The 144,179-nt window shown below is 39.8% G+C and overlaps 1 protein-coding gene across 3 annotated transcripts; it reads right to left on the bottom strand.

Annotated features, from left to right (window-relative positions):
* Positions 1–41,313: 41,313 nt before the first annotated feature.
* On the bottom strand, positions 41,314–136,095 carry FLRT2 (fibronectin leucine rich transmembrane protein 2). 3 transcript variants are annotated; one of them, XM_060757144.2, is made up of 2 exons: positions 135,597–136,095; positions 41,314–44,050 (listed from the first exon to the last, which is right to left on the bottom strand). In XM_060757144.2, the coding sequence occupies exon 2, from the start codon at positions 43,640–43,642 to the stop codon at positions 41,657–41,659; it is 1,986 nt and encodes a 661-aa protein (XP_060613127.2). In that variant the 5' UTR covers positions 43,643–44,050; positions 135,597–136,095; the 3' UTR covers positions 41,314–41,656. The 3 variants fall into 3 exon arrangements, with proteins under 3 accessions (XP_060613127.2, XP_060613136.2, XP_060613145.2); XM_060757153.2 differs by lacking the exon at positions 135,597–136,095 and adding an exon at positions 127,047–127,989; XM_060757162.2 differs by lacking the exon at positions 135,597–136,095 and adding an exon at positions 127,225–127,989.
* Between the last annotated feature and the right edge of the window lie 8,084 nt (positions 136,096–144,179).

Below are 144,179 nucleotides of genomic sequence, written 5' to 3'. Positions count from 1 at the left end.
AGGAATGTCCTCATTATAATTAATTTTGTTAATGTACCGACTTAAGAGGTGAACATTGAAAAGCTATATTAACACTGTGCAATTATGGACTTTTGAGTGGCATGTTTCTACTCTATGGAACCTTGGGGTTTGTAATTTGATGTGAGACTCTACTCAGTTCGCTTCAACTATATCACTATAGCTTTCTAATAGAGGATTCTAAATATGTGGTAAACCTGTAAATCCAAGTATCTCATTGGGAAAGCAAAGGCAATTAAATGGGGTCAAAATGCTATAAATGTGCTGTACGGGTATGTACAAAATTGTTCTCCAAGCTAGATCTAAATAACGATTTCGAGTTCTGCCATTGCAAAATAATTCTAGAACAATTTAAATTTTGTGTGTATCTATATATCACAAACTCTCCAACAGCCCCATATTCATTATTGTGTTATGTCAAGCCCTAGCTTCACTTGCACCATGAAACCACCATTTTATATTTTTCAGAATACAGCCCCTTGGAAGCATGAATTAATTCCATTTCCACATCTTCAAAAAGCACTGTAGACTTTTGAATAACAAATTGTCCCTTCTTTCCCACCCCAAAAGGTATAAAGCAGATCTATAACTAATGTTTGTTGCATAGAAACATTGAAAAGTTCAGGGGACATAATGAAGAATGGCAGTCCTAAAATTCATCCTTTATCACTGTAATATTCTCTTGAAACATAAAACAGTAACTGCATTTTTTAAAATAGGAGAATTCAAGATCTGTTTTAAAAAGCCTTGTCAGAGGATGCAGCTAGCTAAAAACCAGATTTTGCAGAAGACATTGTGAGGTGTTGTGGAAGCAGGTTGCCTGGGATAATTAAAGCTTCCTAAATGAAGAGAGAAGATAGCAGGTTCTCCCCAGGAAGGAAATATAGCCAGCTTTGAGCTACTTGGCAGTGGCTGAGATGAGTTACAGCAGTTCTTGGTACCATCCCAGTTTCAGCCAGAACATAGAACCAAGATGATAGTGGTTTTTTATGGTCTCTAAACACCAATTGAACAGGGGAAGACCTAATCAAAATCACATGGAAAAGTAAGTAACTTGAAGGCATTGAATTCCTCAGATATCTTTTTTCTTGAGAAAAAATCCTATCAAGAAACACAGATACACACTGAACTACTGAACTTTCATGGATCTTTCAAGTTATCTGTGTCTAGCTGTTGAACTGGTATTGTTTACAGTGTTCGGCACTCAGTGAAACCTGTCTGAAGTAGCCCTCAAGGGAAGAGCAAGATGTGTTGCTGAGCAGTGATGGTCTTTAGATAAAGGTCAGAGAAATGCTCAGGGAACTTTGCAGGCAGTTACTTAAGACAGCAAGCAATTGACTGGCCTTGCAATTGTCAGTGAAACTTACGTAGTGTTTCACATGAGTGAAAGTAGGTGCTAGCTTTTTACTTTATTCTTATTTTCCTTTCCTTTTTTTACCCCTGGGAAGAGGAAGACAGGACTCATCCAATTTGTTCCAATAAGCACATTCAGAGAAATATAGATTATATTTATTAAAAAGCCATGCGTTTTTTTTTTAAAAAAATGTCTCCATTCAAGGTGAAGGGAAATGCTTTTAAATATACATATATATAGTGCTCTTCTACATGCCTCATAAAAGCCTCGTATTAAGTCACTGGTAAAGTAACTTTCAAAGGTTGGCACCAAACCTCTGATCAAAATCTTAGATGGGCAGGTCTCGCTGGTCTCGCTTGCATGAATCACTGCGACACAATGTTGGACCATAGCACAGTACACCACACTGTATACCTCCTTGCATGGATCATTTTGGTTACTTCTATTTAGAGTAGGCCTGTTGAATAAATTGTTGAAAGCTAAACCATTACATTGGTAAATGCCATCAATTTAAGGAGTCTAACAATAGGATTTTGCCAAAAGTCTTAATAACATATATGTTAAGGGTATAGTGCTTAACAGCTACATGAAGAGCCCTTAACAAAACATGATGATGATGCTTTTTAATATCTACATGAAAGCCCTGGGAGAGGTCATCCAGACTTTTGGAGTTGGGTGCCATCTCTTCACGGATGACACCCAACTCTACTACTGCTTTCCACTTAATTCCAAGGAAGCCCCTCGGGTACTGGATAAGTGCCTGGCCGCTGTGGCTGTCTGGATGAGGATGAATAAGCTGAGGGTCAATCCTGACAAGACATAGATCCTCCTGGTTGATCGTAAGGCGGATCAGGGTATAGGGTGGCAACCTGTGCTTGATGGGGTTGCACTCCCCCTGAAATCATAGATCCGCAGTTTGGGTGTCCTCCTAGATTCATCACTGACGCTTGAAGCCCAGGCATCAGCGGTGGCTGGGAGGGCCTTCGCACAATTAAAATTTGTGCATCAGCTGCGACTGTACCTCGTGAAGTCGGATCTGGCCATGGTGGTCCATGCCTTAGTTACCTCCAGATTGGATTTCTGTAATGCACTCTACATAGGGCTGCCCTTGAAGATGGCTCGGAAATTTCAATTGGTCCAACAGGTGGCAGCCAGGTTACTTACAGGAGCTACCCCCCTGTTTAAGGAGCTCCATTGGCTGCTGTTCATTTTCCGGTCCCAATTCTTTATTTGTATTAAGCATTATCTCCTGAGGGGACTCGGGGCAGATTCCAGCATACACAAACACAAAGGCAAAGATTCAATTCCTATAAACAATGAAACACAGATAAAGATAAAGGCTTCCCCTTCCTGGTCTGAGGGGTGGTGCTCATCTCCATTTCTAAGGTGAAGAGCCTGCATTGTCTGTAGACACCTCCTAGGTCATGTGACCAATATGACTGCATGGAGCGCAGTTTACCTTCCAACTGAGGCAGCATCTATTGATTTGCTCACATTTGCTAGGTTGGCAGAAGCAGAGGCTAACAGCAGGAGCTCACCCAATCCCATGAATTCGAACCACCAACCTTATGGTCAACAAGTTCAGCAGCTCAGCATTTTAACCCATTGTGCCACCACAAAAATGAAGTTATTTGCTAATTGAAGTAATAAATGAAATAATGAGAATGGAAGAAACACTGATAAGCACTCCATAAGCACCCCCTTCCTCTGCTCTCATATAAGAGGAAAGATAGCATCTCTTCCCCACACTGTGCCTATAATTATTAATCCTTTCACATTTGCTAAGATGTCAATAGAATATAATTGGTCTGACTGATTTGTACAAGGCAAGAAGCACGCTTTAAAAAACAGTTTTCCTCTCCCCAAGAAATGGGGAGAGAAAAAACATTTGTCTGCCTCACACGAGGCAGGGAGGAGTTCTGGAGGAACCCTCCAGAACATCCGGGGGCGTGGCCTGCTAACACAGGCCAGGCCCTCCCAGGCTCATTCGCGCCTGGAAGTTGGCCCACCACTCCCGCCCATTAACAGTATAATTTGCGGTTGCCTGCGGAGCCGGGTAGGAATTTTTTCCTCTTCTTGTTTTATGGGAGAGGTTTTTTGCCTACCCTATACTGTTTAGGGGCTAGATAGAGGAAGTGGGCTACGCGTTAAATAGGCCAGGCGTAAATAGATAGGGAAATTCCTTTAGTCGGTGTGCACCTAGGGCACCCCTTTAAGGGGTGAAAGGCCTTTAAGTTAAACACTCACCTACAGTGTAAAGGGTGAGGTGTGTTAATGGCCTTTATTTGGAAGGAGTCTCGATACAAGAGCTCTGGAAGAGACTCCTCATTCCTTTCCCTTGATGGTGATACGGTTTGATTACCGAAAACCAGGTGCTTCGCCCGGAAATTGTTATTGTCGGGTAGTGATGCTACCTGGGTTAGGTTACACCAGTTCCTTACACCCTTGAGTTAAGTTAAGAAATTAAATAGGTAACGTTAAATAAAAGTTGCCCAATTTGAATCCAAAACATTGGTGTTGTGTCTTCTATTCTCGTGCGTTTCTTCGTGGGTTGGCAGACAATAGAGTATTAATGAAACAATTATGTTCACTCTGTACATTCTATACACATTTCAAGGTGATTCCACCCACATCAGGCTTAGAGATGCTTGCCATGTCGACAATTTAAAGATACATGTTGATACTCCCCTGAGTCACAGCCATGCCTGCACTGATGTCACAACATGTTAACTGAATAATGTAAAAGATCTTAGATTAGTGATCTGTAAGCAACAAGCCAGAGCAGCTGAGTTCACAACACTGTTGAGAGGTTAGGTAACAGTATCTCCATCACTTGGGATCAGGCAAAACAATATAGTGAGACATATTCACAGATGTTGGTATCATCCCTGCTGAAACTGGGTCTCTCTCTCTCTCTCTTTTTTGGAGTAGAGGAATGGAGAGTTGGATCTGGTGCCTTCCTGGATCACTTATTCTATGAACCTTCAAGGGAAAAGAGCACTGCTTTACAGCCTAAGTCAAAATCTATATTTCTCATCTGCAGTTAAAAGAAGTCATTGCTTCAATCAATTCCTGTTTTCTACATTAATGCCTGGAGAGAGATGCACTATGTTAAGTATATAACACAGTGTAGCACTGATATATGAATATATTTTTGATGCATGTGCAGCCTTAAGTGAAGATACCAGAGTTAGGCTGTAATTCAATAAAACAAGAGTAGACAACTTTCAGGGTGCAAGCAGGATTGTGTTAGATCCCTACTCCAGAAGACATTGGGGGCCACGTCCCTTTCCCACAGCTGAATTCACTGCCACTATTATAACTGTCAATAAGATGCATGGCAGCAAGTGCCTGGTTTTTTTTGAAAAATTATGCCTACTGTGAAAGTACTTCATAAAACAATAGTTGGCATGTTGTGTTGTGGTTATGTATTTGTTACTGCTCACTAACACTACATAATCACACTCATGCCATTTTCACTGCAAATATAAATGCCCTCTCAAACCTCCTATAGCAGGCAGCGGGCATACTGAGAGATGGGGATTTATTCAGTTGGTGACTGGGGTGTAGGAAAATGATGCTTCCACTCTACCTCCTGCTAGCAAGTGAGACTGAATTATGACCCCATCATAATACTATGTCTACAGGAGGCTGTAGAAGCACCTTTCTTCCACTCCAACTGTCAGTCAAAAATACATCCAATCCCTGTGATTCCATAGCATTGGGTCATGGTAGTTAAAATGGTGTCAAACTGCAGTAATTCTTCAGGGTATATTCATCCCTCAGTTATCAGAAAAATGTGCTCTGTGGACACCTGTGAAGCCTGGTAGCTGGTAGATTTCTCTCCTGATAGAGAAAATTTTGTTGTTGTCACCTTCACCACCATCACAACACTTACATCCATTTTACTTTTACCACTAAAGAGCACCTTATGTTACAACTGTCAGCTATATTTAGCACAGCTATACTGGCTAAGAGAATCACAATCTTTTTTTATTTGCAAATTAAAACATTAAAATAGCTTCTAGCTACAAAATCCTTTAATGACAGGATTCAGGGAATATCTCTGAGCCTCTATGAGCAAGAGAACATTCTGAGTCACTGCTGTCTTCCATTTTGAGACGGGTGCCCATACACTGAAAGATTAATGAGATAATCAAAAGCCACCCTCATGCATTTAATATATTTCCTTCCTTGCTCTGTCTCTGCAGCCATGATATTTATCCTGTCTCACAGAAAGCCACCTGATATTGCAAACTGTGTGGGGTCATTTCCCAAGACCTATGGCAGGGAAGGGGCCAGGAGGTAGAAATAGCAAACTAGAAATAATCTTACAAATGGAGGAGGGATTTGGATGATTTTCTTCTTTTCAGGAGAATGCTCAGTACAAATGTATGTGCACATGCATTCTAATGCCAGAGGTGTCCCTTCTTCTCAGTTGCAGTCTTCTTTCTTTGGTGTGAGTACCTTCGCCCTCCACAAGACCTTCTGAAATGTAATTTTTAACCAGCCACCTTGGCACAGTAGAGCAATTAGTTTAAGCAGCCTTGTTTTACAGAATGATTTCCTGCCTCTTCAGTCCAACACTCCTTCCCCCTTCCCCCTCCAAACATATGTACACACTCACACTGAAAACTGATACTTGACAGAAATTTCCAAAGCTGGAATAAAAGAAGGTTTTGTAGTGGGAAATACAGAGTGAAGAAAAAAAATAGGATAGCCCAGGAATTGGGTAACTTAGATCAGGGCACACATACTATATTCTTAAATGTACAGGAAACAGCAGGCTCCTACGGCCTCATCAAACTCCCATGTAAAGTGATTTATATCAAAGGTGGTGTTGCATTCAGTAATGTTCACACAGGGAGTGCTTATTTGGTTAAAAAGGAAAAATTAAAATCTGCAACTCACACCCTTTCTCCCCTTCAATTTTCCCCCCGAAATGAATGAAAAGCTGGTTTTTCTTGAGTTGATATATGAGGCTGAACACAACTCTCTTATTTGCACTCCAGTAAAAAGAAGTCATTCATCTATGCATGCTCCAGAGGGTTTTCTGTGCCAGAATTGCCACAGGGTGAAGACTACAGATTTTCCTGACTTTTCATTCCAGACATTTCATTCCCTTCCCACCTCGATTGCCAAAAGTATTTGTGCAAATGGGGCTACTTTTCAAACTGCTTCGTTGTGTAATTGAACCCTTCTTCTCTAAACCACTGGTAGAAGCAAAAACCACTGGTAGAAGCAAAAATTCTGGACTATCCCTTTGATAGGTACAATTCATTTGTTTCATTTACCAGGGCCACAAAGTTTTTGTGTACCAACCTGTAGCCTTATGGGAAGAGAAATATAAATGATGTTTTGTTCTCAGGTATGCTTTAAAAGTATGGGTAGACTCTCTATCCCCAAAGAATGCAGCCATCATTATAGAGTGAAATTTCTCCAGCTGATCACATTTCATAGTATTGTAGAATCTTAGCATTCAAAGGGACCACAAGAGTCATCACAAGAATCATCTAGTCCAGTGGTTCTCAACCTATGGGTCCTGAGATATTTTGGTCTTCAACTCCCAGAAATCCTAACAGCTGGTAGACTGGCTGGGGTTTCTGGGAGTTGTAGGCCAAAACACAAAGTGACCCACAAGTTGAGAATTACTGATCTAGTCCCTACTGTGCATAAAGTATAAAACTAAGATAATTCTGAATGACGTCCATTTCAACCTCTTGCTAAATGGAGCACCCACCCTCTATATTTGAGGCTGTCTATTGAACTATCGTACAGCTCTTATAGTAAACACATTCTACCTAATGTTTAGACAGAATGAATTGTCAATGGCTTTCATGGCCAGAATCACTGGGTTCTTGTGATGAACCAACCTGGACATAGCATATTATTTGAGAACACAGAAATGCTGGATCACTCTAACAACTACCATGTCAGGCTACACAGAGAAGCCATTGAAATCCATAAGCATGTGGACAATTTCAACAGAAAGGAAGAAACAATGAAAATGAACAAAATCAGGCTACCAGTACGAAAAAAAAACAAACCTCTAAACTTATAACAGTAAATAAAAGACAAAACTCAAACCCAGGGGAACTTCAGACAAGAAACAATCAGGAACACCTAATCACCTCTCAACGTAGGAATTTCCCAGGTAGTAACAAGCCACACCTAAAAACTGCCAGGCCATCAAATGCTAATCAAGGTGGACATTCACAGACAAGAGTTCTTTCTCCCATCCTGGACCTTCCGCAGATATATAAACCCAATGTTTCTAGTTTCCAACAAACCTCACAACCCCTGAGGATCCTTGCCACAGATGCAGGTGAAACATCAGGCGAAACATCAGGAGATAATGCTTCTAGAACATAGCCATATAACCTGAAAAACCTACAACAACTTTAGAATGAATCTCTTTTCTTATAATTTGAATCCATTGGTTTGTGTTCTAATCACTACAGCAGCCTAAAGACAAGTTTACTTCAACTTCTACAAGATTTTCTTTCAGATATTTGAAGACAGCTGATCAGTAGGGATGCAAACTGTATTTTCTCCATGCAGAATTGCCTTTTCTGCATTGGGAATAATGTTGCAATGAAATAAATATTTAATTGCAACATTATTCTCCATGCAGAAAAGGCAATTTTCTGAACAGATAATGCTGCTTTCAGTCTAAAACAAATATGTGTGGATTTAGCACAGAATAAGTCCCAAATTGCAAATAGCCTTAAAAATGGTATGGATTTCAAAGTCTTTCTTGCAGTAGGAAGAAATGTTCTGCAATTACTTGTCACTACCTTCACAAAGAACTTAGTGAAGAGTTACATCCTTGCTCTTCTGTCACCTCTCTGTCTTCTCTTCTTCAAGCTAAATATATCCAGCTCCATCAATCATTCCTCATAAGACTTGGTTTTCAGACCTTTGATCATCTTGGTTGCCCTTTTCTGCACAAGTTCAAACCACTAGAAGTTTCTTTTCTTTTCTATTTCTTGCTGCTCTAGGAAAACATTGTTGCTCCCGTTCTTCAACTTTTCTGTGTGTGTGTGTGTGTGTGTGTGTGTGTGTTGCAGTTGATGAAGCTTCCCTTGTTCAAATTTTGAGTGTCTCCTATCCTTGTGTTTAGACTTCTAAATATCATGGAACGTGATGCTGAGATATGAAAAATACACAGCAGTGTTAAGGAACAACCGGATAACAAAATTCCTATTTCTCAATGAGCCAGGGTGTCTGGATGCACCAGGAAACCCTGTTGAGAAAACAACATCCTCCCATAAGGTTTCTTACCTCCTGCTTGAGAGTGAGACAACCAGCCCTTTATTATTCAGCTAGTCTTTCATAAATTGTGCAAGATGTCCCTGCAAAGAACTAGTTTCCTCTTCCTTTGCAAAGCAAAGTACAGACAAAGCAAACAAAAAAGGACACAACTAACCTTGTACCTTTTAAGGATCAGTGGGGATGGCGATTCTAATGATTGTATCTCATTCGTACACACATATAGTTTTAACTGCCTTAACATATTTTCATCTGTTGACAGGAACAATACATTTGGAACTGCAAATTATATTTTACTATTTCAACTTCTGAATCAGTTAAATGGCTTCTGATCAATGAGATCTTGTTGAGTACACCTTCAGAACTCATGGCAACCCTAAGGCAAACCTATAACAATGTTTCCTTGGCAATATTTGTTCAATTTGACTTTCTTCTGAGGTTGAAATAATGTGACTTGCTCATGGTCATCCAGTGGGTTTCAATGGCTGAGTGGGAATTTGAACTCTGGTCTCTAGATACATAGTACAATGTTCAGACCACCACACTATGTTGTATTTTGAACCACCGAGATCTTACAGGGAAATGTAAATATTTTAGGAAGTTTTGAGGCAGCTACATATCACCTGCACAAAAATTATTCATATGATTCGTTCAAAAATATTTTTGGAAGTGCAAATGCTCTCACAGATGATGTGAAAAGTAATCTTGTGCCTTCTTGCAGGTGAAAAGAAGAAAATTTGAGATTTCTCATTTTCACATGTCAGAATCAGATGAGCATAAATTTACATCTATAGATGACATTTCTGTTCAGGAGCAGCATTTGGTCCAGGGAGTTGTAAAGGATGCAGAAAAGTAGCCAGGCTGAAAAACAGCTGCAGTGGTAATAAAAAGAAAGAGAAGGGAGTACTTAGGTTTTTTGTTTTTTTAAAAAAAGCTCTAGTAGTGTCACTACTAATGATGAAATCTGCTGGGGAGGGGGATGATAAATAATTTCTCTTCCTTTTGGAGAAATTTTGTGAAATCCATTTCTCTGTTCACCAGAAGAATATAGTACTTATATGTCACTTTTACTGCTGTAAAATGCCCTATGCGGGCTAGCATGGCATAGTGGTTTGAGTGTTGGACTACAACTCTGAGAGACTGGCTTCAGAGCCACATCCCATGACCATGTGAACCCATTGGTTGAACTTAGGTGGGTCACACTCTTTCAAGCCTCAGAGGAGAACAACATTTATCAATGGATAAATCTGATCTAGAATACCTCAGGATTGATGGCCATAACTTGGAGAAATACTGAAGGCATACAAGAACAGGATGAATTCACAGGGAAGCCTTTGAGCAGTGTTTTGGAATCTTCCCTGGTCAAGACTGCTGTGGCTGCTTGAACTACTTTCCCCCAATATAATTTATATTTAGTTACAACAGTGTTTAAAGGTATGTCGAAAAGTGGGACCCATAAAGTATCTTGCGATTTGAAATCTGGCTACCTGAAATATCACATCATGTGATGTGCTTAAAGATTCACAAGAAAGTAGCCCTTCTCTCAGTATTTTCACCATTGAAATATGAATGTAGGAAAAATTATTTTCTTGGGTCTGCTTCCAGGCTTTGGAATTTCCTACCATAGTTGGCTAGGATGGACTCCACTCTATTGATCTTCCTACATATTTTTGTTCTTGTTCTGGCAGCTTTTGACATTTAAGCTTGATTGCTGTTAAAGTGAATTTTACCTTATTATTTTTAATAATGTTCTGTTTATGTGAGTTTTTTTTTTATTGTCAGGCAGGTTGTCTTAAAGTTTTGGTGGGGAGGCAGGGTACATGTGTAATAAATAAATCTGCACACAATGGAAATTCTATTTCTTGGATTTGGAACAAAGGTTTTTAGCGCAATAAGAAAATCCATCTGCTCACACTTCTTAGATGATTGTAAATAAAATCACATAACTAAAGCTTCTTACTAATGTCTTCAATTCAGTTTTTCCATCTTCTTGAGACCTATATCTATTTGGTTGAGAAATATTGTTTATCCTTTTTGGGAAGCAGATCATACAACTTAATCATAAAAATATTATTGCTTCTCATAGTTATGGCTGGTCCCTCAAACATATGGATTGAAAATATAAAAAGTTCTGGTAAACTTTTTTTTTAAATCTAGTATGGTTTTTAAATTCTGTTTTAAACATCCTGTAACAAGCATTCCAGAAGATCCAGTAATATTTGCTTACTTCTTTGGCTGGCTTTTATTCATTCTAATGTTTCTTAAATAACTGCCTTCCTCTATCAGAACTTAGATGACATCCAGAATGCCAGTTTTCCTATGCTAAATGACCACTTCAGGTAAAATACCCTGCAACCCTTATCATCAAAGTCATTTCATAGCAGTTCAGTATACCAACAGATATAATATGCAAAGTGCTACAAGATCCCATTGTATACTGATCCAGACTAACATAGTTATGTTTTCGAATTCTAGTATATAAAAGTTCAGCTATAAGTCATCACATAGACAAGAAGTAGAATTGTGTTTTGTCTCCCACACATACCCACCCACATTAATCCATTCTTGCACCTTTGACACATTCAACAAATGTTCTAATGTGGTTTTACAAATATACAATTGTACACATCTAAACTTTTCCATAATACGTGGAATTGTGGCTTACCAGGTAGCTGATTGCATGAGCAGTTCTAAAACATACAATCTCACTCTAATAGGAGAAGTAGCTTAGAAAGTTTTGGACATGTTTAGCTTGGTGAAGAGAAGACTGAAAGGAGATATGTTAGCCATCTTCAAATATTTGAAAGGAAGTCATTGAAACTGGTGCACGCCTCTATTTCACTCCTCCAGTGAACAGGACACAAACAAATGCATTCAAATTATATGGAAAACGTTGACCTAAAATTCAACGTTTGGAGGAATTTCCTGATAATATGATATGCTTAACCATGGAATAGACTGCTGAAGAGGATGGTGGATTGTTCCTCTTTGGATAACTTTAAATAGATATGGGAGTCTCTTAGCTATGGCTTTCATCATTAAGAGGGGATTGGCCTAGATCAGAGCTTCTCTCAATTCAAGAATTTTTTATATGACCCCAAATATATAGGTATATAAACAGATATAAAAATCAAACATTTACTGAAAATAAATCAGCATTTGTAAGACTTGCTAAACAGGCTATTTTTTCCTTCCTTTTTATGGAATACAATTGAAGCATTTTCTCTAGAATCCACTGTAATCACTGCATAATGATGCTAAAAGATTTGTGTAAATAGGTGGTGTTCGGAAACCTTTTATCATAAATGTAATTTTTGTGACCCACAATTTAAGAACTAGTGAGTCAAATGAGTCTTGCTGTCCTTTCTAGTCTTTTGATTCTGTTATTCCAGCAGGAGAAAGAATCATAGAATTGGAAGAGATTTCATGGGCCAACCAGTCCAACCCCCTGCCTAGAAGAAGGAATATTGCATTCAAAACAGCTAAAATGGTCAACATTTTCTAATGTTACACCATTAAGCTGTATTTCTGGCATTGGAGAGGGATTGGCTGGTGACTGCTGGAAGAGCACTTTGGTTTTCTCGATGTTCAATGAGACTTTGGATCCAAACCCTCCTCAAAAGGAAGCATTTCATAGAATCATAGAATCAAAGAGTTCGAAGAGACCTCATGGGGGACCTTGTCGAAGGCCTTACTGAAATCCAGGTACGCTACATCCACGGCATTCCCTGCATCTACCCAGCTTGTAACTCTATCAAAAAAAGATATTAGTCTGGCATGACTTGTTTTTGATAAATCCATGTTAAGAGTCAGGATGAATGACTCTACTTTTTTTTGTTCCACATTTACTTGGTTAAAACCACTATTTTTTCCACCGCAAGTACAATGAAAAATTCTCATTCATTGAGAGTGTTTAAGCGTTAAGAATTTTGGAATCTTTTTGCATTCAACCATATTATATGGTAGGCTGGTAATGTAGTTCTCTCCAAGCTACAAATAAGTATATTTATAAAATTTGACTAGAGCGAATGAGTTATATTTTAGCATTGAAAAAGTGATGAACACCTCCCATTCTGCCACACACAATACTGTACTCCCAGCTGTGTATAGGAACATGGCACATTATAACCATATTCTTAAGGAAAAGTCTACACAGAATTGCTTTGTAGTATGAGATCCACTATAACTTTAAGCCAAATAGTCATCAATCTTCCACATGCATCAATCTTCCACATGTTGTTAATTGTATACTTTTCTATAATATGTTATGATGTTAACTGTTTTTTATACCGTGTGTTGATAGCATTGAATTTTTGCTGTTCTTGTTGTTAACTGCTGTGAGTTGCCTAAGGGCTGAGAACAGCGGTATACAAATAAAGTAAAATAATAGTAATAATAATAATAATAATAATAATAATAATGCAATGTGTTTGCTTCACTTTCATTCACTTGTTAGATGTTGTACATGGCTCAAACTAGCAGTCACAAAATATATAATTTTTCTACATTGGAAAAAGTATACTCAACCTGCCAAGTTTATGACTCAACTTGTTTTATTTTTCTTCTTTGCAGGACTCTGTTTGAAGGTAACATTTCTTCATATTCAGCAATCCCACCAACTCTAGGTCTAACTGAAAAGGTTGTGGTGGGGCAGGGGGAGCAAACACAGTCAATAATTGAAGAAAGAAACAGATAAACTGATTCGGTTTATAAAGTCACAGCCACTAGCAGTGGCTCCCTTCCTCTCCACTCTCTGCTTTGAAAGATATTTTACAGTAAAGAGAATATCATGAAATCTTACAGACATGGGATAGAAACGCTCTCAGAGTTGAAATCAGGACTTTTATGCCCAAAGACTATAATGAAGACTTTCATTTCTTTCTTTTTATTTCATCTCCAGTTATAAAATCTAGTGAAATAGATTTTAAGTAATTGCAAAGTTGATTGCTGAATTGCTTTAGTTTAGTGTGTGTGTGTGTGTGTGTGTGTGTGTGTGTGTGGAGCAGAGGACAGGAATGCTAGAACTGTTCACTTTCTCTCTCTTTTTTGTCTCATACCCTCCCTTTTCCTCTTTCCTATCTTGCTTGCCTTTGCTCTTTCACTGCATTTGCAGAACGGTTTTAAAGAAAGTTCTTTCCTGATGACCCAGATGGCAAACAGAGATACATTTCTGTAAACTCTTTGACTCTTTTTGACATTTCCATGGCCTGTGGGCAAAGTGCAATTATCTCCTTTAAAAGATACCATCTCCAGATGACAAAACCGGAGCTGAACATTTGGCCCAAACCAAAAACCCCTTGCCACAATGCTCATATCAGGGAAGGTAATCTTTGGCTGCGGCACAGCAGTGAAGTTGTGTTGCTGGAGGGACTGGTAATGGGATACAGAATGTTTTACCTTCAGGTCACAAGTTCAAGAACAGCCACCACTGATAGTAATTCAAAGCAATCCCTTTTGATGGCCTATAAGATACAAGTTGGTGGTTGTAGTTGGCTTATGATTGCCAAGCATCCTTTAAATATGTAGGTACATTGCTTCTTTTTAATGGTAGACTTGTTTCATATTTTAGAATCTGTATGCTCCATTGATTGTAATCTTAGTTCTCAACAGGGGCCATAAAAAACCTAGAGTTCCATAAATTATTCCTTAAAATGTTCTTCGATATTCAGGAAGTGAAAATCTTTCAGATTGCTTCTCATGGTATTTCTTAGAACACCCGCAGCATTTTTAACCCATGTTAGCTTGATATGGAGTCAAGGAGAGGTTTTTCTTTTTTTGCTTCTCACACAGATTTTTTTATTTTGACAAGCAGCTTTTCAGAGGTACATGTTCCTTTAGACTTCCCCTACCTTTTTAATTTTATATTTTATACATTTCCTCATTTTTCAAAAGCAGCCCTGTATTGAGCTAATGGTTTATTCTGGATGTAAGCAGGAGAGAGAGGGGGGGGGGGGGAGAGAGAGAGATGTCAAAAATGGGGCCTCTTTACATGAGGTTTTTTTTTTTTGCCCCATTTTTCCAGTTTCCAGTATGAAACAAGAGAAGTTCATCCCACTGTACTCTGCACTCATCATGTATCATGAGAAGTACTGTGTTTATTTTTGGACATCTCATTTCAGACAGTGTATAGATACTTTGTGGCAGATTCAGGAAAGGGCAATAGCGATAACAAATATGTAGAATAAAATATATGAGGTAGGATTGAGGAAATTGCGTGTTTTCAGCCTGGTGAAGAGAAGACTTAGGGATGGCATAATTGCATTCTATAACTATCAAAGGGGAGAAGAAGGAATAGGTTTTATTCTGCTGGACCAGTTCTAAAGGTTTGGATGAAAGATTTTGACTGAACTTTAGAAAGAACTAAAGAACTCTTGACAGAAAAAAACTATTTGATAATGGAACCAATGAACTAGGTTCTTTTTATCATAAGGGTTTCACAAAGAGGCTGAATAACTGCCTGCTGGGAATGCTCAAACTGGATTCACTCCATTAAATAGGGGGTAAGGCTTGAAGGCCTAGGGGGCCTTCCAGCATTATGATTCTGTGATTCTATGCAAAGATGAATGATGTATGGCCCCAATGTTATGACAGTGGCCTTTGTCCAATCAGAGCACCCTTTATGCCCCCTATCAAGGTCTAACATTCAAATATGCCTCCCCCACACTACAGAACAGATGCCCAGCCCTGATTTCATGAGACCCTAAAAAGATACCATCAACTGTGTGTGATCTAGGAGAATCCTCAAACTGAGAATGTGTTCCTTTAGGAGAAGTCCAGTTCCACTCAAACCTGGTAGCATATCTCTATCAAAATCAGTCATAATACTCCTGCCTTATTTGAATTAAGTTTCACTTTATTTTCCAGCTGTTTCTTTAGCTATTAAAATCATCTTTTGATGCCAGTGTAGGATTTCCATAGCTTCCTTGAGATTGGTGGAAAACATGGGTTCCAGATATTTGTAGTCAAGTTTTAGAAAAAGTCTACAAAACAATGTTCAGATTTATTGGTATCATCACATCTTTGGGATGCAATATTGTTGTTTTTACTACTGATGTTACTACAACTTCTACATCATTTATATGCCAATTCAGTAATTCTCAAAATGGATTACAGTTAATAGTCAATAAAATTCCCTCCCCAAACTTCCCACAATATACATCAGCATTTCAGTTAATAAATTCACGTAGCATGATTAACATCTGTAATAAAGCAGCAACCAGAGACTATAAAAATAAAACAGGGAATCATTAAACAATAGAGCTTCCTACATGACTAGTCTGGTAGCCAGTCAAACTTTGTAATACAATATAACATAATATTTTATAATATAATACAAATAATACAAAGACAAAAACTGGAACCTGATTTTGGCACTGGATATCCAAGAGAACATCTAGTCGGATTGTAGATTATGGTCAATGCAAAAAAGGGTTTAACAGAAAATACAAAGAAAAATGCCACTTTCTGAACTGCGTTATATGGCAATATAGATGTAGTTTCTTAACAGTGTTGTGGAGTAATCTCCATAGTGAATTTCTTAACAGGAATTTCACATTTTCAATCATGGTATATTGTGCTTGATTCATGAGATTGTTTGCTTTATTTGCTTGCATAGATTTGTTTGCTATAGATCAACTACTTAATTTCCTAGATTTCAGATAAATAAATGCTTCTCTTAAATACATTATTTCCCATCATCATTCTTTATGCTTATGTGTGTATGTGTGTCATATTGTATGAAATTCCCCTGAGAAACAGTACTAGGGTCAACATAACTTCTTGAGATATATCTGTTAGGGCTGGGCGGTTTCGTTTCGTAATTTCGTAATTCGTTAAAAATTGGTTATTTTTTTTTGTTACGAAGCGATAACGAACCATTCAGGAGCATCTAAAAAACGAAACGAATTTTTCAATTCGTTTCGTAATTGCTTCGTATTCGTTTCGTATTCGTTTCGAAATTGTTTCGAAATCGTTTCGTTATTATTTCCGCATGTCTGGGGCAAGTTTTATAGCTGTTGTTTGTTTAATCAGTGAAAAAAAATTATAAATATCACGCCAACAGTCAACAACAGAGGGAGAGGGAAGCTTCAGAAGTTCCCCCTGTCCCATATGGAGGTTTTTTAGCGTATTGCGCGGTCGCGTCCGCCATTAACGAATCGATTCGTATTCGTTTCGTATTGTTTCGTAATTTTACGAAATTTCGTAAATATCGAACTTTTTTAAAGAAAAATTTTGGAATTCTTTTAAATATCGAAACGCAAAAAACCCCAAAAAACGAATCGAGTTTAGAAACAAATTTTTCCGTGGTTGCCCAGCCCTAATATCTGTTAAGATATGATGCTGCCAGGGATATATCTTTTTCTGCAGTAGTATCTCAGATTCTCAAAAGTCACTTCCAATTATGTATCTGTCTGGAATTAACTAATTCAGGGGAAGCTATGTACCCCATTGGTTTTGTTGATCAGTTTTTATCTGATTCTACAGGAAAAATTGTGTAATATAAATGTCTGCAATAACTGTGGTACACACTTGTGATGAATGGCCCTGTTGTGAGACTGAAAAAAATCAACAAATGTGCAACTAAATGTTCTATATGCATTTGTGCACAATTCACATGTGTAATAGCACCCTGAAAGCACTTTTGCAAACTGAATGCAGATGTGCTACATTGGACAAAACTTTCCAACCATTTCTATAGAGGAACTTATTCACCTGGATGGCTAGGGTGGTGTAGTGATTGAATCTTTGAACAGGGGCAATTACAGACAGATCCTATAGCCCAGGATATGATCCCAGGTTTTCTAGTTATCCCAGATTATCTGGCAGTGTGGACTCATATGATCCAGTTTAAAGCAGAAAACCTGGGATCAGATTTTAAGATACAGGGCCTGTCTGGAATGGCCCTAAAACTCCAGAAACTAAGGTTTAATTACCACTTAGTCACTTTTTCGGCCTCAGACAATTCAATGCAAGGACAAATCCAACTATGAAGGAATCTTGTCCATAGGCTTCAGCATAAATCAAAAATGCATTAAGACACGTAACAGCAACAACAAAGACATTACAGTCATTCCTCTACATTTCCAGTTTTGACATTCATGGGTTTGATTAAGAATGTCTTGGTTGTCCAGTATGACTCTATGGTCAACTTCCTCCAGTCATGCTGGGGCACCTGGAGATTTCTAGAGAGAACACATCCAATGTGATTCTATGGTTAGCTTCCAATGAAGGTTGATCTAGAGTCATGCTAGAAAAGCTAGAAATTCTTATAGAAGTATTATCTCAGATAAAAATTAATGTATTTTTTATTTGTAGTTTTTAACTTTCACTGGGATTCTGTGCCTCCAACCCCAGCAAATGTGAAAGGTTGGCTGTACCTACAGTTGTATATCTATCTATGTCAGCATAGGCAGTGGAAGCAAGACCAGAGTCACAGTAGCTGTAAGGAAAGTGAGGTGTTTAGGAAATGAGTTGCTCTGAACTGGAAGATTCTGCTTGACCTCCCTTGCCATTGCTGCATGACCCTGGGAAAAGTGCAATCGCTAGCATAATGCACTAACAGGATTCTAGCCATAATATGCCATCATCTTGTGTGCTCTGTTGTATTGAAATGAATGTATATATAAATCCATGGTATTTTTCATGGATTCTTTTTCAGTATCAATTTCAGCAGTGTGCTTGTTTTAAGAAAAAGCTGGTGGAAAACAATTTTATTGCAGATCTGATGAAAATTCTGCTCCATTGTAAGTGTGAATTCCTATATAAATTTTAGTGCTGTGAGAAAGAAATGCCATGGCCTTACCACAAATGTATCTGAGCTATTTGCATGATTTATTCATGATGATTTAGCTTTCCTACTTGTTTCTTTCTAGTATGTGACTTGCTATAAGCCAGTCATTTGACTGTAAGTGCTTTCTGTGCTACAAAACTATAACAGAATTTTCTCAGGGGTATTCAGCTTGTAAAAGGTTTAAAGTCAGCTTCCTAAGGGACTCGGAGCGGCTTACATGGGGACCAAACCCAACATCAACAAAATTTACATGCTAAGACACAATTAAAAACATAATTATATATAACCAATCTAATTAAAACAAAACCAGCGAGATATAAAAAAACATCAAGGAAATGTATCAAAGCCAACATCAACCACAGGAACCAGAGTATGGTGGGCATAATCAAATTAGAGAGGGCAAAATGCAGACTATAGGGCCAGTGCTGGGGGTAATTCAATTCAGCATGTTTCCCCCCCTAAAAACCTATCAAGACATCTCTTTTTTGATAGTTACAAACCATGAAACAAATACTGTGGATATAGGACATTCTAAGATATTCTTCTAAAAAAGTTGGTGTAGTATGGCCTAGACCAGTGGTTCTCAACCTAGAGTCCAAGTACCTCTGGTGGGCCACAATGTTGTCACAGGGGGTCTAGGAAGGATTGAAGAAATGTTATGATTTTTGCAGTTAAATCTGAATGAATGAACAAGTGAACAAATGAAAGCAAACTGAAAAGGGAAATTGAACAACATCTTAATTTTCTATACTTCTTTTAGAAAACTTAAAATTTGAAGGATCTTCGTGAGAAAATTTAAATAATTATTTGATGCAGGCTAGTGCCTTAAATCTTGAGTTAAGTCTTGGGGACCCACAGCCACCAAAGGTATTTCAAAGGGGGTCCTTGGTGAAGTAAAGGTTGAGAACTACTGGCCTAGACAATGCTAATGTTACATGGATTGGTTGACCAACTGAATACAAAAGGTGCCACCAATGACTCTTCCTCGGTTTAAATGAATGTTTAATGTTTTCTTTTCTTACCTTGAAAAACATGGAACTGGAAAGTTCTGGCTTGTGTCATTTGCATTTTATGAATATAGTTTGTGCACACTTGTAACAACAGGGATAGGAGATGCTGAAAACTAAATAAAAAAGAAATATTAAGAAAAACTTTGCAAATTTAATGTTTATTCTCAAAATAATGGGGCAAAGTTGGGAATAATTTGTTATAGCTGAGAAAAGCACTTGCCACAACTGTTCACACATACAGTGACTCTTCCCTGCTTTCCCCATATTTTCTCCATCATTAAGATATATTCCACTGAAACCGCTGTGAACTCTCTCTTTTGTATGTGTCCATGTGAAACCCTGAGGATATTCATTTTTTAATTAACCTTTTATGTTTGCTTTGATATCTCAGTTTTGTGATACAGTTAAATTCTAATATTCAGTTATTTAGGAAAGGAAAACGGGTAGGAGGTGGGTTAGACTAAACAGATGGCAAATGTTGAGTGAGGAGTCCTTAGTAATTCTGTATGTTGTGAGATGCAATTAAATTAATGCTATAAAATTTATCATTTCTTCTTTTGAAGAGCAGAATAAAAGAGTGGCCTATTTCTCACCTACTTAAGGCATTATCTGTAATAAAACCATAATGTGTTATGGTGTGTAATTTTTTTAACATATGTTCAGCAATAAAGATGCCATTGCAAGTAATATTTGAGCCATAAGGTATGAAGAGATAATAACCCTAATTTGTAGACAATGTGTGGGCTTCTGGATTCAATCCATTCCTTACATTCTTTTCATGTTTTCTTAAAGCTTCTGTTCTGTTTGTTTGGGGTTGGTTCCAGGAAAGAATCTTTAAAAATATATCTTTAGAAATCATTATTTTCTCTTTCTCTCACACGCGTTATTAACAATATTTAGCCCAGACAGCTGTTTAAAAAGGCTTTCATAATAAAGTCTTAACAAGAACAAATCTAATACAGACCTGGCCAATTACTGTGTTAATTTAACAATGTGGGATGTTCACATTTTCCTTAAATGGAATTGGTGCTATTAATGAAATATCATGTAGCTGAAAATTCCTTTTAAAATTCAGGCAAGACTTCTAGGAGAAGAAGGTAACTGTTTCAAATAAATACATAAAAACCATAATTATTCTCTTTCTAACAGCATTTATTTGAAGAGGAGTAAAGGTGATCTATTTTTGGCCCCCTTGGAAATGTGAAGAACATTAAGTTTCTTTTTATCACATATGATTCACATGTGCTTAGAGATATTGGAAGATGATCCAGAAGGCAATGCAAGATATTATTTAAATAAGGATACAATTAAAACTATTTTTTGATTGAGAATTATTATTGAACCATTTAAAGGTGTGACGTTAAGGGTGATGCATTGTATGATATCGGTTGCAACAAAACTATATGCTCAGAAATGAAAATCTACAGTTCTCCCCACAAAAGTGAACTGGAATTTAAAGATGTTTGAAATGGCTGAAATATCCAAATTACTTAATTTGATCAAAGAGTCAGTGGACCCATCTCTGAAGGACTGGGAGCTGATTTACGTATGTAAGAAAAAAGGAAAGTCTATGCTCATGGGATCTGAAGATTGATGCAGTTATTTTTAGTTTAAGTACCTTTTTTTCTTCATCCATTGGTAGTAGTAGATAGAGTAGGTTCTTTTACTATATTTCCGTATGTATTTGTAATGTGTTTTCTTCCTTTAAAAATGAAATAAAAATTGTGTGTGTTTTCATTAAAATAAATATCTGGTATTTATGCTGTTTCTTTGAAAAGTTAGGTATCCTGCACTTCCCCAATTGATAAATGGTCTGCTATGGGTATCTTTTCCTATATAGGGTCCTTCCACACAGTCATATAACCCAGAATATTACAGTAGAAAATCCCACAATGTCTACTTTGAACTGCATTATCTGAGTCCACACTGTCATATATTCCAGTTGAAGGCAGATAATGTGGGATTTTTTTCAGCTGTGTGAAAGGGGCCACAGTGATTCAAACATTGGAAGAATGACTAGATGATTAGGTCCTGCTCACCTTCCAAGGTGTATTTAGGGAATGCGTGAAAACAGGTATCTGAAATTTATAGTGATTGCAATATTCCAACAATAAGATTTGAAGTTGGAATTGTTACTTTGGGGGAACTATAGCTCCCCAAATTCTCAGACCATGGTTCAAGAACTCAAATAGTTCCCAGTGACACCATCTGCTGAGCTAGTTGTTCACCCCCGGGATTCTTCTCTCCCTTCCTGGGTGTGTCCTTCAACTGGGAGGAGAGACAAAATTACAACCTGGGAATCAAGGTCCTCCAGCTTTCTGCCCAGAGCCTTATAATCCCTTGTGGTATCTCAAAGGCTATGCAACCCACTGCCATTGATTCTCATATGGGCCAAAAGGAAGAGATGGTTGTCATATGATACTTGCCAGCCTTTCTTTGATATTATGGATGTTTGCCCCAGGAAGACAGAACACCTTTCAGGGCATCCTGTCAGTCCTAACCACTGCTTCTGCTCCCTTCAAGGAGGAGTCCCCTACCACCAATCTCCTCTGAGGACTGGCAGGGGCCATTCCATATGCTGCATCTTTTGCTTCACATTCTCTGATGACTGATACGGTGGCTCATGTTGCTGTTCCTCATCATCACTGATAAGAGTGTTGAATCTATTCTCTAGTTCCAAGCTCAAATAATAATCTTTCTCCTTCTATGTGTCACATTCCTCCTGGGTTTGGGATGTGATTTCTTCCTTAAAGACATCCCCAGTGTGTTTGTCATACAGCTCATTCTGCACTGGCCTGCTCAGGAAAACCTCATACTCCTTAATATGCTGAATATACATGAATCTCGGGTTGCTGGGCCTTCTCTTCCAACAAGAACTTGTTGCGAGTATGGCTACCCATATCCTCTGGGAAGAATGTAAACATACCACAGCTTTTGCAGATGATGGTAGCAGTTCCCTCACTATCCATATTTAGCAATCTTAAAGAGACACTAAAAAAAAACTCCAACACAAATTTCCCCCAATAAACATACATTCAAAACAACCCCACTGGTCTCGTCTGTTTGCTGAATGGCAGAAATTGGGGCTGCAACTACTTAGAACCTCATCAAACTAGAAAATGAATCCACTTTAAATCTGATTGCTGCTTCTTGCAGAATTCTGGGGTTTGTATTTTAGGGAGGAGTCTTTAGCAGCCTCACTAACCTACAAACCCCAGAATTCTGCAGGAGAAACCGGTTTTAAAGTGGATTCATTCTCTAGTGTGATAAGTGAATTAGAGCTGTTAGCTCTTCCCCAAATGAAGTCTCTGACTTTCTTTCTCTCAGACTTATCTTTTGAGATCAGGTGTTCAGGCAGAGAGTCTAGGGCTGCAATAAATAAATAAATAAATAATAAAACAATAGAATGCTAATGGGACCTCTAGTAAGCCTCCACACAGCTCATACAAAAATCAGCATCAGCCCAACAGACACAAGGTCACAGAACCACACTAGAGCAATGGAAGTCTAATTGAGTATACAAGCAAACAAATCTCCACTCAGCTTCCACAAACAAACAGCCTTGCCACAGCAGACATAACATCCACACCCAACAAACTCTTCCAAAACTCTCTTAGAGGCTGGCTAGGTTTACTTTAATCCATCAGATTCACACTCACCTTATAATGTCTCTTCTACTATACCCACACAAAACACTTCTGTTGACCTTGCCTGTTAGTTGTTCTGTTTTCCAGTCTCCAGGGACTAGAGCTGCAACTTTAAACAGAGCTGATGACTTTCTGTATAGCACACTGTATAGCTAGTGGATCTCTATTAGCTATATAACTCTGTACACCTGTAGAAGAAAAGCTCTTACTATCAGAATGTTTTCCCCCCAAATTGTAGTTGAAATCGCCTTTCCTACATCACTACTTTCTATGATCTGGGCTTCCATTCTGATAAGTGAACATTTTCCTGCAAGATATAATAGGTCTCTATGGGCCTGCAACCACAACATAGTATGTTCTGGTTCCATTCAGAAAGTGTATTCACATCACTCAACACCCCAAAGTGGATTGGCTGAGGTGACATTTAGTGGTATATCTCATGTTGGTTTATAAAATCAAGATGGAAACTGATATGAAAGCCAGAATCACAAAGTGCTCTGAGGGAAAATCGAAACAATTACTGTCATCACACTGTCAATTCCTCTATGAACTTTGTGCCCATTATGTCAAAGGGAAGACGGAAGAAAAATATTTCTTTATGATGAAACTAGTGAAATTTGGGCAGATTCCCTTTCAAGTGGAGTCTTTTGGAGCTGTCAGATTAAAGGGACTAGAAACAGACTACACAATAATGTATATAGTTCAAAGGTAGTAACCATTCTGTTTAATTAATTAACCAACAGAAAGCATCCTACTATTGTCTGATCTCCCTTTAATGTACCACTAAGGATGTAGCAGAGCGTGGTCTTTAACAATAACACCATATCCTATTTTAGATGTCTTACTTGTTTTGTTTGGCAAAGCAGATGGCTTCCCATGCTCCTGTTCTGTAGGAGTGATCACATAAAATCAAGTGGCAGGAAGAACGTTATACATTAGAAAGGAGCAATTGAAAGTGGTTTGCACTGTCAGTCTGAGTACAGAATTACTTGTTACTGTAAACATGGGGCAGCTGCCAAAACAGTAGCTGCACATTATTTCTCCACTCAGTAATGTAAAAATGTAGTTATGCCTGCCCTATCCTTCTCATGATATAGCACTGGAGCAGGAAAACATAGATGACTATGCCCCTTTCTTTACATGTCAGAAAGTCCAAAATTAGGATAATTTTGCTATCTATCGGTAGCATGATTGTGGCACAATCAGAGCTGGAATAGATTCCCAAAGTCTTGGTTGATTATTTAGCTCTTTTGCACTGTGTTAACTTCCTCCCATATTTAATTAAAATTATATGAGCTGTTCTATACATGGCAATTTTAGGGGATTGAATCTCAAACGCGATAAATGTAGGTACATATGCTCATAGCTTACTTTGGATATATTCGTTTTCCTATCTTTGTGTCACAGGGCCCTGTCTTGGCCCCAGTGCTATTCAAAATCTTTATCAATGACTTGGATGATTAAATATAGGGCATGCTTATAAAATTTGCAGAGGGATAGCTAATAGGGCTGGGCGGTTTCGTTTTGTTAATTCGTAATTCGTTAAAAATTCGTTATTTTTTTTGTTAACGAAGCGATAACGAACCATTCTGGAGCAACTTAAAAACGAAATGAATTTTTCAATTCGTTTCATAAATGCTTCGTATTTCGTTATGTATTCGTTTCGTTATTGGTTTGAGGTCGTTTCGTTATTATTTCTGCATGTCTGGGGCAAGTTTTATAGTTGTTTTTGTTTAATTAGTGAAAAAAATTATAATATCACACCAACAGTCAACAACAGAGGGAGAGGGAAGCTTCAGAAGTTTTTTTAGCGTATTGCGCGATCGCGGCCGCCATTAACGAATCGATTCGTTATTGTTTCGTTATTGTTTTGTAATTTTTTTACCATTTACGAAATTTCGTAAATATCGAACTTTTTTTAAGGAAAATTTCGGAATTCTTTTAAATATCGAAACGCAAAGAACCCCAAAAAACGAATCGATTTTAGAAACAATTTTTTCCGTTGTTACCCAGGCCTAATAGCTAATACTCCAGAGGACAGGGTCAGAATCCAAAATGACAGTAACAAGTTCGAAAATTTCAAATTCTGCGTAAGCTACTGCTACACTTAGGCAAAGAAAATGAAATGCATAGATATAGGATAGGTGACACCTGGCTTGAAAACAAAACATGTGAAAGGAATTTAGGAGTCTTAGTAGATCACAAGCTGAACAAGTAAATAGTGTAATGCAGCAACTAAAAAAGCCAATGTGATTGTAGGATGCATCGATAAGACTTGGGTAAACTTCAGTTCTCCAGGTGTTTCGCACTTCAACTCCCAGAAATCCCACCCAGCTTACCAGCTGTTAGGAATTGTGGGAGTTGGTCCAAAACATCTGGAGGGCCAAAGTTTGCCCATGGTCTAGATCAAGGAAAGTAATGGTGCATCTCTATTCTGCTTTAGTTACACCTCCCCTGGAATATTATGTCCAGTTTTGGCCACCACAATTCAAGAAACAATTCAGTTGTGTGATTAAATGAACTTGGCTGTCCACTGTTTTAAATTTCGGTTCTTAGTTGTTCTTGTTTTTGCTGTTTAGTGTTTTTAATTAATATTAAATGAATAAACTAAATGACACTTCAATAAATACAGATGTTAGAAAAGGAAGAAATTGAAAGATCATACACTGGCATTCAGGAAGAAATGAATAACCCACACAAACCAGAACATGTTGATAATTATAAGCAAGTGGAATGTGGAAGTAGGAAATGGAGCAGAGATACAAAAGCAAGCCAATGTTAGAATAAAATGTCATTTGTAAAGCATTTCCTGGCAATTGTTTAAAATCTTGGCCAACTGTCACGATCCATATAATTCTCTGTAACTGTCTTGGCCACATAGGTATGGCCCTTAAAATACTGGTGACAAAATCCTCAGCTAAGTGCCTATGGATATGACAGCATTGGCTTCTTGCTTATTCTGCTATGATTCTATATATATTTATTTAGGAGTAAATTCCACTGAAATTGTTGAAACTTTTTACTATGAATTTTTGAATAGTGTTACAGTAAGGCTGAGCAAAACGCAGCCCTCCTACTAAACTGAGACTTATATCATCTTTCACCAGTGGTTATTCTGGGTTTTTTTTTCCATGTCAGGAGTGACTTAAGAAACTGCAAGTTGCTTCTGGTGTGAAATAACTGGCTGTCTGCAAGGACATTTCCCAGGGGACCCCCGGATGTTTTTATGTTTTACCATCCTTGTGGGAGGCTTCTCTCATGTCCCTGCATGGGGAGCTGGAGCTGACAGAGGGAGTTCATCCACGCTCTCCCCAGATTCAAACCTCCGACCTGTCAGTCTTCAGTCCTGCTGGCACAAGAGTTTAACCCATTGTGCCACTGGGGGTTTTTCTGGTTAAAATAAATGGCATGGATATCAGAAAATTGTAGTTTTATACTTTGCCATCCTTTGGATATGTTCCCATATTAATCTAAAATGATAGAGCTATCATCATCATCAATCTTCTCAGCAGAACAAGGTGATTCACTCTCTTCCTTTATGTTGTTACATATGAACCCTTGAATAATTCAAATCTAGCCCGAAAAAACCTACAAACAACCCAATTCAAATCTTTATCAGTTTTGCAGATATTACGTGTACAAAGTTGATTATATGGATAAGGACAACAGCAGGCAGTGCCTCTGTGAAACTAATGTATCAACATCTTATCTCTTGTTCAGTAGTACTATCATGGTAATAGCACTGGCTTCTTGCTTATTCTGCTAATAGAAATAGTTTACAAGTCATTTTTTAAATTTTTTTGGTCATTATTTCAAATTTACCAGCCCACAATCTTTGAAGACTGTCTGAAGAATATGTAAATATCAAGCAAGCATAAGGACAAAACACTTGATTGCACTTCAGATGCATACAGGCTATTTAGGATTCCATCCACAGTAACAGATTAATTGGGCACAGTATTAATGCTTATAAAGTTAGGTCTAGCATTAAGAGCTTTGCTATTTTGATCATTTAAAAAATGATACTGCAATATCATGAAAGTGGGATGATGGAGAAGTACACACATTTCAAGAATAATAAGAGCTACAGAGTTAATATCATATCAAATGTGCAGAAAGAATATAAAACAGCATATTTAGAATATATTGCCATAACAATTTTAAAACCTTGCTTATTTATACCAAGGGAATATTTAATCTACCGCCTTGTTTCCAAAAGCGCCAATTAGATATTTATATGGAAAGCCTACAAGTCACAGACTTCCCACCACTATGTTCCCAACATGTGTAGTCAAAGGTATTTACAAAACTTACTTTTTGGATTACCACTCTCCCAACCATCATGGCCTCTTGTCATGTTAATTTGGAGTTGTAGTCCATAAAGTAACCTTTTCAAGCTCTGGCCATAATATTTGCAGCTTTTCTTCTTTTCTTTGTTGCCTTTCATGCAATATTTCACACATCAGGTTTTTAATGTATTTAATCTTCAGTTTTATGTTTTTGTTTCATTGTACTTTGAATGTTTTTAATACATATATTGGTAATGGTTTTGCTAAACACTTTGGGGTCTATTTTTTTAGACATGAAAAGGGGCACTGAAATACATTATAAATGAAGGAATATGTGCCCAATACAGGAGACACTCGTGGCAAAATAAGTTCTAGCACACACTACTAATTAATGTTCATGCTAAACCAACTTGAAACTGTATATCTGCCTACAGAGTAACCATGATGAGTCAATTAAAAGGGAAGTTATTATACATGGAGCTGCCCTTTTCAATGGACAGAAGGAGGTCAGTAGTGAGCCTCTGTATAACCTTCCTGTGCCTCCTTGGCATTTCCGGTTCACACCAGTACATATTACACAGCCTATACATGTTAATAACATGCTACCCTCAGCGACAGTAAAACTAACCTGCTGCCTTAGTTTGCATGTGGAAAAGGAAGGCATCTTGTTATTTGTATCAGACAAAAAAACATTTTGGATCAGTGCTGACCACATATTGACTGTTGAAATGTGCTAAATTTGGTGGTATGCTGTATGTTTTCTACTTGGTTAGATGATGTGCCTGTCTTATGATGGTAGATGTCAGCCTTAAATAGCTTGGTTGGCTGTATGGTTTCCAGCTCATTAGATGCCTGATAAGACTTGTTGGAGATTCTCTTTTTGGAAAGCCAACTTACATGTTGGTAAAGGTAAAGGTGTCCCCTTGGCATTAAGTCTAGTCGAGTCCAACTCGGGGCAGGGGCGGTGTGGTGGTGGTGGTGCTCATCTCCATTTCTAAGCTGAAGAGCCAGCATTGTCAGTAGACATATCCTAGATCATGTGGCCAGCTTAACTGCACGGAGCGCTGTTACCTTCCCACAAAGTGGTACCTATTTATCTACTCAAATTTGCATGTTTTCAAACAGCTAGGTTGGCAGAAGTTGGGGCCCACAACAGGAGCTTACTGCATCCTGTGGATTTGAACTGCTGACCTTCCGTTCAGCAAGTTCTGCAGCTAAGCAGTTTAACCCACTGCACCACCATTGCCCCAACTTGCATGTTATATATATATTTTTAAAGCACCAACTTTATCTATCAGAAAATATTATTGTTACAAGTAAACTAAGAAGATTTCACCTGCATGTATTTCTGTCGAATAGATAGGCAGCGACCCATGGAATATCAAGGATTGTATTTCTCCGTAGGAATAATACCAGAATGGTTTAGTAGTTTTATTTTTTAAGATGTCTCAAAGAAAGCAAAATAATGTACTTTGTTCCAAAATGGGATCTGTTTCCTCCACAAAATCTCTTACAGATAGTTTCCCTGAAATGTCAGTGTAAACTAAATAGGTGCATTTGAATTTCTCCCAAAATCAGCTTGCAATACTTTTTCCTGTCTTGTTCTGCTACATGTAATAGAATCTGCTCTTTTTCCTATTCTCTGAACAGTGCATAGCATAGTATTGCATGCTCTTCATTGAACCTCATGTCCTCAAAACATTTTCCCTATAAAATTGAATTCTATATTTTTGTATAGTTAGCAAATGAAAGGGTGGATATACTAAGCTTTTCACAAAGAGGATGGCAGGTCAAACATTCAGAATTTCCAGTAAAAAAAAAGACTATGACTTTTAAGTCAATAAACTTGGTAAGTGAGTATACTAGGTATACTTTGGAAGCACTGTTCAAAGAAAGAAAAGAGATAAGTGTAAAATACTTCAGAGTTCAAAAATAGATGCAAGATATATAGAAGGGTTTTCATATAGAAAGTTTACATTTTGGGTTAGCTCTGCTCTTTGGCCCCTTTCATTCTCCCTCTCTCCTCCCAGTCAAGTTAGCTTTTCAATATATCATCTGAAATGAAAGGTGGAAGCTAAGTGTTATAAAGAAATAAAATGAGGGTGTCCCTAGAGATTATTGAAACCAAGATTCATCAAAGTTTAGACATAGATCCCACTTCAACCATCGAGCAACCAACCAATGGCCTGAAATAAAAGTTTCTGGGTTTGGGCAGGCGGAGTGATGCAAATCAGTTGTGAGGACAGGGCTGATGGATAAAATGTGTGAAAGCCAGATGACAAAATTAGGAATAGAGAGCAATATGAAATAGAGAACTATATCTCTGGTTAGGGAATAGTAGTAATGTGCAAAGACTAGATTTTGGGTCATAGCTGGGGGCCAAATTATCTGGGGAACTGTCTGATCAAAAGCACAGTGGAATATCCACGGTTTTAGATCTTTATGAAAGATGGAGAGGGTGAGTAGGGGAGTATCTACTCAAACACTCCATCTCTGGATACACATGTTGGGTGAGTAGAGGAGAATCTCCACTCTGAGACCATTATGAATTAAATGATGTCACAGGTAGAGGCCATAGCCAACATGCAGACTTACTCTATTTGGGGAAAAGTCACTGAAGTCACATCTTTCTACTCAATTAATAAATGCAGGAACAATCCCATGGAAATAATCCCATTTGTTAGGAAAAAACCAATTGGCTAATGAATGTTACCATCACACACATCTTATTACATGGTTTAGGAATCACACTTTTCTGTTATTCCATCAAACTTCAAGGATTACTTCTTTGGTACCAATGTTGTGGAGAATCACTAAAGTCCATGATAGATTTTAATCTTGAGAAAGATCATTACAAACCATGCTGGCTTTTTTTAAAAGCAAAATTTCAAATTTCAGACTATTCAGTATTGTCCAAGTGAAATTTTTACTCTATGCAGATCTTTCAGAGAATCAAATTTGAACATCGTACTGTTTGGTTGATCTGTTTCCTGGATTTTACAATGTATGAGCTCACTCTTGTTCTTATTATAGCTTTTGAGTTAGTTTCTTCATTCACATGTCTTTACATAGGTAGTATTTTATTAGGTTTTATCACCATGTGCTCTGAATTGTAGAATGCCAATCTATACTTTTCAGGGATAAATAAGTAAAAATACTATTGACCAGAGATTCAGTATAAGCTCTTAGCATTTCAAGGGATCTTGCAGAATTCATAATACATTGTGCCTAGCCACATTTTGGCTTGGAATGTTAAATAATTTCCTATTCTGTATTCTACTACGAACATTTTAAAGCTTGATTCAGAAATCAGCTCATCTTATGCATCAAATTGGGATGTCTTCTTTCTCTGGTCAACAAGCAGAGTTGGATTCAGCACTTTATTTATTAATATCCACAAAAATCATTGAGACTTGCTTCCACAGAAGTGTGTTTAACAATAACATGACAGCTGCAGTAAGCCTTCTCATATGTGATTAGTGTGTGTGTTTTGAGACTGAATGTGGCATAATGGTTGAGTATTTGTTCAAATCCTTGCTCAGTCATGAAAACCCACTGGATGATCTTGGGCAAGTTACATTCTCTCAACGTCAGAGGAAGACAAGGCCAAACCTCATCTAAATAAATCTTGTTAAAAAAACCTCTATGATAGATTTGCCTTAGGGTCACCATAAGTTGGAAACAGCTTGAGGCACACCACATTTTAAAAATGCTGGAAATTTTTGAATGTATCAGTTTAAAGTCTTTAACTTCTAGGCATTGATTTACAGTTCCAAGTTGAAGATCAATAACCTCATCAAGCCATCTTCCCTGAATATTCATTGTGTATATGGAAATCCTTACCAATAATGCTTCTTCCATTCATTACAATGGAACAAATACCAAAGTCAACTCTCTGCTACAATGGAATAATTGGCGTGGAACTCATGCACATGTTATTATTATTCTGTTGTTTTTACACCTGAAAACACCTGGATTTAAATATTGGTAGACTAAACACCAAAGAAATACACATTTTCTTTTGAAACATTATAGTACTTCAATACCACTGTGATCTCAAAATGATAAAATGTAATAGAGAGCCAGTGTGGTGTAATGATTTGAGTAGTGGACAATGACTCTGGAGACTAGAGCCTGATTCCCTATTTGGGCATGAAATGCCACCAGATGATCTTGGATAAGTCACATACTCTCAGCCCCAGAAAATCATGTGATAGGTTCTCCTTAGGGTCACCTTATGTAGCAAATAACTTGAAGGCACAAAGCAACGAAAAACAACAACCAGGTGAAATGAAGTGAGCTCTGGAATATAAAATCTTATCCTTATTTCTTAGTTTTTAAGATGCCATAATGCTCAGATACACCCACACATATACCCACAAACAGACCAATAATTTGTTCTGCATCTAAACTCCATGATGTAATGAGGACCTAGGAATATGTGTCGGAGGTGCATCTGTTGAGGGTGCTTTGAATGTGATTTTCTTGCTTCTTGGCAGGGGTTGGACTGGATGGCCCACAAGGTCTCTTCCAACTCTGTGATTCTATGATTCTACGAGGTGTTTCATTACTAGACATTGGTGGATTACAATGTCCTCTGATTATTGGAAATGGTACCCAGTCCTATTAATGCCAAGTTTGGACCTGACAAGTATCATCCTGCACAGATGCAATTTTGTCCTCTGATTGTATGTTTCTGTAAGAGTGCATCAATAAATATTATGCTTGCAGTCTTATCAGGGAGATGGAGGCTATTCTCTTGTGTCTGAGTTTTGCCTAGGAGGGCACTGGAAAAGGTAGGGACAAAAAATAGCCTCTACCATCTGACAACAGCTGAAATATGCTGGTAGAGCTTGAGATCTGGGGCAACAAAGGTCTTGCTACATTAAGCCTTAATTTTTGTTAAGTTTTCAATACTTTTAAAAATGACTAGAGTATGGAAATGGTTGGAAATATGTGTGTATGTAAATACCTCTAATATGCTCACTCAAAGTATTACTTTACCAAGAAAAGCTATTAAAGTACAAAAAAAATCATACTTCTTACTCAGGTGGGGGCAAAACATCACTAGTCATTATTTTAAAGACTGTTCAAGACCATCCATATCCAAGTAAGGAATGCACTGCAGATTGAATTTCTATGTGTAATTTGTTTATTGGAAAGAGGAATTTTGAGAGATCTGCTTATAGAAGCTTCCTTTGTCCAGCAGTATAAAAATCAATAGTTGTTGCTCTTTCCATCATCAGAATGCTGATGACAAACCCACAAAAAGGAGGCGTGAAGGTGATGTGGCAAATGTAGATTGGGGAGGGCTTTGGATCTGAAGGATCAGATAATCTCATTTAAAGGAAATTCAGCTAGTTCTACTGTGAGTACAATTTATCTCTTCTCATTAATGTTAAGATGGAAATGTTCTGAAAAAGTGAGGCAAGAGTAATATAGAACACTTGCTGAATCTCTTCTGGTTTTTTTTTTTTTTTGAAGCACTTATTTTTATTTTACTTTCTTTTAGTTCAGATTGTATAACACACCATGGATCAGTCCATTTGCGTGTTTCAAAGAGCAATTTAAACATGTATTTATTAACAGTGTATCCAAATATGATAAACAATAACTTCTGCAGTAATTTCACAATTTCAGTGTCAAAAGTGCTAAACTTGCTGCTTACTGTTATGAGGAAAATATACTATTCATGACTCAAAGCTTCTATTTATGAGTTTTGTTAAAATTTATCCCAAATAAGTTGGACTGCACTCATGTAGACTTAACAAATCAATGAAACGTACATAGATGTTGATTTGCTATGTTCTATTGAATCTATGAGTCTACTTTAGGTACAATTAGCAAATGAATCTGACTGAAACTAGGAAATGACTGAAATTGGAAGCCCTAATTGTAAGATTGCTATTGATATGTATGAAACTGGTTTTATCTGTTCAATGTCCAAATAGATTGTCAGTTTATGAAATGGGGTAAAGTTCATGTGAGTATGAGAAAATATTTACTGCCATGAATCCTATTAGTTAGGCCCAACTAAAGTTAACCCATTGGATCCATTGCTGAAGAGTGAACCAACACATAGGTAAAGCTCTTTGACTCAATAGGTTTGCCTTTGTTGCAACTGATAGTTGAATTAAGGTCATGGGGTTTATCTCACTGGCGTCGTCTACATCTTTAAAGGATGCATGAAGTGGTCTGAGGAAAGACATTCATTCATACAGGTGGCATTGTGCATATCTGGCCTTTATCACACATGGGAATCAGCAGCACTTGACATTTGGTTTATTTCATTATAAAGCTACTACCAAATTTGAGCTAAAGGAAAATGTCAAGGGGAAATTGGAGGTTACATTGTGAGATAAATTTAGTGGTTCTCTCTCAGATGAAACATCTAAGCAATTTCAAGGAAAGTAAAGAAAGAGATTTGATAACACTAGAAAACATTCTGCTGTTTGTCTGCCAGACAGTGAGAGTAATGACAAAGAACTCAGAACATTTCAGAATCACACTGATCCTTAGAACTCTAAATTTATTCTTGATGGAGGCCCTGACCACAAAAATGTGGTGGCACTAGGACAAGGAGGAGGGAGGGAAGAGTTCAGCAAGAGACCTTGGATGCAATTCTAGGCCAGCTACTCACCTATAAAACAATTATTAACCCAATACAAATGTAACAGGTGGCATCCACTGAAAGTGACAATAATTTCAGAACCACTGACAATATTTTTTTTTGAGAATTCTTGGAGAACAGAAAAAGTCCCAGCAGAATAGAGGAGGGCAAAAGATGTTCCTGTCTTCAAGAAGGGAAAAAGGGGACCCAAACAATTACCAATCAGTCAGGCTGACATGACAGGGAGTTGGACTAAATGGCCCATGTGGTCTTTTCCAACTCCATCATTCTTCTGTCAATTAGGATATGGTAGACTGACATGACCACCCTTCTTCCATGCACAGATTCTGGCATGACAGATGCAAGAAGCAAACCCCCCCCCCCCCCCCATCTCCTTGCCCTTTAAAAACCTGCCAAAAACACATCTATGCACTCTGGAGTATGAAGACGAGGAAGATTAATATGTCTTGACATATACCATCATCTAGATATACTAAATCTTGTTTAGATACTAGAATTGATCTCAACCTGTTACTTTTATCTCTTAATAAGGTTTTAATAGTTTTAAATTTTTAGTCTGTTTAAATTTATATTATGTGATTATGTCTGTTATGATTGTAATTTTTTTGTTAATTTTTATTTGGTATTACATTTATAGTAATGGCTGTTCTATTTTCTGTGATATGTCAGGTTTTGATGTAATCTGTTTTATGTCTCTTTGTTGGCACCTTTCTTGAGTCCCTCCAGGGAGATTGGGCAGTTTATTATTATTATTATTTGAAACACAAGATGAGTCCAAAGCAGACACTCTGCTGGCTGTTGAATTGGATCACATGTTGGACACTTCCCAAGTGTCTAGGATTGTGTGATGTATTGGCAAATAACGTGTGCAGATCCCAGTAAGGTGGCCTTCTGCAGCTGGCAGATGATAATTTTGTCACCGCCGATTGTGTTTAAGTGCAGGCTAAGGTCTTTAGGCACTGCACCCAGTGTGCCAATCACCACTGCGATCACCTTTACTGGTTTGTGCCAGTCTTTGCATTATTATTATTATTATTATTATTATTATTATTATTATTATTATTATCCGTGTCACGATTCCCTCTCAAATAGAGCTCATTAACATGGAGTAGATGGGGTGGAAACCTTGGTCAGCTATGTTCTGGTAAACAGAACAGACCCATCACTCACCATGGCTGCTCACTAGTAAACCTGAATAGGGGGACTTTCACAATACCTATGTATTCTCTACACTATTGAATATGTAGGGATCGTAAATGAAAACTGGGACAATGAATTTAACTAAGTTTCTGATGAATAAGACAATTATGTTTCTGTATTTATATATATGTGCAAGCAGAGATACTATAAACTAGGATTCAGCTTCAATAAATCAAATGTTTTGAGTGCACACATATGTATGTTTTAAGAAAGCAATTAACAAATAGTTTTTCATGTCAGGAGTGACTTGAGAAACTTTAAGTTGCTTCTGGTGTGAGAGAATTGGCTGTCTGCAAGGACGTTGCCCAGGGGACGCCCGGATGTTTTACCATCCTGGGAGAGGCTTCCATCATGTCCCTGCATGAGAAGCTGAAGCTGACAGATTGGGGAGCGGGGTGAGCTCTTACTGTCAGCTCCACCTTCTCATGCAGGGACATGATTCAAACTGCCGACCTTTCATTCAGCAGTCCTGCTGGCACAAGGATTTAACCCATTGCAGCACCGGGGGCTCCTAGCTAACAACTTATTTTAATACAAAGCTTTCCCTCAAATACATAACCCTTTCAACTCAATAATTCAAATTGAGGTGTGTGCCATTGCTAATTCCCATGTTTACATGATTGTTCAGTTAATTGGTGAATTACATGTTGCACTTTAGTGGTTTCACTTACTTGTTGTCTAGAACAATTTGTTGAGATTCTCCCTGCCCTTCAATAATGCATATTATTGTACCTTCATTCTAACATCAAAAGAGAGAGAGCTAATTAGCATTTGTAACTCCCTCTGCAGGATTTAGAAGAAAGCCTTTTATTTGATTTCATCCACATGGGAGTCATAACATCTAGATTGGATCTCGCCTGTTAGAAATGACTACTTCAAGTTTTCATTTATGCAATATAGATCGCAAAGCACTTACATAACTGTGTCGAGATATAGTTAGGAGAATAAGGGGGAAGGAAGAAGAAATTATGTAGACATGTATCAACAATTTTGGAAGCAAATTCCATGCAAGTGAAAACATGAACTGAAAGCTTTTCGGGGAACATTCTCAGGGTATTTATCCTGGTCCTGCAAGACACTTTCATTACTACTGCCTTCCCTTTTATATTCTATCATGGGGAAATGGCTGTAATTTAGTTATCCCGGCATAATTTTGAGGCACAAAAAATCTGATCAATGGTGATCATGGTGAGCTGAGTATGAATCCTAGAACATGCTCAGAATACTCAGCAAAGAAACTTTCATGTCTTCCATGGCAGACCTCCAAGTGTGAATGTGGAGGTAGTTCCTTGAAGGTATAAATATCAAGAAATTAGAAAATTCAAATCTAGAGTTGGAAAACATCACAAAAATCGAACACACATGGCTACTTTTTTTCAGGAAAAAAAAGCAACCCCATCATTGTAAAATGAATGAAAATGAAATGTCTTTGAATGAAAGGTCATTGGATGACTTTATAATAAAATTCCATTCCTCCATCTGCTTAATTAGATGTATAATTGTGAAATAATGATGCTGTGTCAGGAGATGGATTTGCTTTTCTGATCAGTCCTTGTATCTAGATAACTTTTTTTGGATGGGGTGATAAAATAGATATGCATTTCTTTAGGGTAAACAAGGAAGGGATGGCAACAATTTGGGGAAGAGAATTAACTTTGGGAGACAATTTTGTTCCAAAGGAATGCTTGGCTTTCTTCTCTGTGCATTTGTTGACTTAATCAATCTGGACAATTCTACACTTTGTGTTTACAGCCATCTTGTTAAACCTTGATTATCCTGAATAGAGCTCCTATCATGTAAAGAACTTTTTTCCCTCCTTCAAAAGAACTTTCTGAGGATAGGCAGATGAAGATTACTGTTAACTTTACTTCCAGTAAAGCATGGAAAATAACTGTTACCCTAAGGGCCACTTCAACTTCACTGGAAGTGGCAGTATCTATGCTCTTTATACATCAGTTTCCACATATCTGTATCTTGGGACTTCAATCTTGTCCTCACAGGGAAAATACTAGAATTATGAAGCTTTAACTAGAGTAATGACCTACGCTTTTTATTACCCTGAAAAAAAGTTGTTTAAGAGATAAAACATTTTATGGAATTTCTCTAAATGGCAGTACGTCTAAATGGTAGTACCCAATCTGATGTCATTTGAGTGCTTCTTGTGGAATTAACCAATCTGTCAAAAGATCAAGGAGAAAAAAAGATCACTCATTTTCAAGGAGAGCAGTGACATATAATCATGGATATGGAATGAAAATGAGGGTTTTGCTGAAATTTTGAGGGGACACAGACATAGAAATTTGTTCTCACCTTGAATTTCTATATTCACTTTGTTTGCATTCTCTAGATAACACTGCTTGTCAGTTTCTTTGGATGACAATACAGTAGTTCTAATTTCTTGATTGAAATGTGAAGTTACTGCAAAGTTAGAAATTTGACATAATTAGGGGTGCCAAAATTCTTATTTGCCCTCACTTTACCCTCCTACACCCTTGGACCGAAATCTCCTGAGTAAAGTAAAGCCATTGAGTAAGTGTTGACTTATTCAGCAATTATGAGAAAACTCTAGTATGAACTGACAATAGGATTCAGACACCCCACTCCTGTAAAAGGCCAAATTCATTATAACATTAGATGGCATGAAAACATTAATTATTAGTAGATTGTTTTATCCCTGCAATAAAATGCCTTGGGCTTCACATAATCATATAGTTGGAATATACCTTAAGGGGCATCTTGCCATGCCCCTCCTTCTCACCATGCAAGAATACCCCCTGAGTTATGGGAATCTAAAGACATCATGTCCATGCCAGTGTTTATCAGAATATCCGGAAGCCAAGAACAGTCATTGGGTTTCATCTCAATATCTTGCTTAGCAGCTTCCATTCATTCAATACCCAATGAAGGACTTGAAAAACTCAAGGTACTATGGCCTCACCCAGTGTGACAATTCTTATATTCTTAGATGTAAGCCTATGATACACATAAACCAGTTCTAAGAAGATTGTTTGCAAGAGAGCCATGAAAGTTGAATTAAGAACCAATGGGGTCAATATACTGTGTGAGGATATGGGGATATTTGTTCCCATGTTATCTAGGTGTTTTATGTCTTTGTTGGCACTGAATGTTTGCTATATGTCTTGGAAACAAATGAGAATACTCTCCATACTTTATGCACTTCATCCATAGGTAGCTCAAGGTTTATGGATATGATTAGCAGTAGTAATATTGAGTAAAAGATTCCCTCTCAGCCATTACATGTAGCAGCTCCCACTGATTCATAAAATAATCATGACAAATCATGCAAAAGGGTCTTCCTTATTTCACAGGCCAACTTTGCATATATTCAAATTGTGTGTGGATAGTATACAAATAGAATCTAAAGTATATACACTCCCCCTTAATATCAGGTGTGTATAGGATCACCACATAAATATAAATATATAAATTTAGATGCAAGAGTTTAATTTCAGCCAAAAAGCTAAGGCAGTGTGCTGTTATGAAATACAAGTGCTGAGAACATAGTCATTACTTGGAGAGAACCTAATTATTCTGGTCAGCTTTTCAATTGAAAGAGAAAATCAAGTAAGTTCCATAAAATAGTAATGGCGTCTCTGTATGTGCTAGTTTATCCCATGTCTCCATGCTGTAAAACAACCAAGGAACAAAACTCCATTTGGATGCCATCCAAATGGAGTGGCAACCATTTATCCTGGAGTTGTGAAAACAGTAATTTGGCTCTGCAATGTGTGAAGAGTGAATTCATTTTGTGTGTCCTATGTTTCCTACTATTCCACTTCAATGGATGAAGTAGGATAATGGGTCCTAGAATAATAAGAGCATATCTGTAGCATTAATGCAATTTCACACCACTTTAATTACTATGACTCAATTCTATGGCATCATGGAAGTTGTACTTTCACAAAGTCTTCAACCTTCTCTGCAAAGAGTCCTGGTGTCTCCATCTGTCAAGAGCCAAAAGAACAAAAATCACCTCACTTTGGACAAACATTTCTAGCTAAAAGTACACCATTTCAAACCATACGGCAGCCTTTTATTTAGCAAAGGTTCAGTGACTTCACTATTACAGTAGCCATACAGGTTGCCTAAAATACCTGTTATAGCTGGAGAAAATAGCAAATATACAGAATATAGAATGGAAATTCAAAATGTGGTTATAAAAGGTGTTGGGTGGGAAGGGACATAATTCAGGAAATGATTGTACTTTGCCATCATACACAAAAGTGCTGATCCATCTTCTCAGATGGAGAATGAATGTTGTCAAGCAGCTGAAGTGCACGGTCATGTGTTCTGGTGAATAACAGTTGGAGTAGACAAAGGGGAGAAAAGATTAACACCTTTCCATATCCCCCCCCCCCTTCAACTCAATACATTTAACAATCCCGGTCTCTCTCAAGACTTCTTTTGGTAAATGTTTAATTTAAAAAATGTTTGACGTGAACACTTGTGTGGGTTCTTTTTGATGTTAGGAGAGAGGATCTTCCTTCTTTCCTTTTAAAAAGAACACCCTGTATGTCAAGGAATGTTTTATTTGAATTGATGTGCTGAGTGGTACTTGTGTGCTCCATCACCACATCTTTTTTTAATCATGTGGGTGTTCAAATCTTAAGAACAGGAAGTGAGTTGACTTACAAAAGAGAAATTGAGATGGGCCTTTAAGAAAGCAAAAATATTAGGCAAAGGTCATACTAGACCAGACGTGAGCAACCCTTGACCCTCAGGATGTTGATGGACCACAACGAGGGTATTCCCACATCACTAGCTAAGGTTTGTGAGAATTGGAGTCCCAAGAAACCAGGTTCCTCATATCTATATTAGACCCTAGTATGTATGCTCTACTCACAGTGGATATGGTTGTTTTCTGCCCAGCATATGCACAATATTGTATGATGTTCTGGAAGTGGAGATGAAACTTCCTCCATCCAAATATATGGACTCATGCTGGGTGAAAGGGATTAATTAGAATGCCACTAGTGGATTCTTGCATAATGTTAGGAGCTACAGCAGCTTCTCCACAAAGTTATGATGGTCCATGGATAGTTTGTACTGCAACAGAGCTATTTCAATGCAAGCTCCTCTATAATTAAGGAGAGTGGGGTTTGTTTCACTTTGTTTTCATTTTTAATAGGGACTGCACAGCATACATTCCCAGGGTGTCACTAGCAAAGGTAAAAATTGAAAAAAAAATCTGAAATTAACAATAGGATGAAATCAGACAAAATCAAGTGCATTATTGGAGCCTCAAATGCCAAAAGCAAGTCTTTGTACCATAGAAAGAGAGATTGTCAATGGATTCATAATAGATATATGGTAACATAAGCCCCACAAATTCTTATTTTTTAACCAGATTGTTTCCCTAAAACATCATTTTTTGTCTAACATAAATTTTTATTTAGACATGATGTTTTTCCCCCCATGAAAATATTTCAGAACACATTATGAGTGTTTGCTATTTTAATGCTCCCATGGGCCTTGTTTTCTTTTTCTTGGAGAAAGCTAACTTAAGTGACTGAATTATCCAGGAATACTATGAAACCAAGAAACGGCAAAGGGAGTACTTTAATCCACTTTCATCCAACATCTTTTGGATATATTTTAAAGTAATTTGAATCAATATATTGCTTGGTCAAAGTATCAGGTCCTTTTGGACTTCTGTAATGAACAACAGAATGTAAATGTAAACTTGGGGACCTTAAGAAAATTTGCTTTTGGAAAAAACGAAAGAAAAATATTTGGATTATAGACTAAGAATTCTGACAAAAGCTGGTTTATACATATTTCAAATGTTGCAACTCGAAGAACTTTAGGGCAAACACATCTTTTGCTTTTAATATCTCAATACCAGCCTTTTTGAGGAGGAATAAATGTGTGGTGAGCATTTTTAAACAAACTCACATAAAGAGCAGAGAGTCATCGTGTTTGATATTAGAAAGGTTGGGATTTTTCTGTTCTGAGTGGAACCAAAAAGTACAGAATGTATATTCTTCCTGACACCTGGTTCTACTTAGAAACTTCTGATGTTATTCTTCATTTAACTTAACTAGTGGAAGATGCAAGAGCCGGTATCCCCTAAACAAGCTCAAAAATAAAAAATGATTGATGTCTGAAGAATGAGGCATTTCTTTCCTTTGCCATGGCATTGGGTTCTTATTGTACAACCCTGTACAGTACTTCAGCTATATTTTTTAAGATTTAAAAAGCAAAAAGTTACAAAACCATTTGCAATTAACTTGAAATAGAAAAGATAGCACTTTTTTTAAATCCCATTATATAGTACACCATATAAATTACAGAGTATTCAAATGCACAAATGCATCTGTGTAACATTTATCAAATGTAATTCTTGTTTGTGAGTAGGTTTATTTTGTTTCCTCCCTCTGAGTATCTATTCCTAGCTTTAGGTGCCCTGCCATGTCCTTCACTATCACGTATGACAGTGTTCCAGGTCTGATACACCGCTGTTGCAATATCTCATATTGTTGGGGATATGGCAGTCTGTGTAGTTAATTCCCCCATTTGGGGTATAAATGGGCTGAAGTCTGAAATCTCCTTTAAGGAGTTGATCATTATTTAAGGAGACAATCTGAAAGCTGGTTTCTGTCATCTCCAGGATGGAGTTGTCCTTCTTGGTTCCCGCCTCACAGTAGTCATCTTTCCGTCGGCCTCGGTTGTATTTCCATTTCTGAGAAGTATAGCGCCCTTTTTTGTGCATGTGCCAACAGAAGATGCTGAGCAGAACCACCAGCACAAATACCACTGCCCCCCCAATCAATCCTGCCAGGAGAAATGGGGAACCAATGTTATGAGATGTGGTCTGCTCATGGCTGGAGGCTGTGTTGCTCCCATTGCTTAATAAGGAAGCCTTGGTGGTACCTTCAGAACAGACAGTGTCCTCACCAACTCGATAATTATTAAAATCATCCAAAGGAACCAAGCAAATCCGATACGTAGATTTGGGCTCTAGGCTTGTCAAGCTAATATTTTGTTTCTTGTCACTAACTATCCGTTCCTGAATAATGCCTCCTTCCAGACTGTGACCCATTTTAACCCAGGTAAGTTTGTAAGCCATGACATTAAAAACAGTATGCCAGCTGACTTGGATACAAGTGTCATTCACAATGTGGATAAACAGTTGAAAGCGCTCAACAAAGGGAGTGGTCACTTTTTCTCCATCATCTCTCTCAGGCACAGTGGGGAGTGTGGCTACAATGGAGGTAAAGGGAGTGTATTTGTTACTTGGGGTCAAGAGAGATGTAGCAGGGGCCACTGTAGTTGGCAAGAGTGTTGTGGTAGCCTCGGTAACAAATGACAGAGCAGGGGTAGTTGGAGGACATGACAACATATTTACGGTGAGTTCCCTGACGGCCATGCCTCGGACATGATCTGGCCCCTGACACATGAATCCCCGAACATTGATGGAGGATGGAATATACTTAAGCCATTCAGTAACCCACTTAATACTACAATCACAAAGCCATGGATTGTTCCTTGCTGTGAGTTGCTTAAGGTTGTGAAGGCTATCAAACACACCTCTGGACAGCATCCGAAGCTGATTGTTGGATATATCAAGTCGCTCCAGCTGCTGGAGATTCGAAAAGGCTGAAAGTGGTATGTGTGATATCTGGTTGTCTTGTAGAGATAGTCTAAGAAGATTTGTACCTGGGAGTTCAGGAGGAGGGTATGTTAGAGAATTCCGCACTATAGAGAATTCCTTGAGTTTGGATAGGTGGCTGAAAGTGCCATCTGCAATACCTTTATTGGTAAGGAGGTTACCATCCACTATGAGACGTTCCAAGCTTGTGAGATTCTGAAAGGCCATATCCGATATGATGGCAATTCGGTTTTCATCAACTCGTAGTTCCTGTAAGTCCACTGGAAGGCCAACTGGTACACTGCTTAAGTGATTCTTGGACAAGAACAGAAGCTTGAGGCTGATAGCTTCCCGGAAAGCCCCATCCTCAACTCCCACAGTAGAGATGGAATTGTCATCTAGGTGCAGCTCTTCTAGTTTCAACAGCTGGGCCAGAGCTGCCCGAGAAATGGTTTGGATGTTGTTTTCTTGTAGGTGGAGAACCCTGACATTCTTGGGCAGATTCATGGGGAATTCATCCAGCTGGTTTCCATACAAGTAAACTGTGTGTACAGACCGGACGTTGTGTAGCTCTGCAGGAAATCCAGCATTATTAATTTGGTTATTATGGAGGTAGAGTACGGTTACACCCTCCGGGATTCCAAGAGGCACTGAGGTCAAGCTTCGTTCATTACAATAGACAAAGTTTCGGTCACAGCGGCAAACGCTCGGACAGGCCATCGCTTTGGAGAACTGCATGTAGAGCCCCAGAGAAAACACAAGCCATGATTTCACAAAAGCAACCCTGTCCATGGGCCACATTCTAGTCCACGGGCCCATTTCTAACTAAGAAAAAAATACTACAAAGAGAAAATTTCTAGCAAAAATAATGGAAATAAAATGAAAATAGATTTGGATTCGTGTCCTTCACATAGATGAGAGGTAATGTTATGGAGGCAAAATGTAAAATAATCTTCATAAATTTGAATTGTCCCCCTCTCTGACCAGGCAAATTTCTCTCTTGTTAGCCAGGCTTACATACTTTGTTGTCTCTCTCCATGTATGCTGAATGATTGTAATTTTGTGTGGTACCAGTGACCAGGAAGCAAAGTAAGGTACCAAATGTTGATAAGAGACAGGATGGCTAGACTAGTCCTTCCTTGCACTGCAGCATTAGAGGTGACGATGTACTCAGCTTCCTTCAGTCTGCAAGGCATTCATTTCAACTTGAAGCCAGATTTGAGCAATCTGTTGAAAGGAGAGAAAATAAATGATGTGTTATTGTTAACTGATAAACCATTATGTAAACAGAGATTAAGTTTGTGAAAGGCTAATGTAAATAATGCAATGTACTCTCTTTTTTTCAGTTTCTAAAACCAAGTAGAATATTTAGCCAGGAAAGCAAAATGGAAACATGGAATAGTGTACAACCAAACAAGATTTATATAGCTCAGGTTGCCTGAAATTCCTATTACCTTGTGGTAATAATTAGGACAACAGAATTGGCACAATTGGAAACAGATATTGCCAGTTGCTTTGGTTAGTTTAGTGACTAAGTACTCAACACATGGAGGAAATCCTTGTACATTCCAAAGGTTCCATACTGGGGACAAACTATTTTATAAGAAGTGAAAATTCAGCACATTTATGATTCATGTTGAATTCCTCTCTGGTAGTTTTCTTAAGAAAATTTGGTAAATTTGGAACAAAGAATGTTCTATTGGGTGTTCTCTTGGAAACTGCTGCATGTTCATGTCCTTTTGCTTCTCCACATTTCATATTTATCATCCACCTTTGCTCTACTGCATTTTCTCTGGTGGGGTATGAGAAGAAAACAAAACAAGGAATAAAAACCCTGTTTCAACCTTTCCCCTCATATGACTTTCATGCAGTTGAAGCACCTTTTTGATTTTGCACCCACCTTTTGGCTTTATTCATTATTGAAATTTAAACTTGAAAAATAAGTCACACAAACTGTGCTTAGATAGCACTTGCTCTGAAAGATCTTAACTTTTTTTCTTCTAATCAGATGTTAATTCTTCTATTGTTTGCTATATTATTGTCTCCTCATAATCTTATTTAACAAAGAAAAGAGAGGAGTACTGCATGCATTAAATGTTCAAAGTTTGTAGAATTGTTGTCAATTAATAGCTGTTACAATTTTAGCCGAACTGTACCTGTTGGGGAAAACATTATAACATTATCTAGCAAAATAAAATGATCCTTATACACTGCCTATATGTATGTATGTGTAATGGGAGACAAGGGAGAGACTTCAGGTAATTTATGTGATATTTTCAACACTGTGCTGCTTAGCTGATAACGAGTGTTTTAATGAATAGTATCTATCATTCATTTTCATTCATTATTTAGAAAAGAACACAGAAACACAGACTGCTTAAAATACTAAAATGAAGACAACTGCTATCAAAACAATTTCACAGAGATTTGAATTATTAGCCCAGAGGATCTCATGAAAACTTCTGCAAGGTTTCTTTCCTTCACCATAGGTAGGAAGAATCACTCAAGTAGAGTGGTGCCCCAGAAATTCATATATGCAGCAACCCAACCTGGCTTCAAGCTTTTATAATATTTTGTTGAAGGCTTTCATGGCTGGAATCACTGGGTTGTTGTAGGTTTTTCAGGCTATATGGCTATGTCCTAGAAGCATTCTCTCCTGATGTTTCGCCTGATCTATGGCAGGCATCCTCAGAGGTTGTGAAGATGCCTGATGTTTGGAGGTAGCCAAGTACTATAATCAGCTAGTTAAATAATCATATTGGATTGTAGTTTTCTTTAGTGCTAACTCTCTATGCTTATTATCTTCTACCTGGGAAGACCAAGAGCTTGAATACCTAAATAGCTCAATGTCACCTTGAACTGAACACTAACATTTAGGAAACACTGCGTGAACACCAAGCACAAGGCAGCTGCACACAATAACACCCTGCGGTAACTTACTGGTGCAGACCCAATATTTATAAGAACATCAGCCTTGGCCTTGTCTTACTCAACTGCTGAGTATGCCTGCCCTGTTTGGCACTGGATGAAACATGCAGAATAATCATAGGATGTCTCAAACCTACACCTGCTGATAAAGTCTACAAGTTAGCTGACATTGCCCCCGCCCCCTGATGTGCAAAGGGAAGTTGCTGCTAACTGTGAGAGAAATAAGGCTGAACACTGTGAAAGCCATCCACTGCATGGTTATCAGCCTCCTCCCAGAAGACTCAAATCAAGGAACAGTTTAATGAGAAGCACCACTCCTTTTAATATTTCCCCAGTTAACAGCAAGAGTATCCTTCTGGGTAGCTAAACCAGGCAATTCCAACTAGATAGCCCCACACGAGGGTCAGCCTAAGGGACAACTTGGAAGTCCCTGAACAGATTCAGAAGTGGAGTGAGCAGATCAAAAGACAACATGGCAAAATGGCACTACCTAGAAGAATCTTCCATCTTGTGTGGCTGTGGAACAGAACAAAAATCTCCACATCTGTATGCTTGCCCACTATGCCTTGCCTCATGCAGTTTCTGTTGCCCATTTTTGGTCAAAAATTACTTAGCTGCTCGTGCTCCTTTTATTTTTTAATCAGTTTTATACTTATTTATGTAGTGCATTTGACACGAAATACATAAAATCTTTTTAATCTCATACAACTACTCTGTGGACCAGTTTTCACTTGTGGAAGGACATTATTAGATAAACTGCATGTTTCAATTCATATTGAAAACATGAACGTCTCTTCATTTAAATGCCTACAATTTCTTTTCAGATTGTCCTTGTTTGCCATTCTCTAAACATCAACAACTTGTCCATTGTTTACTGCCTTTTTGTTTATGTGCCTTCAAGTCACCTGCTAATTTATGGTGACCCCAAAAATTTCATAGGGTTTTCTTAGGCAAGGAAGACTCATAGGTAGTTTGTCATTGCCTTCTTCTGAAATATAAACTACAGTACCTAGTATTAAATCACTAAATTGTGGAACTTGCTGACCGAAGGTTCAGCGGTTTGAATCTGCAGATGAGGTGAGCTCCCGCTGTTAGCCACAGCTTTTGCCAACCTAGCAGTTCGAAAACATAGAAATGTGAGTAGATCAACAGGTGCCGCTTCAGTGGGAAGGTAACAGCACTCCATGCAGTCATGTTGGCCACGTGACCTAGGAGACGTCTACGGACAAAGCCGGTTCTTCAGCTTAGAAGTGGAGATGAGCACCACCTCCCAGAGTCAGACTCAACTAGACTTAATGTCAAGGGGAAACCTTTACTGTTACCGGTAGCGCTTTTTTAGCATGTAGATGGTTAGACAGAGAGACAGAGAGACAAACAGAGATAGGAAATACATGTTTTTAACCATTAGATGGAAAATGTATTTACCATTCTCCCTTTCACAGTGTTATACCCCATCTCTTTCAGATGGAATACTTTCCCCATCTTCCCTTTGGTCTGTTGCCTTCTAATACCTGTCAATTTTAGTTTCTTAAATTTGTTTTTGCTTCAGTTTATGACCATTCTTTCTCTCACAAAGTCGACACTGGCAGTGAATGGTTACCCGCAGGTTTTCAAAGTCATACACCTATCAAATTAACTGTCACTTTTCCAGAATTCTATATTTTACCATTGTCTCATATCCTCTTCTGCCCATTCTATCTTATTTCCCTCTTCTATTGCAATAAAATTTTGGTATTGCATAAATGTATGTAGTTCATATTTATTGTGAACAATAAATCTATAATACACAAATACCTGCAATGTATGTTATGAAGTGACAGGTTGCTACATTTGGCCAATAGCTCTTCAGTGGTGTTTTGCACATAATCTCTTTCTGTCTCAATTTGTCATCTGAGCTAAGTGGATATCATTCTAGCATCAAGCAGAATGGCATGGCCACTTCAGGCAGCAGTTGCGCAGTGTGTGAGTTAGTCTATTAACTCTTCCTCCTGAAACATTGGCTGTTGCTCTTGTCAGAGAACAGAATACGATCTGTCACACAACCTGTCCTGAGTCTTCTGAACTAGACTGCTGCCTCAGATGTGGTGGACATTACCACACTACAAGTGCTGAAGAACATTTTCATTTCCACTCTGGTTGGCCTCTGAACATGGGGCAGAGAGCAGATGCCATATTGTTATTTCAGCATCATCAGAGAAACATCTTGGGCATCCATGGCTGAGTGAATACTTACTTTATTGACATTATGCCCACTAGCTGTGCTCCTTTTCCTCATTCTCACATACCACTGCAATCTGCTTTTCTTTGTCTTCAGAATATGTGAATACCTGTCTCTTCTTAAACTTTCCCATGCAATATTTCCCTACAAAACTCCACCATGCTTTTTTCTCCACATTGAAAGGGACCAGTCAAACTTTTTATTTGGTCCTGTATAAGTGTTCAGCAATATCCACAAGAAACAATGAGATTGAATAGGAGTAATTTGACTAATAGGAGTAAGAGAAGCTGGTTAGTTGGGAATGTATGTGACATAGCTCATTAACCTCCATGATCAATCCTTGATTTTCCAGAAATCTCCTACATTATAGACATGACTTCCATTTAAGACCCCGGCAGTTAAAGCACAAAACACCAGCTTAGCAAGGACTCAACAGCAGTACATGTGAAAAAGATCTTGGAGTCCTCATGGACAACAAATTAAACCTGAACCAATAATGTGATGGGGCGGCTAAAAAGCCAATGGGATTTTGGCCTGCATCAATAGGAGTATAGTGTCTAGATCCAGGAAAGTCATATTACCCCTCTATTCTGCCTTGGTCAGACCACACCTGGAATACTGTGTCCAATTCTGGGCACAACTGAAGGGAGATGTTGACAAGGTGGAATGTGTCCAGAAGAGGGTGACTAAAATGATCAAGAGTCTGGAGAACAAGCCCTATGAGAAGTGGCTTAAAGAGCTGGGCATGTTTAGCCTGCAGAAGAGAAGGCTGAGAGGAGACATGATGGGGGCCATGGATAAAGATGTGAGGGCAAGTCATGAGGAGGAGGGAGCAAGCTTGTTTTCTGCTGCCCAGGAGACTAGGATGTGGAACAATGGTTTCAAACTACAGGAAAGGAGATTACATCTGAACATTAGGAAGAGCTTCCTACCTGTGAGAGATGACCAGCAGTGGAACTCTCTGCCTCAGAGTGTTGTGGAGTGTCCTTCTTTGGAGTCTTTTAAACAGAGGCTGGATGGCCATCTGTCGGGGGTGCTTTGAATGTGATTTTCCTGCTTCTTGGCAGGGAGTTGGACTGGATGGCCCATGAGGTCTCTTCCAACTCTATGATTCTATGACTATAAGGCATCTTCATATGTTGAGGGCACAGCATTTTGTCCACTTTTATGGTGACACTCTCAGTCCAAGCCTACATGTTCCCCCAGTCAAAAGCAAACCCCAGTGTATTCAGTGTGGCTCACTTTGGGATATTAAACTTAGAAGAACTATTTTTGAAAGGATCATTTCACAATCCACCTTGGAGTTTACGATCATCAGGGGAGGCTCTGCTCTCAATCCCACCACCCTTGCAAACATGATTGGAGAGCACATGAGACAGGGCCTTCTCGATAATGGCCCCCTGTCTATGGAACACACTCCCTAGTGAAATCAGGGCGACTCCCTTGCTCCTCTCCTTTAGAAAAAAGCTCAAATCATGGCTTTAGGATCAAGAATTCAGGTAGCTGGCCAAGCAGTAACTGCATGACTTATGAGAATTGACAATGGATAGACCTTGGATTCAAACTCTGGACTCTGATTTAGATTTGGGCTTGGTTGTGTTTTAATATTTTAATACTTTAATATTTTAATGCATATTTTATAATTTTGTTGTTTATCTAATGTTGGTTTGTTTTGTACTGTTATTGTTGTTGCTGTTGTCATCTAATGGTTAATGAGGAGACCCTAATGAGACATGTTTTTATTGATTTTATTGATTCTGTTATGGTTTTATTATTCAATTGTTTTATTATATTGAAATTGTATTTTATGGTCTTGGTACCAACTGTAAACCATCCCGAGTCGCCTGTGGGCTGAGGGGGACGGTATATAAATGCAGTAAATAAGTAAGTAAGTAAGTAAGTAAAAAAAAATTCTAGGCGCAAAGATTACTGCAGATGCAGACTGTAGCCAGGAAATCAGAAGACGCTTACTTCTTGGGAGGAGAGCAATGTCCAGTCTCGATAAAATAGTAAAGAGTAGAGACATCAGACTGGCAACAAAGATCCGCCTAGTCAAAGCCATGGTATTCCCTGTAGTAACCTACGGATGTGAGAGCTGGACCTTAGGGAAGGCTGAGCGAAGGAAGATCGATGCTTTTGAGCTGTGGTGCTGGAGGAAAGTGCTGAGAGTGCCTTGGACTGCGAGAAGATCCAATCAGTCCACCCTCCAGGAAATAAAGCCCGACTGCTCACTGGAGGGAAGGATACTAGAGACAAAGTTCAAGTACTTTGGCCACATCATGAGGAGACAGCAAAGCCTAGAGAAGACAATTATGCTGGGGAAAGTGGAAGGCAAAAGGAAGAGGGGCCGACCAAGGGCAAGATGGATGGATGGCATCCTTGAAGTGACTGGACTGACCTTGAAGGAGCTGGGGGTAGTGACGGCCGACAGGGAGCTCTGGCGTGGGCTGGTCCATGAGGTCACGAAGAGTCGGAGGCGACTGAACAAATGAACAACAACAAGTAAATAATGGTTGCCGGTTGAAAGCCACCCTAAGTTCTCTATCGGGGGTTGAGAAGGACAGGATATAAATGTTTGAAATAAATAAATAATAAATTCAGCAAGTCCATTCTACTCATACATGTCAAGTTTGTTTTGCTGCTTCTGGATATTCTGTCTGGAGATTCTCTGAAAAGACATCCAAAAGTTATCCAAAAATTGTCCTCTCATCCTAATCCAAGAAAAAAGATGGACTGTCATAGATGACATAAAACGTTTCCTTGCCACAAAATGACTAACTGCTGTACAATTACTCAAAATTAACAGAATCTTGTAGTTCTTTCAGGTCTCAATGAGGGACAAAAACAACAACAAAAAGTTACAATCTAGGACAAGGGTAGAAATCATGCAATCTTCTAGATGTTGGGCAGCAACTCCCAGCTTTCCTCACCACCAGCTACACCAGATAGGGTTTCTGGGACAAAGCAAACAAGGAAGAAGATGCAAACAAGAAGAAGCTGCAGCAGTTTGCTTTGACTTGAGACTATTGGGAATGACTCTGTCCTCATGTTTTCTTATTGGTTTAATAGAGTGCAAACTCCCTTTGCACCTTGAAATCAGTGTATACCAGTTGATACAAACAAAAGACAAAGAGAGAAATTAAAAAAAGAGAAACTAAAATTTTAAGAGCATCTGAAAAACTGGGATAATTGAGGATTAGCTGGAACTTTCCCTGCCTAATCAGGACAGTTGGATCATATTAATTCCATAGGTAGATTGCTGCTGGATACATCTGGTCGTATTGTTCAAATAAAACCCAGGCATGTCAGAAATATTAGAGAAGACATCAAATTGTAAGGCTGAATGTGTTGAGTTATTCATAATGTCCTTATATTGGTTGAGGAAATCAAATATTGTTTCCTCAGATGTCAGGGTTTATTTGTTCCTTTTACAAACACAAAACATGGAGGGAAACTGTCATCATCCTGGTCCTCATCTCCTCTTCAGATTTTCTATAGCTGTAATCAGGGTTAATCTAACCCACTTTATACCACTGCATTAGAAACTCTATAAAGCATGTTCACAAGAATGAATTGACAAGATTGAGTTCTTCTTGTCCAAATCTCTCTTGGCAGAAATTTAATTACACCTAGCTTTCTGCTTCATTACTCATGGAGTTCAGAATCAGAAAGAGAAAAAGCCAACCCCCCTAGGCATGAGACGAAAAAGCCAAATGTGATGGATGAAGAAAGAGAGAAAAGACTTGAACACAGGGAAAGTATATGCAGAGGGAATGGAACCAAATACGCACATATGCTTCTAATGGGCATGTGACAGCGATCAGTTGCATCAATGTTTACTTGTTTCACTCCACAATGTCTTTGTGATTGGTTCATTCCTCAGGGCAAGAGTTCATTTCATGAAGTAATTCAGTAGTGCTAGAAAGGTATTGTGATTCAATACGGAGAGTAGTGCTAGCTGAAAACAGTAGGCTGGAACTAGCAATAGCTGAAGGCTCTTTCAAAGTGACATTAGCCATCTAAACACATATTTACAGTAGTCAGCCTTGGACAAGTCTGCAAAAATGGGACAAGTTCCGTCTCTGTTGTGCCTCAAACAGCTTAATATTTTTATCATTTTCTTCCTTTCCCCAATAATTTCATGATGAACCATTAAAAACCCTTTTATCCCCATTTCACTACTTTTAAATAGTCAGCCCTCCACATTTGCGAATTTTACTTCTGCAGATTTGATTAAAATGTTCTCTCTAGGAATCTCAAATTCCTCTGGTGGAAGTTGACCATAGAATTGTGCTGGAGGTCCTAGAAATTCCTTGAGAGGTGTTTATCTCAACTAAAAAAAAATACATTTTCATTTGCAGTTTTTTCTAATTTTTCTAATCCCAGTTGATGTGGAGGGTTGAATGTATGTGCTTTCCCTTTCTTTTTAGCTTTTCTTCCATCCTTCCTTCCTTCTGCAAGTCATGTGGAGCAAGCAGCAGTCACATGGCAAGCTCATCAGGTGGAAGAGAAGCCAGAATGAACGGCTCAAAAACTATAGCTGCCAGATGCTCAAAGGGCCACTACAACACTATTTATGCTGAGGTCTGATGCATGTCTTTCACTTGCATAAACAGCATAAAGTTAAGCACCAAGGGAAATGGATTGTTGTTGTGGCTTCATTTTACTGGCAATGGGGAGAAAAGGTCAGTGGGATCAATGGGAACTCAAACACTTGAATGAGCAATGACTACATTTTAAGCGCATTTCTTATTATCTTTCTGAGGAACAAGCACATGAGTTCTCAAAACACTAAAGGATATAGACATATGTAAATTATAGTTCATAAATTATTTGCAAACAATTATTTATTGCATTGTTAGACTGCACTCCTATAATCACTTACTTGGGAGTACACTCATCCAGTGGACTTATTTTAACAATTGCACAGCAAAATTTCTATATCTCTCCTTCTTTATTAAACACTTTTAATCCTAGGGCGCAGTTTAATGCTAAACTTTCTGCATGATTTCAACTACTTGTGTATTTATTTGCATTTCCTTTTATCTTTTAAGCTCCCTTGAGTACCAGATTTTAGGAAAAGGCAGGCTACAATGATAGATGGATATATAGATTCTGATCATTCACCAGAATAAACATAGTGGCAAGGCAGCTTCTATGTTCTCATGAGATCTCACAGGACAGCGAAGAATGCTGGTGCCACACATACAATATAGTGATAGCTGAAGCAGGCATCTAAGAAACTTGGCTATGGAGTCAAAATAGCTCAGTGTGTGTGTTTTTAAAATGCCAGCACATTCCTCATTTGATGCCTAGGAACAGAGTTGAGCTTGTTTTGCCTTACTTTGAATGATGATGGTGAATTATTGTACTACTTTTCATTTATTGATGCAGGCTAGGGAGCAAGAGTGAGGTGTCCTTTACTTTCTCATAGGCCATCTTAAAGTATATCAGTTTAATGTATAGAAGGGTTAGCTTTGAAATGGTTAGTCTCTCCCCTCCCCTCCCGTTGACTAAATACAGTTTTTGAAGTGATTAACACAATATATCTTTCGTCAAGAGTAGTGTGCATGCAGGGGACAGGGAATTCATAGGAAATCAAGAGGTTCAGCCTCTACATTCAGCTATAAATCTAGCTCCATTTTTGTTTCTGCTAACAATGCAAAGTCAAAGTGTGTCCTTTCTTATTAGCAGCGGTAGTTATGACCTTTGCTGCCTCTTAGTTTACCATAGGTGGAGTTTCCCATCAGAAACACATAAGCTGTTGCAGTTGCAGGGCAAAGTTATAATGATATAACAGTCAGGGAAACATGGGTAAGGAAAAATATTGATGGTTTAAAATTACATGCTATTGTGTACATTTCCATATTTATAATCAACTATATTAAAACAATTACCTTAAGGAAGTTGTCTTTCTCTCTTACAAGGATAGGAAGTAAAGAAAAGGGAGACATTTTACAGTATCCACATCTTGAAAACGATCACACAGAGAAAAAAATCCAAACAGCAAACTTTGATTTGGTCACTCTTTACCCCATTTTACTATAATGGGACTTCAACATCCAAAGATTTTGGTATCCATGTGAGGATGCTCCAGCCACTGTATGTTCATATTCCCGTAAACAGTCCATTTTTTTTCCTTTGGGCCTTTGCATGTCTATCTGATTTTTTTAACAAGATCTACAATGGGAAGAAGGCTTTAGATTCATAGGCCCTCCCTTCACTTTTTGTTCCCTGTGAAATTTCAGAGGGTTTGACAACATGGTAAAGATTAATTCTCCACTATCCAGTACTTCTAATTAAAGCTATGGGGAGTGAAAAAAGGCCACATGCTGCATGAGAAAACTGTGAACAAAATTACACAACCAAAGGAAAAAATAAAGACGCTATAATTAATTTCACTTAGCTTATTCTGTCTTAATCCTGTTGACAACAACTTGTGTACAGAAAAGTAAATTCTCCCCAAGCTCAGCCACTTGTCTGGGTGATAATAAATCAGACTTCTGGTATAAAATATGATGTATTAAAGCAGACTCTTTCATACTGTTTCATATTCATTGAGTTTATTTTTCCTCTAAACATGACAGGTCGACTGGAATCTAGTTCTTAGATTTGGTGAGTATGAAATCAAGCTTCTGTTCCCTGGTCAGATTTGATGTTCCCTCAATGGCTTTTGTCAATCCATTATTGTAGGAATAAAGATTGACATCCCTTTGTCATATACTCAGCAAACTATATTTTATTGGCATTTTTCATTTCTGAATTCCATTTGTTTCCGCTATTGAAAGCCTCACTTGTTTTGTTATTAATTCATTACAGTCATATCAGATTCATTATTCATGCTTGCATTCATTCATCTATTTCATTGACAGACTTTTCTTTACTTGTTTTAATGAACTGCTGACTCCTGGTCAATGCCAGAAAATATCGGGAATTGCATTGTTCTTTTGTGTGGAAGTGTGGGTGGGAGGTGGGATGGATAATACAACAGCGGGGTTTTGCTTTTTGGTTTTTTTTGTGTAAGGCTACCATTTTTTCCCTAGAATACTTTTGCACTCACAATGCCTGTGATGTTTGAAGAAAGGAAGATATCAAGAAACAGGTCTTACTACCACAACAAATAAAATAAATAACGGGCAGGGTTGCTTAGAAAGAACCTATGCAGTAAGTTGTGACATATTAAATGAGTTTTAGGTATTTACACATAATTCATTTGAACATTTGGTATCCTGTGCATTTTGCTTGGGTACAAGAAGTTCTAAAAAAAGCTGACAATGCCTTTGAAGACGACCTAACATGGTTTTATAAGTCTTAGGATGGACCTTCTGGTTCCACATATCTTACACTCTGCAAGTCATGACTTGTTTGCTGGACTTCAGCTGCATATGGTTTGTAATCTAGCAGTCACTGATTACTGTCTGAATAAGTTGTAGTTATTGGATTGTCCACCTAACTTTCACAACAATTAGGTGATCCTACAGCTGGAGTTTGTTTACTTTGATAAGTCTTGGTCATTATTTTTGTATGTGTACACTGTTTATTGCCATGCTATATAGTGGCTATGTTGTATATTATTCTTCATATTGTATGCTTTTCTGTATGCATTAATTCTTCATGGATTTTCAATTCTCTATTTTTCATATTTGTGCTTTTTGCTCTCGTACATTTATTGTTTATTTTTCTAATTTCATTTTTGCTAAAAATATCATATTATTTCTTGGTAGGAGAGCAATGACCAATCTCAATAAATTAGTGAAGAGTAGGGACATCACACTGGCAATGGAGATCCGCATAGTTAAAGCAATGGTATTCCCCATAGTAACCTATGGATGTGAGAGCTGGACCATAAGGAAGGCTGAGCGAAGGAAGATTGATGCATTTGAACTGTGGTGCTGTAGGAAAATTCTGAGAGTGCCTTGGACCACGAGAAGATCCAACCAGTCCATACTTCAGGAAATAAAGCCCGATTGCTCATTGGAGGGAAGGGTATTAGAGGCAAAGATGAAGTAGTTTGACTTCATAATGAGAAGACAGGAAAGCTTAGAGAAGATAATGATGCTGGGGAAAATGGAAGGAAAAAGGAAGAGGGGTTGACTAAGGGTAAGATGGATGGATGGTATCCTTGAAGTGACTGGCTTGACTCTGAAGGAGCTGGGGGTGGTGATGGCTGACAGGGAACTCTGGCATGAGCTCGTCCATAAGGTCACGAAGCGTCAGAAGCGAACGAACAACAATACGAACGAACGAACAACAATAAATATCATATTTATTTTTTGTTGGTATTTGTTATATATTTATTTTGTTTATGCTGTTTTGTTTTGGACCAGAGGTACCAAACCTCCTCCTTCAAATGCCTCATGGGATTATAAATACAATCTTTTTTTCCTACTAACTTCAGCATTTATTTCTTAACTTTATGCAGTTTGATGTATATAGCACTATGAAACAAAATTTGAAAAATGTTCTGGTCCTGGTTTGAAATGGTTGTTTCCTTTTTAATTGTGTGGCACTTACTTTGAAAGTTGTTGTTATATTCCAGAAACTTCATTTTTGTGACTGCCACAAACTATGTTGAATTGGTTCAGACTCTTGAGTTATTCACTGAAAAGCTATAGCAAAATGTGCTGCAGGATGTCCCACAAAAACAAAGTTTTTGCAGTTTAATAAACCTTTTCTGTGTTTTCATGATAGAACCAATTAGGAAATGACATTTATAACCCAGGAACAAAAACTTGTGTTACATAGTGTAATCAGAAGTTCACAATTGATGGAATGACTTTCCTTCTTTGTTCTGAACCAACCTTGAGTTAGCTGTTTGGTAACTGCAAATTTATATATGCCCATTTAAACTGTAATCTCCAACTAGGAGGTTGATGTGTACTTCAAAGCAGGATTTGAGTGCATGTCATAAATATGGAAAACTACACATCTACTGCAATATACTGTCAGCACTCCTTATGCAGTGGGGTTAAGAGTGCAGAACTCCCGTGAAAGTGAAAAACCATGACTAAAAAAAATATTACTATGTTAAAATTGTGATTCCTGTCTACTGGTATTATACATGAATAAGAACACATCTCTAGGAATTTCTAGGTCCTCCAACATGACTCTATGGTTAACTTCTGATGGAAACTGACTGCAGAATTGCAATAGGGCCTAGACATTTTCAGAGCAAACATTTTAAACAGGTTTGTGAATAATCAAATTTGCAAAACTCAAAATTGCAAATGTGGAATGCCAAGTGTGACTGTCTGAAAAAAATCACAAAGTATTTTCTTTACATGCCTCTTCTTATGTCATTAAATTCCAAAATCTCTTCTCCCATGATTAAAAAATGGATAAACAAATGAACTCTGTTCTGAACTCTTTGAAAGATAATCAGAATACCTATATTATATAAATACTCTTCAGAGTTTCAGCCAGACTGAATGCTTTCAGATTCTTCTGTTCATTTTGGCCAGGGAATTTTGGAAGCTGTAGCCCACTAACAGTAACATTTCTAAGTCTGAATATGAATCACCTATCCTCCCTTCTTGCATTTTAGTAGCTTTTTTTAACATGGGAGGGATAGGAATAGAACCACACTCTTGAGACAATTTGCTGTGGAAATGGTGCAATAAATTAAGCTATAATAATTAACAGGGAAATTAAGATGCTATACTTTTTAAGAATATATTTTAAAGGTTGAAGTGGTACTTTCTCCATTTTATGTTTTAAGAGTCTTGTAAACCTCCTTATGAGAAAAGTGAGTCTGGAAGAGTGTGTGTTTTTAAAAATGTAAGATTAATATAATGATATTAGGCAGAAATGAAGATTGAGCTCAGTTCGTAGCTAACCTACGGCTATGGAACGCCCTCCTCAGGGATATTAGATCGGCCCCTTCCCTTTTAACATTTCAAAAGCAGGTCAAGACGTGGCTCTTTGAGCAAGCGTTTGCAGACACAATGTAACAGACATGGAGAAAAACGGAATGACTCAACGATGTTATTGGATAACGCTTTTAACTAGGAGACTCAAATTGATATATATTTTTATTGATATTGATTGTTTTAATTGGTTTTATATTTAAATTGATTGTTTTTAAATTGTATTTTATGTCTTTGATATTGACCGTAAATGGCTCTGAGTTGCCTGTGGGCTGATAGGGGCGGTATATAAATGTAGTAAATAAATAAATACTTCTTCCTTTGGGGCATAACACAGTTTATAAAGTATTAGTGGCATCCCTGGTAATAATCTCCATGCTGAAGTCAAGGGCACAACTCTTTCCCATTGATTTGTCCCACTGGTGTGAAGACTGAGCTGGAAAGCTTGCTCTACATGACCAATGAGATGAAAACAGTTTCCATTCACTGTATATGCTCTATAATCTCCTTGTTCCCTGCACATGAAATGGAACTCAAATCTATACAGAAAAAGGGGCAAACATCCCTTTTACAGAAACCATATTGTGATATATACATATACACATAAGTTTAAAAAGCAGCACTGCTGAAAATGCACTAAGATCCATTTGGAGTGGGAAGGCATTGTCCCCTGACCGTCAGTGCTGTATCTTTTCATTCCTGTCCAGCTGAAGCCATGCCAAACATTGGTTGCAGAGATCTATTTTCTGGAGGAATGCCAACTTCAGGAAACTCCTACCAACCATAGAATAAACTAACCAACCTCGGGATAAAATTGTAAGTGCATTACCTTTAAAAACTGGAGCCATGCTGATGTAAGTGCACCTTCCAAGGAGAGGCCACAATAGTCTTTTTTCTAACCAGCACTAGAGGGAGCTCTCACACAGCTTCAGATCTCTCTCTCTCTCTCTCTCTCTCTCTCTCTCTCTCTCTCATACCCAGATAGATTTTGATATATGGTGGTTGATGAGTTTTTTGGGGGGGATTTTCTTTACTCATTTCACAGGTTTCATTCAAATGCACATTACATTAGTTCTGTTTTCACTGCTGTGAAATCATGGCCCTTATTAAACTAGGAGTGGGGAAAATGAAAGTTCTACCTTTCTAATATCTCTCTCCCTCTCTCTGGCTACTGAACTCCATATAACAATGATTGGAAAGACACAATTACCACTACAAATGCAAAGTCTTGTTTTTGAACATGCTTCAAGAAAGAAAGGGCTTTAAAATTTAGGACAGAATGGTTTTATCACAAACAAATAACATAGATATAACATAGACCTCACCTCTGAGGATGCTTGCCATAGATGCAGGCGAAACGTCAGGAGAAATGCCTCTAGAACATGGCCATATAGCCCGAAAAAACCCACAAGAACTGAATATAGATATTGATTCTTCCCCATTTTTAATTTAACTGCTATCAATTTGTAATGAAATCCAACTTATACCATGTAAGCAGTGACATCTAGTTTCAAAGTTCAATCTCACAAGAGGGCCCTGAGTGGTAAATTGTACTGTTGGATTATCTTATTTTAAGAACACACAAAACACATAATAGTATGTTAATCACAGTTTTCACAATGGATGCCTAGACATCCCCTCTAGGAATTTACTAGATCCTCCAGCACAACTATGTAGTAACTCCTGGGAAACATACCATAGAATTTCCTGAAGAACCTAGTAAATTCCCAGAGATGTTTATTTTTCTTAAATGTAGGGAGGTGAAACTGTGGATATGGGTTTTACAGTTAGATCATTCTTATTGTAGAGCATTCAAAAGTAAATCTGACAGATACTCATATCTCCTGTGGATGCATGAGAATTCTGTTTCTTTTTTTATCAGATTTTACCAAGATGTGCTTTATCAAATGTGACAGAAAGCAAAACAAATGCCTATTCCCATTATACACCTGTGACTACATACACATGAGAAAACATTTGGTAAAATGGAAGGGGGAATCCACTTTTGGTCACCTCCCACTAGTTGTACATATGACAACAATTATGTGAAGGGATGTGAAAAGATAACTATTGATCTTGATCAAGATTATAGTACAAAGGACATATAATCATGTTGTATGTCAATGGAAGTAAGGCTTACACAAGAAACTAAGTTTGAGATATGACAAGTTTTTTGATGTGATAAAAACTGGGTCTGCATGCTTGTGATAAGAGTAACAAGGCCAAATTAATTTAAAAATATGCTTTCAACCTAAATGTACCATTTTTACACCTGGCACAAAGCATTCTGATTTTTTACCTTATAAAGTGGGAGGAAAAAACAGCCTGCTGTGTCTTTGCAAGCAAATTGGCTTCTACCTATCAATTATTCTACACTGTTAACTTTTATCTAGAGGCAGCCTGGAAAAATCTCTGGAGATAATTTGAAAAAGCTGCTTTCACTAGCCTAAGTGACTCAACTTTGCATCTGCTGAACCATAATCTTGACACTTGTGTACCATATTGCATGGCAGTGCATTGCTAATGGAATGCCCTGGTAAGACAAAACAGCACAAGGGGCAAAAGGCTAAGTCAGGCTTTCACCTCTTTCTTGTCACTTTGCTTTATATGGCAGAATGATAAACGGGACAGCTTCTTGGGGTGTCATAAGGTTTGCGAACAAGTGGGTGGCGGGCATCACTCGCTACTAAAAGGATAAAACCAAGTGGAACATCTTTCCATATTTCACACTTGGTGAGCTAAAGTACTGGAGTAGGTGAGAGTGTGCTGGATTTTTTGGAAACCAGGATTCAAACCTAGGAAGTTTTGCAGGTTTAAATAATGTAGACAAGTGACGTGCTTTCTGTGTTTGTTGTACTGATATATCCTTGTACAAAGTTCTTAAAGAAATGGCAGAATGTGATAGATCTACCTTTTAGTCGGCTAGGCCAAAGCCTGCATAGCAGTGTCTGGCATCTTGGTATTCAAGAGAGCAGGAGGAGGAGTCAGGCTGACTCCCGATTGGGTGTAGCAATTGGGGGAGGAGTCAGTTTAGAGAGGGAAAGCAGCTGTCTAGTTTGACAGAGAGAGAGAAGGGTTTTTAACAGTGAAGAGGGTAGATGGATTTTTAGGCTGGAGAGCTGAGGAGAATTTAGACAGGAGAAAGTGAGCTTTTGGGAGTGAGTCTTTTAGTCAGAGAGAATAAGATAGGGACAAAAGGCTTGAAGTTTACTGTACAGAGTGTCAGTAAAGAAGACTTGTTCACTTGATGCTTATTGCTCTGAGGAGAGTATTAGTTAGAGACTAATTACTCTGTGAGACAGGAGAGACTGTTCTCAGTGATATACTGTTTCAGAAGGAAGTTGAACAGTATAGTTAAAAGAGACTCACATTAACTCAAAGCTACATTCTTAGGGAAAACTGTCTAAACAGCTAAGCCTATGTAACTGAATTACGCTTTATGTGCCACTCATTTCCAACGGGTTGTTGTTAATATTAAGTTTAAAATAAACTCTTTATTAGTTTACTTTTAACTGGTGTTTGCCTCAATCCATTCGTTTCCCTCAGAACTCATTCTCTCAATACATTGCTAAAGTCCAGTCAGCCATAGAAGTCCAAGAGCTCAAATATCCTTTTACCTAAAATACATTCATACCCTTTTGGTTCCTCAGGCCAGCAATTCTGAGGTGGTGGCGGCTATTACTACCAAGTACTTCAGTCACTTGCATTTACAACATAGGGTCAGCCTTTGATCAACGCTATATCTAAGGACGGAGGTGTGATCGTGGTGTCCATCCTGCCCAGGCTGAATGCTCTAATTCCTTTATACAGGATCATAGAATCAGAGTTGGAAGAGACCACATGGGCCATCTAGTGCAACCCTCCCATGCAGGAAAATCTGACAATAAAATCTATGTTCCACCAGTCGGAGCAAAGAGGATGATCGTGTAGACAAATTATATCTACAAGAATGGTGCTATGATTTTTCATGTGGTGGAGGAATGTTAAGCTTCCACATGGAAACAAACTAAATGTTTATGATCCACCCCACGTCAAGTGGATCTAAACCACAGGGTCTAAACCATAGAAAAATATCATCTTAGATTATATGCAGAGCAGGATGTAAACAAAAACTACACTTCAAACAAGATTTATGGCCTTGTTTCCTTTACAGTTTGAGCCCTCCAACTTGGAATGCAAGTGAGCCCAGCCAACATAACAGGGATACATTTTTTTTTAGCATTTTTTCTTTCCCTCTTAAGCTTTGAAAATTCTTCTTTGGTAGTGTTCTGGGTTTCTTGGCTCTTCAAAAATGTCAGGTATCCCAGCGTTCACAAAAAAACTTTTCCACTCCAGTTATATAAGAGCTCATGAGTTTGTTAGTGCTTTTTCGTGCGCCAGTGCACCACTATTTCCACCTCTAGACAGTGCACCTGGGGGACCATCATCTTCAGGATACGTGGAATTGCCTAAGAAGATTTTCACCTTAGCCACATAAATGCTCACTAGTTTGTCATTATTCCATCATGTGAAGCTATTTGGCTTTGGATAATGGATCATTAAACAGTGATACTGTACAAAGTTTATTCTTGATTTCATGCTTGAAAGATTTTTTTTTTGGTAGATGAAATTTGTTTTTCACTTGTCATTTCTTCAGAGTTTTGCGGGAAATCCATTACTGACTCTTTAGATTGCCCCTGCTAAAACGTTTTCCTGAGAGAAAGCTAAATACTGACCAAACTGGCAGAGAAAACACTGTACCCGGGACTGAAATAAACAACAAAATGCAAAACAAAAATAATAATATAAAAAGCAATTTCGTGTAAATGGCAAGATTGGCCTGACATGTATTACTACTTGATAGAAAGGGCAAATTGGCACTGCTCATTCCATATTCACGGACCATCTTTCTTCAGCAATAGAAATGAGATCACGTCTTTCACAGCATCTGATACCAGTGGGTTGCTGGCTAGCTTATGGCTACAGAGCAGGAAATGTGACAATACAACCCAGTATTGTCTTCTGACACCATCACTCACTCATCGCTCTGCCTGGGATTTTTCAAATATCACATTGCAACAGGGTTGGCATCAATGCTGGAAACATTGCTGAGAGGAGAGATGTGCCTGGAATGTATGCGAAAGTGCATAACCTGGGCTGGCATCCTTTGTGCCTGCTCATTCATTCAGTCATGGGTCTTTGCCAGGGGCATTGCTTTTGATATGTTGAGAGAACACAGCTAGAACAGACTAGACAGCTGTGTCATTAACACAAAAGCAGTCTGAACATACTCAGTCTTGTCTGAGTTTGGCTGCAAAAAAGGTTCAGGTTCAGTTCATCCTTAGATGAGAAACCACCAGGAAATACCAGTGAACTCCAGGTAGGGTTAGGGAAGAGTGCTGTCAGAGTTGACAATATGAAGCCAGATGGTCTCACTCTGTGTTAGGTGGCTTCCTATGCTCCCATAAAAAGCAAGAATTCACTTTACTAGAGTGTCGGCTCAGGAGAATGGGAATGGGTAGTGAAGTCAGGAAATGGGTAAGGCTGAAGCTAACAGAAAAAGTAACCTTATTCTGACTATTGGCCCTGATTAGCAGGAAAGTAAGGGTTGTGGTGGCGCAGTGGGTTAAACCGCTGAGCTGCGGAACTTGCTGACCGAAAGGTTGCTGAATTTAATCCACAGAGTGGGGTGAGCTTCCGTCATTAACCCCAGCTTTTGCCAATGTAGCAATTCAAAAACACGCAAATGTGAAGTCATGCCAGCCACATGACCTAGGTGATGTCTACGGACAATGCCAGCTCTTTGGTTTGGAAATTCAGATGAGCACCACCACCCAGAATTGGACTTGACTAGACTTAATATCAAGGGGAAACCTTTACCTTTTTAGCGGGACAGTAGAAATCTTACTATGGGAGCAGAGAACAAAAATGGCCACCTAAAAATAATACTGTCCCTGCAATGAAATTATCCTTTGGTCTCCAAATTTTCTAGCATTGTAGAAAATCAGACACTGAAAATACATAGTTCATAGATAGAACTCTCCTATTCAGCTGTGTTCACATCCCCTTTGCAAACACTTTCCACCCCTTTCCTTTGGATGGCTAAAGTGTATTTCTAACTATTCAACTAAAGTTTTAAATTACTGCAGTGCGAGAAAGAAAACTTTCCTTTGGGGACCAAAAGTAAGTTCCACAGGGAGCAGAATTCTTATTTGGGGTGACAAGGCTATCATTCACACTTTTCCCAAATGACTCAAGACAGCAGAAAACAGAGAAAGAGAAAATCTTAGTAATTTTAATTTTCTTTTAAGTAACCTGATTATTACCATCACTCATAGTTGATCTTAGTGTATTTGGGAGAAAGGAATTCAGCTGCCTACTGAGGCTGCAAGGTTTTTGGGTGGAAAAAAAGGGTTATGAAGGATAAATTCGTTTCAATTTGTTTTTGATCAGAGTTCACATACTTAAGAGTGAATGTAGGCTGGAATGCAATTTGGAGCAAGAAATTTATACATCTACAAGCTTGCAATCTGCTTTAAACATTGAACATAGGTGTTTATCAAAATTTACATCAAATAATTTTGCTTGGGAAATGCACATGAAAAAATGTACTTTTTCTTTGGAATCCAAACAACCATGGCTTAATCAACGGAAGAAATATATACATACATTTTAAAAATGAGCACAATATCCCCTACGCTTGGGGGAAAAAATGGTAGGGAAATGTGTATAATATTTCAATGTAAAGACAAGAAAAGAAAACTTTGCAGTCTGATGTATATATCCAAAGTTGAGTTGCTGTGGAAATGGTTAAACTGAATGAGATCAATTTTGGCTCATGTGCATATTCCTTAGTGAGAGGTAAAATAATAAAACGAAGTTCTGTAGAGAGACACATCACTTCTCATGTCAATGCAGGGAGGTTGTCTTCACATTAATAACTTTTAAGTTGGCCAAATGCACACCTGGGTAATTTCCAAGCAGGATGCTCCCAGTAGTAATTATAATGCTTTTCCACTATATACCAAAAAATAGAATTACAGTTGATTTTCTAGGCTATTGGGAATATTGCATTTTTTTCTTTATGTTCCATCCACACCAGGTTACGACACACCTGTCACTGAACTGATAACAGGAAGGTAAATTCATGGGACTGGATGTTTCTGGGAGAAAAATAGAGGGCTTTAAAAAAAAAGAATTGTTCTTTTAGCAGAAGTGTATTTAAAAGTTATGCATCTCTACTCACAAAATGCCAAAAAGGTGTGGTTTTCTGAATTTGTTTTAAGACCAGAAATGTATATTGGAACTGTTTAGAGTAAGACTAGAGAAAAATAAAGCCCAAATGACTGTATTAAGGATCTAGTCTCCCCCATCAGTTTAAAAACTAGCATTTAAACACTACAACACTCTTTCTTTCTTGTACTATGTTATTTGGGCAGAGTCCAGTGAATTGTTCTTGAACAACAGTACTTTTTCCAGAAATTAAATAAATAAATATGCCCACCTTTTCTCTTGTTCTTCCTGATATCAAGAACAGTTAGATGTGTTGACACAAGGAATACACAAAACATTATCAAGTAAGAAAAGTCCAATAAGGTTCTCTGTTGATGCAATTTAATGTCTCAGTTATAATGTTCTGACAGTTATTTTTAATTTAATATAAGCTATTTTATACCTTATAAGATTTCAGCAATCAACTCAGTTAAGCAATGCTTTTTGTGTTATCCCTATATCTTGTGTTAAGACTTAGAGGCCTGCACACATTTTACAGCCCTTAATCATTGACCCCTAGTGAATACACTGAGATTTACTACCTTGTTCTCAGTTTTACACATGCACATGGTACACTGTGGTCTAAATGGCCTTCTGCTTTTAAAAACATTGCTACTTTTTCAATGTCTTGAATAGACAACAATTAAGAATTTATATTTTATGCAGTTTATAAGATATTTAATTCTAAATCTCGTCTAACCACCCATCAACATGTTCTGTTGTATATTCCTGCTCATTTTTTTAAAAAGTCAATAATGGATTGTTGTCCATCTGCTCATTTGTCTTCCATTACTGCTGCTGCTTTCAAAGTGCTTGGTTTTTCCTCTATTGATTTAAATGACTTTTTCTTTATGTCATATTTGACATGCATGTATCAATGTGTAGGACCTATCACAGGGATTTAAGTAATAAATTCATCGCCATGGTGGATGCGCATAAATAGCATATATGGTTTTCTATTAATTAGTATATACATTTTTCTAACAAAATGTACTTGTCTTGATACATTTCCAGCTCCATGGGATCAATGGTAATTTGTTTTTTATAGACTTCTGATGATGTCCAAATGTTGTGTTAAGCCTATAGGATATTTTGTAGGACATACAGCCAAACTAGGATTTGTTTTGGTTTTTTATAGACAGGGAAAATCAACCAATTTATTCATAGTTTTTTTACCATACTGCTTAAACCCACTATCACTCTATTTGCAGTGAAAATTCTTCCATTCACAAATTTAAGGTGTTCGCACTGAACAAATTTGAGACTCAAGAGGGAAACATAAGAAATTGGGATTCCTCTTCCCGGCTCCCTATCTCCCTGTCTCTTTCAAGGTCTGTGTAAAATTGTGTTAATGAAATTTGCTGCATGGTCTTCCTCCATGACCTGTGCTCCATTGGAAAGGCCGAAGTTATCTGTATAAAGTTCTGCCACAAAGAGCAAGATAATAAAAGATTTGACAAATGTGCTGTGTTTCTTTCCTTAACCTTGGTAGGCCAACATTATGAGCAAGTGCTACAAGTCTTAAATAGCCATTTTTCAATAATATGGCCTAGTTGTCCATGTAGCATAAAACCTTTCAGTCATTATAAGTACAATTTCTATAGCCCCAGCTTGATTTGAAAGCTTCAATCATTTCGAAAATGGAACAGCCACTAGAAAAACTGGAAGTATTGAAGTTTGTACCTATGGTTCACAAAACAGAAGTATCATCCTAGAGCCTTTGAAAACTGAATATTTATTTTATTTTATTTCCCACATTTCTAACCCGCCCTTCTCAACTCCCGAGGGGGGAGTTTACACCGGCAACAGGGCGGCTTACACCGGCAACAATTGAATGCCACAAGATAATACAAATAGAAACAAATATAACACTTTAAAACAGTAAATAGAGCATTAAGTTAAAATCACATTAAAAACATTGTCATCAATCTATATAGCCAATTCCAGACCGATTCAACATCTAAAGTGCTGTCATGCTTACTGTCCAAAGGCCTGGTCTCAGAATCACAATTTAACCTTCTTTCTGAAAGAAAGGAGGGAAAATGCTGACCTGATCTCTCTGGGGAGCGGGTTCCACAGGCATGGGGCCACCGCCAAGAAGGCCCTGTCCATCATCCCCGCCAAGCACACTTGCGAGGCTGGCGGAACCGAGAGCAGAGCCTCCCTGGACGATCTTAAACTGCGAGGTGGGACTTAGAGGGAGATAGGTTCATAAAGGTAAGCTGGGCCAGAACCATATATACTTATAGAAAAATATAATTTCTTTCATGACTCCTATTATTTATTAACTTGTGAGACAAAACCATGGCACTGATCTTAGGAATAGAATTTGAGATGTTACTTTGAAACATATTCAACATTATACTTCCAAGCACCTTCCCAAGTAAGCCTCCTAAGGTAGACCATTTTAATAGGTCCTCCACCCTTGCAGAGGTTGGGGGCCACAGTAAGCCTAAACCTGATGGTCAGTCAATGGTAACAGAGCAATGGACAGCTCCTCCACACTACTACCTTCCTCTGATCCCTGGCAGAAAACCAAGTCTAGTGTGTGCCCAGCTCTGTGGGTAGGACCAGATGCTAGTTGGGACAGCCTCATGGTTGCCATGGTGGCCATGAAGTCCTGAGTCACTCCCATAAGGATGGTTTCTACATGGACATTCAAGTCCCCCAGCACTGTGGGCTGTTGGGACTCCAGTGCCAGGCTCGAGATCACCCCGACTAACTCAGGTAGGGAGACTGTAGTGCAGCGGGGTGGTCGGTACACTAACAAAATCCCTATTCTGTCCTGGTTACCTACCCTCAAGTGGACACACACGAATAAGGTTGACTGCGGGATTCAATGGTAAATTGAATCCTCATAAGCTACTGCAACCCCACCTTCCCACCCTCCACTTTTGGTTGATGTTGCACAGAATAGCCTGGTGGACAAAGCTGGGAGAGATTAACCCCCCCCTTCCCACCTCATCCAACCAGGTCTCCATTATGAACACCATGTCTGCATGCTCCTTGAGTATTAAATCCTTGATGATTGTTGTTTTACAATTAACAAACCCGGCATTCAACAGCACTGCTCTTAATCCAGAGGGGCCGCCATCTTGGGTACTCAAGTTTTATCATGTCGGGAAACCATTTTGGCACTGTAAGTGTTTTCTCTCTTTCCCTAGGCTGAATTGGATAATTTGGTCTCCCTTTTCCCATATCTACCCCTCCCCAATACTACTCCTACAGGGGCTCCTTGACCCCTGGAACCACCCTCCCCCACCCTCCCCCATTATGCCCTGCCTCCCTGCTTTCAGCGCATGGCCTGATAATAATTGCTAACTGTTCTCTACTAAAAACTGGCTTTCCTTCCCACTCTTTCCCCACCCCCACCCTATGAACTTCAGTCCTTTCCAGCTCTCCCAGCCCCTCCAACTTTTGTTAGAGATAGATAGGTGGTGGGAAACAATTTTCTTTGTGTATATTCCCTCCCCAGTAATTAATCCTAGCATTGCATTGTTTGGTATTTATGTTCAGTTCCACATCAATATCTGGACCAGCTTGAGCTGCTCTAGTTTCCTTGTGACATTGATCTTTTGAGAAAGTGCATTTCAACATTGCATAATGTGGAAAACAGATACCATACTAGTGGACAAAATGTTCACAACAAAGATATTTTCAGCCTCTGTTCGGTAATAAACGGATCACAACTTGCATTGACCCCAAAATAAATAAATAATGGATGCATTCTACATTCTCTGTTATTCTAGAACACTATTCAGTGTCAGCCGAGGGTTCAAAAATCGATTTTTATGGGACAAATTAATGCTGAAACATCAATACATTTAGGCCTTAATAATTTACCTGCCATTCCTGTTCAGTCTCATCATTAGAGTTCAATCATTACAGCTGATGAAACTGAGAACAAAGCCTATGCTTCCTTCTTCTCATCTTCTGCATTGTAATTTAATAATAATAATAATAATAATAATAATAATAATTTTATTACATGCCTTTCCCTGAGGCTTTTTTTTAAACTTCTTTTCCTAGTCTCTATATTTTTTTTGAAAGATGTAGTTTATTGATTTGCATACAGTGTCTGCACACAGTCTTTTAGATTTTCTCCATTTTTCACCAAGGATAAAATGCAATAAGAGCATAAACTTCCAAAAATGATTGTCAGAAGAATATGGAAAAGGACACGGATTAAATTTATAACCAGGAATGAAGTCTCTTCATCATTACATAAATATAACTTAACCTGCTCCCCTCAGACCTCCAGTGAAATATTTACAGTAACACTATCCTCACTACTCCCTGGACAACAGCAGGGAAAATGAAGCCAAGCACCTTAAACAGCTAATTCTGTGATTCCATTATACAATACAACTAGCCGATTCCCGATATCTTACTGCAAACATAATGAAAGCAAACATGATAAAGGAACCTTTACTGGCTTGTGTTCAATGAGGAATGAAGGAAGATGAAAAGGGAATGTGCTTAGCACACTCTTGAAATATATGATTTTGTTGCTATGATCTTAACAAGACTATTTCTCTGTCACACACACAGAGACACACAGTTGGGTTTTGGACTGAATTGTGTAAAGCTCAGAAAATATCCGTAAGTATTTGACAAATAGCATCTCCACCTACATACCTGCTCGGACAATGCAATAATTGGAGGTGGCCTTCCTCTTGGCCCCACCTCTATCTCAAGCGTGGCTAGTGAGAACGAGAGAGGGGGCCTTTTCCGTGGTTGTTCCTTCCCTCTGGATTCCCCTTCTTAAAGAAATTAGAACAGCTCCTTCTCTCCTTTAAGAAGCAATTAAAAACCTACTTTTGCATACTATTGTATTTTTTTTTGTTGTGTCAGGAGTGACCTGAGAAACTGCAAGTTGCTTCTGGTGTGAGAGAATTGGCCGTCTGCAAGGACATTGCCCAGGGGACGCCTGGATGATTTTTTTGATGTTTTATCATCCTTGTGGGAGGCTTCTCTCATGTCCCCACATAAGGAGCTGGAGCTGATAGAGGGAGCTCATCCCCGGATTCGAACTTGCGACCTGTCGGTCTTCAGTTCCTGCCGGCACAGAGGTTTAACCCACTGCGCTACCGAGGGCTCCATTGCTGTTGTATTGAGAGGAAATGAGTAGTTTACCTTTTGATTTTACCTCATCTGATAATATCGACAATGGGCATCCCTAATTTATTGAGGAGTTATATTTGTATATTTTTATACAGATTTTAACTGTTTAATGTGATAGTTATGATGCCTTATTGATGTATTTGTTTTAGCCTAGATGTTTAGCTGTCTATTTTAACTGTCTGTTTTAATCGTTTGTTGTGTTATTGTGTTCAATTTGAGTATTTTAAACTGTTTTATTTTTTATTTTGTTATTCACATGGCACTGGATGTTTGGCAGGGATGAGACAGGGCCTTCTTGGTGGTGCCCCCCTCTATGGAACCCACTCCCCAGTGAAATCAGAGCGACTCCCTCTCTCCTCTCCTTTAGAAAAAAGCTTAAATCTTGGCTTTAGGACCAAGCATTCGAGCAACTGACCAAGCAGCAACTGCAATAACTTATGAGAACTGTCAATGAATAGACCTTGGACTGGAACTCTGGATTATGATTTGGACTTGCGGACTTAGGCTTGGTTGTGTTTTAATATATTAATAGCCAATATTTTAATGTGTTTTATAATTTTGTTGTTTTACTTAATGGTAATTGTCCGTATTGCAATTGTTTGTTGTTGGCATCTAATGATTGCCAGTTGTAAGCTGCCCTGAGTCATCCCCCCTTGGGGGTTGAGAAGGATGGGATACAAATGATAAAAATAAATAAATAAATAAATAAATAAATATTTCATTTGCATATAAACCTTGCCACAACTCATTTTCCAACCAAGCTTCAGCACATCAGCATCAGAGATGTGTAAGTAAATACAATAGTTACACTCATTTTGCCTATAGCACTCTGTGTAACTAGCCAACTGTCATTCGAGAACCCAGCTAATTTTCTGGTTCATTTGCGATTTCGTCACAAGCCAGATGGGTAAGGGGATTTTCTTCTTGTAGTGGACTGAAACTTCTACCTCATGACTTTTGATGAGGACAAAGAACATCTTGTATTTCAGCCAGGTAACAAGCTTCTGTGTCAATTAAGTTTAACCACTGTTCTATGACAGAGAATAAAATCAACTCAGAAATAATGCGGTTTTGCTGTACATTTCATGCCCACTGCTATAGACAATCGTGTTTTTTTCAGTTTAGCCAAACTTCTGCTGAACCAGGAAAACTTTATTGCTTTAAATGGATGCTAGAAAAGTAGTCAAAATCAGGTTGGTTGACTTTTGGGATTTAGAGGTGATCCTAATGTTAGAAGAATTCTTGCCAAATGCAAGAAAGAGTGGAATCCCCTCCAAAAGATCTCAATACCTAGGGAAACCTATATGGGAGAAAAAGGTATTTTGACAGCCTAGTCTTGAGACAGGAAGGGTTTAAACCATTATTTTAATTGTGTCTGAAGGTGGAAGAGCAACAACTGTAACTGTTGGTCATATAAAAATCTCTGTAACTGGGCCAGGTCAATACTGTAGCTTTTAGAATTAGCTGAACTTTCTGGGAGATTTTCAATGGCAGTCCAGTGAAGAGTGCACAGATAGAATTAACTGAGATATGGCAAAAAGATAGGTTGCTTACCTGTAACCGTGTTTCCTCTAGTGGTACCTGTGAATTCCACACATATGGGTTTACTGCGCCTGCGCAGACAGTTTCGGAACTCTCTAGAAATTTAAAAAGGATACTTTTTGGCGGACGCCCCGCCCATGCCCCCCCGATAGTATATATAGCCAGTAGGAGGGGCGGCCGCTCCAGTTCTTTAGCCGCATGATTGCAGCACAGGACACCGGAGCATGACGTCCAGCGGGGAGGATGGGCGGGGATGTGTGGATTTCACAGGTACCACTAGAGGAAACACGGTTACAGGTAAGCAACCTATCTTTCCTCTGCGTGGTCCTGTGAAATGCACACATATGGGTGACTAGCAAGCTATCAGCCTTGGAAGGTGGGCGTCATGCCACACACAAAACAGCACCGCTCTTCAGAAGGCGGCATCTCTTCTGGACAGAGCATCCACCTTGTAGTGTGTGACGAAGGTGGAGAAAGATAGCCAGGTAGCCGCACGGCAAATGTCCACCAAAGGTGTAGAGTAGGCAGCTGCCTTGCAAATGTTCTCTAACAATATGTCCGTCAAAGAGACTCATGCAGCCCAAGCCCCTGCGAAGTGGGGTCTGACTCACAAAGGCAAGTTATGGCCAAACAGTCGATAGGCCAAAACGACAGTGGGGGCAATCTATGAAGGCAACCACTGTGAGGAGAACGGAAGGTCACTGGCAACCTTCAAGTAGTTAAGGAAGGTCTGGGGAACTTTTCCTGCCCAGACGTCTTATTAGCGTAGTAGACCAAAACTCTCTGTGCACCCAGCAGGCAAAGTCGCTGATAAAGCTGAGAAAAGCGATATATAAGTATAGTAAATAAACAAATAGATGAGGAAGTGTTCAGCGGAGAAGACTGGATCTGGAGAAAGGCTCACAGCATTATATAACGTGACATAACAAACCCAGAGAAGACCCGGGTAAAAAGGTTCTATTTGTACAAAGAAAAACCTATTTTATTTATTTATTTATTTATACCAGTTAGATATAGGCCATTTATGCAGAGGGCACAGAGCTCACTCACCTGACCTTGAAGACAGGTGAGATATGTCCACTAGAGGGTGGCTTGAATGGAAGCTTGGGCAAGCGCCCTGTGCTGGAGGAGTCACGGGAAGCCATGTACTCCTGTAGCCCTTTGGGATAGGCTGAACCCCAAATCAGAAAAGTAGGAGTGATGGTCAACTTTCCCTCTGTACCATGAGATGGCTGCCGGGTAACCTTTTAAAGAGGAAAAGGAGAGGACAGCATCTAACCAGAAGGCTAAGAAACCAAGGGTCAACGTAGTGGTGACAGCTGGGGGCTCAGCCCCTTAACTTGTGGGATGTAGTCAAACTATTCAGTCTATAAACAGAGGAGCGATGATGGCCTTTACAGGCTAATGTAACTGGACGTCAGAATGTTTGGCTCAAGTCGAAGACGGACAGACTCGCCCGTAATGCTCCGAAAAAGGGAGAAAGCATGTGTGCCAAGGCCACCAGGGAGCAACCAGGATGTAACTCATATCGTTTGTCTGAATCTTGATAAGTTTGTCAAGAGGGAGATTGACAGGGATGTGTAAAGGCAGGATGGATGCCATATAAAGGAAATGGTGTCCGTAGCAATTGTATGTTGCTTGCGGTGGTAGTTGTGGGGACAATGCATGGTGACCAACTGGGTAAATTATTGAGTTGTAGACTGCCCCCAACATCAGGAGAGAGAGGGGGCCTCTTAAGGCTGAAGTTCCTTGTTAGAGCCCTTCATGGGATCAGCAAGCAGAATAGCCCTCCCGCACATCCATTCCCCCACTTTGACCACCAACATAGGGGGTGGCGAGTGGGACAAGGAGGATAGCATGGAGGTTCTTTCACAAAGGACCAGCTCTCCGAAGGAGCGTGCTTGTAGGGGAAGGATAGGGCTTCAGGCTTGTGAGGAGTGACACTGGTTGTAAGGGTCACATGATCCAGAAGGAATTCGATATGTTTGGTCGGCACCGAAGTCTTCCTAATCCAAGAGGCCCCTACGACCTCTGATTCTGTTGAGTGGATAAACTATTTTTCCTTTGAAGCAAGAGCAAGCTGCAACAACTTTCCCAGTGAAAGTTAATGGGCGATTGACAGCTAGAAGGGTATATATATATATATATATACACACACACACACACACATACATACACAAACACATATATATCTCTAACTATCTCAGACAGAGGTAAGGTTCCCTATCACAGTTGTCCAGAATATACACTATCTAGGCTTGATTGGGGGTGAAGTAAGCATCCATAGATCAACCGTGGCAAACATCTCGCCTCTTTTCCACAGAGGAAGAATGATGGAGGGTATTACCATCCTAAACTTGCTGTGGCAATGTAAGATGGGACAGAAGTTAACATTTTCCTGTGGAGCACAAAGTATTGGGAGAGCGACCATTGCAATGGGGTGAAGGGGCAAGACTTCTAACGTCCCATCCCCTAGTAAGGTTTCAAACCTCCTCCTTCACCAGGAGAGGCCGGCGTCCAGCAGGATCGGCCCACACATAATTATCTTCTGAATTTAAAGGCATATCTGCACTAAAAATAGTTAGGACCCAAATGCCGGTGGGGAGCTTTAGGCGGTGAAACTTCAAACACTACATAGAGAGAAACATATTACGCCAGGGGCATTCTGGCGTAATGTTAGATGCCCCACGGCGGGCAGTCTATGGGTGGCAAGGGCACCATTGTGCCTTCCTTTACCCTGTCGAGTTCCCTCCAGGGGACAGCTCTGTTTCCTTGTGGAAGGTTTTCTGATTTGTGCAGTAGGATGGAATCTACTTGCTGTTAGATTAGATGGCCTTCCGTAGAAGGGGTTAGTCGGCAATCACGTTAGTCCCGAATAGTAAAAAGAACAAGTGGGGAATCCTAGTTTGTGAGTTGTCTGGTGTATTCTGTGCACGAACCCCAGCTTTAAAAGGCCTGTCAGCATGTTTATAGGCAGCATGTGTGCGAATTGAAGAAGGTGCTGCAAGGAACTTCCCTATAGAGTTATCTGAATGTCTTGCCAACTCTTGTTGGCTAGAATTCCTCGTTGGAACACTGGGCAAACCCTTGTTCCTGTAAGGGGAGGTGATCAGGTAAGAAGCAATTTCGGAGCAGAGCAGCGGGCCCCATAGTAGGCCGTGTGTAGATGCCCGCAGGAATGATCAGTCTTGATCATGGCAGTTTTCTTGTAACCACGTGTAGACATATGAGGGTTGTGAACCATGTATGGTTGTGATGTGTCCACCATGATGGAGTCAAGTTAGTTTCCCACTCAATCCATTGAAGGCAGGCTGATGTAGTATATAATATTAGATCCTTTGATATCGCCGGGACAAAACTTGGTGCAGGGCCCGGTGATCTGATTAACTGTAGAGAGTAGGGCAGGGTAAGAGCGCATAGCAGTAGGGTATGCTGCTGTTCTGAGTCTTAACTGGAGAAGGTGAATGTAGTAAAATAAATATTAAGGCATGTGCTAGGTGCACCATAAGCGCTAGAAAGGTTGTTGACTTATTTTCATCTTATCTAAGCCAACACAAGTGCCGTAAACTTGTTGAATCCAACACCAAATATGCTTGAAAAATTGTCGAAATCAGCACAAATGCTGTAAAAGTGTTGAATACACCATCATAAATGATGTAAAATGGTTGAGTCCAGGACTAAAGCTGTGAAGTAATAGAATTCATCATTCGAAGGTAGCTCTGTCTCAGTTATGGCCAAAAGTTTTCCACAGAAGGCACTCCGCTGGCTGTTGTATTGGATCACACATCAGACACTCCCCAAGTGCCTTAGGACCTTGTGGTATATAGGCAAATTATGTGTGCAGACCCCAGTAAGGTGGTCTTCTGTAGCTGACAGGTGGTAATTTCACCAGCGCTAATTGTGGTTAAGTGCAGGCCAAGGTCTTTAATTATTATTCTTATTACTATTATTTGGGCACTGTCCAAATAACTGTCAGATTGATCAGAAACACTGTCAGCTTAATCAGCTGGTGTATGAGTGGACGTGGTGCAGCAGCCAACCGTTAAAGGGGCCAGGCTGCCTGCAAAGTCGAATTCAGCACAATTTCTCAGAAAGCTGAATTCATAGCAGTTGGTATGGAGCGGTAATACCATCTCAACTATGGCCCAAAGTTGTACACACCATCTCGATGTGAGTGGTGGCAGTAGCCCAGTAGTCAGGGACATGGCAAAGGCCTCCGAATCCAGAGGGGGGCGCTAGCGGGGCCACTGATTGCTGACTCCGAATTCCTGGGCTCAGCAATGAGAAGAGCATGGTGGCCGCTGTCGAGCCCGAGCTCTTGGGTTCCACCATAAGGGAGGCATCAGGGCTGCTCTGCAATGAAAGAGGCACCAGGGCCACTATGGGCCAGAACACCAGGGTTCAGCCAGGTGGAAGGCGTTGGTGTCATTAGAAGCCCAAGCTTCAGGACGCTGTGTCAGCCGAGATCGGCATAACAGGCATGGAGGGCATAAGCTCCAACGCCTCAGTCGGAGCTGGCCTCAGCACTCGGTTCCATGGTACCTGAGAACATCAGGATTGCTGGCGAGCCCGAAGTCCAGAGCAGTGCCCTAGCCAAGACTGGCATAATGGGCATGGACGCCACCAACTCCGCTGCCTCCAGCGGGGGCTGCCCTCAGTGACGGTAATCGGCTCTGTGGTGCCTGAGTGCATCGGGGCCTTCGGAGAGCCCAAACTCCAGTGCACTGCCCTAGCCGAGACCGGCATAACGGGCGTGGAGGGCACAAGCTCCACCGCTTTCGGCGGGGGCTGGCCTTAGCGAAGGCAGTCGGCTCCGTGGCGCCTGGTCCTCCAGGCAATAGGGGATAGCCGATGCCGACTCGCATCACTCTCCTGGCGGTGGCGAGCGCAGGAGGGATAGAGACTGCTGTCGTAGCAGAATCTTCCACAGACGGCGTGCACTCCTCTTGGGGGAGGAGGGTGGAGGTAGCAGATCTCATAAGGCGCCCTTGTCTTGCTAGCGGCAGGCACGCACTCGGGGGAAAGGGGCAGCTGCTGCACCCACCGAGGAACCACGCTTCTCCCAAGGAGGCAGGAAGTGTGCCGTTAGGGCCCACAGGCAGCGGGAGAGAGGCAGCAGAAGCCAAAATGATCTCCTTCTTTATTGGGGGCAAACAGGCAGGGAGAGAAAGACGCTGCTACTGCCAGGGCCCCAGGCACAGGGCGGGAGGCAGACGAAAACGGAGCACGTCCCTCTCCCAGCAGCAGCAAGGGAAGCGGGGGCTGACGCTGCGACGGAGGCATTGCAGCCACTAGGGGCGGTGGTGAGGCGCCCCTGAGGATGGCGATCTTAAAGCCTCCTTTTCATGGCGTTCTCCCACCTCTTGGCGTGCTCCGGGGCTTTGCCAGGCCTGTCCAAAGAGAGATTTGATCTCAAGCTTCCCCGCCCTGGATTTTCTCAGGGAAAGCGTCTAGGAGATAAGACTCCCGACTAAGGTAAGGGGCCCTCCACAAAAGCGCCATTTCCAGGGAGCGGGTGGCTCTGAAGCCGACCTCCGAGGGAAGCCAGAGGAGGGGAGCCCGCTCACGAGGCTGAGCAGTAAATCGCAACTCACAAGACGTTGTCAGAGACTGGTAAATTGGAAGTAAAGAAAATAAAAATGAATTAAAAATGAAATAAAAATGGACTTCTATTGCTAGTCAAAACAGAGAGAGAGAGAGAGATTCCTTAACTGCTGCTTCTTGCGGCGGAAGAAAGAACTGGAGCGGCCGCCCCTCCTACTGGCTATATATACTATCGGGGGGGGCATGGGCGGGGCGTCCGCCAAAAAGTATCCTTTTTAAATTTCTAGAGAGTTCCGAAACTGTCTGCGCAGGCGCAGTAAACCCATATGTGTGCATTTCACAGGACCACGCAGAGGAAATGTCAGTTCCCTTAGCGGCTACATACTGTGTTGATCCTAAGGCAATGGAAAATTGTTCCACACTCGTGGATGGCTTTATCCATTGAGGTTATATGTGAATTGTGGAGTATAGGGATTTTGATATGGCTATGCTGGGGTGAAAAGACTGTATCTCTCTTTCTCTGTAGGACGGCCCTGTTCATCCTCCTTTCCATTAATTAAATGTCCCCGTGCCATTATATTTTTGATCATATGATAGAGATCTATACCTCAAACCAGTTCTGCTGAGACATAGTACAGGAACTCAGATAAGCTTTTGTCCAAATGCTTTCTTTGCCATTTGGCTGAAATTTGATTTTCAGGTCAGGTTACATACTAAGGAAATAAATACTTTAAATATTCATGCTTTCTAATGATTTAGCACACGCAGAAAGTAGAAATGGCTGGGTTTAGTTCCACATGGAAGGTTGCAACTCCTGCTCTTGCTTCTCTTGGGCACCCTTCCAAAAATGCAGAGAAGGGTGGGGGAAGAGTAAAGGATACATAGGCAGAAATAAATCAGTAACAGAAGCTAAAGCCGTAAGTTCTTGTCTCTTTGGTCCCATGGTTAAACTATTAAGCCATCCTGATTTCTGATCCTAGCAATTCACGCCTTGAAAAACTTGGTTCTTAACGGCCGCAGCCCTGCTGTGTGCATGCTTTCCTTTCTTCAGCCTTTTGTACCAACCTCTCAGTAATGCAATGCAAGTGGAAGACAGAGAATTGGGAATCGCAGTGGGGAATTCACTGCAATGAAAGCTCTTACCAAAGTTCCTCTGTTTACTGGAAGAGTTGAAATGGGCAGTGTGATTTACAAGGTTAAAATTAAGCGAGTGTATGGTTGCCCCTGATGCTGTGTTACAGATTGCCAAGGGATGCAATATTATAAGTAGAATAAGGCATGCAGTTCAAAGTATGGAGGCAGAAATTCTTTGCTGCAGGTTGCCAATTGTTAATCTTAATTTTAACCTTGTAAATCACTGCCCATTTAAACTCTTCCACTAAACAGAGGAACTTTGGTAAGAGCTTTCTATGCTGCTGCTTCAAAGAAAAGATAACAGAAAGACACTGTATGATGTCTTTCACTATTTCACAGCCTCACATAACGCTTTTGTGTTATTTTGGTGCAGCTGGACAGGCAAGGCCATGTAAAGTGCATCCCTTGAATACTGTTTGGAAGAGTCAGATAGTTCAAAGATCTGAGGACAGGCTGCTTACTGGAGTGCGATTCAGAGATCGTTCAACTGCAGTGTTGCGGCAGCTCCATTGGTTACCAGTCCACTACTGAGTGCAATTCAAGTTGCTGATTTTAACCTTTAAAGTCCTTAATAGTTCAGGCCCAACCTATCTGTTCAACCACATCTCCCACTATGAGTCTGCCCGAGCTCTACAATCTGCTGGGGAGGTCCTGCTCTCGGTTCCAACCCCATCTCAGATGTAGTTGGTGGGTACGAGGGAGTAGGCCTTCTCAACAGTGGCTTCTCAGCTCTGGAACTCCCTTCTTAAGGATATCAGAATGGCTCCCTCCCTGCTTTCTTTCAGAAAACGAATAAAAACTTTCCCCTGGAGGGAAGCTTTTGTAGAAGTCAATAAGTAATGAGCAAGCACGTTAAATGACAATGGATTTTGACATTATGGCAAAGAGTTGGAGCTGGTTTTTAATTATAACTGGTTTTAATTATTGTTTTATTAAGTACTGTAGTTTTATATGATGTGTTAATTCTTTTTGTATCTGTGATTTATATTTTCATTTTTTTATTGCCTTAGATTTGTACGGCATCAAATTGCTGCCAAGTGTTAGCCACGCTGAGTCCCTCAATGAGGGAGAAAGGGCAGGGTATAAAACAAAATAAATAAATAAATAAATAAATAAATAAAATATATCCCTGTAGTGAAAGCCAACATTACTAGTACAGCACTCATATCTCTAAAGAAGTGAATCATTTCTGGGTTTTAGGTTGAACTTTCAAGGAGCTATCTAAGGTACTGAAACATGATCAAGTTCAACATATCCAAAAGTTTTAAAATACTGGCTAGTTTCTGAAAAGTCAAATTAGAATACAGGGCATATTTATTCCTCCACCAATATGAGAGTCACCAGCTTTCAACCTTGCATTTGAGTAAAACAAAGATAAATGTTAGTAGATATTGGAAGGTACTATTAATAGCAGTCAGATATAGACATGGATTCTTTGAAATATCAAGTGAAAGAATGCCTCAGGTAGTTTGTGAATGTGCAAGAACGTGCAAATATTACTAAACTGGTGTCTGAAGGCAGGAACATGGGATCTGTTTAGATGTGTTCTTGTTATTTTAAACCAATATTCCGGTCAGACAACTTCTTTCTGTTAATTTGTCAGGAAATCTTGGAACGATATGAGCCATTTTCTTACAGGGTATTTTGGTGCATTACTGATTCCAGTAAATATGCAAGCCCCAAAGCCACCAAGGTTACATAATAAATAAATTTGTTCTTTCCCTGCCTCTAAGTTTCTACAAAGCATTAGATTTCTGCTTGGGGTTTAAATTTGTTCTATAACGATGATCTTATTTATCCTACAAGCCCCATCCGCAGCCAACAAGCAATGCCATGTTGCGGAGTAGGGAGGGGTTGCAATCAGTCCGTCTATCCCTATCCCCATCCTCTCTGTGAAGGAGGCCTAGGTAGCTGGAGCTGGCTGGGTGACTCCACCAGTCCCCATTGTGTGACAAGGGGCGGATGGAGGCCTAGTTAAGACCAAGCCTCTTCTCCATATTCTCATTCTCATGGAGCATGTGACCCATCCATCAGTGTGAGTGCAAGCTCATTTCAAACTGGTAGGATTTTCTTCCCCCTTAAGTGGCTCTTGTGGGATTTTTCACCTACCCCACACTGTTATCATTGGGCGTAATAGCTGGCTTAAGGTGGCATCGCTTTAAATGCGATTGTCATGGCATGTTAAGAGGTCAAATAGTCCTGGTGGGCACTGTGGCACCCACTTTGTGGGTAAAAAGTGAGCGCCCATAACAGCCTCTCTAGATTTTGTGGCTTGGGAACTGTGAAGGGGTTTTCTCACTCTTGTAAAATTCTGTAGTTTTTTGAGGGAGCACCCTCAGAATGGCTTTCCATTTAAGACTGGTTGGGGTATGCAGCTAAATAATTGGATAGCTTCAAATTGATTTTGAAATTTGCCCAAGAATGGTCCATGGAAGTTTTCAGAGGGAGTGACCCATGGACTACCCACAATAGTTTTTTCAGACGTTATATCGAAATAAATAATTAAATATGTCAAAAATGGCCCTTTAGTTCCACATCTCTGGCCTCTTTATTTCATGGTGGGAATTCAATGGATCACTCTCATTTTCTCCATTCCTTGGTCCTTCTGCTCCTTGAAACTATTTTCTGGAGTACCAGCCCGGTATTATTATCACTACTTATACCCGCCTTTCTCCCTGTGGGGTCTCTAGGCAGCTAACACTCCACAGTAAACAGGTTTAAAAGGTGCAATATAAATCTTAAATAACAGTGTGGTAAAAACAGAATTAAACTACAGTCAATACACTAAAATGGCCTTTAAAACCCATATCCCCCACCCCTCCGATTGCATCCACCTCCACCAAGCACGTCCCATACCCTTCCCTAAATGTCTGTAGACAAAAAAAGGTCTTGACTTGCTTGCGGAAAGCCAGCAGGGATGGGGAGGGTGCATTCTGGTCTCTTTTGGGACAGAGTTCCACACTCTGGGAGCAGCCACTGAAAAGTCCCTCTCCTGTGTTCCCACCAAGTCCTTGTTTTGCTTTTGGGAACTGTGCTAAAGCACTATATTCACCGATGGTGCCGCTGGTAAGCTGTTGTTGCCACTGTCAAGATTATTTCCTAATTTTGAAAATGCAGGGTGGATGTTCAATGAAATACAGTGTAAAACAAACTTCATGAGAGCATGAAATGTGAATCTAGCAAGTGCTTTAAAAACTCAGTCACACAAATGTGTCTGGGCTGTAAAGATAAAAGGGATATGAATACATCTAAAGAGATTTAATGTACAGAATTCAATGAATATTCTTCACTGTTTCTTTACAGGCACCTTGCAATTTCTCCTCTGAGGGCCAAATTCCTTTCAGGAATGCTCTGAGCAATTGACTCAGATAAAGTCACAATTACAAAAGTTGGTATTGCCAATTAAGATTATGGCTGTGTTCCAGAATCAAAAAACAGAGGGGGTGTGTGAACTATTGGAGGGTAGGGGGAGATAGCCACAAGCTTTAAGTGTTTTCTCCACCTGAAAATAATATTGTTTCTAGATTTTACACAAATTGTTTACTCCTTCCATAGCAACAACAAAAACAATAACAACAACAATCTGTTTCTAAGACACAAGCTACAAAATTGAGATCTCAGTGAGGTGTACTATAACATCGAAATAGTTGAAAACACATAACATCATCTTAAAGGTTTTCTACACTGAAATAGTATCGCTTTTAGACAATGTGTTCACAGAAGATGCATACTATGGTTTCACCAAGATAATACACGTCAAGATGTTGCTGTAGGAACTGTGTAACCTTTCACTGGATAATGGTCACCGGATGAGCTAAAACCACAGCTTTGTTTATTCAAAAAAACAAAGTCTAAAGAGAGGAATTTCACCTGTAGTTTGGAAACTGTGTCTCGTTTGTCTATATTAGGGATAGAAAGACTTTAGGCTTACAGGATTTACTTTGTACTAAAATAATACCCAAGGTCCAGCAAAATACATTAAGTTAGAATTGAAATATTCCAAAACTAGGTATTTGTTTTGAGAACTAAAATTGAAATGACCCCATTTAATTTCTTTAAACACACACACGAAAATCATTCCTGCATACTTCTCCCCTCTGTTCTTGTCATTGTAAGGCAATTGAGTTAGGAGTACTTGCCAGTTGACACCAAATCACCCAGAAACCTACCAGTAGTTCCAGAAGAATGTTCTGCCAGCATCTGTAATATATATCTTATAAGACTTTCCCATCTGTTTATAATGTACTACTACCTTCTTCTAGAAGTTTTTGCTTGTGATGGAAAGGCATACATATCTTTATCACTTTGGCAACCTTTCATACACATTTTCGCAAAGAATTTTAAACTTACAAGAGCTTGAACTGCAACACCAAGCCACACTCTGCAGCAGTTCATCTCCAGACTTATAAAATCATAAATAAGTGATTCCTTCTAGGACTAGATGAGAAATTAATTTCAGTTTGGTTCTAAATAACATTTAACAATACATTGTCTTATCTCTCTCACCTCTGAATACAACAAGTCTTTATTATACTCCATCAATGGAATTTCAACCGGATCTGCTAGCTCCAGAGTCAATTATGGTATTCATCTCACAGAAACCAACAATGTGTATGGTAACGGCAATATCAATATAGATGGAATTATAAACTTTGTCAGCCTATGCAATAATAAGAAAACATGAAAACATGACAGCCTCCATTCAAAGCATCAAACGTTTTTTCCTTTTCTTTTGTGGGAAGCAATTTTGCATACCATGAATACATATATATTTAAAAACACTTCAAACTTTGATTCTATTTTTTTTTAATCTTGGAAGGCTACTATAGTTGTATCAAGGGATTCTTTAAATAACTGAATAACAAAACAAAATATTAGTTCCAGTCAGTCCTGGAGGATATTTAAGTATTTAAGTCATTGTTCAAAGTGAAAATCTACTCTGAAGATTTAGGTACTGATGCAATGCATCTTCACCCCTGCATAGACACCAAGAACTGGGAAGCTCTGTTTTAACACTCAATTCCTTGGGGTTCTGGACACCAAGCTAGGAGTAATCTCTTGGTATCTGATCATTTAGTAGTACAAATTGAAGACAGAACTGTAGAGAAAAATTAATGGATGTGGCACAAACCCAAACAGCAACTGTGAAACACTGATACCATATTAGTTAGATCTTCATTTTGGCATTTCTATTTATGGTTCAGCATTTTAGCAAAAGCACAGTCTTTTGGTGTGAGATGAATTGTGCCTAAAGCCACAATGCTTTACTTGCCTGTGACTAGAACAAATCAAAGTTGCACCCTGTGTCTCTAAGAGAAGCACATTCATGATGTGTCACTGGGAAATGGAGGCATCTCTTTGATTCTTAATGCTTCAGAGCAGCACTTCTAAGTATTTTCCTTTCCCTTGAACATAAAAGCATATAACTTTAGCAGGGTCCCCTCAGACTTCAGAATGGATTTTTTTTTTTGTTTTCTTTAATATGTCGTGGTTTGGTCAATGGTATCAAAGCAGCAATGCTGAGAAAATCAACGGCGACCCACCCATTCCACTGGGTCCCTAAATAAAATGCATTAAAGGGTACTCTGTGTCTCTCTGCTGAATTTAACAATAGTTTTTATCACCCAAAGTACAATGGCCATCTTTGCAAAAATACAGTACAGTAGAAAAACAAATTAGTAAATGAGGGATTTTTTTAATTAAAAAAACCTTGCTTTAAAAAGAGCTATTGACTGATGTTCATCCTGCCTGCTCCTGAACTGTAATATTTAGGATTTTGCTTTGCTGCCTGAAGCCAGCAGCCTGAGAGAATCATGCAGGCCAGAAAGGAAAAATGTTCTCAAAAATCCTGATGGGTATCGCAGTGCACAGGGAAAGAAAGACAGAAAGAAAGCAAAATGAAGAGGAGATCATTTCAAAGGACAAGGTTCTTCTTTGCCATTGAAAAATTGAAGCAGAGCTTTCTAAAAGGTCAAACTGTTATTTCTGCCATTTGGAAAATGAAATGTTTTAGAGAATTTGACTGAATGCCAAAGCTATCTACACTTCCTTCTGAAAACCAGCAAACTGAATCAGGAAAGTCATAGGTCTCATTTCTACAAATGCAAGACTCTGGAACTCTTCGCAAGCTTTCTCAATTGTCTAGTAAAATTGCATTCTAAAATATTGCTGAGGCCTTTGAACTTTAGTTGAAAGAGAGTAATAGTAAAAATATCATCAACCCTAAAACAAAACTTTATATGTCATCTAAAAAATGAGACAAGCTAATCTAGAATCACAGTGAAAAAATCTCTTGAGCAACAGTGTTAAAACATGTTTGAAATGAACATGGTGAACCAATACGGGGCACCATGCCCAAACTTCCATAAAGGTCTATCATTTAGATGATGCTCCCAAGTAAATCCTTCTAATCCCCAGGCTGCCATCCTACCTAGTAGGGATTGGCATAGCCTTTTTGGTTCTTCCATTAAGTAAGGGCAGATTTATATACTGTACAGAATATCAAGTGATAACTGACTTCCACTGATAGTCCTCCTAATAGGGAACCTCTGTCAATTCTGTCTCCTTGACAGTCAGAATGATTTAAGACAACTTGGTCATCAAAATTATGCTTACCCTATTTTAGGCGTGAATCTAATACATGGGAAATAGGGCCCTCAAATCAAGGAATATATTACTCAACTTACATGTTCTGATGGAAACTATCCACCATCTTAGATTTAAATACAGTACAGAGCTTGCATATGTTCAAAGCATTTAAACCTTTTAACACAATGGAAATAAAGAACACAGTCTCTTTTTGAACAGCTCTTGGAGAGATGGTGTTCTTGGATATATTTTATGGCTGTTGGATCCCTCATTCCCTGGACTGCAGCCTTTCTCCCAAGCTTTCAATGTGCTGAATCAGCATACCTAGTCCTAAAAGAGAAAAAAAATCTTCCATCTGGACATACTTTTAACAATATTTTATCTGTTTTGCTTCTTTTAGGCTTGGATGAAATTCCAGGAAGTCTGGCTGCTACTTCTCTGCTATTTCTTTGTATATCTAATCACAGGAGAGAAAAAAATCCCCTTCTTGGGTGTGCCCTTCAGATTTCTAAAACCTCAACTGGGGACTGGTTAAATTATTCTGGTGACTACATTATTTGCATTTAGTACAGCTGGCTGATTTTGCATTGAATGCTTTGTTTTGTCATTACAAAAACATGTGAGGGAAGAATGAATAAAAGCATTTAACCTCTTAAAAGTTATGTCTCAGTGTTTTAACAATGACTGTGGTTTGTTTCTGTGTAATGGGTCAGCTTCATTTCAGCACCATAGTTCTAAAATCCATGCCACATCATTGTCTAAAACTTATTTTTCAACCCAATTACAATGACAGGTCCATGCTGTCAGCACAATAAAATGTTATTGTTGTTGTTTTATTTTTATTGGTTTATGGTGCATACAGAAAACAAAACCAACACCAAAGGAAATCCGAAATAAGTAAAAAACAAAAAAGAGAAAAAAACAGAAAAAAAGAAAAAAAAGATATACAAAAGAGTATGCACGTTTACAGAATGGTATACAGTCAGCGCTCATTAAACATATAAAAAATCAACTTTGACTGTACAGTTATAATACATTAACATTTATTGTCCCTCTAACCCCACACCTGTGAACCCAACCCCTGTGACCTCCAACAGCACTCCGTATGGATCACACAACGAACCCACAACTACCCACGTGTCTTCTTTCACTGAATCCCCTTTATGGCGATCTTCAAATCTACTTTTGTCTTCTTTTCAAGATATCCAATTGTCAACCGCCATTTTTTAACAAATTCTTCATTATTTCCACCTCTGCTGCTATTTGTCAATTTTGCCATTTGGATATAGTCTACAAATTTATCTCTCTAATCCTTAATAATTAACTCCCCCCCCCCCCAATCCACGATTTAGCTATTATTAGTCTCGCAGCAACAAAACAATACTGACAAATTTCTTCATCTCCTGTGCTAATATGCCTCCTAAATATTCCTAATAAGCACATTTCTGGGGTTTTCTTGATTTTTTTTTTTGCTAATCATTTTGTTTGTTTGTTTCATCACTTTTTTCCAGAATTCTTTAACTATGTTACAGGTCCACCATATGTGGAAAAAAGATCCCTTCACCTTCTTGCATCTCCAGCAAGGCCCCTTGTCCTGTTTTCTCTATTTTACCTAGTACCTCTGGAGTTATATAGATTCTGTAAAACATTTTAAACATATTTTCTCAAATTGTGCTGGCCACTGAGAATCGAAAGCCCTTATTCCAAAGATGTTCCCACTCTTCCAGCACAATAAAATGTTAATGGCTTAGATGACGCTAGTTTTGGCAATAGATTTGGGCATAGTTTGGGCAATAGATGTCATGCATCAGGGAACTATTAATAATCCAGCTCAAATTCATCATCAACCAAAAGTTATTATGTTTTCACCAACAATCCCACGTTCTTACATAACTTGCAGAATAATGGAAGACAATTGTATACTGTAATCAGATACGGACTCTAAGATGCTACCAAAATGAAAATGTTTCTAGACTGAGCAGTGAAAACTGCAAAAATTAAAACTAAACATAAGAAGCGGTATGTTTTTTGGGAAAAAACATTACAGCTCCATCCAATATGTTATCATGATGAAAACATGATTAAAATTCAATACAACTTTCAGTCATGATGCAAAAAAGAGAAGAACCTCTAGTCTAAGGGTCTAAACTGGTCCATGGAGGTTCCCCATCTCATCCATGGAGGTCTCTGGGCAATTCATGCCCCTTCTGGGGCTCCTATCCCTGCTTGCAGTCTGGTATGCTTTCTTTCTTCCTCCTCCATCATTTCCATTAGCCACTGAAAGCTAATACTGTGGAGCCAAGTCTCCACAGAAACTGTTGGGGGGGGGGCACAACTCAATTATGCCAGGGTGTGTAGCCACATCCTAACAGTGAAATGTTGGGAGCAGGGAAAGTGCCCTGGCATCAATTTTCATTCCCTCCAGTCCTGTAGTAAGAGCTGAGGTAGAAAGGCAGCAAACCACCTCTAGGTATTCCTTCCCTTTAAAAAAAATTCCTATTAAATTCATGATCTGCAGGTGAGCAGATTGACCATAGATTGATGATGGAGTCCATTCACATTTGGAGATTTAAGTTTTGTAAATTTTATTATTCATAAATTTGGCTGCAGTGTTCTCTCTTGGAATTGCGAGATCCTCCAACATGGTTCTATGGCCAATTTCCAGCAGAAGTCAGAGTCATGCTGGAGGGGCTAGAGATTACTAGAGAGGTTCCTAGAGAGGTGTTCTCTGAGATATATTTAAAATTCAACTGCCTCAGCCATAATATCTTTAAGTTAAAGGAAAAGGCAGAAAAAACTGAGTGATTGCATAGTATTAGACACCTGCATGACTTAGTAACAGGAGGCACTGTACATTCAGCATTGACTCAGATCTGCTTGTGAGCAACGTAAATTAAAAAAAACTCATACACATTAAGTATACAAATGCATGTGCTAGTATGACTGCTTTGAAAAATGGGACAGTGGGAAAAAAGAAACACCATGTCTGTTTTCATTTCTGACAAACAAGGTAAGGAATAGCTCAGCCTGTATGAAAGAGACACGACAGGATTACAGTTAAATGCACATTTAAGTAGAATTTGGCTGAGCAATGATTGCTCAGTATTTTACATTTCTTTTATTGTACCTGTTGAGTTCCTTTCCCTGCAGTAAATGTGGTGTTAAAATACAACCACTTCAGAATAGAAGCATCTCTTAGTAGCCCAAATAATTGAAAATGTGAGTCTGACCTCTGTGCTTCATGTTCCCTGTATCTGAATAGTCAAGATTATCTGCAACACGGCACAAGTTAGGCATAATGACAAAGGTATAGTAGAACATATCTGCTTTTCACATCAGGCTAAGCTAAACTGTATTCAATAAAGGTCTAAAAAAGACTGCCATATTAGGAAAGCCTGCAGTCCAATGCTATCTATTCTAGGGGTGGAGTGGTGGCCAGTTTCATTTTTTAAAACATATTCAATGTTAACTTCTATCTTCTGATCCAGAACTTAGAATCATAGTGCTGGAAGAGACTACAAGGACCATCCAGTACAATTCCCTGCCGTGCTGGAATAAAATCAAGTTTAAAAACTTCAAAGGAGTTTCCACCACACTTTGAGGCAGCATATTCCACTGTCAAATGGCTTTTACCATCCGAAAATTCTTCCTAACGTTTAGGTGCAATCTCTTATTTTCTGTAATTTAAATCCATGTATTACAAAGTACAAGCAGTCCCTGAGTTTCAAACATCCAACTTACAACTTACAAATGACTCATAGCTAAGAAAGGGGGTGAGACAACAGACAGTGAGAGAAATCTTTAAATAAATAATAAATAACTTTATAACCCGCCCTATTTCCCCTAAGGGACTCTACCCCTCGGAAGAGAAATTCACTCCCGAAAGAGTTATCAGAGGAAAGTATCTCAATTAAAGCTTTATCAGCAATCCTTTCACACACAAACACAAACACACACACATACACACACACACACACATATATATATACACGTGGCTGGAGTTACACTTAAAATATGTAACTGCTCCAATTTACAAACAAATTCAACTCAAGAACAAACCTACAGAACCTACCTTTTTCATAACTTGGGGACTGCCTGTATTCTAAAATGCAACACAGTTGTCAAGATTTCTGCAGAAATATAAAGTACCTGATCATGAAGCATTCCCCACTGTCACCACAACTCCCCCTCTCACCCATCAGAGTTAAGATTTTTTTTAAACTACACATATTGCCTAGTATACTGTTACTAAGAGATGAAGTCTCAAATCACTTAAATGTTTGCTGTAAGGATTAGAGATTGCATGTTGTCAGTATTTATTTATGGCCATTATAAATCTCCCAATCTAATAATCCAGTATCAAAGGATAATAAAGACAGGTGGATCTTTCTAGTTTATGAATGAAGGAGCTGCAATTTTGTGAATGAAGAGGTAGGTGACCTGTCTGGCTCATAGGGCAATGAGGTCAAGCTGCTTAGCGACACTCTAAGAGTATTATGATAGCAAAGGCAGCTGCAGTAGTCAAGGTTAGCAGGATTTTATATAGAAAACAAGAGAACCAACACTACACAAGCCAGCATTTGCTATTCTGCACTAAGGGAGTACTCAGCTCAAAATGGGTGAAAGAAAAAAAGACACTGATAGGTGCGACTAACACATACTCCAGCTGGTGGAGATCTCATTAAAGCATTTTCACCCGTGACACTGAAAGCACATTTTGCTGCTCCTGTATCTGCACTTTGAATTTAAAACAAGCTCCGGCTTTGTGTGCAGTCACCTTGAATATTTTGGCTTAAATGTACATTTTATTTTTAATAGCCTTCTGCCACTTTCACCATCAATTCTTCGAGACAGGCATTAATATGCACATACATGTGGAGGGATAAAGGCTAGGAGAGAAAGGGAGAGAGACTGGGATGGAAAGAAGGAAGGAGGGAAAGAGAGAGAAAGGGCGAGAAAGAGGACAATACAGGGTCAACGTGGCATAGGGGCATGGCTGAAGGCACCCATTATAAAGCAGCAAACCCAAGTTTACCACTTAATATCACAGATTTCTCTGCTGCAGAATGCCATTGACAGTAAAGCAATCTGGTTCAAAAATCTTCTCTACCCCTTTTGTGAGCCCTTTTCCGCTTATGACAGTCTCCCTCCATCATCTATAAATGATTTAATACTCAAAACGAAAAGCTTTGGGGAAAGATTTATCTTTGCCTATTTTTTTTTATTTTTGACACAATTCATTTAATTCATTTGCCATGTTTAGGGTCTCGGTAGAGGCTATAGAGACTGGACCAATAATAACAAAAAATAAATGCCTAGATATTAAAACTTTCCCCCCCAGTTTCACCCTTAGGATAGATTGGGCTTTTTAAAAAATCTCTCTCTCTCTCTCTTTCTCTCTCTCTCTCACTCTCTCTCTCTCTCTCTCTCTCTCACACACACACACACATATATAAAGTCTGCACAATTTTGTCTTATATGATATGCTTTATATGATATTTTGACTGATTTACTTTTAATTGTCTGTTAATTGTCTATTATGTTTTGTACTGGCATTGAATGTTTGCCATTTTTACTTGAAAAGCCACCCTGAGTCCCTGTGGGGAGAGAGGGCGGGGTAAAAATAAAGATACCTACTTTCCTTCCTCTTCTTAAGCTAATTCACAAATGGGTTTTCAGTTGATTTTTAAATGAGAGGAGTGATGGAGCCGTTTTAATTTCTTTAGGGAAGGAGTTCCAGAGGAATGGGGTGGTCACAGAGAAGGCCCCCCTCTCGTTCCCACCAACCATGCTTGAGAAGGAGGTGGGACTGAGAGTACAGCCTCCTCTGTTCATCACAATATCCAAACAGATTTATACATGGAGATGCAATTTGTCAAATAGTCTGGGCCCAAACCAATGTGCACTGATCCCTCTGCAGAAACAAAATTGAATTGTCAATACACTTTCAGCAAGTCTGAACACATGCTCATCAGAAATAGGCCTGGCATTTAACTTTTTAAACTTCAGCCTCCACAGTGAAAGTTTGATTAACACTGCTGCCTGTTCACAGGATCAGGTTCTGAGTAGGAAAGGAGAAATCTGTCATTTTTAATTTCTCCTACACTTTAATATATATATATATATATATATATATATATATATATATAAACAGAAATTATTCCTGTTCCAATATGTAAATTGTACATTTTAATTATATATATATATATATATATATATATATATAAATAAAACTGAGCTGGAATAAAATTTTAATTAGCCAAATTCAATTCGAATGAACAGCTACTCCCAGAATGAAAACAACCATATTGTAACTATGTGCTGTGGAGATGTTAAGATGCAGAGTTTCTTGGAAAAACGTGCCAGGTCTAATTTAGCACTATCATGAATTCACAGAGATTCAAAGCCAGTCCTATAGCTTTGAAAATATTAAAACAAAAATCCATACCGCAAATCTTGATTTTGCTTTTTCACATAAAGAACATCATTTTATTACATCAATGGGACTTGAACATTATTGGATTTCTGTATGAGGTTGTGTCATGGTGTAACTGCAACAAATATCAAGGGTCCATTGCATTGGGAAATTTATCAGTTTTCCTTTTTACACACATTCAGAGTCTCAAAAGTTATGCAAATGCTCATTTGTAAATCTAGAAATTTTAGTGAAAATGTCAACCAAAAACCCTGGTCTGACTTAGTCATGAGTCAAAGCAAGCAGTGAACCTTAACATTTAATGCCAAGAGAAAGAGGGTTCAGTTCTTCAAGTTCTCTCAGAGCAAACTAAGCTCTCATCTTTCACCTCTCTGCTCAGAGTAGGGGATGTTTCCAGTTTTTAAAATAAGAGTTAATACTATACCTCAAATTGTGTGTGTGTGTGTGTGTGAGAGAGAGAGAGAGAGCGAGAGAGAGAGGGGGGGAGAGAGAGATGAAACAGAGTGGCAAAAGGCCTTTCTGAATGTCTGGGTGGGAAAATGGCAGTAGCACCATCCAAGGGCCCCATAAGAAAATGCTGGTGCTTTTTCCCACTGCAGAATAACCCATGGATTATATCAAAATCCATAACTTTTGCCCCAAACTTGTTGAGTTATACATAAAATCAACTTATCCATGAGAACATATGATACTTTTTGTCCTAAATATTAAAGCATATACACTTTTTTGGTAACTTGTTATCAAAAACAAGCTGATAGACAATCTCCCCCATCCCTAGTTCTGCAGGAAAAACACTTTTCACACAACCTTTGCAGGGGGCTTTGACATGGCTGCACAGATGGGTTGAAGAAATAGTATTAACATCACAGCCAGTTCATAACAGCAGTTTTCAAAACCATTGTGGCTTCCAGCACCAGAAGTGATAGCACAGGGGAGAGTGATATTATAACAGCATGATTCTCTGTGAAAGCCTGTCACCTTCTGTTCTCAAACCTTGCTAATGCACAAAGGCGAGATGCCCAGTTTAGAAATGGGATTTTTTTCAACTGTTACATGCCACTTGCTAATATAGATACTAATGCACCATAATTGTCCTGCGAATCCTTATTGCAACAGGCACAGGAAGCACAGTAGCTCTGAGGCCAGCAAAAGTGAATCTTAATCCCAGTCATACTACAAGTTAACTGACTCAAAGAGTACTTCTTTGGGGAAACGAAGCCAAATTGTTACCCTAAGTTCATTCTGGAAAATAGCTGTTCTGATTTTCCTACTTAAGATGAGCTAAAGCGGGAGTAGAAAACCTTTTCCCTCTTGTTCAGGGTTACATTTCCTCAGTGCTGATTTGTTGGGAGATTCGTGCCAGTATTGGGACTAGTACTAACAGAGGATGTAGCAGGACCAGAAACAAGTGTAACCACCACCTTATCTAGCTCCTTCTTCTCCCATATTCCTTTCTCCATACCTAGAAAACTGGTCTTGCCTAGTCCTGAATCTATCCTTTGCAGAAGGATTTTGAAAACAGACTAAGGATGGAATGAGAGTAGTCCATGGGCCACGGTTGAGCCAGACTCTCTAACCATGCTTCCTATTTTTCAAAAACATCTACACTTCGAGAAAATATGAAGACCACACTGCCACAAAATCACATCGCCTCATTTCAAGGCATCCTCGCTCCTTTAGATTATCTCCAAAAGATACACATGTGCTGCAATATCTTTCCAAAGGAAAAGAAGGCGGAGATTGTTTTTAACATGTCTCACGGTCATACTGATTTGCTATTTATCTTAAAGGGTGGGAGGTACATTTTTGTGAAGGAAAGAATGTGCAAAACCTTTTCTCCTCAGGGTTAATGGAAAATAGTGCATTGCATTATGGAGGTTCAGTGGCCGATAAGGGGAAACATATTTTCCCAGAACTGATGTCCATTAATGTCCTGATGCTATTATGCCATTAAACATAATAATTTCTGCCTATCTGCCTAAGGCAAAACAGGATGCAAATTTTTACTAAGGTTTTAGGAATGACAGAAGCAGCAGTAAAAGTGTGTGTGTTCTAACGGTAGCTTAGGTGCCGTCCACATTCGAACAGCTCATTTGCATTGCATTCTGTAAACATCTTTGCCAGAGGCAACTGTGTGTAATACAAAGCAGCAGTTCAAATAAAGGAGCATTAATCAGTGCTAAACCTGGTTAAGTAGATGCTGGAATGAGACTCCATGATATTCAACCAAAGGAGAGGATTAGAGCTAAAAATAACAGAGGAAGTTAATATAAAGTTTAAAACCCTGCAGCTGCACACCGTATGTTTGAATTGTAAGATGTTCATAGAGACTTCAGTGTTTTTACAGATTTAGAGCAGAATTCTATCACAGACATTATCCCAATTCAAGAATTATGTTGGCCAAAAAGAGCTGCTTTTGTCAATGAACAACTGATGTACTATTATGCTCTAGGCAACTCTAAAGAGTGAAGACTTTGTAAGTAGTCCCTGAAACTGCAGTCAATGCTTTCTGTTATTATTACTACAACCTAAGTGATTGCTTCATTTTTTTTCTTTACATGAAAATCTTGAATCTTTGGAATACTTTTCCCTAACTTCAAACAATAGTTTGTCTTCGTGATTTGTCAATCATCACTTGTTTTACAATAATTAAAATGGACTAAATGGAAACTTATGTGCATTTGGTTTACTTGATAATGTTCATGATGTTGATCTATGAGGCCAAGGCATTTTAACTGTTCATTCAGTGTGCTGTGACAATTCCATTATGACAAACAGTCCTTCCAACCTATATAAAGGCTTACTTTTACTACTGAAGTCAAGGAGATTTGATCCTGTAAAAACTTAAGATTGAGTCATACACAAATTGCTCTGGGTACAAGGTATATATGTAATAAAACAAAATAAACAAAATAACAATTAGATGCAAAAGGATACAAAATGTTTAGGTGTTATTCACTTACATGATTTGCTATGTATTATACAACAAAATTTCTCTTTGATGCCTTTTTCTAAAAATGAACATTAAAGTCTTCAAATCCTAAGCATTTTACCATAGGTGTTTTTTCTCCCAATAGCAGGAGAATTTTTTAATCACTGTGCTCATAGCTTAGTGATTACATCTATTTGCAAGTGAGTTAATAGTTAAAGCACAAAAACACATATAGATCAAGACAAAGTCCATTCCATTTACTGACTTGGTCTCACTGAGTCTCTAGTACACAAAGGTGTGAATTTCAAATCTGCACCTGTTTGCTTTGAGACTTCCATAGTTAATAGATGAAATAACTGTGTAGAATTACCACCAGGAGTAAGAATAACCAACCAAATATATATGATCTATAGATTCTGATAGAGATATAGATGAAAAACTTCAATATACAATGTTTAACAAATAGATGAAATAAGAAAGTACCAACCAAAGTAAATTCAATGGAGGAAATCAGAAATAAAAAACACACAGAAGAACTCAGGCCACTTCCACGCTACAACTGAACACACACCAGTGTGTTTTAAACATTTGCTTCTGTGTTTAAGCTGCTCCCCCTCCCCCCCCCAAAAAAACAGGCATTCCCAAGGAGGTGTTTGCATGCCCCTCCACTCAGCACATCACTTCTTTGTGCCAGGAGGACTCAAGGAGTACCTTAATGGCAGTTGGTTGAGGTTTTTTTTTATTTTAAAGATTGTTTTGGGAACTTAAGGGGAGGGGATTGATGCCATCCCACGCTTTTGGGCTCGAGGAGCTCAAAAGGTGCAAGATAGCTTTGGGGACTCATCCCCAGGTAGACCCAGGACTACCCAGTAGTGAGTCCCCACAGGACCAATACCCCATTAGACTTAGGCCTTTCAAGAAGGCCCGAATCTAATGAGGTACCCAGGTTTGATCCTTTTATTTAGTTTCAACGGAGGCGTCATTTGGATGCCTCTAGTAAAACCGAGACAGGTCTTGGTTTAAAGGATTGATTGGATGGGCCCTTGGCCAACTTTTGAAAGACAGAGGCCAAGAGGGGAAGAAATGTGAATGACCTGCTGGGTGCCTGAAAAAAATTCCACAAGCCTTTGAGAGTAATTAGTCATTTTTGTACCATTAACCTGTTTTAATTAACAATCCATTTAAAAAGTCTTTAAAAGAGCTTCTAGAATGCACTTTGCATGTTCTGGAAGCACTATCTATCTATCTATCTATCTATTTTTACCTAGGATGTGTGTGTTAAAATGACACCATCCTTCAAAGTTGAGGGGGCATGAATGACCCTTAGACCCTCAAAAGTTGTCTACTAGATTGAAACATCCATAGACTACAATGTCAGATTTCAAACATTAAACACTATTTTAAATGAAGCTAAAGAACAGTTTTCAGATTGAAGGCTTCAAATCATAGTTTACAAAATGTTATTGCTCCAACAAACTTAGTTAAGTTAATCTTAGCTGAAGTTTACAGTCTTGGGTTTAAATCTAAACTATGGTTGATGCGAACAGGAAATTGCTTTGGATTGTCTTCTTGATTCCATTCCGCGGCAGAAAGAAATGAGAATGTGAGACAGTTCACTGTGGCTGAGCCTCATAATCGTAAACCATGGTTTGCATAACATACCTATTCTCTCTATATCTCCTTTTATGCCTTTGAGAGAGCAATCCCCTTCATTGGAGTCTTCAGAATAAAAATGATTTTTCACTGACATGTTATTTGTTATGATTTCTCCTAGACATTCATCCCACATTACTGCAACATTAACTTAGGTTGGCAGGGCAATTTAACATTTTTCCAGAGGCCTATAATCTTTTAGTTGGTTTTAAACTTCACTTTAGCTTAATGAAGGGACTCTAGCACATGACAGTAGGAAAAAAAACAAAACAAAAAATTCAAAGAAGGCAATAAAATGTGCATACAAAGCCAAACCATCTCTATTTTATTTTATTTTAGCTAAAGAATATGAAGATAACACACGCCATTGGCATACGTGACCTAGAAGCATCTTTGACAAGTTTTGTTGCTTCGTAAGGGATTTAGACTAATATACGATGCAAACATATTCTGTCCTACATTCTGGCAAATTGTAAAACAAACAAGATACTGCTATGCAGGCAGAGTAGTTTTGCTCAATTACAAGAAACTGAGATTATTAGGAAATATAAATCTTCTTTGGGATAGTGAGGAATGTTTTAAAACTGGTTTATACGGCTTGTTTGTACAAAAGTAAATCCTAGTAAGTTCAAGGAGTCCTATTCCCTTACTAAGGTTATAAAGAGGACCCTTTCCTCTTTCTGCACATGCTGATTTGTAACCAATATGTCACACATAAACTACTGTATATTTTGGCAAAATAATACTGTTTTAGGGCATATTTCAAGTGTTGTCATTCTTACACAGGGGTTTTGGGATTTGTGGTGAGTTAAAATCCAATCTGGACAATAAATAAATAAAAACTCCAGGGTATTCTATGACTAAAAACATCCAGGTTTTTTTCTATTGTGACTCTCAAGACAAATGGGAGCTCTGCATCTACAAGGATGAGTAAGTTTGCTTTTTGAAACATCTATGCTCAACATAATCATGCATACAATGGATTATTAAGATCACCGGCATACCTTCACTTTCCTTACTTGCATGAATAAGTATAATATATGGGGACTGTACTTTCACATAATTCTAGCAACATCAACAACTTAAGAAAATTTTCAGTTGTCACTGAAGCAGCTAGTTTTGTGTCACAGATATTATTCCCAAAGAAAATAGCAAATTACTGTATACACCTATGTATAAATCTATTTTTTTTTTAGTAAAATATGACCCCAAAATCCTGAGTTGACTAATTCCCCAATCAATGAAACTGCTCTATCTGAAGCCTTATAAAAAGGAATGACTGTAATCTTCACTCTCTCCATTATAACATCACTTTGAGCCTTTTTAATGCCTGGATAGGAAAACGGCAGCAGTGGTGGCCAGGGGTAGCTGCCCCCAACGTGGTCCTGGCTCTTCCCTTTTCTTCAGAATGACCCTTGAGTTATCCATGAATTGTGTGAATACGCACAGTCTTCTCCCCCCCTCCCCCCCTCCCCCCAAAAAACCCCCCTGTCCTTGATATCAACTCATAATTGAGTATATACAGTAGTTTAGGGCTGTAGTAACTTCCAAATATTTTTGAATTCTGGTTCCCATCAGCTTTAAGTCAGTGTAATGATGAGAAATGATATAAGTATAGGCCAAAAGCTGGTGGGCCAAAGATTTCCCACCTTACTTTTAATTTGTGGCTCTTTTTGTTGTTTTCCCACACTTTGGAAAAGGATGGGACATTAGTTTTGCCTGAGGCATCAAAATGCTTCAGGCCATCTCATCCTTCTTTACAATGGATCCTGCATGGCAGCAATTCCACATGATCAAAAATGCATGAACTCCATTTTTATGTAACCGGATCCATTCAAAACTGTAATCAAGCTCTCCTGTGACACATAAAGTCCACGCTTTTGTAAGAAGAGCATTTTTTTTTGCAAACAATGAAAAACATAAAAAATTCATTAATATGTGTCTCTTCACTTTAATAATAAATTGCCAATAAAACAAAGTCTTCAAAGTCTCTGATCTTCCCTTCTTCAGTGCATGTTTAGAATTATACAGAGAATGACAGGATTATGGTTAAAATTAGGTGAATAATTAAAGTAATAGAGTAATTGCAGTCATACATTTTTTACAGTTGAGAGGAGTGTATGCAGGGGGCGATCGTACTAACCTATATAGTGCATTGCCAATCACATAGTTTCTAAGAGAGGAGAATAAAGTTAAAGAAATCAGGACTACTTAAGTCTTTAATAAAAATAAAAATCTGTTTTTTGTTATTGTAATCCTTCCTACTCAAGGATTACATAGGGTTTGCATAAGTGTTGCCTTGTGACTCAGCAATTAATTTAATAGGTCCAACCAAACTGGGACTAGTATTTGCATTTAGGCTTAAAAATCCTTCTAGGCATATATCGAAGAACATGCAACTCATTCAAGCTATCCAGATTTCAGACCAAATACTATCTTGTTAAAAAAAGAACAAAATTATGAAACAATACTTGGATCTACTCAATCAGAAATCTAACTAAGATCTATTATTGATTTCTTCCTAATCAAACTTACATAGAATTGATAAAAAAGAGTGAAAGTGACACTCTGGCCCATTTTACACTGCTATATAATCCAGTTCAAATCAGATAATCTGGATTTCAAAAGGCAGTGTAGAAGAGGCCTCTGTGTATCTTTCCTATCTTCCTATCAACTTTCTTCACTTTAGGAAATAATGAAGTGCACATAAGAGGCACATACACATCTCGTGTGCCCTGCAGTGCCAGAGAATGTAAATATGTTTGAGCACACAAATCTGTACTATCCCAATGATTGTGCCATTGGGGAAAATGCATGCACAATGTCCCCATTAAAATTGTAATAATCTAAGATCTTTGGGATATGACTACTGTCTTCCAATATTATGTTTTTACTGCTCCAAAAACCACACACAGAATATCATATATCACAACTAATATGCCAACTAGAATGCAATTATCCTTGAATTTTTGCACGTCTCTGCATTTCCTGATGCACAGAACAATTATGTACATTAGGAAAACAGAATACAAAATGGCATATTTCAGACAGGGTTACATACATACTGATTAATTCCATACCCAAATGTGCATGGTTTTTTTCTGAATACTTTCAAAGAATCAGAAATAAATGCAAGACAGGACTAACTGAAAAAAGATAGTGTTATAGAATGTGAACACACAGATTCTTTCACCCCCTTCCCGCCCTAGCATCACCATTATTCACTGCAACTTGGGGTGCTTTCAAACAGCACCAAAGCTCATGCCGAAGGGGGTTAAATAACCTGCCTTGGTGCAGGTTTTTTTCTATACCTACCCACCCACACCCGAGATTTCAGGAGGGTTGGCTACATGCCATCCCGATTGAAGTCAGGATTGCATGAAGCTACCCTGAATCCCCCCAATTTTCCCCTAAAGGCTACATTAAAAGGTACCTCGCTACCGTAAAGTTTCTTCTTGCATCTTCCTGGCCTGAGGAGACGGGAGGGGCGAGGAGGAAAATCCCTCCTCACCTCCCCCCCCCCCCCCCCCGTCTCCTTGCATGTCATATTATCCCTCCAAGAGGACATGCAGATAACATTTATGGTGGCCAGGGACCTTTTAGGTAAATTTCAGGGGCTAAATTTGGGGCTTGGGAGCATGTGCTATCCTGCTCCTCCAGGCTTTTCAAAGCCTGAAGAAGTGAGATGGCTGTGGAGACTCATTCCCCGGGGATGCAGAAGCAGTCTCAGTAGTGAGTCCCCACAGGCCCAATGCCCAATTAGACCCAGGTCTTTCGGGATCTAATGGGGATCTAATTCAATAGGGTATATAATTAATTCATTTTAACCGGGAGCATCGTTTGGACACTACCAGTAAAAACCAAGACAGGTCCCACTTTTTGGGCCTGTCTGACCCTTAGATTCGTAGTATACCATTATTTGATGTTTTGTTGGAATCAGAAAAATAGTGATTCTTTCAACCCATTTTTTTCCCCACAAATTAGGATCAAAATCACTGCATGAGGGAATGAGACAATGTCTGCTGCTCCATACAGTAATGCCAAAGCATGGTGGGAGTCTACATCTCAAACATCTCACACCATCTTTTAAATTATTGTTCTCACACAAACATTTTAGAATGAATGAACTGAGAATATTATCATTCATTCTCACATTGTTATCAGAAGTATAGGAAGTTGCCTTACATGGAGCCAACTCACTGGATTATCTTGTCCGGTATTGTTATCCAACACTTACTGCTAGTGATCATCTACACAGTGATTGAAATAACTGAAAATATTCAGAAAATGCTTGAAAAACATGTTTTAACAGTGTTCAAAGAAGAACCCTTTGAAAATTTGAAGATTTGGAGTTTCATGGGGCAATGTTTTGGATATGCTTTATTTCAAGTCCTATCTGACATTTCTAGGTATTATGATTATTTACCACATTTGTACCCTGCCCTTCTCACTCTTGTAGGGCCTAAGAGTGGTCTCACAAAAGGCAACAATTCAATGCCATCTCAGTGAAAAGCCATCTCCATGAAAAGGTGTGTCCTCTACAACTTCTTTTCCAAGACAGCAACAACAACAAAAAGCAAACATCTATTGCAGGCAGAACAAGATTTAGAGTCCATGTGATGGATCTCAAATGTCTGCAGTATTTTCATGCTTCAGGTAAAAGGTATTGACTTGGAAAGTGACTACTGATCTTGCAATATCATCTGCTTTGAAGGTTTTTCACAGTCAGTCTGACGTTGCCAGGTTCACTGAAGAGGATGAAACATGTCCCCAATTTAAAAGGGTATCAGGTGGCCAAAAGCCTTCTGATGAACACTTCAGGAAATTGTCAAGTCCTTCTCTAATTCTCTGATCTACCCCAGTATTGCAAGACCTCGAAGAGAGACAAGGCAAGAGGTGGGTGGTAATTAATGCTTCAAACAAAAAGAAAATGAAAAATTGATCCGAAAAAAAGGCAAAGAAGGATACCTGCTTTGAAAAGGCATTTCAATTCCTCTCATGTCCTCAAAGAAAAACGTGTTTGACTGTCTGTATTTTAAACATGGTTTCATTTAATAATGCAGATCGACATTTATCCAGAAAGATCTGTTTGTGCTTGACTTCTCATTGCTGATTTGCCACTTGTTTGTTTTTTGGCACTGTTACTATATGTGCGGTGATAGCAATGACTCCCAAGTAAGACTAACAATTTTCATAATAAATATTTTGGTTTTGGTCATGAAAGAATTCCTCTAGAGGTGACCGAAGTCACATTTAAAATGAGATGCCATGGCTTCTTTATTTCTTTTATAATAATAATTTTATTAAGATTTTTCTCCTGTGTGTGTGTGTGCGTGTGTATATGATGAGGGAAAGGTATAGGTATGAGAAGGATCATTGGGGAGGGGAGCGGGGGTCTTTGGGGAGGCAGGAGGAAATGGAATGGGGGAAAATGTGTTTCCTGGGTTTGGTTCCGATCTGCAACCAATGAATATTGTGATCACCATCCCAGCCTCAAACCTGAGGTCTTTGTGTAGGCACTGAGCAGTGAATCCAGTTCCTTTTAATCCACTTCCAAACTGGATTACACTGTTTTTATAGAATTGCCCTGAATTTTTTAAGTCCCCCCCCCCCCCCGAGGGTCTTCTTCCAGGGGCAAACCAAGAATGGGCAACCTGGAAGTCCCTGAATAGACTCAGAAGCAGAGTGGGCAGATCAAAAGACAACCTGACAAAATGGCACTACCTAAAAGAATCCCATACCTTGTATGACTTTGGAGCAGAACAGACAACTCTGCATCTGTATGCTTGTCCATTGTGCCCTACCTCATGTACAGAGGAGGAATTCTTGAAGGCTACAGACAATGCCGTTGCTGTTACCCATTTTTGGTCAAAAATATTTAGCCGCCTGCACACCTTCTATTTTTATCAGTTTTATATTAATTTATGCAATGGTTTTGATACGAAATAATAATACTATCCTCCCAAAGAGGATTCTGCTAAATAAATAAACAAACAAACAAACAGTTTTATCTAGATAGAGGATGAGGTGGAGACTGGGAGCAGGATGGGCTGGCATAAAATGTTTTGTAAAAGAAAACTTCTTTGCCAGAGGCTTCGTTAATCAACACAGACATGTGTAGATGTTTCCAGGATTCAACTGGCTTGATTTGCAGTCTGCCCTCTGTATCCACAGATTTTGCCTCCCACTATCCACAGCTTGAAAATATTCTTTAAAAATCCAAAAAGCAAAGCTTGATTTTGCCATGTTATATAAGGAACACCATTTCACTACACCATTGTATTTCATAGAAGTTGAGCATTCATGAATTTTTGTATCCATGGGAGATCTTGAAATCCAGACTCAGACTTGTATTTTTCTATCAATGAGCTGGGATAGTTCAGAAGAATATTTGTATTTCATGTATAAATTCCTACTCATCCTTTTCAGTGGAAAGATTTGGCATCTTAAAAGAATCTCAGGTACCAGGGTTAAAAAAGAAACTCACTTGAGATCCCAGCAACTGCAGCCAGGCACAGTAATTGCACTTGATGGACTAACAGTCCAATTTCATCCAAGGCAGGTTCATGAAAGAGGGATAACTTTGCTCTTTTTAGCCACGACAAAAATCCACTTTGCGTGCTACAGCACAAACTTTTGCAGCATCAATCAATCTGACCAAATGGGGTTTTCAAGCTTCAATCCTCAATTCACTTGTTCCAGGATAGTCCCCACTGGCTTGGAGAACTGCTGCCGATACAAAGGTTGTTTGGGGCAGAAGTCCTAGGGGAGCTGCGAGAATCTATTTTCATTCCTCCACCTTAGCCGCTGTCCTCAGTGACCCTTCTGCCTGTACTGGGACCTGAAGTCTCTCTGGATTTTAATTATATACTGCAAGACTGATTCCCATCTGTGCCAGGCTGGCATTATTAGATAATGAGCAAGGTGCTTAATCCACATCACTGCGTAAAGTGTGTTTCAGTGCATAGGCAAAAAGGAAAAGAGCAATCCTTGTTTGTTTTTCCAGGATGCCACTGTGTGCATGCATTTTGGCCACCCAATCAGGAACATAATGCATACATGGAAACTGAAATTTCATGCCAATACTTACATCCAGGCTAAACTAAATTGATGCATTATGAATTCACCTCAAAAATGATAAAAAATATGTTCATACACTTGTTTCACTGTATTTTCAAAATGCCTCAATATAAGGACAGACACGCACACATTTACAATTCAGTATAAGAAATGTTAAAACACTTTCTAGGTGCACATAAAGGTTTAAAATAAATACATTACATTTGTATGTTGTCTTTCTCCCACAGTACAACCCAAAACAATTAAAAATATTCCCAATAAATGCAGGTGAAACGTCAGAAGAAAATGCCTCTAGAACATGGCCATATAGCCCAAAAAAACCTACAACAACCTAGTGATTCCGGCCATGAAAGCCTTCAATACATTCCCAATAAAATATTTTTTTAAAAATAATTAAAATTGTATAAAATAAAATTGCTAAAATAAAACCATGTATAAAATTGCTAAAATAAAACCATGTCTGCCAAAGGAAGGAAAGGGAGGGGGGGGGGGACCTAGCCTTGCATAGAAAGGTGGGGACAGATACTAAGGAGGTTCTCTCTCATGTCCTAAGCAAGCGAGTTTCTTTCTGGTGGGATGGAGACACAACCCCCCCCCCCCCCGCGCAACTGAAGATCTTAAAGATTTGACAGGTTTACATCAGGAGACACAGTCTTTCAGAAAGTCTGAATCTAAGCCGGATAGGGCTTTATAGGTCATGACCAGCACTTTGAATTGTGCCCGGAAACGAACTAGTATCCAGTGAAGCTGTTTTAACCAGGGAGTTATATGCTCCCTATAGCTGACCCCAGGTCAGCCTTGAGGCTGCAGCATGTTGAACCTGAACACTAAATAGCCTTTGGCAAATAATACAGTGAAATAGATGGACTTGGATTTATGTGTAATGATTATTGGAATGACGACGATTGTAGATAATGTGGTTTTATAGTTTTAATTGCAATGTTTTATATGTTTTAATGTTCTTAATCTCTTTTAAATTTTTAATTGAATGTTTTATTTAATTGTCTATTGGATACATATTGTTTATAAGGCATTGAATTATTGCCTATGCTGTAAGCTGCCTTGAGTTCCCCCTTGGGGTCGAGAAAGGTGGGATATAAATATAGTGAATAAATAAATAAATAAATATTCTTGATTTCTTATAAAGTACCCAAATTCATTGACTGGCATTTCCAATGAAAAGAAAAACCCGCAAGCCTGCAAGTTCACAATAGCAGAGAAAATACAAAATTAAAAAAATGGGGGCAGTGTCAAATTATCAATTAGGGCTGTGCACAGATGCATTTTTAAAAACAGGCTCTGGATGATTCGGCATTTTTGGCTAACACATCACCCATAATGGCATGGGCCCATTGTTTTACATGGCTGCCAAAAATGGCTCCTTTCGGTTTCTTTTGGCTACATGTGGAACGTGGAGAGGCAGCTGGACACAGGTAAGGCTGTGAGGCCTGCTGCCTGCCTAAGCCTATCAGAAGAAGAAAGCTGTTCATGTGATAGCTAGCTCTATGTTCTATCTCAGTGCCTTTGCATTGCACCCCCGGTGGTGCAGTGGGCAGGACTGAAGACCAACAGGTCACAGGTTCAAATCCAAGGAGAGGCGGATGAGCTCCCTCTATCAGCTCCAGCTCTTCATGCGGGGACATGAGAGAAGCCTCCCACAAGAATGATAAAAACATCAAATCATCCAGGCGTCCCCTGGGCAACGTCCTTGCAGACGGCCAATTCTCTCACACCAGGAGTCACTCCTGACAGGACAAAAAAAAAAGTGCCTTTGCTGCTCTTAGGATAACTTTGCTAGCTTTTGGACTCAATTGCAATCTTTTCCTTTTGCAATTTCAATTATTTTTCTTAGTTTAATATCATTCAATCCCCCCCCCCCCACTATTTTGCTAAGGAAGTGAGGATGTGTGTGTGGTTGGGGGGGGGGGGGTGAAAGGGCATTTGGGTGGGTATTTGTTTAAATATTGGGTTGGTTTACTGAAGGGAGGGGGTATCCTGACTCCCTTGAGTTCCCGTGGGGAAAATTCAATTCCTCCCCAGCCCTACCTTCTTGCAAGTCCATCATCAGTGGGTTTGGAGTGCTCTTTGATTGCAGGTGGACAGTAAGTCCCAGTACCTACAACTAACAAGTGTCAAGACCAATTTCATTCCAAATCCACCAGTATTCAAATGCTGGTATATTGGGTATGCATGCCAAATTTTGTGCAGATATATTGTTATCTGTGTTCATAATGCTCTGTGGGTGTAGGTGAACTATTTATTTATTTATTTATTTTCTATATTTATACCCCACTCTTCTCACCCCAAGGGGGACTCAGAGTGACTTACAGATTGGCCACTTCAGTGCCACATTGCAAAACAAAATATACAAAAACATATAAAGTAAACACATTAAACATTAACAAAATAAACATACAAATACATAACCTGCTAAACCTGTTAAAACCATATACCATGGTCATCCTTTATGTTGCTGCATATCAATTCTGTGTTGCACTATAGTTCCTTTAAATCAAGATGAATTTTCCCCAAAGCCCTCCTGCATTTTTGTTGGCCATGGGGGTTCTGTGTCCCAAGTGAGGTCCAGGACCATTGTTGGTGCAGAATTCTCTTTGATTGCAGATAAACTACAAATCGCAGTACTTAAAATTGCTATAAATCAAGGTGAATTCCCCCCAAACCTCTCCAATATTTTTCTTAGGTCACGGGGGTTCTGTGTAACAAATGTTGTCTAGGCCCATTGTCAGTGGGGATCATAGTGCTCTGACTTGATGCAGGGTGAACTACAACTTCCATCATGTGGAGTCAGTCCCCTGAACTACTCCAGTATGTTTAGTTGCTGGATAGTTCTGCTCTATTTGTTGTGCAGACGGAGTAGAAAAGAGTATTTGAAATAATTTACCCAGCCATCATGATGTGCTGCCAGAGTCCTCCTGGCATGTGGAAATGATGCTCCAGGAGAAGGGGTGTGGTGTGATTTTCCTCCTCACCACCTTTTCCTGGCACGCCATTTCTACAGGCCAGGAGGACTCCGGCAGTATGTTAATGGTTGCCAGATAAGTTATTTTATTTTTAAGGGTTTTAAAATGGTTTTGGGGAGGGGTTTACAGCCCTCTGGGTTTTCAGAGCTGATTCAGCCTGGAAAACTCAAGGGGGCTGTGCAGACTACCCTCTCAATAATACCAAGACTACTTTCAGGAAGACCTGGGCTTAATCCAGTATCTAATTAATTTGGGACAAAGCAGGGTTTTCCTGCTTTGTCCAGAATTAATTCGGTTTTACTGGAGACATTGTTTGGATGTCTCCAGTAAAACCATGGGAGCTCCTGCATTATGGGCCCCATCTGGATGGATTCATAATAATAGTCAGTGATTATTAGAGCTACAGTCAAATATCTGGATAAGGCAGAGTTAACGGACCCTGGTGTAAAGTGCCTCCTATACCAGATAAGAGTCTGGAACAATCGATTTTTAAAAAACAATGTGGGGGAGACACTGCATTCCAAAACACCATAAAAGTCTTGACTTTCTTCCCATACTGGTCTAATGGAATGGGGCATAATAGCAGATGACCAGTGATTTGTTTGCTAGACACTTACAGCTCTTATTTTTCAACTGTCATTTTGATGTGCAACTGCATAGCTTTATAAAGAGTTGGTCTATATCTGGATGTTAAAAATATTGACAGAACTACAGCACAGCTAAAGTGTTCTGTACCCAAATGGATCTTAAAAATGCTTCTCTAGCTTTTAGAAGGTGGTACTCACTGTATGCAATGCTGCTTGCACAATTTCTCATTCAATTTGTGGGGTTTTTTTTTGGGGGGGGGGGGCTATAAGAGTTTTTATTTTGCTGCCGCTGCAAGTGATAGCAGCAGCAATTGGACTGGCAGGCAGTTTTGTATCCTCCAAAATGTCCTGATCCAGAATTATTCTGAGACATGGAGGCAATGACTGCTGGTCATCATGAAAAAGTACTGAAGAATATTAGAGGAGAATTCTGTACAGTGCCCTTCATTTTATATTGGGAAAGGGTTATAAGAAGAAGAAAAAGTTTTCTGAAAAATTTCAGCTCAACTCTAGTAGCTGCTTTGCGTTAATGAAAGCTGGGTTCTATCTTCCATTGCAAAAGCAAGTTACTTAGCCATGCTGTTACATTAAGGAATCACAGTAGCAAAAGATAAACACTTATTTAAAAACCTTACAATGAAATTGCAGAGAGGAACTGACACTCCTTTCACCTTCCCAACACAGTGGAGTGCTTCTTGCAGGAGAAAGTTTTTAACTTGATAAACCCAATCAGTTAAAATTTAATGCAGACTGCCAAATGTCTACAGCGGCATCCATAAAAGCCATTACACCTGCAATCTTCTGACACGTAGACAAGGAGGTTAGTCTGGTAAATTTTTCAGAGACTTATTACATGTCCATGATGAGCAAATGCATATGAGATGCAGTTAAAAAAGGTCACGGAATATATCCTGGTTGCCAAGGTTCTTGAGGTTGATTAGAAAGGAGGAGGAGGGAATTATGGATGAAACACAACTTTAAAGTATAAATAGACCTCCCAACAGTGAATAATTCAACAACTGGGAGCTCATCTATTTATTCCATTTATATCTATAAATATGAAGCTCAAGCATACATAAATTATTTCAAACATAACCGTATCCCATCAAAATACTAAGTCTCAGCAAAAGTGGCTTAATCATATGCCCCAATGCCATGATGATTTCAAAGAGGTTTATAATATGAATTAGGTGGAAGCCTGCTCCAGCCCATTCCAGAGTTGGCATCATTTTGAGCAACAGGAAGTGACATCACACCATTCCCCATCACCTGTAAGGGCTTTTGGGAGGATGAATTTCTGAAACAGGCTGTTAAACACATAAGATTTTAATTAGAAATAATTTGTTGTTGTCTGATGAAATTAACTGGAGATTGCTTTGAGTCTTATAGTGAGAAATGCCAACAGGGGTCCATATGGGAGCACTGCCATCCCAATGGGTGCAAAATTCCAATTTCTGTTTTAGAAAATCTGATAAATTAAGAATATGATATCCAGGTTGTCAGCTGTGGGCCCTTCCACACAGCCATATAACTCAGGGCCCTTCCACACAACCCTGTATCCCAGAATATCAAGGCAGAAAATCCCACAATATCTGCTTTGAACTGGGTTATCTGAGTCAATACTCAGATAATGTGGGATTTTCTGCCTTGATATTCTGGCATATAGGGCTGTGTGGAAGGGCCCTCAGAATACCAAGGCAGATAATCCATAACATTGGCTTTGAACTGGGTTTTCCGAGTCTACATTGCCATATAATCTAGTTCAATGTGGATTTTATACAGCTGTGTGGAAGGTGCCTGGGACTCAACAAACTGAATACATGTTATACCTTTTACATAGATATGGTCCTAAAAGGCTTCAGCCCCGATGTGTAAGGGCTACAATAATGCATGGTGCTATGCTATGCATACCAGCTCATTTCTCTCTCTCTCAGTCCCTGATCTTTCTCTGTTGTGTCTGAAGTACTGTACACACATTCAACTCACACTTAAGACCAGTGAAACATTTCTCACTCATGCCTATCTCTATCTCAGTCCCTGATCTTTTTCTGTTGAGTCTGAAGTTCTGTACACACATTCAACTCACATTTGGCGCCTAGTGAAGAATTTCTTACAGTCATAGTAAGATTTCCTGCTCTAGACACCAACAGCTTTGAAAGCTAGACAGGTGAAAAACATATAGAGTCTTCTCCATAACGGTGGTTTATAATTTCATCCCTTGAGACAATCAAACGGTACAGTACCTATTTTATTTATTTATTTATTTATTTTTAACATTAAGAAATGTTTGTTTTTTTCCAAAGCTTTTGACAATGCACTATTTTTACTACTTGCTACACCAAGGTGGTTAAGTTTTAATACAATTTAAAGGGTATGATAGATTATTTTCATTGTGCGCAGAATTTAATTCTGTTGTGAGCCACGACAAAGGCTTTTAAGCAGAAATATTAGACATTAGCAAAGAAAAGCATAAAGGTAGCCTCATAAAAAGCTGGATGTACCCCATATTATTACCTTTTACTTTATTTTTAACGTTTGTGTTTTCTACTTCTTTTTCCATATTATTTTATATAGAAAACTAATGAAGAAGAGAGAGCGGGAATGTTTGGGTAATGTCTTTCAACTGGGAACATGAGAACAAGGTTCCGTCACAAACAAGGCTGGAGAACCACCTTGGGATTGTGAGCTACTCTCCATTTCCAATTCTGTTAATTCATTCTGAATTGGTTTATCGAACTAGACTGGACTTAGACAGCTCCTAAGCAGAATGAGAGTTATGAGCTAAAGGTTTTCCCCCTCTAATCTAAAATCTCCCATCTTCGCCCAGTCCTTTCTCTTGGGCCTATTTAGTTATTCTTAAAGTTTCTCTTTGGCGCCTTCCACACTGCCCCTATATTCCAGGATCTGATCCCAGGTTATCTTCTTATCCCAGATTATCTGGCAGTGGAGACTCATATGATCCCATTTAAAGCAGATAATCTGGGATCAAATATAGAACAGTGTAGAAGTGGCCTTTGTGAAGGTCACTTTCAAGACTTTTTTGACAATTTGATTTCAATACAATTATTTCTATAAATCAGCATGCCTGTAATACATTTCTGCATTAAATCCTATGCTTTCTCACACAATGACATTAATTCTAAACCCTAAACCAGCTTTAGCCACTTGACAATTTAATCCCTAAGTATTAGGATGAAAGTAAAAGGGAATGTTTTATGTTATTGTTTTTTTAAAGGGGGGAACAGTAGTGAATTTATCCCACTGACATTTGGACATAGCTGGATAATAGGGGTGTGTGAAACGGTACAGAATTTGTTCTGTTTTCAAGTCTGTCTATCCGTCTGTCTGTCCCCCCCCCCCCTCCCAGTTTGGAAACAGAACTTGGGGTTCCAAATTATGAATCTCAACAGCCCCCCTCCTAATCTCCTGGAACCTTCCCAAAAACAGGGAAGGCACTCAAATTTTGAAATGAAAACAGAATGAATTTGCATACCCCTACTGGATAAACATGCCTATATGATCATGCTTGCCCCTTAAAACACACACAGACACAGAGTTTCAAAATAGTTCGGCCTCATGTTTGGGAAGATGCAGCTCAATGTTTCTCTATCTAGAGAAACTTCCCAGTTACTTTTTGACATTGTACTAGATCCTCATTAGAAGAATTAAAAGTGACAGCTGCCCAGAAGAGACAATGGAGAAAGCCAAGTTTTCTGCATAGCTTTGTGGTTTCATAATAGAGCACATCATTCTTGTCCTGCAAGCCTGCAAAAAGCAGAGGAGTTGAGAGTTCGTTCAATCTCACATTTCACTTTATTGGGAAAAATGTGACTTAGGGTTTTTTGAGGGGAATGTTTAGTTTTCTAAACATAAACATAGTAAATAATTAACTCCATGTTGCTCTAGGACAGGATTGCACAACCCTTAGTCCTCCAGGTGTTTTGGACTTCAATTCCCATAATTCCTGGCCATTGAACAAGCTGGTTAGGGCTTCTGGGAGTTGGAGGCACAAACACCTGGAAGGCAATAAGTTGAAGAGGCCTGGTCTATGGAAAAACTGTAATCCCACTGAGTCATGAAACTCATCGTGTAAATAAGTCTTCCTGATCCTCCATCGTACACAACCTGGCCGACCTCTTACAGCCACAAACTGTTTTAACTATGTTTAACTACGTTTATTGTTTTATCCTTAAATTATTGAGTTTTGTTTTTGATTGACAGCCTTTTGCTTGATATTATGTATATCAGTGGTCTTAACTTGTCGGTCCCCAGATGTTTTGACCTTCAACTCCAAGAAATCCTAACAGCTGGTAAACTGGCTAGGATTTCTGGGAGTTTTAGGCCAAAACACCTAGGGACCCACAGGTTAAGAACCATTGTTATATAATTTGTTTGTGTTGTGAGCCACCCTGAGTCTCTTTGGGGAGAGGGGGCGGGATACAAATAAAGATTTATTATTATTATTATTATTATTATTATTATTATTATTACCTCATAAGTACTGTCGCAATGTTAAGGTAAAGAAGAATGAAGCTACTAGAAGAATGATAGGATATATTTATAACTTGTAAAAAATAGTAATGTTGCTCTATTGCAGATGAAATGTGTATGAAAGGGACTTACAGTCAGTTAGCAAAACAATGCCATGGTGTTATTCTATTCCCATGATGCACAGGATAGGGAGTGCCATCCTTGATTATGACCTCTATACCACCATACAGCAAAATTATAAGAATTATCACATAAAGGTTTTTCAACATGTCTTTTTATTTCTCTTCATTGCTGAAATATGACATTACAGAAACATCTATTCATTGCCATATTACATAGCAGAGATCATATTAGCAAGATTCAAATAAAAAGCAGAATAATTCCATAATAGGGCATGCAACTCTTACAATTAAACTCATGTTTTCTAACAGTACCTATGAACTTAAACTTCTTGAAATCACAACACAGTCATGTAGACCAGGACAACTAAAGACACTGCTGATTCAACAAAACACAATTCAGGTCCCAATAAAAATAAATCTTTGCCCCTTAAAACACTCCCAACTGATTCTAAATTGAAGGCAGAGAGCTGACACATCTTGAGGGAGTACAGAGTAGCAGTTGGCAGAGTTAGCCTGAACATTAGGCAGAGTGAGATAGCTATCTCATATGCCAGATTTTAAGTGACATGAAAAGGATATACACTCATTTTGTCTGTTATTATTGGTTTCTTCTGCCAGAGAGAGAGATACTCATGGGATTTTCTACCTCATGTCTTGGCCAGTCTTGGGTGCCACAGACTTTGGCTGGAATCATATAGATACACAATTTCCTACTTGACTTCACAAAACAAAATGTCTAGAGTTAGACTTAATTGTTATTATTCTCTACTTATCCTCCTAGATCAGGCATGGGTAAACTTTTTTGCTCCAGGACCACCTTGTGGGCCCAGTTGCAAGTGCTGGGCCGAGAGGGAGTGCAGGTGGGGGCAGAAGGGGTGGAGTCAGGAATGGAAGGGTGCAGAGCCATGGCCAGAAGGGGCGGGTTAGGGTGGAGCCAGGGTATGAAGGCAGAGTTGGGGCCCATTTCTTCAGGTTTTGAAAAGCACAGAGGAATGGGATGGTACAGAGGAATGGGATGGCACAAAAACATACTGAAAAGCCTCTCTGGCAGCCATGAAGCCTCTCCTGAGTAGAGAAAATGACATGGGGAGGGGGTACAGGGTGGAAGGATTTTCCTCCTCACCCCTCCCATTCCCTCAGGCATCATTTCCTCCACTCAGGACAATACGAAGAGAGGCTCATGGCTGCCAGGCACCATTTTCAATAAGTTTCTGAATAGAATAGGATAGAATAGAATACCTTTATTGTCGTTGTACATTGTACAATGAAATTAAATGCCTTTCCCAGCACCCATCACAAAACCACACATCCCTCCCTCCACACTCCTACCACAACCTCACAGCTCCCAATGTCACATCAATGTGAAGCCATTGAATTTAATATACTTACAGCTCTAGGATAAAAGCTGTTTTTCAGTCGTTGTCCTTGCCTTTGTCACCCTGTACTGTCTGACAAATTGTAATACTTTAAAAAGAACATGCCAGGTTATTTATTTATTTACTATATTTATATCCTGCCCTTCTAAACCCCGAAGGGGACTCAAGGCGGCTTACAGCAGAGGCAACATTCAATGCCTTAAACAATTCAACAATTAAGAAACATTTAGTTAAAAATCTAAACAAGGTTAAAAGCAATTAAACCATAAACAATGCCAATTGATATGGATCCCCAAGAATGCTTTGGGCTTTCTTAAAGCCACATTATCTATAAAGTTCTTCTGGTGACCCTTTGGAGTGCCTTCCTATCTGCCACTGTGCAGTTACCAAACCATGGTTAGGATACTCTCTATAGCACAGCAGTAGAAAGTCACCAGCAGGGGCTAAATTTGGGGTGTCATGCTATCCCAATTTTAATCGGGCTAACATGTAACCACCCCCAAGGAAAAGCCCAGGGTTTGGCTTGTGGGAGTGGGGACTAGAACACACTCCAAACCATGTTTTAGGTATGTCTGGAATGGCCTTGGGAGTCTACTGTATGTTACTCATGAATGTTTTTGTTTGTTCATTTCCCGCCCCATCCCTCTACAAAACATCCACATAGAAGCAACTGTTTCAGTTGTCTTCATCCTTGCCAGGAACCCTCTGTATATTTTTATTTTATTTTTAATGAAAGCTATGCCAATGCCTTTGCAGTTTATTCAGTATGCTTAGATAAAATTGATTCAAATTGCCAGATATTATCCAAAGTCACCCTGTGGGTTTCCATACTTGAGTTTGGATTTGAATTCAGACATCCCAGCGAGGGTGGGTGGGTGTGCGTTTGGGGTGGGGCTGTGAAAGGGAATTTGGGGGGGGGGGGTTTAAATATTGGGGTGGTTTACTCCACTGACTGACAATTAGTTTCTGGCCAAGTACAAGGTATTGGTTTTGGCCTTTAAAGCCCTACATGGTTTGGGCCCAGGTTACCTACAAGATAGCCTTCACCCATAGAATCTGTCCCGAACAAAAAGGTCCTCTGAGGGGTGGTTACTCCAATCAGCCAGCGCCCGAATGGCAAAAGTCACCCAGAGGACCTTTCCATTGGCCACTCCAAGACTGTAGAGTGAGCTGCCGGAAGACCTCTGACTGCTAGATCAACTGTCGGATTTTAGAAACCAACTAAAGACCTATCTCTTTCTGGCAGGCCTACCCAGCCAGTTTTAAGTATGCATTTTAAACTCATGTCTTGTGCTTAATCTCTGTTCTGTGTATGTTAATATGTATTTTATAGAAATATGTTTTAATATGTATTTTATAGAAATAAATTTCAATATGTGTATTTATAGAAATTTTTAAAATGTTTATGTGTTTTAATTATGCTGTAATTACCCTCGAGTTAGGGTAAAAAAAAAATCATTATTATTATTACCAAGCAGAGCTACACCAGATTCACCAATATTTCCCTCATCTCAACTTTGGCTGTTTCTAAAACCAGATCAACACAACATTGCATGAAAACATAACAAAGATGGATATGGCACCCTATTCCCAAAACCATGCAGCACAATCCTACACTTGTGTATTCAAATTAAATCCCATTCTCTGGAATATAGATGTCCTCAGAGTATAGGCATATCTCGCTTTAAAACCATCTGAAAAGAAGCTCATTTTAACCAAGTATTTCTATGCTAACTCAAGCGCTGTTTTCTTCCTTGCCCCCTGCCTAGTTCAAAGAGGAATCCTGGAGCTTGTAGTTCAAGAGAGTGGACAAGAATCTTACCAAACTACAACTCCCAGGATTCTGTATATGACCTATTATGCAGTTACTTAAGAGCTGCTATTCAATCATGAAACTGAAAAGTATAACACAAGACAATTTAACTTTATGAAATGTACACTGAAAGAGAAAACATGCCAGTGTTTCAGTTTTCAAAGAGTTTTGTCTCTTCAAGTTGTTTCCAATTTATGCCAACCTTAAAGAAAACCTATCATCAGATTTTCCTAGCAAGATTTGTTAAGAAGAGAGCTTGTCATTGCCTTCCTCTGAGGCTGAGAGTGTGTGACGTGCCCAAGGGCACCCAGTGAGTTTCTATTACCATTCACACGCTTGTCTCCATGGTCCTAGTCCAAAACCCAAGCCATTATACCATGCTGGCTCTCTTATTTAAAAAAGTAACATTGTGCAAATACATTTGTCTGTCAGTTGTTATCTTTCCTACAATTCTGTTGTAAGTAACATCATCACATCAATTTAAATTTCTTCTGATTTTAATTCAATCACTGAATGTTCATAATATAATCCCTTTAGTTAGGATGAGATATGGGACATCTTGTCCTAGTCAGCACACATCTCTCTAAACCATCTTCCTGAAGCTTGTAAAATATTATTGTTTATGAGATATTGATGGCTGGAGGGGAACACTAAAGAGCAGAGAATCATAATTAGAATTCCAATGCATTTGATCCAATAAAGATTTCATCAATGTCACAGAAAGATGAGTGGTTGTGAATTTTGGAGTCATGATGGCCCACACAGACTGATTTATACACTCACAATGCTGGACAAATGAAGGGCAAAGAATCCATGCCAAACAATTCTAGCAAGGCGACTCCTCACTTATCCTTCGGCTGGCTGCTGAAAACACAGACACTCTGGACTCAGCTGTTTCATACTGCAGCACTCAGCCAAATAACCAGTGTGAAGGTCCAATCTATCTACATTTAGTCAAATGGCTCCCTTATCGATAGATCTGCAATTGTATCATGTAGGCTATGTGTATGTCCGTGTGTGCGTGTGAACACACACACACTTCTGCTGATAAGAAATTTCTACAAGAAAACAGAATCCAGGCAGATCAACAGACCTTTTCTCCCCCACTTTCCCACTACCCCTTGCCAGGGCTGCTGGCAGCAATTCTAAACACCTCATTTATTCTGGATTTATAAAGGTCCTCTGTGCAGAGCATAGAGCTTAGCTTTTGACATTTATATATTTCTTCTCCAGAGATACTGTTGTATACATAGAATATTTTGCTTAAATGACTGCAGAGACGTGGCAATTAAAATCAACAGCCTCGTCTTTGGCTGTACTGCAAATAGTAAGGAAGAAGAGCATCTGCAAATAGTGAAGGGAGTTCTAGTAAGTCTGCTCCAAAGCATTTAGGTTTTAAAGAAGAGAGATGTCCGCTGTGTCCTTTTATTGCTTTGCTATTTTCCAAGCATAATAGTCCTCACTTTTCTCCCAGAGTTAAGACTGTTCTTGTATTATGTGGGAAGGCAGTGAAATTAATTTAACCAAATTGGGAAAGTAATTTCTCAACTAAAAGTAGACTATTACAAGGAAAGGTATGTATTTCAAATTACTGGTGAACTTAGATCACTGTGATATGCCCTCCCACACCTTTTCTAATGGGAAAAGAAGTAAGAAGTGGTGAAGATTGTGGCAATAACCATATTAAGGAATTGTAAGCATTACCACTGGGCAAAGATTGACCTGATATACAAAAAAAGTATTACTAATTCATCATGCATATTTGATCTTTTGTCCATACTAGAGAACTATGAATTTAAGATCCATTTGTATTTATTTATTTATTTAAAAGTTTTGTATACCGACCTTCTCACCTCTCTTGGGGGACTCAGACCAATTTGTAGCTTTGATTTGGAACATACTGGTGAAATATTGTGTCTTTGAGTAAACGCATAGCTAATAGGCATACAAAATTGTTGGTTAGCATCACTAAATAATAAGGACTACAAATCCTTACTGCAATTAATCTGTGTCCACACGATAGCCTATAAGAATATATCATACGTGATGTCTTTGAACTGTCAGAGTACAAACTGCAGTGCCTCTGATTCAATAAATTATACAATGGAGGGAACATTACTAAATCAGTGAAAAGCCATGTAATATGTATAGGAACATTAATATATTTGTTACCTGCCTTGTAAGTGTGTAATCAAAAAGAATTGTTTCAAACAGCAAAACAACAAAATTGAGTTGCAAACACATTTCTAATCCTTCCTGGAAAAGGCACACAATGATATATCAAGACACTGCAACAACAAAATAGGGACAAGTCACAACATTCTTCACATTTTGCACATTTTGGGGAAAATATGTTTACAAAGCATTTGGGGAAAAAAAATATTGTGGTTGTGCACAAAATGCATAACATAGAATCATAGAATCAGAATCACAGAGTTGGAAGAGAATTCATTGGCCATCCAGTCCAATCCCCTGCCAAGAAGCAGAAAAATCACATTCAAAGCACCCCCGACAGATGGCCATCCAGCCTCTGCTTAAAAGCTTCCAAAGAAGGAGCCTCCACCACACTCCGGAGCAGAGAGTTTCATTGCTGAGCAGCTCTCTTTCACTGTCAGAAAGTTCTTCCTAATGTACAGGTGAAATCTCCTTTCCTGTAGTTTGAAGCCACGGTTCCACATCCTAGTCTACAGGGCAGCAGAAAACAAGCTTGTTCCCTCCTCTCTATGACTTCCCCTTACATATTTATACATGGCCATCATGTCTCCTCTCAGCATCCTTCAGGCTAAACATGTCCAACTCTTTAAGCCTCTGATCATAGGGCTTGTTCTCCAAACCACTGATCATTTTATTTGCCCTTCTCTGGACACATTCCAGCTTGTCAACATCTCCCATCAATTGCAAATGTTTAAAAAACACAAATGTTTAGTTTTGTGCAAAAACCCAACAATATTTGCACTGATGTGGCATTGGGGGCTGTGTGGTAGTGATGGAGGCATGGAAGGATGGGTATGTTGTTTTGTGGTGTGTGAGCAAGAAGGCACATAATTTTATTGTGAAATAGCACAATGACAAGCTATTATATTCTATAAACCATTTTTGTTCTACAATACAGAAAATAATTTAAAACCATTCAAACACTGTAATACTCTTCCATAGCAAGACAAAACTATTGAAATTATTTGTTCTGGCATGCTAGGGGGAAAATAAACCAAGATTACATTTACCCTTCCCTTTCTTCATTATTGTCATCATTTAGTACAGAGTTTGTTGGCTTCAGGTATATGGAATCTATTTTTGCTTTTTCTTAGAATCCCAAGATCCCCCAATCAAACCAGATTTTAAATAGCACATTTTTAGAACTGAAGAATTCATAACAGAGGAATTTAACATCCAAAACTGAACTAAAAAACCCACATTAACACCTTTGGTTATTCCTCTGTATACACAAGCACACTTTTCTTCATTCCAGCAATGAAATGGAAGAGTAAGTGTGTTATCATTATTAAAGAACTGGGAGTCCCCCAGGGATATGCCAGTAAAATCCAATCTACATTCTGTTCATCTGTAATCTATCAAAAATTAATAATTAATGTTGAAACAGATTGCATCATGATCTCAGGAAAGGCTGATAAGAGCCTATAAACAGACAAGCAGTAAAAGTCTGAGATAAGCAGATAAACCTATTCATTATCAGAGGGCCAACACTGATCATAATGATATGACTCTCAACAACAGCAAAAGATGCAACAGCCAGATAGGGAAGAATCCTGAATTCTCCAAACACTGGCATGAGTACATCACAACCGCAAATGCCTCTCACCCCACAATTTCAAAAGTAGGAAAGATTGGGGCATATCTGACTGGTGTGATTGGCCCAGAATATTGTTTGTTTTCCATGGAAAAGGCCATGACACAGGTTTGAAAAAAACGAATGAAAATGGATTGGGTTTTTTTTTTTTCAGTTTTGGGATTTGGGGTGGCAGTCTTGAGATCTGAAAAGTTCTGCCTTCATGCAAGAATGACAATAGAATGCATTAATAGTGATTATTGTGTGCATCTCCCCACCCTCTTCCCATTCCATTTCTAGCCCCAAGGATTTACCTTGTAATATCTAGAGCTACTCCAATTTCAACTATTATACCTAAGACTACAAAAATTTGCACTTCCAGTTTGAGAATTTCCCTCGTCTCCCAAAGGACAACAAACACTTTATTTTTGAGCCAGTTTGAGTCCCTTTTGAGGAGATAAAGCAGGATATAAATAAATATAATCCTCTTCCTCCTTATCCTGCTGCTGCTGCATTTATAGGGCCAGGTTTAGACAGGAAAGACACTCAACAGGCTTGTGATTATTCTGGAAAATATATGGGAAGTAGAAACAACAGAAATGATTTCTTTTTAAAAAAATAATAAAAACAACTTTCCCTATTTCCAACATTCATTGAAAATGAGACATCAAAGTATGTCAAAGCATTCCAAATATGCGTGTGTTTAAAACAAAGAACTGTTGCTTTTCAATAAAAGTTCAATAAACATTCAGCCAGCTATCCTAATTATATGAAATTCTCAAGTTGTTCTTCATTGTCCAGGAGCATCAAAGGAAACTGACTTTGATAAATATATAAAATGATTAAAAGAAATTCTATAGCACCTTTGAGACTGAGAAAAAGAAAATTTCAACATAAAGTTTCATGTATTCCAGTCCAACATCAAGTACCACTGGAGTCCACAAAAGCTTATGTTAGAAATTTCTTTTTCTTAGACTCAAAGCTGCTCACAGGGTCTATATATGGGTGAAACAGTCCAAGTATCTGAAGGACAACAGATCCTTTCATTCATCGAAGCTAAACAGGGCAAGCCCTGGTGAGTACTTGGATGAGAGCCGGACAACAACTGTATGCTGTATTTCAGAGGAAGGAACTGGCAAAACCACCTCTGAGTACTCTTTGCCTAAGAAAGCCCTATTCAATTAATTGAGTCTCTATAAATAAAGAAATGACATGAAGACACATACACAAAAGACTAAAACAGACAAACATGGATATACATCTTCAAATACTACTTGAGTAATATGGATCATCTTTAAAAGTGCAACATGCACCACTCAATATTTCTTGTATTTCATGAACTAGATGATGAATTAAAGAAGCTTCTGAATGAAAAAAATAAGACTTAATGAAAGATCAACTAAATACATACCCCCCCCCCCCCATTGTACTTGTATTTGTTATCACTTCGGAGAAGGTTACCTCCCTTTCCAATATGCGGATTGACTTGATTTTATGAGCTATCTGGAGATATGAGGAAGAACTTCCTCACTGTGAGAGCCGTTCAGCAGTGGAACTCTCTGCCCCGGAGTGTGGTGGAGGCTCCTTCTTTGGAAGCTTTTAAACAGAGGCTGGATGGTCATCTGTCAGGGGTGATTTAAATGCAATATTCCTGCTTCTTGACAGGGGGTTGGACTGGATGGCCCATGAGGTCTCTTCCAACTCTGATTCTATGATATTTCTTCTGTAAAGACCTCCGTGATGACTACATTGACCATGCTCGGAAGTGCACTGCTGGATCTCTGAGACCTAATGGTGGAGTTCTTGGAACAGGAGAAACATGACCTCATTGCTGTCTGGTATTTTCTAGCACTCTAATTCCTGTGATTAAAACTGCCATCCAAGTGAATATTACAGTATCTTATATTTTTCACAAAGCCAGCAAACTATCATTCTCAGTTATCATTAAAGAAAATGTAGGAAACTCTGGGCAGAAACAGAATTGTGATAACCTTTGATTTTAACCTCTATCTTCTAACTCTTCACAACATTAGGTACAGATGACTCTTTTTCTATTGAATTTCCGGTGGGTAGTTAAAACAACGTTCTTTTGCTTGATCTTTTTTTTAAAGATTTTCAATCTGGCATTTAAGCTTGTTTAAAATATGTTGAAATACCTCTTGTTGTGCAGTTATTCTTTGTGCCTGATGGATAGGAAGGCTATTAGCAAATAATTGTAATAATTGTAATAATTAATCAATAGTTTTACATTGCATGTTCTATGCATCCTCGTGTACAACACAGTGATTCATATAGCAAATACATATTCATTGGTCAGAGATTAATACAAACTCTCTTCCCAGGAGGGCTGATTCTACAATTAGGCAATAAGGTAAATATCTCAAGCAGCAAATACAGGGGGCAACACACGCAGTCTCACACCCAGGAGGCAAAATGTCTTGGCCAAATGGCTATTTGGATGCAGGATGCCCAGATATGTAGTTATTAGGCCTGGGTAACAACGGAAAAAATTGTTTCTAAAATCGATTCGTTTTTTGGGTTTTTTTGCGTTTCGATATTTAAAAGAATTCCGAAACTTGCCCCAGACATGCGGAAATAATAACGAAACGACCTCAAACCAATAACGAAACGAATACATAACGAAATGCGAACCATTTACGAAACAAATTGAAAAATTCGTTTCGTTTTTAAGTTGCTCCAGAATGGTTCGTTATCGCTTCGTTAACAAAAAAAATAATGAATTTTTAACAAATTACGAATTAACGAAACGAAACCGCCCAGCCCTAGTAGTTATGGAAAGCTCAGAGGACAGCTCAATTACCTACTGCACATATGATATTCTGTGTGATACAAACAGTATATCCAAGTGGTATAACTGCATCTGAAAAGGAAAGCACTCAGATACACACACACAATGAATATTGCCTCCTATGATATATGATGTCATATTTGCAGAGCAAAGATACACATGGTTGAAGGAAACTCACAGCATTCCTGATCAATATGTGTGAAAACCACAATGCTGCACAGAGTTATCTTTTCATGCAATGTCTGTCTTCTTTTTAATTAATCACAGCTAAAACACATTGCAAACACCAAGAGCTAAAAAGTTGGAAAAACGTTGCATTATAGTAAGATCATAATGTAGTACTTTATAGTAAGATCATCAGCATCCATCCAGTTTTATGACTTTGTACCTTACACTGCGGTGAAAACAAAACTAGCACCCTATTTTCCCCTCCCTCCCAAAAAAAGTATAGTGCTTATGGACCTTTTGGTGCTACAATTAACACATGGAACATTTCTTTCTCAATGATCTATGATTGCTCATTTGTTTCTGGCTATAAAGATGATATTCACTACCAGCTGCAATTGGAAGTGCTTGGTGACAGCAGACCATTTCTGTCCCAATGGGTTTTGTTTCCATTTTGGTCCTTGACCTTTCTACACAGTGTATCAAATAATAGCTGGTGGACAGACTGAAACAGCTACTTTCAGACACACACCACAAATCAGATGATTCAGAAACATCAAAGAATCTTTGTGAAGACAAAGACTTTGTGAAGACAAGGACTTTGGGGAGACTGAGGACCTTCTCTGGTCTAGCATCAAACTTCTCCCAAAATAGAGACATTATCTTGCACCTTCCACATGATGGTACTTCGGCCCTTACTTATTGCAGCAGTGACCCTCTGTTCACACAAAAAAATCAGGAAAGTTACACATGGAACTTACAAAGCACTTACAGGTACAGTCAGCAATTGTTCCAGACTCTTTGATTGTCATGACTATTTAAAAGGCATAATCCCCAATAAGTTTGCAAATCATTTTCCTTTGTTCATTTCTGTAACTATAGTCCTTAGTCCCATAAGCTGTCACTGGGAATTACTATATTAATGCATCAGTTGACTAGCTGCCCGGTGATTAATAATTATGAAGAAGCCATGTTGGAATATTTGTTATGACCTTCGGGAATTGATCTATGAGGGTGTTAAGAAGAACCAATGATATTAGGTATGGAAACTCTCCTCCTTCTTTTGAAGCATGGTCAATATGCACTGATCACATCAACATCAATGTGAACAGGGAATCCAGGATTGGGGTTGTAGCAGCTCAGAATAATCTTCAAAAAGAAACACTATTAGGTTTGATTAAAAAGGAAAAGATGAAAGCAACCTCCAAAGAAGACAGCACAGGAAAAGTTTTCAAAATTATGCACAGACATTGAGCCACCTGCATTTTGGAGCAATGCTGTTCAGACCATGTTGTGAACTGAATATGTGCCTTCTGGCGACCCCATAATTATCATAGAGGTTTTGTAAGCAAGGAGTATGCAGAGATGATTTTACCAGTTCTTTCCTCTAAAATATAGCCTATAGTACCTAGTATTTATTGGTCCATCTCCCATGCAAGTACTAATCAGGCTTATTCAATATCAGATAGAATCTGGTGCCTTTAGGAACTGAGGTATACGTCTCAATGGAAAATTTAGCTAAGTGTATGGTCTGTTTCTATAGCTCTGATTTAACAAATATATAGAGAGAATAAAAATGTCTTTTACATTAAACTAAATCATTAAAATAGCAGTTCAGAAAATGAATACATGTCTTCCATTTGTTTTTGTCTGTTTATTTTTAGTAATTGATATTTACCGATTTCTTTCCAATCATTACCTTTTCTAGAATCCTGGATTTAATGTGACAAATTTATTTTAAGTACTCACTATTCCTAAACTGCCATCCAGCTCAGAACCATATCAGGAAAATGAACAAATAAAATAAAATAAGACCATTAAATGTGTAAATCACCAGAAAAGAACTAAAGAGCAGGAAAATTATAACAATTTGTACCACTTACTTAAGTTAACTACATTCAGTGTTTCCACTAACAATTTTACAGGAGAGAACAAAAAGGGATTCATAAAAGACTAAAAAATATTCTCCCAAAGTATTTGCTTCTGCAAACAGTCAGTGGTGTTATTTCAAACAACAACAAGAAAACATCAAGATTGTAACAAACAAAACAGTCTGTTTTTCTTTAGAGGAACACTGGGGAACTGTATTGTACGAACAGAGTTGTACTAGTCTCGGGTGCCTTTTAAGCCAGCTAGTATGCCAGTATAAAGAAAGATTTTAAAAAATAAAAAAGAAAGAAAGAAAACCAGCCAGCCACAGAATTACTTTTGGACAAAAATATGCCAAAAAGAAATAAGGAACTATTCAAGCATCTAATGACACCACATTGCTTTATCACTAAATCCCAAATATTGTCAAGAAAATATCAAAGAACCTATGGTTGTTCATTTGTTCTGTTATCCTAATCAGAGCGATAAATTTTTTAATCATCAATTCACAGTAATTAACTAAATATGAAATAAGGATATAGATACAAGCAAGAGGAAAATTAGTATGGGAAACCAGGTTTAAAAATCTCTCAAAAGAGATCATTTGTTAATAATCTCTCCATTTCTTTGACCTCTAATTTATGCAAACAATAGAGGCACAAATGGATTCTAAAATACATATGGACATATCTTACGTATTGCTATTATTAATAGAATGTTGCTAAAATTAAATACTGGTCGTCTTATATCTTTACAAAGTATGCTTTTAAAGTCTGAATCATTATATGTGCTTAGGATGCCATGAGTTATGAAATAATCAGAATTTCTGGATCAAAAGTGGACCACCAGTTGGTCCAAATTGTATTTGCTCTCTCGATTTTGTCATGGCTGTCCACTTTTGATTAGCAGCAAAAAGACAGAGAACATTACCCAATTAGCTGGTATTCTTTTCATTACTAATCACAGGACAAAATTGGCTCATATCAATTTGAATTTTGTACTGCTAAAACATTGGGCTATAATACCAGCAAGCAAACTGGGTAATTTAAATGTATTAACATTACAAACATTTCAGTTGTGTGTCCCCATCCCCAACCTGCCTATCTCCTAATATACTTTGCTGAAGGAAAGGAGAGAATGGAGAGGAGAAAAGAACATGCATTGATTGTACACTTCTCACAGATAGAGGTCACTAATGGACTGGATTTGAATCACTGTGGCAGAAACCACAAAGTTATATGAAAGTAATCTAGTGAAAAATGAACTCACTCTTAGATTAAGAGCAGAGAGAGCAAAGATGACTAAGAGACTCTCCTTCTTAGAAACAAACAATATTTTCTTTAGCAGGGCTACTTCCTTTATCTAAAACATGAGCAGAGGGGAGAAAAACAATGGTTTTTAAAATGCTTGAACTTCTGCTTGTTTTTCAAGCAAGTAAACCTACACTTTGAATGCCCACAACCAAGAGGAAAATCAAATCAAGATTTCTGAGAGTTGCCTTCCTAACCATTGACAGACACGCGCACATTCCCAATTCTTGCCCAAAACCATAGCCTGCATTTTCAAACTGGGTGGAGGCAAGGACATTTTCAGCAGATAAGTCTAATTCTGTGTATCAAACTTTGTAGCTAACAAGGAAATAATCCTGATTTAGAGCAATGACTTAAATTAAATCCAGAGACTGCAGATAAAGATCGCATCTTATCTAACATATGTGTAGAACCTAAGCCTATCTTGTATACATTCCAACCAATTTCTCTTTGATTTAAGTCTAAATTTCTGCAAACTGGTAAGATAACAGTGTACATGCAGAACGTAATCATCATGCTTGGCCTCCACCTTCTGTTTCTCCCTCTTTTACAGATTGTGATACCTCCTGGAAGAAACCAACTCTGTTTTCAAACCAAGAAAATGAGCTCAGTTCAAGATGTTAGACTAACATGGAGATTGCTTGGCCCATAAAACTCATAGAAAGTTTGACATGGGAGACTCATAACAAGTCAGAAAAATACTCGACACCTCCCTGGCCTTTCCAGTCAAGACATGAAATAGGAAAACACAACACAACTGAGATCAGGAGAATCATAGAGTTGGAAGAGGCCACCTGGGCCATCCAGTCCAATCCTCTGCCATGCAGGACAATAGAGAACAGATACTCAGACTGGGCCCAAGAGATTTTTTGTTCCTTACCACTGAAAAATAATTGGGGAGGTAGATGACAATCCTCTTAAGAAACCTAAGCCCCCAAATACTCTTCCCAAAATAGCTATTATGTCACAGATAAACAAAAAGGACTAATTACACAAAACTTTTATATTCTCTACATATTTTATTCTGTAATCTTTTTAACAGACCAGGTAGGTTATTCAGCTGCGATAGAAAACAAATCACCATATCTCTGAAGGCCTATCTCCCAACCCTTTTCCTATTCTGTGCAGAGATCCACCTCCAAGAAATCCCAAAGTGGCTCTTTTTGCAAATATCAAGATATCTAGAGCCTTTAGGGAAGAAAGTCACTAGGCAAGTGTCTTTTTGAGTCAGACTTTCCTCTAAGCCTTTTCTTTTGCTTCTCTTGAGTCGCAGATAGATTCAGAAATACCTCTGCTGAAGGAATGTCTCCAATATGCACTGTGGGTGAATAAATCTATGACTGAACCCCAAGATATATTTGAAAGGGGGGAGGGGATGGAAGGGAGGCCGAGTGAGAACTGCAAGATTAAGCTCCTGCAGAAGATTAAGTTTCAGCTCCAAATTGGTTTTGAGTAGCTTGTAAGGGCTGAGGAGTTAAGAGGAGTAAATAAATCTCACCAAGGAGTAAATAAACATTTGGATATGGATGGAAGAGAATCTAAATGTAAGAAAAAAGGAACTTGGCTTATGTTTAAGTACACCCAATGTGTCTCTTTCTTTCTTCCCACTAATCCAAAGCAATGCAGATACAAAAATGTAGTAATGTGAAAGATATAGATATAGATATACATGCACACACATATCAGCAACTACAGAAATCTCATCAGCACTTTCTATATGCGAGCACAGGCTTTTGCTCGGATTTGTGCTTTGGACTGTATTAGCTTATTGTAAGCCTTAAAACAGATTTCCGCCATTAAAATTAATTAAAAGCTCCTGATGACTGATTCTCCATTCCAAAGGGGAAAGTTGATAGGCTCTCTCCTAATTTGCTGCTGGCTTCTCCTTCTTGGTATGCTTTATTTTACACTCCAGAGAGATTTCCCAGTGGCTGGGGCTTAGTTCAACCTCCTCTTATCCCCATTCCCTTTCAGCTTGTCAGTAGCCATCATTTCTCTGACCAGCTCCATGAAATAAGGCTGCTGTCCATTTGATAGACTTGAAATGCAACCCATGCTTCCTTCTCCCTTTTGCCTCCCTTCTCCAAGCAATCAAACCCACCTCCTTGTAGCTATTGCTGGGATCTGAGGAATTCTGATGCAGTTTGCAGGTTCTTCCCTGCAACCTCTTCCAACCAACCTTCTCCTGCCGGTCACCTGAATCATCTTCCTAGTTTAGTCCCTCGGTTTTCTCCCTTCCCCAAAGTACCCCATCCTTTTACCCCACATAGACCTCTCTTTCCAGATGGGTAGAAGAGGTCCCTTCCTCGATGGGGAAGGAGGGCAGAAGGGGCAGAGGCGTTTGCCCTCTCAGCGTTAGCAAATCTCTAGGGGACACTCTGTAAGAATCAATGGGGAAATCTAGGAAAGGCACTGCAAAGATGCTTTTTTTCCCACCCAATTATTTTTCTCAAACATATAGAAGGGGGGAGGAGGGGAAGGAACATGGGAATGAATGATCTCTTTTCCCTTTCCCGGCAATCGCCACAGCCAGCCACTGAGCCGTTTCCCCTGCGGACCTGCCCGCGTGTAGGGCACCGTCACAGATACATGCATACACGTGTACACCCAAACATACCCGACTCTTTCCTTCCAAGGAGCTTGATGGTCGTGTGTAATCTACTCCAGAGCTGGATCCCGAATCTAACAATTCCCCCCTCCGCTTTCTCTAGTGGGAGGAGAATGGCGAGGGCGAGGAGGGTTGAAGCGCTGGAGGGAGGCGAAGGAAAAGCCGCGGAGGACCAACTCGTATCTACCTGAAGGATTGATTGAGAGTCGGGGCTCTAATCCAGCACCTCCTCCTCCTCCTCTTTTGGGGGTGTCCGACCTCCAGCCAAAGGAAAGACCTTGCTTGGAGACCCCTCTCGGCGCCGTAGGGTTACGATGACCATGCAAGTTAAAGAGCCGGTGGGAAGCCCACCAAGCAGCCCGGCCGCAGGGTCTGCTCGGCGTCTGCCCCACCGCAGGCGGTCGAGGTCGCTCTCCGGAGGTCGCCCCTTTTTTCTTGCGCCTCGCTCTCTTACGAGGCAACAGAAGCGGCGGCCACATCCTCTCCCGGGCTCCTCCAACGCGCAGCCCCGGGCTCCAGCATCCCCGAGAAGAAGGGGGGGGGGGAACCCACGCGCTCGGCCCACGAACAAACAAACTCAAGCGGGACTGAGTCAAGGAGAGTTGGCTCTTTTCCGCCCGCTTCTCTGCTGGGTCTTAGCAGAGAGGCTCAAGCGAGGAAGGATTCGCAAAAAGAAAAAGAAAAAAAAATCTCCAGAGTTGCGCACGGGAAGGCAGGCGTGTGGGGAGGCTGCAACCAGCGCGCGTGGGAGCGTGTCTCCGTGTGTGGGTACGCCGCCTCCTCCCCTCTCTTTCTCTCTCTCTCTCTATTCCTCCCTCTCTCTTTTCATCCGCTTCTCGGGATCCAGCGTTTGCCTGCCTGCCTGCCTGCCTCTCGCCTCTTTCCCAGGTTGATCTTCGTCGTCACGAGGTCTCCAATCCGACTATTCCTCTCTCGGAGAAGCCGTGCCTTTTTTCTCGCCTACCCCCCCCCCCCCCCTTTCTCTCTCTCTCCGCCTTTTCCTCGCTTGACACCCCAGGGAGATGTTTACTGTAATGAATTCAATGAATCTCTCTCTCTCTTTCTCAGAGTCCCTCCCACATTTCTCGTTGAAAGAATGCTTGGAAGGCAAGGCTGCAAGCAACCTGAAAGCTTTCCAAGAGGCAAACTCGAGTTAGGGTCCCCCCTGCCTTATTTTAACCCACTCTTCACCGAAAAGCCCCTCTGCCAAAAGCGGATTTTCTGTCAACATATCAGTCCTAACCCTCACCCCGTTGAAAAAGAATCTCATAGAGAGAATATAGGACACTGTATGAAGCTGCTCAACCTTCTTTCCTCGCCTATGTTGGCGTTTGCATGCAAGGGTCTATTACTGGCATGGTCAAACGTGGGCCCTTCAGGTGTTTTGGACTTCAACTCCCACCATTCCTAACAGCCTGAGGGTGAAAAGGAAAGGGCCCAAGTCGTTAGGAATTATGGGAGTTGAAGGGCCCAAGTCTGACTATTCCTGATCTATTACCACAGTGGTTCTCAACCTTCCTAATGCCAAGACCCCTTAATACTGTTCCTCATGTTGTGGTGACCCCCAACCATAAAATTGTTTTTGTTACTACTTCATAACATTATTTTGCTACTGTTATGAATCGTAATGTAAATATCTCATATGCAGGAGGATGTATTTTCATTCACTGGACAAAATTTGGCACAAATACCCAATGCACCCAAATTTGAATACTGGTGGAGTTGGGGGGATTGATTTTGTCATTTGGGATTTATAGTTCACCTACAATCAAAGAGCATTCTGAACTCCACAAAGGATGGAATTGAACCAAACTTGGCACACAGAACTCCCCTGACCAACAGAAAATACTGGAAAGGTTTTGTGGTCACTGACCTGGAGCTTTGGAGTTGTAGTTCACCTCCATCCAGAAAGCACTGAGGACTCAAACAGTGATGGATCTGAACCAAACTTGGCATGAATCCTCCATATGCCCAAATGTGAATACTGGGGGAGTTTGGGGAAAATAGACCTTGACATTTGGGAGTTGTGGTTGCTGGGATTTATAGTTCACCTACAAAGAGCATTCTGAACTCCACCAAAGATAGAAATGGGCCAAACTTCCCACACAGAACTTCCATGACCAACAGAAAATACTGTGTATTCTGATTATCTTGGTGACCCCCTCCCCCTCACGCCCCCACGGGGGTCCCAACCACTAGGTGGAGAAATGTTGCATTAGCAGCTTTAACTGCCCCCAATAGAGGTGCCCCATTTAAAAAATGGAGAAAAAACTCCCCCATTTTGAATACAGAATATAGATGAACCCAGGTATCCCCGCCTTCTCTCCCTTCCTCCCCAGCTGTCCTAGAGATCTCCAAACCAAAACCAAGGATAGGTAATCAGATTTTATCCTTCGGAGAGCAAATGAAAATGCTAGATCCCCATAATATAAACGTAAAGGGGGATTTTAACAGCAATAATACACACATACAAACAAAACCACTAAAATGTCTGGATTAAAAATAAATGTATGACAGTCATTAGGGAGGAGGGGAAACCTGTGAAAGTGCATACAGCATTGGAGAGCAAGAGACTTGGGAAAGAAGCAACAACACCCAGGTGGCGTAGTTTCATGTAGACGCAGCCTAGAGAGGTTTCTCCCCCCCCCCCCTTAAACTTGTTATCTAGCAAAATCAAATCAATAAATACGTCAACAACCCCCCACCCCACCCCCAGAGAACCAAGAGATCTGTTTCATATTATCTTGACTTTCCGATATGACTGGAGGAGCCTACAAAAGGAATGTGTTTGCCTCCACATTCCTCTGTATGTATGAAGGGACACAGATTGATTTTACATGCTATATGATGTGAATGTCAGAGGTGAGGCTGGAGCTGCTGGATCTTGCTAGTTAGAATCTCCTGATTGCGATTTAACATTACTTTTAGCACTGGGAAGGAGGCAAGTTGGGGAAGATTCAATGCCATGGAAAGGGAGATTCTAAGCATTAGAATTTAGGATATTTTATTCTCTCTTCATGCTGGCTCTGACTTTCTGGAAGAGTTCAAGTTCTTCAGAACATGGCATGAGAATCTCCATTTTATTCATTGGGGGCAAGGGGGGGGAGGAGTATCCCTTGCCACAGGTGTTTTCCACCCTAGAGACCAGAAAGGTTAAAGTGATGGGATTGAAAGGGTCACAGAAGTTCTAAGGTTCCAGATAAAAAAGTAAAGATTTTCCCTGACATTAAGTCTAGTCCTGTCAGACTCTGAGGGTGGTGCTCATCTCCATTTCTAAGCCGAAGAACCAGCATTGTCCATAGAAGCCTCAAAGGTCATGCGGCTGGCCGGTATGACTACATGGAGCGCTGTTACCTTCCCACCAGAGTGGTACCTATTGATCTACTCATATTTACATGTTTTTGAACTGCTAGGTTGGCAGAAGCTGGGGCAAACAGCAGGAACTCACCCCACCCCCCAGATTTGAATCACCGATCTTTCAGTCAGCAAGTTCCAGATAATAATAATAATAATAATAATAATAATAATAATAACAATAACAATTTATTTATATTCTGCTCTTGTCACACGGAAGAGGACTCAGGACAGATCTCAGTACACATAGGCGGCAAACATTCAATGCCGCTTTGTATAGACAATACACAGACAGACAGAACAGAAGGAGGTGCCATGGAAGGTTGGGCTCGAGTCCAGGGGGTGCTGTTGCTCTATCCTCTATGACGAAGATGAGCCCTCAGGACTTCCTCCTTCCTTTTGGTTGCCCAGCATTTTCTGATCTTTCTTTATGGCGTGGTAAAACACCTCCCCCACTTTTAGCAGTACCTAATTTATCTAATCACAGCTAAAGCTGTTTTCTAATTGCTTAGGTAAACAATGAGCTAGGCTGACAGTTGGCAGCTCACGCCAACCCGGAGCTTCAAACTTGCAACCTTTTGGTTGATAGATCTTATAATTGCTCATGATTTACCAGCTGTGCTAAACCTCCAGCCCATAGTCTTGTCATACAGAATCATAAAGCTCGAAGAGACCATATGGGCCATCTAGTCCAGCCCCATGCCATGCAGGAAAAGGACAATCAAAGCATGCCTGATAGAAAGCTATCCAGCTTCTGCTTAAGACTCCAGAGGAGGCATCTCCACCACACTCTGAGGCAGTGAGTTCCACTGTATAACCGCTTTTATGGTCAGGAAGTTCTTCCTAATGTTCAGGTGGAATCTCCTTTCCTGTAATTTGAAGGAAGCTTTTCCATGGACTTAGTTTGTACATATCTGGCAGCAAACAAATACAGTATTTGGCTACTAAATGTAGATGACAGCCTACTCTTGTGGCCTTCTACTCAGAAATGAGACCTATCAACTTCAAGGGTGCCCAGGATTGAATCTTGAACCAAACATAAGAGATTGGGCAAACCAAGGTCTGATTCATAGTGTAGAATTATAGTGCTATTATTCTATTTTGTCATGGTTCCATTCTATAGAATCTTGGGATTTGCAGTTCAGGGAGGCACTGAAGTGCAATTACTGACTGCTCCAACTGCAAATCCTTCAATTCCACAGAAAAGAACTATAGCAGTTAGTGGAATAATAGCACTATAACTGTTCAGGTGGAATGGGCCCTAGGCCGAACACCATCCCAATAGTTTAATACAAAAACTCTTGCTGTCATTTTAATGACCCTAAGACAAATCTATTACAGGCCTTTCTTGGCAAGATTTGTTCAAAGGGGTTTGGCTTTGCTTTCCTCTCAGGCTGGGAGAGTATGACTTGGCCAAGGCTGCCCAGTGGGTTCTCTTGAGTGGAGATTTGAACCCTGGTCTCTAGAGTCAAAGTTCCATTCAGACCACTACACCACACTGACTGCCTGAAGTGAAATTCCACAGTGATGCAAAGAAACAGACTATAGGCATTCAGTCATCTTCTCCCATTTTCCTCCCTATTCTTAAGCATTACCCTTCCTTCAATGGTCCTTTGGTCACACTCCATCCCCATATTCCCAACAAATATAGATGGCTAAACTAGACAAGGACAAGCTATGTAGCTGATGTATTGTTGAAGGCTTTCATGGCCGGAATCACTGGGTTGTTGTAGGTTTTTCAGGCTGTATGGCCATGTTCGAGAAGCACTCTCTCCTGACGTTTCGCCTGCATCTGTGGCAAGCATCCTTAGAGGTTGTGAGGATGCTTGCCATAGATGCAGGTGAAACGTCAGGAGAGAATGCTTCTAGAACACGGCCATACAGCCTGAAAAACTTACAACCCTATGTAACTGATTTTTAAAGAAGGGAAACAAAGGGGAAAAATCATTTACTAACTTCAAATGTACTGAAAATAATATGTCAAAGGGTAAAGAGGGTATTCAAGGTTACTTTAGCATTCCTGAACTTCCCCTTTTTATCCTTTCCAAGCCAATGACAAACTAAAATTGCCAAACCAGCTAGCTATTCAAAGCCAAACAAGGTATGGAAGTAGGTAGCCCTCACTCCATTCCAAGCCTCCAAATGGACAATGTAGCAGCTATTTTTTCAAACCTGGTGACTAGGCTACATCTAATAAGGCTAGCTTAGGAGGTACAGAGTAGGCTGTGCCCCTTTCCTTCCTCCAGTCCCTTACTGATGCTCTGAAGAGCTGCTGCTAGAGGTTCACTTTCTAATGGCAGGTCCAGCCCTGCTGTTTTTCAGATGGAGAAGTGGGATTGGCTTTAAAGGCAGAGTGGCCCATGCTCCCTGAAATCAGAAAATGGCTTTATTTTATAAGTGAAGTTATACATATAGTCTCTCTCACACACACATAGTGCCTAGGGACCCCACCCACTCACCCCCCACTCCCAGGCTGTTTTTAAGCTGGAGGGTTGCTTAAGAGCACAAGACAGATTTGAAAGAAAGCCCTACCTATTTATTTCATATCCCATTTTTTTTTCCTTGCCCTGTAAATAATATTCTAAAATGACCCCTTTTCTTTAGAGAGGGCTTAAGGAGAGTTGTGCTTTAGCTTATTTAGTATGCTTTTGAATGTGTATCCTTGAGGAGACTCAGCTACATATCTGCCAAATCATTTGGGGAAGGAGTCTAGATTTATCACAGTGGTCCATCAGAGTATCCTACTGCCAAGTGCCAACCTATGAACTTGGAAATCAAGGCAAGTCCATCCACATGGGGTAGAAGGGTAAGGTTTCATGATTACATCTATACTGTAAAATTCATGTAATCCGATACCTCTTCAACTGCCATGGTTCAATGCTATGGGGTTGTGAGAGCTGTAGTTTGGTGAGACGAGAAGACCAGGGATCTTGTAAAATTATAACTCCTATGATTCTATAGCATGCATGGGCAAACTTAGGCCCTCCGGATATTTTGGACTTCAACTCCCACAATTCCTAACAGCCTCAGGGCTCTTCCTTTTCCCCCTCAGCCTCTAAAGGAAGGTCCTTGAGGTTGTTAGGAATTGTAGGAGTTGAAGTCTAAAGCATCCGGAGGGCCTAAGGAGGGCTGAAGTTGTATAGCACTGAGCCATGACAGTTAAAGTGGTGTCAAACTACATTAATTCTATAGAGTACTGTAGATGCATCCCAAGTGCCTTGGGGGGGGGGGGTTATTATCTTTCCTAATACAGATAAATCCACACCCCCTCCTTTTCTGCCAGGGGAGGGCATGAAATGTGCTGCTAAACCTCAGAGGGGAGGGGGAGGAGTAGGAAGAGAGAGATTTGGACTGGCAAAGCCACCCTGCCAGCAAGCTCTGAAAGGAAACCTGTGTCAGTCACACAGGGAGCTTAGCGGGAACAGCTGGCACCTTTGTCAAATGTAGAGAAGGGAAGTGGAAAGAGAAGAGGGGGTGCCATGAAATTTAGGCTGGTCTCTTGCATGACTTTCCCTTCTTGCTACCTCTGAAAAAGGATGCATGGGGAAGAACAGACAGAAAAAAACAGGCTCCAGAGGAGTATCTACACTGTAGAATGAATGCAGTTTGTCACCTTTTTATCTGGTATGGCTCAATACTGTAGAAGATTTTAATTTGTATGTTGTCGAAGGCTTTCATGGTTGGAATCATTGGGTTGCTGTGAGTTTTCCAGGCTGTATGGCCATGTTCCAGAAGCATTTGCTCCTGAGGTTTTGCCTGCCATAGATGTGGGCAAAAGATCAGGAGAGAATGCTTCTGAAACATGACCATACAGCCCAGAAAACTCGCAGCAACCCTTTTGGTTTGTAGTTTGGAGAGACACCAGAACTCTTTGGCAGAGAAGGTGAAAATACTCGTAAAACCACAAGTCCCAGGAGCCCATAGCCATGGCAGCCAAAGTGGTGTCGAACTGCATCAGTTCTACATACTAAGAGGTTTAAAAACTCATCCCTAAAGCACTGTCATTCTGCTACTATGGAGGCAGGGAATTGAAGGAGTGGGTGCTAAAGAGAGAGGGATATTTTCCCTTGCAGAATATTTGGATTTCAACAGGAAAGGTCACTCAAATAAAAAGTCCTACAGTGTTTCCAGTCGATTGATTCTGAATCCTAAAAATATTTCAGATTTTCTCTTAAGAAAAGCACAGGGGTAGGGAAATGCAAAGCTGTTCCTCTCTCTTTTCTTTTCTCCTTCCTTTCTTAAGTCTTTGCCTGTCAGTTTTCCCAACCTGATCCTATGCCTATTTTATGTGTGTGTGTATGTGTGTGTGTGTATATGCTCCAAGCCCTAAAACCAGGGCCCAGGATAATTGATCTTTGGCAGGCTACAGGACAGGGAAGGCATGGGCAAACTTTGGCCCTCCAGATGTTTTGGACTTCAACTCCCACAATTCCTGAATTGTGGGAGTTGAAGTCCAAAACACCTCGAGGGCCAAAGTTTGCCCATGCCTGACATAGGGGCAAGAAATCAATAGCCTCCTCTGAGTGGAAAACCAAAAGGCAGACAGTTTATATTCCTTGACTTGCAGCTTCTGCTGAGATGCCCCAACCCAACCCTGCTGGAAAATCATGGAACTAACACAACCACCCCACCCAGTACTCCCAATATCTCTGGGTATCAAACATGGGAGGTGGCTCTCTATCTATCTATCTATCTATCTATCTATCTATCTATCTATACACACATATATATAATCTAACACACACACATATATATGTGAATATGAAAGTTGGATTGCGATATATATGCACATACCATGTATATATAATTTCTTTTCCCATCTCATTTATATGCTTCTCTTCTCTCTTTCACACACACACATACAAATGATATGGATCTTCCTCGCATCTCCCATCTGTGCAGCGCTCTCTGGACTCCCAACTTGTTTCGTAGGAACGAAACTGAACACGCGTTCTCCTTCAAAGGGCCCTTCCACACAGCCAGAATATCAAGGCAGAAAATCCCACGAGATCTGCTTTGAACTGGGTTATCTGAGTCCACACTGCCATATGTTCCAATTCAAAACAGGTAATGTGGGATTTTATTCAGCTGTGTGGAAGGAAGGGGTCTAAGACCCTCATTTTCGACAAAGAAATATATTTTAAAAGTTTTTTTGGGGGGGTGGGGGAGGAGGAGGTGAACATCATGACTATTCTCCATTAGTACCTGCTGTGGCGGCTGCGGCTCTTCTCCCTTCGGGTCTCACCCAAACCCCACCGGAGGCTCAGGAAGGTGGAGAGCGAAGCGGCCGGATCCCGGCATTGTCCCGGTTTAAGGATGGCCGCCCAGGTCCGGCTTGGTTCCATAGCGGGCAGGAGATCCCCTCGCTGCCCTCATCCTCGCCGCAGCAGCAGCAGCAGCATTCGAACCCGCAGCGCCTTCCCCGGAGAGGGAAACGACGACTCCCAAAGCCCCCGCCGCCGCCGCTGCCTCCTCCTCTGGGGTGCTCTCCTCCGCCTCCTCTCGCTCTCTCTCTCTCTCCCTTCTGCTTCCCGCCAATAAGAAGGGATCCTTGGGTGTCTTCAACGCCGCCGCGGGTCTCACTTTGGCCGTCGTTTCTTTGAGAGCGAGGACTGAGCGAGCGAGCAGCGGCGAGAGCCTCCTCTCCAACAGCGCCTTCCTCGAAAAACTCAGCCGCCGTCTAGTAAAGCGCGGGAGGCAGAGCCCGGCGTTTAACCCTTGCCGGGGCGGGAGGGGCACAGCGAGGAAAAGCGGAGCCGGGAGGAGGCTGAGCTGGGGAGGGAAGGGGAGGAGGAGGAGGAGGCGAGGTTTGTGTTATGACTGGCCCCAGAGTGTCTGGAGGCAGGCTTCGCTGGGGAAAGGCGAGGAAAAAGAGAATCCTAAAAAATGCTACACACACACACGCTCTCACACGCACTCCTATATTCACACAGGGTCTTTCACACTCTTTCAGTCTCTCTCACACAGAGGCACAGTTTCTTGCACACGCAGTCTCACATACACTTTCTCTCAGTATCTCACTCACATAAGCACTTTTGCTCTCTTCCCCACACACACTCATAGAATCATAGAATCAAAGAGTTGGAAGAGACCTCATGGGCCATCCAGTCCAACCCCCTGCCAAGAAGCAGGACTATTGCATTCAAATCACCCCTGACAGATGGCCATCCAGCCTCTCTCAACGACACGCTCTTTCTCTCACACTCTCTCACCCACACTTTCTACACCCTCCATCTCTCTCAATCACACGCACAGTCTCTCACACATACACATTTTGCTCTCTCAGTCTCTCACACTCTCACCTGCACACTTTCTCAGTCTCCCTCACACTCTCTCTCATGCACTTTCTCTGAGTCTCTCTCTCTCTCTCACACACACACACACACACTTTCTCTCACTCTCACACACTTCCTCTCAGTCTCTCTCTCGCACACACACTTTCTCTAAGACTCACACACACTTTCTCTGTCTCACACACTCTGTCTCTCTCACACACACACTTTCTCAGACTCTCACACACTTTCTCTCACAGTCACTCACACACTGTCAGTCTCACAAACACACTTTCTCTGTTTCTCTCAGTCTCTCTTACAGTCACAATCTTTCTCACCCACAGTTCCTCAGACTCTCTCTCTTTCTCCCACTCAGTGTCCTACACACACTTTGAATTTCTCTCACACACATTCTCTCCCAGTCTCTCTTACACACTTTTTCTCTCACACACTTCCTCTCAGATTCTCTCTCACACACACTTTTAGTCTCACGCACACTTTCTCTCAGTCTCTCTCATACACACTTTGTCTCTCACACACTTCCTCAGATTCTCTCTCACACACACTTTCTCTCAGTCTCTCTCATACACACTTTGCCTCTCACACACTTCCTCTTACAGTTTCTCTCTTGCACACACACTTTCTCAGTTTCACACACACTTTCTCTGTCTCTCACACACTGTCAGTCTCTCAAACACACTTTCTCTGTCTCTCACACACACTCTCACAGTCTCTCTCACACTCTCACAGTCTCTCACACACTCTCAAGTCTCTCTCTCACACTCAGTCTGCTACACACGCTTTGACTTTTTCACACACACTTTCTCAGTATCTTTCATACACACTTTGTCTCTCTCACACACTTCCTCAGATTCTCTCTCTCTCTTGCACTTTTTCTTTCTCTCTCTCGCACACACACTTTCTGTCTCTCTCACACACTCTCAGTCTCTCTCACACACTCTGTCTCTCTCACACACTCTCAGTCTCTCTCACACACACACTTTCTCTCTGTCTCTCTCTCATGCACTTTCTCTCACAGTCTCTCTCACACTATCAGTTTCTCAAACACACTTTCTCTCTGTTTCTCTCAGTCTCTCTCACACACTCTCACAATCTCTCTCTCACACACTTTCTCGGTCCCTCTCTTTCTAACATTCAGTCTCCTACATACACTTTGACTTCCTCACACACACTTTCTTTCCCAGTCTCTCACACACTATCTCACAGTCCCTCACACACACTCTCTCTCTTTCTCAGCCTCACACACTTTCTCTCACAGTCTCTCACACACTTTCAGTCTCACAGACACACTTTTATACTCATAGCCTCTCTCACACACACTTTTGCCCTCTCAGTCTCTGGCATACACAGCCTCCGTCTCACCCATAGTCTTTCTCTCTGCGTGTGTCTCTCTCTCTCTCTCACACACACACACACACACTTTCACACCCAACGAGCGGGAGAGCAGTCTCTCGGGGGTTCAGGTTGGGGCGCTTCTTCGCCCTTTGCAAAGCGGGGAGGGAGGAATGGGAGCAGAGGCGTGTGGTAAAATGGGCACCGGGAATGGGGGCGTCTATTTGTGTGGCACCCCCTTTAGCCGGGAAAGGAGGCTTTGAGCGACGTTTTGTCGAGCCGCCCGGCGCGCACACACACACAGCCACCACACTCTCCCAATCCCCACATCGGCTCCTCTTGCCTAATCTTTCCACAGTAAAACTCAAAAGGACGTTGGTTCGTTCATCTACAGCGTGCTTGTGTGTTTGACTCCTGGAAACTGTTTTTTGAATGGCGGCGAGGAGGCAAGGAAGAGCCTGTCGTCGCCTCTCCAGCCTCAGATCCCTCGAGTTTCTTCCTTCCTGAGGGAATCCTATCACTCCTTGGTCCACTATTCCTAAGCGCTGAGGGCTGTTTCAGAGAAACATCCACACTGCAATCACCATTTTGATACCCTATTATGAAGAAACTACAAACCCCAGCATGCCACGGGATGGAGCCGAGGCCGCTAATGCGGTGTGAAAGCGTTATAATTCTGCAGTATAGGCGCAGCTGTCATGGATTTGTGAGTGGCACCAAAGCATTGCGAAGAAGAGCGTATCCTTTCCCTCAGAGAGGAGGAGGAAGAGGTCGGGGAAGAAAGGCAGCCTCCTTCTGCCTCGAAATCAGTGTGTGTTTGTGTACATTTCTGAGGGGAATGGCTAAGTTACAAAACAAAGCAAAAGAGAATTGACTCGAGAGGCGATTCAAAGCCACGCTTTCGGTGTTTTCGGGTCCTCAAACTCTGAGGGAAACGGCGGGTGTTTCAAGCGTTTCACCCGCCTGTCAGTCCCTCGCCTCAGCCAAGGGGGCAGCAGAGCCTAGGCGGAGGAGGCTCTGAGGAGAAAAACGGCTGCAGACTCGCATTTCAGTGCCTTCCTTCCTTCCTTCCAACCCGCCCCTCTGCTCCTTCCCTCCAGGCTGATTTATCCCTCCTTCCCTCCCCCCGCACCCCGTTATTAATTTTGGTTAGCGCCTGATTACTTAGCCCTTAAACACTGCATTTAGGAAACGTTGAGTGGGCTGTTTTGAAATACGGAATTTCCTTCCCTTCCCCCGCCTTCGTTTCAAAAGAAGCGCGTGTTTAAAGCAGCTCCTATTCAGATGCTTAGGATGTATCTACACCAGGCTTGAGCAAACCCAGGCCCAAGGCCTGATGCGGCCTCTTGGGCTCTTTTCTCAGTCCCTCCTCTCTCTCTCACCTATCCTTCCATCTCCCTTTCCTTTCTCCTTCCCTGCTTCTTTCTCCTTTCCTTCTTTCACTCATTCTCCTTCCTTCCTTCCCTTTTGTTTTTTCTTCCTTCTCTCTTTCCCCCTCCCTCTCTGCCTACCTTCCTTCTTTCTTTCCCCCATTCCCTTCGTTCCTTTCATCCTTCCTTCTCTTTCGTTCCTCCTTCCATACTTCCCTTACACCCTTTCATCCTTCCCTCCATCCCTCTTTTCTTTCTTTCTCTTTCTTTCCTTCTCTCTTTCCTCCCTCCCTGCCTACCTTCCTTCCCTCTTTCTCTCCTCCCATTCCCTTCTACCCTTTCATCCTTCCTTCCTTCTCTTTCCTTCCTCCTTCCATACTTCCCTTACACCCTTTCATCCTTCCCTCCATCCCTCTTTTCTTTCTTTCTCTTTCTTTCCTTCCTTCTCTCTTTCCTCCCTCCCTGCCTGCCTACCTTCCCTCTTTCTCTCCCCCATTCCCTTCCATCCTTTCATCCTTCCTTTCCTTCTTCCTTCCATACTTCCCTTACACCGTTTCATCCTTCCCTCCATCCATCCCTCCTTTCTTTCTTTCCTTCCTTCTCTCTTTCCTCCCTCCCTGCCTACCTTCCTTCCCTTTTTCTCTCCCCCATTTCCTTCTACCCTTTCATCCTTTCATCCTTCCTTCTCTTTCCTTCCTCCTTCCATACTTCCCTTACACCCTTTCATCCTTCCCTCCATCCCTCCTTTCTTTCTTTCCTTCCTTCCTTCCTTCCTTCCTTCCTTCTCTCTTTCCTCCCTCCCTGCCTACCTACCTTCCCTCTTTCTCTCCCCCATTCTCTTCCATCCTTTCATCCTTCCTTCCTTCCATACTTCCCTTCCACCCTTTCATCCTTCCTTCCATCCATCCCTCCTTTCTTTCTTTCCTTCCTTCTCTCTTAACTCCCCCTCCCTCCCTCCCTTCTTTCTCCTTTCCTCCATTCCCTTCCACCCTTTCATCCTTTCTTCTTTTTCCTTCCTCTTTCCTCCCTCCATTCCCTTCCACCCTTTTATCCTTCCTTTCTTCTTTCCCTCTTTCCTCCCTCTCTCCCTCTTTCTCATTCCTTCCTTCCTCCCTCCCCTCCCTCCCTTTCCTTCTTTCTCCTTCCTTCCATTCCCTTCCACTCTTTCATCCTTTGTCCTCTTTCCTCCCTCCTTCCCTTTCTTCCTTCCATACTTCCCTTACACCCGTTTGTCCTTCCTTCCCTTCTGTCTTTCCTTCCTTCTTTCTTAACTTCCCCCCTCCCTTCCTCCCTTCTTTCTCCCTCCCTCCATTCCCTTCCAACATTTCATCCTTTCTTCTCTTTCCTTCCCCTTCCCCTTCCTTCCATCATTCCCTTCCACCCTTTTGTCCTTCCTTCCTTCCCTCCATTCCCTTCCACCCTTTCGTCCTTCCTTCCTTTTCTTTGCATCCTGTTTCCCTTCTTTCCTTCCTTCCACCTTTTCATCCTTCCCTCCGTTTTGCCTTTCCTTTCTTCTCTCTTTCCTCTCTCCCACCCTCCCTTCTATCTCCCTCCCTCCATTCCCTTTCATCCTTCCTTCCTCCTTCCCTCCCTTCCACCCTTTTGTCCTTCCTTTCTTCCTTCTCTCTTTCCTCTTTCTTTCCCCCTTCCTCCCTTCCCTCCCTTTTGTCTATCCTTACTTCTCTTCTTCCTTTATCCTTCCTTTCCTTCCATCCATCCAACCTTCTCTTCCTTGCTTCCTTCCTTCCTTCCTTCCTTCCTTCCTTCCTTCCTTCCTTTGCTTTTATCTTTCATCTTTCCTCCTCCTTCCCTCTCTCCCTCTTTCTCCTTCCATCCTTCCCTTTCTCCCTTTTGTTCTTCCTTCTCTCTTTCCTTCTCCTTCTCTTCCTTCCTTCCATCATCAGAAAGCCAGTCCTCCTAGCAAGGACTGCTATCATGTAGCCCCAAGTTAGAAAGTTTACCCATGCTTGATTTACACCAACCAGGGATAGGAAAACTTATTTTGGACTTCAATTCCCAGTGTTTTGGACTTCAATTCCCACAATTTGTAACAGCCTACAGCATGTTATTTGAGAACACCGAAATGCTGGACCACTCAAACAACCACCATGTCAGACTACACAGAGAAGCCATTGAAATCCAAAAGCATGAGGACAATTTCAACAGAAAGGATGAAACCATGAAAATAAACTAATTCTGGCTACCAGTATTTAAATAATACTAGAATCAGGGCAGTAAATAAAGAACAACACTCAGGAAACAGGGATTTCCAGACAGGAAACAATCAGGGCCAGCTAACACTTCCCAACAAAGGATTCCCCCAGGAGGAAACAGCCAGGCTTTGAAGCTACAAGGCTATTCAGTGCTAATCAAGCTGGCCAACAAAGGACTTCCCAACAATTTTGATTGTGAATTACACAGTCAAAATTACCACATGACAGATCAGCAAATAAGTTACTATAATGATAAACAATAGAAACAATTAGACAATAAAAAATCATGGCAGTTAAAAGTTGTGTCAAAATGCTGTAGCTGTGTAGTGTAGATGCATTCTTGGAGTGAGAGTATGGGGGGGGGGGAGAGGAAGCACAGTTTCTCTTTCACTTTGCTAACTAATGTGATAAATCTGGTTTTGGGAGAAATAAGGTATGTAACATATATAAATAAATACATGAATAAATGTGTCTATATTCTTTCAGTGCATATTTTGTTGAACATGTCACAAAGGATGTTGTTGGACAACAAATAGCCTGTGAACTAGTTGTGTAGTGAGAAACTTCTAAGTCTGTGTGAAATAAGCAAAAACTCGTATAGTTTGAGAAATACAAATGAAAGATTTCCATGAGACACGTTGTGTTCCCATACTTTTTGTTATTACCATTTATCTATGTGCCTGTATCTCTTATAAGGAGTTGGTTTAACCTCCAATTTGCTGGTAAAACTAAATTACTATGTCACAGAATGATGCATGTCTCAAAATTGTGAAATGTTTGTAATCTGCTGTGATCTACAGTAGTAGCAGTAGTGGTACTATTTCAGACGCACCTCTCCCTATTGATCGAAGCGGGAAACTTCCACATATTAAACTACAACATATACAAGCAGTTAAAAACACTGCACCCTAGTTAAAACATCAACTCAAAAGAACACGTAAAATCAATACATATTAAAACAATTAGCATGTAATTTAAAAACCATAATTTAAAAATGATCTGAATAGACCAGCTGAAAGAGGCTGCTTTAAAATGCTTTTAAATGCTCTTTTAAATCAAAACAGCATGTCCAACTGTTTAAACTCTTCTGGCAAGGCATTTCACAATCTAGGGATGGCTGACGAAAAGGTATTCTGGGTGACTGTTGAGAGCCTAGACCTTGCAGGCTGAAGTAAATGGTCCACAGAGGACTTGAGTGTATCAGCATAGTCTATGACCCATCTACATTGACAACACAGGTATGTAGGTCTAGATTTGTCTTGCCCCGCATTATTGAAAGTCAGGGAAAAGCCCAAATTCTGTCTCAGAATTCAGGCTTTCACCCAACTTAGCACCAATGAGCACAGTTGAACTGACCACAACTGTTCCTATTGCAATCCTGAATTTCCTGGGCCTGGGTGGCCCAGGGACACGGTAAGAGTTCCCTTTTCCCCTCATCCCCAAGCCACACCAGTCTCCAGATTTCCTCTTTTCCCTCCTCTCTCGTTGCCCTGTTGCTCTGACTAATGTCAGGGCAAGCAACAAGGAAAAGCAAAGTGCCTTATTGCATCTGGAGACCGCCATCACATGGAAGAGCAAGGGAGGGGGAAATTTAGGGTGACCACCCAGCAGTGCCAAGCCATGGTCAGCACCGCTGGGTAGTGGCGACTCCATGGTTATAGGGGGTGTCCCTGTATGGTATCTTCTTGGGTCTGATCCAGTGTCTAGTATATTGGATAGGGTCCAAATTAAGTGTCATTGTAGATGTGTCCTATGTTACATCCCACAGGATAAGTTATCTGGGTTGGAGGTTGGAAGCACTGTTATGCTTTCCCTTCCATGATGGGTGGTCCGCTTCAGAAGGTGGCACTAATAAACCGGATGATTTGCTCCTTCCATTTCATCATCATCATAGGCTATCACTCATGGCTGAGTATGATTGCCTTCCAAGTGTATGGTGTTGGCAGTGGGTCCGTAGGTGACTATAGAGATCTGTTTATCTGCATGTTCTTTTGCAGTGAGGACATCAGTTTCCAGATAGAAGGAGGTCCCAACAGGGATTGGCTTGACGCGCCTTCCTCTTGACACATTTCTCCCATTTGCCCTCCATCTGTGCCTCTTTGAATTCCACAGCACTGTTGTTAACAGCTGACTTCCAGTTAGAATGTTCAAGGGCCAGGGCTTCCCAGTTCTCTGTGTCTATGCCACCAGTGTCCTCCCATTTATGAGTAGGAAGGAAGGAACAGAGGAAGAAGTGGGACAGAGTCTAGTGAGACTTTTTGTATGTTGTATTTTAACAAGAATTTCGGTCCACTTCTCAAGAAGCACTGATAGAATACAGTGTTAAGCCACAGGTACAAGAATAATTACAATACCTATAGGGGTTGCTGCCATGGCAAACAAGAAAATACATCATCTCCCTCCCCTATGCTATAGAGCACAGAGAAAATAGCATGGTATTGGCCCATGTGAACAGCTGGGGTGGCTCAAATGTGGGGTATTCCAGAGTTTCTGCGAACATGGGGTAAAATTGGATTGACTTGTTTTACCGTCCATTAGGGGTTGGAAGTACCTGAACTTTGTATTGACAACCAAAGGTGG

This window comes from Anolis sagrei, chromosome 1, assembly GCF_037176765.1.
Source record: "Anolis sagrei isolate rAnoSag1 chromosome 1, rAnoSag1.mat, whole genome shotgun sequence".
Lineage (NCBI taxonomy): Eukaryota > Metazoa > Chordata > Lepidosauria > Squamata > Dactyloidae > Anolis > Anolis sagrei.
Note: the sequence above shows the minus strand (reverse complement) of the source record. Positions and strands in the feature narration are given on the sequence as shown.

Excerpts from the sequence above, each read along its gene's own strand:
- FLRT2 (XM_060757144.2), bottom strand. The coding sequence starts at position 43,642 with ATGGGCCCGTGGACTAGAATGTGGCCCATGGACAGGGTTGCTTTTGTG.